Source organism: Mustela erminea, chromosome 1 (assembly GCF_009829155.1).
Source record: "Mustela erminea isolate mMusErm1 chromosome 1, mMusErm1.Pri, whole genome shotgun sequence".
NCBI lineage: Eukaryota > Metazoa > Chordata > Mammalia > Carnivora > Mustelidae > Mustela > Mustela erminea.
The window spans coordinates 91,729,895-91,872,955 of record NC_045614.1 but is presented as its reverse complement, the minus strand read 5'-3'; the positions used below and the strand labels follow the sequence as shown (position 1 = coordinate 91,872,955).

Below are 143,061 nucleotides of genomic sequence, written 5' to 3'. Positions count from 1 at the left end.
CCTGCAATGTTCTAGTATGCTATATTTTAGAAAAGAGTGTCATTTTTAAAAAGTTGAATCTGACAGGCCTTTTAAAATAAGTGAATTTATCCCTGTTACATTTATTGTGATTATTGATAACTCACCACAGTTACTGATTTCTACCAGCCAAAGACCACCAGAAACACTTCTGTGGTCAAACAAATTTGTATTTATTGGTACTTGTTGCAATAAGGCCAGTGCTTCAAAGATTCCCCATGATGTGTAGTCTCCCTTGTTGCAACTGACCAATAACTTTGTTCAACTAGCAGTACGTTCTGGTGGTCTTTGACATCAACCTAGTAAAGAGATGTGTGTGTGTTTGTATCTTTCTCTCCTATCTCTATCCCTTTTCCTGTCTCTGTCCCAAATCATACTCACTCCAAATGTGTCTTGCTATCTAGCTACTTTGAGTCTGTTTCCATTTCTTTATCTCTATCTCCATAACTCTTTGTTTCTGAATCTGTGTCTGTCCATCTCTGTTACGTGCATGTGCATGCACACACACACAAACCCTTAACTTGAATCTATCACATTTACTTCAGTCAGATTTACTGGCCAGAACAATGACTGCCCTCTGAGCTTGGGACTGGGGAGTGAACAAAGATGTTTCAAGAATTTTGCTAATGTGAAAGTAAAGAATGGTCACAAGTGCTACCTCCCATCTTGAATGTTTTTGATAGTTGATGAGCCTGTAACAATATGGGTTTCATCACATATTTATTGCTTAGATTTGATTAATCTATATAATTAGGATAAAAACAATACTGTTTGTTACTTTCTTTCCTATCTTCTCTTCCTTCTATAGCCCTAGACCTCATGTGTTACAGAGCTAGCACTTCGACTTGTGATCTTGGAAACACCCTTTGCATGTCAGGTAGTCAAGAGTCATACTGGAAGGAAGAATGTGGGGATTTGAGGGAGATGAGACAAGGCCTTGGACCAGAAACCAACATGGAGTGGCTTTACTAAGCTCTCCCACCAATGTCCAGTCATCATTAAAAATGCCTTTTATCTACACTGTTCACTCACAAATACTGTCTCTTGCTTATTGAAATAACTGTGGGAGGTAGATAGGGAAATACCAGTATATCCATTTTATTGATTAGAGAATTATGATTGGATGCACACCTTATCCTTTCAGTATATGTATGCTTACTGTGTGCCTCATTATGTGCCAAGCTTTGGTGTTCAGGGATGAATTGAGTATACTGGCTGTCTGGAGGAGCCAGGTGTGGTAAGGGAGGCAGACTGTCAAAGGTCCATAGGAATGATCAGGACTAACACAGACAGCAGGTGATGCTGGGAGGAGGGGGATGGTGGTGGAAGATAGAAGGGTGGCCAGACTGACTAAACCCCAGTCCCTCCCTGGGGAATCAAGGAGGGCTGTGAGTGGGACCTTAAAGGGTGATATAGTGTGACAGGAGAGAGGGAGGATGGGCAGGAAAGTGTTTACGTGGAGGGCACAGCAAATGTGGGATGGAATGGGAGGTGGATCCAGGTGCTTAAAGGAAATGGTGGGAGACAAGGCAAAGAGGGGCTGAGGTCACCAAGCTGGTGAGCTGCAGCTAGTGCTGGAGCCTGGCTGGCTGTCCCCATTCTCCTGGCCTGCACATTCTGATTATCTCTGTCTTTAGGAGTGTTCAGAAAGGTTCCGGGTGTATTCTTCACTCAATCTCCATCCCCTTTTCTGTGCTCACTCCCCCTGTCCTAGTGCTCTCCCCTAGTTCTAGAGCCAGTCCTGCCCTCGACATTTTGGGTTAATGTATAATAAAGACCCTTGGATTATTTAAGCCCCATGAGTCCGGTTTTTGTCTTTGTCACTTTCTACCAAAAGAGTCCTCAGAAGCCTCTGGACAAGCACATGATACTTTCTAGTAAGCCATTTTGAGGCTAGCTGCATGGAGGAGGCTTAGGCCTTAAGGTCCAAGTGACTCTAATATGTCTGGGAATGCAGAGCAGGTCCAGGCAAGTCCACAGGCCCACTGCAGGGGTGGAAGAGGTGAAACAGGAAGCAAGGTATGGCCAGGCCCACCGGAGGAGGAAGAAGTGCTTGGGTTTACATGGGGGAATGGAGTGCGGAGAGAGCAGTCAAAGTTGACCTTGAAGACCGATGAAGAATCGAGTTCCAACCAGTCAGAACAGTAAGTCTGTCTCTTTTTGAGGAGTTAATAATTAGGGAGGAGAGGCAGAGGGTTAAAAAACAAACAAACAAACAAACAAACAGACTCAGAAAGTTCCTCAACCAGAATCTGTTTTAAGGGAAGGGATGTTGAGGGGATGACTTGCTGGCTCAGTAGGTGAAGCGTGCAACTCTTCACCTCAGGGTCATGAGTTCAAGCCCCACATTGGGTGTGGAGCCTACTTAAAATTTAAAAAATAAAATAAAATATGTTAAGGAAAGGAGGTTGGATCAGAGAGCCTGAGGGATAGGTATCAGTAGAAATCTGGGTTCTGTGAGCACCAGGGCCAAGACTCCCAGAGAATACCTCTCCAAACGGGGACTTCTGGTTTCTTTGTCCTGGCTGTGGCCCTGTTGCCCACCAGTGGCATTTGGCTAAGCTCAGGGAAGGCCCCATGCAGTCCCATTTTTGGAGGGAGGCCAAGCTATAATCCTAATTGCCTGCTTTGCTATCTCTTAGGAGTGTTATTCACAGTGTAGCTTGCAGTCTGGCAGCTTCTGCCTAGCCTGGGAGTTCCTGAATCAGAATCTGCATTTGAACAAGAACTGCAGGTGATTGTCTCCGTGTTAAAACTCAGAATGCACTACCCTGGAAGACCTTTGGGTTTTGCTGCTTGTGGCCCTGTTTTTGTCCTTTTTGGGTTTTTGGTTTGTTTTAGCTCAGGTTTCCCATGGGAACCTTTTTCAGCAGACTAAGAAAGAGTTGATCAGTCTCCTCTGTGTGTGCAGGAGGGTGTCTTTTCTGGGGCACCATGCAGAAGAAAACTGAAGAAAAGCACACTAAGGTATTCCATAAATTGCTTAAAATAAGAGATAAAGAAAAAATATTAAGAGTAGCTGGAGAGGAAGATAAAAGGTGTATATCTCTTGTTGCAATAAATGCAACCCAGAATTAATCTAACAACATCTTTAAAGTACTGGAAAACAAGAATTGTCACCCTAGAATTTTTTACGTAGTGAAAACATCTTGCTGTGATATGACATCATTTGAAAATAGACTGTGACAAGTACTACATGAATAATATAAACTCTAAAGCAACAACTAAAACATCATAGAATTATTGCTTAAAAGCCAACAAAGGAGAAGGAGATTTAAAAAATTCTAGATTGATCCAAAAGTAAGCAATAAGGAGAGAAAAGAGAACAAAGGACAGCTGAGATTTGGCACTGTAGAGGAGATCCCCTATCCTGAATAATACAGGTGGAAAAACAGGCAGATGGGAGGTATGATATAGATGGTGGGGTGGGTGGTAGGCAGAATGGTACGTGATAAGTTGAAGGTTATGGAATACATACATTTATCACAAGATCTTGGATCTTCCAGAGCTGGAGGCCCTGGTCTTGGCTCCTCATACCTTGCCTGACTAAATGACTGCTTAATTTCAGCTCAGTTTCTTCCCTAGGGAAGACCTGTAAAGAGATGTACCATGAAGGCTGAATAAAATTTAGACACATAGAAAGAGAAGGGGATGATTTTTGAGGAAAAGATAAAGCATCAACAAAGATAGTAGAGAAAAAAAAAATTGTTCAGAAACAGCTAGGATACCAATTAGGGATTGAATGAAGGCATAGGATCCGGAGGCTATGAAAGCAAAAAACGCTGAATGACTAGTTACAGCAATGATGGCTATTACTGCTGGTTTATTGAGCGGTTACTATGTTCTAGGAGTTAAGCTAGAGGGAGTACCTATTTTGTAGCTACCCTCTGAAGTTGGCATTATTACCCTCATGTTATGTTGGCAAAGACAGATTGATTAACATGGCTATGGACACACAGTGGGTGAATGTCTCAGCTGGAATTCAAACCCAGGCCAGGATGACCCCAGTCTGGGTCTTTTGTTGCCTCATAGAAACAACCTTCTCAAACCATCTCAATCTAGTAGTTTGAGAGGTCTTAACTGTCTTCGTAGGCCCTCTGCCTGGGGATGCTCTATTTTTTTCCAGAAGGTAAGACCAAAAATGTGGGGTTGACCTGGGGTGGTCCCGCATAGTACTGGGCCTCAGAAACTGAGGAAGCGGAGAGTGGGCACCTCAAAGGGGGCGCTGCTTTCTCTTATCAGTCCGTGCTCCTCACCCGGAGCAGGAGTTCCCGTCCTCCCAGGGACTCTGGAGATCGGGGCGAGCTTCCAGTATTGGCTTTGGATCCCAGGCCTTACTGGATGTATGACCCCAGACTCATCCCTTCATTAGTCTCAGCCTCCGTTTCTTCATTTGTAAAAGGGGAGTATAGTTCTTAGCCCTTGGGTGAGCAGGTGCAACAAACACTCCACCAAGCTGGGTCATTTCAACCTTAAAACAAAACAGTGAGCTGCTGGGGAGGGCTGCTCTGAGCTCGGGGCTCCAAAATGCAGCCAGAGGAGGAGGTGCTGGAGAGGGGCAGCCTCAGGCAGCAGAGTCGGCTCCCTGTTCTGCCACCTACTGGCTGGACTTGCACTTCGTACACGTTCTGGACATTTCTGAGACTTGGTTTCCTCATCACTAAAGGGGCATAGTCACGGGGCCCACTTCAAATGCAGTATCAGGAAGACTCGGTGAGCAAGTATCTTTGGGGCCTGGCCTAGAGCTTGGGACACAGCTGCTCTCCTGTTATTTTTGGGACAATAACACAGGGGTCCTGTTGCCAGGCGAGGGGCGGGTTCCTGGCATACAGGGCAAGCAGCTCCTCTCCTTGCTCCTGCCAGCCTAGAGTCTGGCTAAGCAACACCAGGGTTGGCAACTAGAGATGGAAGCATGAGGGTCAGGCCTTTTTCTTTTGTGGCTGAAGTATGTTTACTAGAGAACAGCCAGGGGTGCCAAGGGTCATGTCTCTATAGTCCTGGGAAATACTCTAGGGGTCTTGGAGGGAGCCCTGTAATGAGCAGTACTTGACAAGGTCTGAGCCCCTCCCATGACTTTGACCAGCTCTGACCTTGCCCTGCTCTTCCTGACCTTCCTGGCCTCAGAAAGTGAGGGCAGCTGTTAGTCCCCAAGTGAGGGTGTGCTGTCTTTGTCGCTGCCCAGGGGACAGGAACAGGGGGATGCCTGTGTCTCATGGGGCCTGAGGACAGCTGCTGATGTAATCTCGGCTGCTATTCTTCTCAGAGCACCGCTGAGATACTTAGATGGGACTCAATCACAAAGGGGACTTCCTCCTCCGTGGATCAGGGTTCCTAGTTGCTGGTGTTTTTGCTACTAAGAATCTTGCTTATTAAAACTTCTGTGGGACCCCAGAGGGTCTCTGTTTCCTAATCTGTCAGAGGGAGTGTGAGTATATCAATGTTCTCTAAATTTCAGTGATTTGCATATTAGCTGTGTGTTGGGCTATATGTGTATAGAATCTATTCCATTATTTACTTAACACTCTTCTTTAAAAAGACCTATTTTTTAAAAATCCCTTAGGTGCAATTATTTTAAAAGGCAGCTTCAGATATACCTATGATAAATGGAAAACCTGACATGAATAGGAAGTGTCCGTAAAAACCAGTCCACATGCTTAGAACCCAGGTGTGTGTGCTATCCTGCCTCCAGGGATCCCACATATCACACCTGGAAAACGCAGGGCTAGATCCTATGGCTCCTCCCAGCTCCATGCTTCCTTCACATCTGTCTCTTCCCCCTTTCCGGGAACACGACCGAGTTGGGGGGCACACCCCTGCAGTCATTATTTTTTGCCCTTCTGTTATGTCTGTGGACCAACAAATCATCTTTGTGGTTTTGCAGGGTAAGGGACAGAGGTCTGGAACTTCTGTGGTCAGAGAGGCCGCAGATGTTGGGACAAGCAGTATAATCCAAAGAGGAAGTCCCCTTTGTGATTGAGTCCCATCTAAGTATCTCAGCGGTGCTCTGAGAAGAATAGCAGCCGAGATTACATCAGCAGCTGTCCTCAGGCCCCATGAGACACAGGCATCCCCCTGTTCCTGTCCCCTGGGCAGCGACAAAGACAGCACACCCTCACTTGGGGACTAACAGCTGCCCTCACTTTCTGAGGCCAGGAAGGTCGGAAGAGCAGGGAAGAAGGCAGAAGCGAGGGACAGGCTTTACTAGGTCACGTCCAGAAAGAGAGGGGGCTCGTAGAGCTATGGGGGGCCTCTTTGTTGCAAGTATAACATTGCATATGGATTGAGGCCTGGGATCTATTCAGGCCTTGTCAGGATGATCTCCCTGGGCCGTGTCTCTTTCACAGAGAGATCGGTTTGAGAAGGGGAGCTGCTGAGGGGCAGAGGGACTCCAACCCAGGACAGCTGGAGCAGCAGCACTGCTAGCCTGCTCTCCTGGACAGTGTCTCTGGATGGCCTCTCCCTTCCCATCATCACTTCCTGCTAATCCTTCCAGTGCCACCCCCTCTTCATTTATCAAAATAACTGACAATTTATTGTATGCCAAACACGGGACTTTCATAAACCACAGAGAACTTGCCCCACTCTATGCTGTCTCTAGTGCTCCTATTCTCTCGAATTTTTAAAAAGCAATTGTATTAGGGTGTTTTTTTTTTTATTAGGGTATTTTTTTAAAGACGCTATAGATTTACATAAAACACAATGTACTCCTTTTAAGTGTATATACAAATGGATTTATTTATTTGATAGACAGAGACCACAAGTAGGCAAAGAGGCATACAGAGAGGAAGGGAAGCAGGCTCCCTGCTGAGCAGAGAGCCCAATGCGGGCTCGATCCCAGGACCCTGGGATCATGACCTGAGCTGAAGGCAGAGGCTTTAACCCGCTGAGCCACCCAGTGGCTGAGCTACCCAGTGGCTGAGCCACCCAGGTGCCCCTACAAATGGATTTTTAAGAACAGTATGTACCTGGGTAGCCACAACCCAGGTCAACATGTAGAATATGAGCATCACCCCTAGAAATTCCTTCAGATCTCTTTGCAAGCCAGTCCTTCCCCTACCCCCGGGAAGGTACCAGTCTATTTCTGTTATTATAGACTAGTGTTGCCTTTTCTAGGATTTTCTATCAATGAAATCACACAGTATATATTCTTCTACATCCGACTTCGTTTGCCCAGCATCATGCTGTAGGATCTGGTTCATTTTTATTGCTGAGTAACATTCCATGGTGTACAGCTACTACAATTTGTTTACCTGTTCATCTGTTGAGGATATCTTGGTTGTTTCCAGTTTGGGGCCTATTAGGAATACAGCTGTCAAATATTTGTGTACAAGTTTTTTTTTTTGCAGATATATGTTTTTATTTCTCTTAAAACCTGAGAGTGGGGGATGCCTGGGTGGCTCAATGGGTTAAGCTGCTGCCTTCAGCTCAGGTCATGATCTCGGGGTCCTGGGATCGAGTCCCGCATCGGGGCTCTCTGCTCAGCGGGGAGCCTGCTTCTCCCCCTCTCTCTGCCTGCCTCTCTGCCTACTGTGATCTCTCTCTGTCAAATAAATAAATAAAATCTTTAAAAAAAAAACCTGAGAGTGGAATTGCTTGGTCATATGGCAAGTATGTGTTCTCCGGTATAAGAAACTGCAACACCGTGTTTTTACCATTTTATATTCCCTTGATGTATGAGCAATGTCTGAGAGTTTTGGTTTGCTCCACATTCTCACCCACATTTTATGTTGTCAGTTTTAAAATGTTAATCATTCTTTTGGGTCATTGCATATGTAATGGTTTCTTGTTGTTGTTTTCATCCATTTTTTCACTGATTACTAATGGCTTGAGCATCCTTTCATGTGCTTATTCGTCATTCATAAGTTTTTTTTTTTAAGATTTATTTATTTCTTTATTTGACAGACAGAGATCACAAGTAGGCAGAGAGGCAGGCAGAGACAGAGGAGGAAGCAGGCTCCCCGCTGAGCAGGGAGCCCGATGCAGGGCTCGATCCCAGGACCCTGAGATCATGACCTGAGCCAAAGACAGAGGCTTAACCCACTGAGCCACCCAGGTGCCCCAAGTCTTCTTTTATAAAGTATCTGTTTAAATCTTTTGCCCACTTAAAAAAATTGGGGTGTCTTCTTTGTGTGTATGTGTGAGAAAGAGAGAGACAGGCAGAGAAAGAGCAAGCGGGAACAGGGGCAGAGGGAGAGAGAGAATCCCAAGCAAGCCCCATGTCCAGTTCAGAGCCTGATGCAGGGCCTGATCCCATGACCCGAAGGTCATGATCCAAGCTGAAATCGAGTCAGATGCTCAAATGACTGAACCACCCAGGTACCCCAGTTTGTCATTTTCCTATTGAGTCATGGGAGTTCTTACATATTCTAGATACAAATTCTTTTTCTGATTTATGTATTATGGATATTTTCTCTTGGTTTATAGTTATTTTTTCATTTTCTCAATAGTAGCTGTTGAAGAGCAGAAGTTTTTAATTTTTATGAAACCTAAGTGATCACTTTTTCTTTTATGGCTAGTCCTTTAAGTATCCTGTTTAAGGAATCTTTGCTCGGGGGCACCTGGGTAGCTTGGTTGGTTAAGTGTCTGCCTTTGGCTCAGGTCATATTCCCAGGGTCCTGGGATGGAGCCCTGCCTTAGACTCCTTGCTCAGCAGGGAGTCTGCTTCTCTCTCTCTGCCCCTTCCCCTGCTCATTCTCTCTCTCTTTCTCAAAAATAAATAAAATTTTTTTAGAAAAGAGAAATCTTTGTCCCTAGGTCACGAAGATTTATTCCTATATTTTATTCTAGAAGTTTTATAGTTTTGGCTTTTGTATTTAAGTAGTACATGCTGTAGCTCAAATTAATTTTTGTATATGATGTAAGGTAAGAATTGAATGTATTTTTTTCCTTTACAGATATTCAATTTTTCCAACATCATTTGTTGAAAAGATGATATCCTTTGTGTAATATCAATTGACCATATACATATGGGATTATTTCTATACTATCCAATCAGTTCTTTCTTGACTACCATAGCTTTCTAGTATATCTGAAAATCAAGTATAGTATAAATTCTCCAAATTTGTTCTTCTCTTTCAAGATTAATTTGACTTTTTACATCCTTAGTATTTCCATATAAATTTTAGTATCAGTTTGTCTATTTCTGTGAGAACAACCTGCTGGAATTTTGGTTGAAATAGTATTGAGTCTGTAGTTCAAAATGAAGGAGAATTGACAACAATATAGGTTCTTCCAACCCATGAACATGGTATATCTCTTTGTTTTTTAAAGGTTTTCTTTAGTTTCTCTTAATAACATTTTGTAATTTTTAGTGAATAGGATTTGTTCATACTTTATGAAAATTATCTTTATTTCATATATTTTGATACTATTATAATTGGCATTTTAATTTCATTTTTCAATATATTGCTGATATATAGAAATAAGATTGATTTTTATATATTGACCTTACATCCTGTGAACTTTCTAAATTCTCTTAATCCTTCTAGTAACTTCTTTTGGTAGATTCCTTTTTTTTTTTTTTAAAGATTTTATTTTATTTTATTTTATTTTGACAGACAGAGATCACAAGTAGGCAGAGAGGCAGGCAGAGAGAGAGAGAAGGAGAAAGCAGGCTCCCCACTGAGTAGAGAGCCTGATGAGGGACTCGATCCCAGGACCCCGGGATCATGACCTGAGCTGAAGGCAGAGGCTTTAAACCACTGAGTCACCCAGGTGCCCCTTTTTGGTAGATTCCTTAAGATTTTTAACATATGGGGCTCCTGGGTGGCTCATTCAGTTAAGTGTCTGTCTGTCTTTGGCTCAAATCAAGATCCTAGGATCCTGGGATTGAGCCATGCATTGAACTCCCTGCTCAGCAGGAAACCTGTTTCTCCCTCTCCCTCCGCCTGCTGTTCCCTTTGTTTGTACTCTCTCTTTCTCTCTCTCTGTAAAATAAATAAATAAAATCTTTAAAAAATTAAAAAAATATATTTTTAACACACATGAGCATGTTGCCTACAAAATAAAGACAATTTTGCTTCTTCCTTTCTAATCCTCATTCTTTTATTTCTTTTTCTTGCCTTATTACCTAGGCTAGTACCTCCAGGATTATGTTGATTAGAAGTGGTAAGAAATACATCTTCAGATCACTCTTGGTTTCTTTTTTTGATTTCCCACATTATGTCATTATTAGATCTTATGATTCTTCCTTTGAAATACATCCAGAATCATATGTCCTCCTACATAGGCTATATAGTGAACTAGTTAAATGCATGGCCTCTAGAGCCAAAATGCCTGTGTTCAAATCTTGACTTCAGCAGTTATTTACTGTGTATGTTTGCACAGTTACCTAACCTCTTTGTCTCAGTTTTCTGATTGTTATAAAGAGTATGATTATACATATACCTACTTCCTAGTTTGTTTTTTGGTTTTGTTTTGCTTTGCTTTGTTTCTTTGTGTAAGGATTAAGCCTTGGTTCATGGGAAGTGCAGACAGAATGTCAGTATCAAGTAATTCTGTGTAAGTAATTTCACACATTCAGCTCTGCCCCTTGCTTCAGGCTATTCAGAAACCAGATGGATCCTGTTAAAAGGTAATTCAGAACATATCATTCTCAGGTTCAAAACCCTCTAGTGGTTCCAATTGCATTCAGAAATAAAGTCAAAGACCTTCTAAGAGCCTGCTAGTCCAGGTTGAGGAGGCTTAATAAAACCCCACACCTCACTATTCAGTCCACTCCTCTCTTAGGGAGTGGACTACAGGAAGCAGAAGAGTTCAGCTGGAAGTTGCATGAGTTGTTGGGGATAGGTGAGAGTAGCTGTGCACTCCCATTGTGGGGTTGCCCTGCCTTCCAAGAAGTGTGCTCTTGCCCAGCCCAAACTCTTGTTTCCTCCCTAAGATAACAGGGACTTGCCACTGCTAACAGGCCTATCTCAAAGGCCAGACCAGTGAGCTGGAGAGTCTTGGAAGACCTAGAAATGTCAGCCTACCCAATCTGGTTGATTTCTCTTTCTTTCCTTTTTTAAAAATATTTTCAAAGGGAGAGAGAATTTTAAGCAGACTCTTTGTGAGTGCAGAGCCCAACCTGGGCCTCAATCTCATGGCCCTGAGATCATGACCTGAGCCAATGTCAAGAGTCAGACATTTAATGGACTGAGCCACCCAGGCACCCCAAGTTGGCTGATTTCTTAATGAGTCATGTATGATGTCTAGATGGTCCTGGAGTCAGAGGAGTACAGCTATAGCCTTATTTGGCTTCTGAGAGGGAAAGGCATTTCTCTATGCCACCTAGAGAACAGGATCCAGCCTGGTGTTTGAATGTTCCCATTCATATTTGGGGTCCAGAGGTGGCACTGGAAGGACCCGTGTGCTGGGTGCCAGTGATTCAGTGATGAACAAGACCCAGCCCTGCCCTCACAGTGCTCATCATCCGGTGGGGAGACAGACATGTCAACAGCCAGTGGGGCAAGCACTGGACCTGCAGGAACTGTGAGGAGGGTACCCACACAACTCTGGGGGCACGGCAGGCAGTCAGGGAAGGCTTCCAGGGAAGACCACAACCCAATTTCGTGGGAATAAAAGTCTTCACTGATTTCTTTAGGAATGGAGACTCGGGATTTCCTTTCTAACAGTTCTGATAAGGCAAGCACTGTCACCCACTTCTTACCACACCTGTACAAGTGTCACCCAGCCATCCTGTGTGAGTCAGTATCCTTGGTTGGAAGCCAGGCCCAGAGTTGTGTTTGTCTCACCCCCAGCAGAGGGGATGGAAAGGGGTTCTGATGGGTGTTAAGCATTCAATGTATGTCCCACACATTGCATGCATGGTCCCTTGTTGTTTGCAGCACTGGGGGTCAGTATCATTACTTCCATTTTAGAGATGAACAAACTGAGGCTCAGAGGGATTCAGTTTTGTCTCAGCCTTGCAGCTAAGAAGCTAAACCCGGATTTGCACACAGACCTGTCAGCCTTCAAGTGTGAGTCCTTCCCACAGCACTCAGGATTTAACCTCTGACACTCCCAAGCAAGGCGAGAGTAACATTTGTGGTGTCTCCTTCACAGCCTCCAAGCACTGAAGTGTTGTAGAAGCCAGGGCTGTGACTCCGTGGGTTCTGTAACTGCCCCCAAACTTTGCATCACTAAGACATACTTCTTACTCAGCCTCAAAGGGAGTCTGGGGCAGGGACGGTCCCATGACAAGTAAAACTTTCCGCTCACCACCTGCCTAATAGGAACCAGCATTCTGGTTGCCCAGTCACAGGGAGACAGTCTGACCAACTTCTCCTCCCTAAAGATGGCTCCCCTTCTACTGTGGTAACATGTTAGGGCCCACATTGATGTTAATGACAATCTCCCGGTATCAAGCCCTTTCTGGGTGCCAGGCCAAGTTGGGGGCCCTTCTTATATCCCTCCCCTCCAATCTCTGAAGCAGTCAGAATTTCCATCCTCATTTTATAGAACAAGCATTAAATAGCCTCAGAGAGGTTAAGTTGTTTTTTTTTTGTTCAAGGTTAGTATCTGATTTGAAACCAAACTGACCCAGAGTCAGTCCCTGCTCCGCCCTAGAGAAACCAGAAGCAGAAGGTAGGGAGAGGGTCAGGGATATGCTAGGAGTTCACATGCAGTTCTAAGTGTCCCTGAGGAGAGGTATTGGGTAACTGGACTCAGAGGGGCTCTTTCTTGGGGACCTCGTGCTCCTCAAGATCTCATCCTCCCTGTCTCTGCTTCCCCTTTGGGGGAATTGCCACTCAGGGGGTTGCTGTGGGAGGGTCAAAGCATCAGAGCCCCTCCAGGTAAGAGCTCTGTCAACTTTTTCACTCAGTCCCTCATCTGCAGCAATTTCCCATCGATGGCTCCTCTTCTCTGTGGGGGCCCAGCTGCCCCAACTGTTTGCCACAAGCAAGAGTCCTGGGAAAGCCCTTTGTTTCAGCTCAACTGGCCTGATATCACTGTACTTCCAGCCAAACTTTCCGAGACAGGAAACCGGTTGCTGGGAGAGGGGATCTATGGTCTTGTTATCAAGGTTTAGAAACCCTGAAACACTGACAGGTGGCTTCCTGCAAACCACAGGGCTTTGGGGCCAGCTCTGAGGATCCCTGAGCTCTGGTGGGGGTCCCCCAGGCCTTCAGCCCTGCTGAGGGTCCCTCAGGTATCAAGCTCTGCAACATCTTCCAAATAGGGAGGCTTTAGCTGTAGGACTTCATCTCAGGCACTGCAACCCAGCCAGGGTCTCTCATAACATCTGCTTCCTGAATAATTAACCAGGAACTGACTGGCTCTCTTCTCCCAAGATGTTCCTCGTCCTTCTCAGTCCAGGATCCCCACCTCCCTGCCCCCCATCCTTGCCCTAGCACACTAACCATCTCTGAGCGAGGACCTGCTGACCATCTTTCTGCTCATTGTCTTCTGGACTCATCTTTTACTCTTTGAGTACTGCAGACGGGGCCCTCCTAAGAGGCCTTTAAGCCCATCCGTCTCCTCGACCACATGCTGTCTTGTGCTGGCCCTCCTCTCAGGCCCTTCCCATTCCTTGTGCAATTCTTCATTCTTTCTTCATCAGAAGCAGAGCCTGAAGAGAACTGGGAGGGCTCAGGTGGCTCCAGGCTTCCCAGGAGGGCTGTTGTGGCCCTGCTGCTGGGCCCTCAGGAGCGCACAGGAGTCTGCCTTTTTAGATACAGGTGGTGCAGGAAGGCCTATCTGGAGACTCAAAGGAGGAAACGTAAGGATGGAAGAGAGGACCTTTGGGGAGGAAGGGCTTGAACATCATAGCCCTTCCCTGCAGTCTGGAAGGACTGGCATTGCCTCCTTGTGGACGGATTTATATTAGGACCAGGCGGCTTCCCCCTTCCCGTACCATGTCACATACCAAATCCTGCAGGTTCAGACAAGAGTTTGAGAGCAACAGCCAAACAGAGGCAGAAAGGAGAAGGAACAATGTGAGCAGCTGGCCCAGGGGAGTCCATGACAGTTCTATGACACAGCCTGAGAGACAGAGTAAGGGTACCTGGTAGATTCAGGGGCGGGAGGGGAAGCTGGGGTAGAGAAAGGTGGCACGGTATTTGCAGGGGGATGTTCCCGCCTACTTCCAGTCCAGTAGGTTCCAAAGCTTCTAAATGTGTAGACCCCTTTTTGATATTCAAAAATCTGATGCCTTTAACATGATTGATAATATTTTTACTTTTTCGTGCTAATAATTTCCAGATAATACATTTAAAGTAGACCGTCTGCTTAGATATGGGCTTGGGACAAAATGTTCCCGCATGCCGTTTAGGATTCTGCTCCCAACCTTTAGAAAGCAGCTTCGTTTCAATAGGATTCATTCCTTCTCGGATTTGAAGTACTGTTCTAATTTTGTCCAATACAATTTTGTCAAAAACATTTTTTCTGTATTTGGATTTCATTAGTTACATTATTTAAGAAACCCAAGAATAGTACCACTTTGCTTAAAATTACTTTTTTACTGTGGAAATTTACAATCACAAAACTAAAGAAAACAGTGAAGCAAATCGCCCTGCGCCCATGACCTGCTTTAATAATGAACACAGGACAGATCTTTCATCTCCAACCCCTCCCCTTCTTCCTCCCCCTGCCTCTGGCCACTGGATTATTTTAAAGCAAATCCCAGACACATAACATTTCATCTGTGAATACTTCAATCTCTAAGAAGGACTCCACACACCTAGAAATTAACAATTATCCCTTAATATCATCAAATAGCCCATCTTGTTTAAATTCCCCAGTTGTCTCATGAATGGCTTTTTACAGATGGTTTGTTTAAATCAGGACCTAGAGTTCACACATTGATTGCATTTGGTTTGCACATCTCTTAAGTACTGCAATATCCAGTAGTTCTACCTCTTTTTTTTTTCCTGGTCATTTATTTATTGGAGAAACCAAGGCATCTGTTCTGTAGAGTTTGCAATTGTCTAGACATTGTTGTTTACACCCTCATGGTATCATTCACATATTTCTCTATTCCCTGTCTTTCCTGTGAAAGGTAGTTAAGTCTGAAGTTTAAATCAGACTCATGGGCAGTTTTCTGTATGAACATTTCATAAATGGGAGTGCCTGGGTGGCTCAGTCAGTTAAGCATCTGCCTTCAGCTCTGCCATGATCCCAGTGTCCCGGGATCGCACCCCACATCAGGCTCCTTGCTCAGAGGTGAACCTGTTTCTCTCTTCTCCCTGCCTCCCACTCTGTCTGCTCGTGCTCTCTCTCTTTCTCTGTCAAATAAATACATCAAGTATTTTTTAAAAAGAACATTTCATAAATGGCATAATTCCTTATTTTATCATTCAGCAGAAATCACATAATATCTGTTATCTCTCTTTCTGTGAGACATTCATCATGGATTGGTGCACTGTAGAGTATTCTATCAACATTCTAGCTAGTGGTTTTAAAAGGCAGCCATTAATGAACATTGCCTAAATACATTATTGCTTTAGGGTGTGCAAAATGGTGATTTTCAAATTGTGTCCACCTCTTCTGAATTTATTACCTAAAATTCTCTGATGGAGAACTTTCCTACAGCAACTACTTAGTTACCCTGGAATATGGCTTGTGCAGGAATTACACTTTCTTTTCATCAGTCTTCAAAATAAAGAGCTGGTGTCCTAATAGCTCCTGAAGGTGACCAGTGAGATGGGTGTCTAAGATCTTAACTTATGAAAACTGACCAAGTTAGCCTGTCACAGTCTAATGGATCTCAGATTAATACTGCAACTGCTGGGGCAGAGACAAAGGACTTTCCTACTCATAGCATGGCAAGCAACAAGACTTCAGTGCCCTTGTCCCAAGTCCCATGGGACGACACGGAGAGACCCAAGTGGATGCTATACATGTAGGAGGATTGTATCGCAGGGGGTCACCTTTGTCCTGGAGGGAGAACAACTCATCCCCCTAAGGTTACTCACTGCTAACATAGCCCTGATAAATGGCCTGGATATAGAATGATCAGGGTCTGGCATTCTCTGCATGTCCAGCAAGAACATGCAGGGATGCTCAGGGCCCATGGCTGTGTTAGACAGTGTTTTTGTTTTTGTATTATTATGCATGGGCTCAGTTCTTTTTAATATATATGATGTGTTTCATCCCATTACAGTCACTATTCTTTTTGATGTTTAAATTATCTTTGGCCAATGGTACTTACTCCTGTGATCTTTTGGCATGAGCCCAGTACTCTTAGGTAGCATCCATGCTTTTTAGTTTGACAGAGTTGTGAAGGCTTACCTTGTAAATTTCCTGCTTCAGAACTTCAGACGTTTCTCCAAGAAGTTCTTTATTGGAAAACTGTAATTAGAGACCATAATCTGGGTGCTAGACGTGCTCATTGCTACTGGGTGGATCATTGCTTCTAGATCTTTGCAGAGGACAGAGTTAGGAAACAAGTATTTCTTTTAAAATATAAAAAATTATGAGCTAATATTAACATTTTAGAATAAACTTTAAAGTTATAGAATTTGACTTAAATTTAAAATTTTGTATCTCTTTTACACTGAAAATTTTGAATCCTAATAACACTAACGTAATTACTGATTTTTTCTTACTGGATGATGGTTTCAAAATAATTTTGCTAGTATTATCACCACAACATGGTTACTGAACTAATCAATTTAAGATTTCTTTGCAGTTTATTTAGAATATGTCTTATTTGGAACACTCAGCCAAATTATTGTATTTTAAAATCACTCTAATAATTCTGTGTATGTTTAAGCCACCAACTTGATATTCAGTTAGGTTGACTTGTTTTATTTTGTATTCAGTTTTTATGTGTATTTTCTTTAGCTCTAATTTTCTTCAGTTCTTCATATTTTCATTTTTGAAAATTCTTTAATTTTGTTTAATTATTTAATTGAAACATCTACATGATTCCCAAGTCAAAACAATAAAGTAAGGTAAATTCAGCTTTCATTGTCCTTTCCTAATTCTTTTACACTCCCCCATATGGGAAACTTTTCATTTCCTCTTCAACTGTTGTTGTCTTTGTCTTGAAATTTAGACAAATAGGAATTTATTTATTTATTTTTATCCCCCAGTTCACATAAAGTAGTATTATACATAGGATCCTACACCTTGCCTTTTTCACGTAACAATATATGTCCTATGAATTTTATCAAGAATATAGAAATTCTCCTTTTTCCTTTTTATACCTATGTAGGACTCCATTGTGTTGATATGCTGTGGCTTATTAAACTAGTCCCTGATACCTGGAAATTGGTTTTCTGGTATTTTGCTGTTATAAACTGTGCTTCAGTGAATAGTCTTACAACATGTTATTTTGGTTTTGCTGGTGTGTCTTTGGGTTAGATTCCTAGAAGTAGGATTGCTGAGTAAAGGGGAAACAGTTATGTAATTTTGCTAGCTATTACTTAATTTCCCTCCACAGGGTTTGGGTATTTCGCATTCCTATCATTGCATACATTTTAAAGAGTGATATGACAGTTTTGTTTAATATTTACAGCGTATCAGAAATTGTATATATTTAGGGGCTCCTGGATGGCTCAGTCAGTTAAGGATCTGACTCTCGGCTTCAGCTCAGGTCATGATCTCAGGGTAGTGAGTTTGAACCCTGTGTGGGTCTCCATGCTGGGTACCGAGTCCCCTTGAGATTCTCTCTCCTTTTGCCCCTCCCTGTCTCTCTCTCTCTCTCTATCTCTCTCTCAAATAAATAAATAAATAAACAAACAAATTTTTTTTGAAAAGAAACTATTTATATATATTGAGGGGAATTTAGACATCATAAAATAGAGTTAAATTTTGAGAGTAGAGCATTTCAAAAAATTTTAGGTTTTCTCAGGGAAAAGTTTTAAATGAGTGATATAAGAGCCTACAGAATGACTGTTTGGTTTGTATTCATGTGTTCCTGGTGTACTGTTGACATGGGTACACCTGTGTCCCCATTCCTGCCTCTCCATCTATTGGCTGGGTGGGCCAGCACAGATCACTTAACGTGTCATTCAGGGAAAACATTTGTGGAAAGTGTGAGATGAGATATTGTATGAGAAACCCTTGCCACAAAGTCTAGGGTAGGTGGATGACCATGTGGGAGAAATTATTATTATTCAACTGTTCTTGCCAGGACCACACTTCCCCTCCCTCTCCTCTGGATCTGCATCAAGAAGGCAGCTATGTAAGGACCGAATGAGCAAGGAGTAGGTTGAGTAACTTTGTCCCAGTTTGCCAGACTTTTCTGGTTTTAGCTTTGAAAGCCCATGCTCTGGGAACTCCCTCACTCCTGGGCAAACTGGAACAGTTGGTCACCCTCTTGGGGAGAGAGGGCCTGGGTTGAGATTAGAGACAGCTCTACCCCTCTGTTTTCAGCCACATAAAACAAGCTACTCACAGAAGGAACCAAAGACTGTTCTGAAGTTAAAATGGGGACCTCATCTCGAAGGCTGAACCACCAGGGGAAATGAGGCATGCTCACCTCCTTTCTCTTAGTCTGTGGCTGAGAATATTTTTTTGTAAGCCCTTTGACCTTTTGCTGTCCCCTGTTGCTGAAAACCCCTTTGCCTGTTTAAGAATGGTTGAAGTTCATATTTTATTGATAACAATTGTGAGGTGTACAGTAAACCTATTAGCTATTCTGGAATATGGATTTTAATGTAATAAAAAGAAATCCTATGAAGCTGTATTTAATCTTCTTTATACATTGGAGTAAGTCACTGTTTAATATTTACCAAGCAAGTATGAGCACTGGTATTTGGCAGCCCGAACTTTAGGACTCACGGCAGGAATTTTCATGCCAGATTTGTGTCACTCAGCTCCCATTATTTCAATATTTTCATGAAAGAAACAAGTCTTTTCATAGATTGCAGGGTGCCCCAAGGTTGCCAAGAGAAGTAGGCCACCTACCAGAGAGCTCGGAAATGTGCTGGGATCTACTGACCCACCTCCGACATTCTCGGGCCACAGAACTTCTCAGGGAGCTCTCTGGTTCCTGCGAAGAGCCAACGCATGGTCTCAGGGTGTGGGTTTGCAGGCACTCTGAGGTTTTAGCCCCAGTGGGCTTATAACATGAGTCACACAACCAAATCCCATTAATTGCCTCTGAAAGTGTAACTCTTGTCCAGAATAGCTTCACAGTTCAAGATCCAGGATTCCTCTGTCTCAGAGGGTACTCTGTCAGTGGGAAATGTATGCCGTCTCCTGTGGCCAGTTACTCACTCTCATGCTTCCTTTGATCTGACCATCCACCCAGTCTTTTCTTTACCCTGTAGTTTCAAGTGCACTGCGTTCCATCTTCCCCGTGGGGAATGTCCAGCCATTTGCGGAGGCCTGGAACCTAACAGCACCCAGTGACGTGAATGAGGACTCCCCACTGTGGGCATCCCTAGCAGGGGTGACCCAGGCATGGGCAGGATGCCCATTTATAGCACTAAGCGGTTCTCGCTGTCACCCTGATGCAGACTTGGGTGGGCCCCAGACCAGCGCTGGTCAGTGGGACTTCCTCTCCTGGGACCCTGATTCCCTGACAGGGCAGTGTGAAGGCTGAGCAGACATCTGGACTTGAATCCAGTCAGATGCAGCTTGGTTCTCCAGGCCCCCTCCATCGGCTCCCCGGTTGCTCTCTGTATAGAGAGGTGTCTCCCTGCCTGGTTGCTCTCTGTATAGGCTGGAGTCTGGGGTCTGCTTGGGGCCACAGCACGTAGGTGGCACTGATGGTGAAGAAGGCCTACGAGCCACCATGCTTGGGGACTTGCTTGTGAAACGATCTGCCTCAGAGCCTGGGAATTAAAATGTTTAAATTAATTCCTTATTAATTCCTAATTAATTCCTTATTAATTCCTTATTTTGATTAAGTAATACATAGCCCTGATGATAAATGCAGTAAAAACGAAGTGTCTCTTTGCCTCCTGCCCCCACCCCATCCTGCCAGTATCTTTGTTGCTGTTCAGAGCTCAGCCAACACGTCCTTATTACGATGACTTTTAACATCACAAACAAGAGGCCACCTACTTACCTGCCTTTTTCCACTAACAACATATCTTGGGGTCTCAGTATTTCTGATGGGAAGAAATAATGGGGTGCTTTGTTGGAAGGAACAGGACCTCTTCACAGGATTTGTTTCACAGTGAGAGGCTGGCTTCCCAGGGACCGCTGGGTAGGATCTGGGAGGAGCTTGAGTTTCTCTGTGGATCTCTCAGCACCGCTGCCTGTTCTCCATTGGGACAAACTTTCGGCAAAGGCCATTGAGCTATCTCATCCCGGTATGTCTCCTCCTTGTTTGTGTGAGAGCATGTGTATGCGCGTGTGTGTTTCGAATGCCGACAGCCTTGTGCAGGGTGTGATAAGGTGGGGATAGCCAGCCCTTGTCCATCTTCTACCCCTGATCATAGGCCCTGGTACGCACTGGGTACCTGAGAAACAGCTGATGGTCTTCTCCTGGTCCCTCAAGCTAAATCCTATACTTTAGCTGAGATATGCCCTTGTTTTCTAGCCTTTCAGCCCTTGCTCAGAAAAAAGTTTGTTGATTCTTGTTTTATTTCAGTTCTTCTACCTGCAATATCTTCCTGAGTTCACTATCATCTGTTGAGGTTGTGAGCATGCGTTCTGGCCACCCTTCTCTGAAATGCTCTCCCTGACCAGCCAGCTGGGCCAGCCAAAGACCACCTAAGACATCCCTCTGTCTCACACAGACTGCCCCAAACCCTAACACTTACTCATACACAGCAACCCCACCCATCGCAATCTCAGTGCTAACATCCATACCAGCAACACAGTATTATACACGTGAAACATTGTTTCAATGGGACCTGCAGGTTCCCAGTGGCACCTGGAACCAGAGGGCTCCCACAGCCTCGGGCTTCACCTGTGCATCTGCCATCCTTCCAAGGTGAGCCATTGTCTCTGCTGCTGGAAACCCTCTATGGGTAATTTCTTTTTCATGCTCTCTCTTTGCTATTCTTTTCTTTAACTTCCTGAGAAAGGGGAAGCTGGAAACAAATATGGGAACAGATTCTACAGGCCACAGAAAGGACTTTAGGTTTTGGTCCAGTGAGCTGGGAACGGTTCTTTGGCTTCTGGAATGTTCTAGAAGAGTGACAACATCAGACTTACATTTTAAAAGTCATTCTGCAGCTGTGTAGAGAACAGATTCTAGAGGGGCAAAGGCAGAAGCAGGGAAACTGGTGAGGAGGCCCCGGCAGTAACCCGAGGGAAGTTGGGGCTTGGACCGGGTGGCAGCCGTGGAGGGCCAGTAGAAGCCTAGGGTTTTGTCTTGAACACATGGAAGGTGGGATCAGTAAACCTGTGGGAGGGGCAGGTGCTGAATTGCCCTTAACAGGGACAGACCCTGGAACCCTCTCGGTGTCACCATCTGACCCAGCAAAACAAACCTTCGCCATCACAGGCTTCAATTTCTTCTTGATACTTGGTGGTTGGAGACAAGGCTCGTGGAAAACCCAGTCTCCTCCCCCTTCTGGAGCCCACTGTGCTGTGCAGCTATTGCATAAGGCCCTCCGGTAGGGGAGGATGCCCAGGGGACTGCTCTTCTTACTCCAAGAGCCTAATGACGCCTGCTCCGGTCTTTGCAAGAACACCATCTGGAGCAAGTAAACTCAGTTTTTGTGTGTAGGCCTACATCCTCCAATTCAATAGTAGAAGATAGGTTTTAGACTCTAAGAGCTGGCTATTTTGATTAGGTGATGACTTTTGTTGTAAACAAATAGCTCAACCCGGCAGCCATCAACCGCAAGACAAGGAATTCTGACCCCATCCCGCCATTGTTGTGAAGAATGTCCACTCTATGTCTTTTGAAACAATAGAGCCTGCTGAAATATAAACAGCACGTTTCCCCTTGGATGTGCCTCCTGGTACATCCTCCTCCCCTCCCCCAGGGTCTGCAAATTGAATAGCTTCTGCAAGGAGACTGTCCCTCTAAAGTCCGAGGTCAGGGCTGAGCCTGGAGCTCCTGCATTCTTCCCAGGCAGGACTCAGGCTTTCAGTGAGAAGTGGGAGGGAATTTCTGGGTCTCTGCATCTCTGAGTTTGGGGAGCAGGCGGATCTTTAAGTGTCTGAGTTTCTGGACATTGTGGCTTGAGGCTTTGTTCTGTCCACTTAACAGTGACTTAATGGTGAGCTTCAGGGGGGTGATCCATGAGTCCAGTGTCCGTTGTGTTCATGGGTCTAGCATGGGACTGGGCACATTGTAGGTGCTTGGTGAGGCTCCACTTAACAAATACTGTGAACCATTGAGGGGAGAGGGGTTGCTGCACCAGCAGCACAGGAGCCCTGGCATCTGGGTGGCCCAGGTGAGGCTCCAGAAGGCAGAGGTGGATTGGGTTGATGACTCCCCAGGGTCCTAGCCTGTGTCCTGGGAAGGGATGGTGGTTTGGAAATACTCTTTGGCCTTAGAAGCTGTCAATGAGTGTGCCGTGGAGGACCAGCCCCAAGCAAGCCTGACTGAGGCTCATTGTGGAGTGCATGGGATGCTGGGAGGAGCCTGCAGAGATGGAAGCAAAGTATAGAGGCCCACTCCATCCCGGGTCCAGACTGTTGCTCCTTGACCAGAGGATTGGGAGAAGGGAGGTATGCCTGATATGTCCAGAGCCTCATTTGAAGGAGCCAATCTCCTATGAATGCGTGTCTAGGACTCCCTCATCTGGGAATTGACCAGCCAGGCCAAGAGAAGCATGGTAGCCCAGGGCAGGGGGCCTTAGGAGTTGTATACCTACCTTTCTGCCCTCCAAACAGTCAGAGAGAAACTTCAGTCCCTCCAAGACGTTGGGAGTAAGTCTCACTTTCATTTGGTGAATATTTAATGAGCAGCTACTTTGTGCCAGGCACAAAGTAGACCAAAACTCCTTCTTCTGTGGAGCCCACACTTCACTGGGATGATAAGCCCTCTTTCCCATATATTGAGAAGTCTCGTTCAGAGGGGTCTGTGCTTGTCCCTGAAGCCAAGAGGGTGGCTGAGTGGTGTGGATTGGAGCTGGAAGTCAGGCTGTCAGAAGCATCAGGAACAGCAACTAGGCCAACTGGTTGCAGACTTCCTTAGCTATGGATTTTTTTTTGAAGACTTACTTGGAACCCCATGTAAACAGTGTTTGACTGAGCATAACCTTATTTGTTGTCTTCCTATTTGTGGTGTGTACTTATGAAGCCATTTGGTGAGAACAATAAGGCAGTCTTGAATAAGATAACTTCTTGAAATCCAGGGTTATGGGAATCAATCAGAATTGTGCCATCGTAGGCATCTAGCACTTTCTCTCATATCGGGGTTTCTCAGCCTCAGCACTACCAACATTTTTGACTAGATATTTCTTCATTGTGGGGCCTGTCCTGTGCATTACACAATGTTTACCACCATCCCTAGTCTTTACCTGCTGGATGCAAGGAGCGACACTCCCCTCAGGAGTGAAAACCAAAAATGTCTCCAGATACTATCAGGTGTCCCGGGGCGGGGGGTGGGGGGCGAGGTTGTGCGGGAGGCAAAAATCACCCCATTTGAGAACAGCTGCCATCTGTTTTGATCAAATATCAAGGAAATCTTGTTTCACATGGAGAAGAACTTGTATTTATAAGAGTATGTTTTGGGTTTTGTTTTTGTTTTTGTTTTTGTTGTTTTTGTTTTTTTAATCAGCTCTCTGGACTCTCCTAGGACTACATTTAATTAAAATGAAGTTTTATTCTAAGGTCTGTACAAAAAAAAATGCAGCAGCCCAAGTTAATGTGTTGGTAGTTTTCAATGTACTAAAATTTGTATGTAACACATTTGTGTGGGTGTGTTGTTTTTATTACAATTTTGAAGAATAAGAAAATCTTCATATTAAAAACACTCAGACCAAATGTTGGCAGATCCTAAGCCCTCTGGGAGGTAGGTTCAGAGATCCTGGTTTCACACTAGGAAGCAGATGTGGAGAGGCCAGAATCTGGTGACAGGGCAGGGTGGGCCAGAGAGCAGGGTCACGATGCCTCTCTGTTGCCCCAGAGACCCCGAGACGTCATTGGACAACACCTGGAGGTGGCGTGGAGGGCATATGGAGAACTGGTGGCCACTCAGAAGAGAATCCAGAACGGAAGAGAAGAAAAATAAAGACTGATTGAGGGGGTGAGGCCTCTCACAGTTCTAAGAAAGAGCCCTGCAATCTTGGTGACGCAGGGCCAGGAGGTTAAACCCGGAATAATCATAATGAAAACAATCTGTTTGCACCATTTGAAGCTTCCAGAAATTTTCAGGAGCAAGTCCACGGTGGAGAACCCAAGTGGAAGTGCTGCTGATTGGAACTGAGCAGGCAGTAGTGAGATGAAAGGCTGGGGGACCGGGTCTCTCAGCTCCCAAGGAGGAGGGCACCGGCCACCCTAGGGATGACAGGGTGGGGGCCCGCAGGCTTCAGGAACCACAGCTGGCTTTAATTTCCGGCAAAAATAGTCCTTCTCTGGAATCGGGTTTTTTCTCCCTGCTCCAACACTGGGAGGCAATTTCAGGGCTCGCTCCCAGGAAATCTGTCTCAAATGCGGTGGGACAGTTGACCACAGGCTCACCACCCCTGTGGGAACTGATAATAGAGCAAAATGTGGCAAAGGCCCGAGCAGAGGACCGACGATCCCCACAGACTCTATCCTCAGCTTCTGCAGTTCTCCAAGGGAGACTGACCTGGCCACCAGGACGAACACACGGGACCCTGGAGCACGGAGGCACCCATAAGGGTGCTCCGAGCCCCTTTCTCCCCTTTTGCTTCACCATGGTCACTCTGGGGAATTTAGTTCCTGTGCTATGATTGGCCGCTTTCAGCATGTGCAGATTTAGGAGCTGATGGAGGCCTGAGAGATCATGTGCTCCAACTCCTGATTTCACAGATGGGAAGTATGAGGCTCAACAGGGTGACTTTTCCCAGGTGAGCCACCCAGGCATCCTGACCATCAGCTCAGGGCTTTCTGACGGCAGAAGGGGACTTGTCTAGAGCCTCTCAGCCTTATCAACCAACCTGGGAAGCAGCGGGGGCGTGTGTGAGCACGGGCCTGTGCACACCTGCAAGTGTGTCCACCCTAGCACCACCGAGAGGTCGCGTGTGCTTGTCTATGTGTGTTTGTAGGATGTGGACTACTGTCTGTCTGGGCACTGCGTCAGGGGTTGCCATCAGGGTAAGGGCTGGGGGTAGCGGTGTGTCCGTGAACCCTGAGAGTCAATCCGGTGGGGACTGAGGAAAGACCTTGGAGGTTTTTGGCTGGGGCGCTGCTGTGTTGAGCTTAGGCCAGTTGGAGAAGGCATCCCAGGACAGGAGGCTCATGCAGGACACTCAGAATATCAGCTAGGGAAGAGACCCCACAGAAAGAACAGGGCTGGGGGACTGGAAACACAGGAGGTGTGTTTGGTACGCCACATGGTAGGTGTTGACTCGGGGGGCAGGTTTATTTGGGGAATTAATAGTCAACTGCCAGACATTTACTGAGCACCGGCTGGGTACGGGAGTTGGGCTGGGAGCTACAGACAGAGTAGAGCTGGCTTGAGTTGGGAGGTGACCAAGAGCTTCTTCCGTTCCTCTCCCAGTGAGCTTACAGAGGCCTGTTTGGTGCCGCACACTGCGGCTTCGAGGAGGATCCAGTCCATGCACTTCAGAACGCCACACTGGGAAGACTTCTGTAGGGGGTGGAGGGGACACAAAACACAGTACAGAGGGCTCTGGAGGTGCTGCCTGGGAGGGACTCCTACCTCGTTCGCAGTTCCCTGCCTAATCCTGACTCCTACACACCCACCCCTAGGAGTCCTGCGGCCGAGATTCGGGTGCACCTCCCACCCCGGGGAGTCTCTGAGCTCCCGGAGTACGCATGTGTGTAACCCCTCTGCCCTGGGGCAGATTCTCAGAGACCTCCAGGGAGAACCACTGGCCCCCATACAAGCTCAAGTCCTGGTGTGACAGGGGAGTGCAGAGCTCAGTCTATCTGGGGTAAGAGTCCCAGGACACTATACTTCACAATCAGGGACCCAAAGAAAGTCTTTAGGCTTTGCCTGACTCCTCATTCTGGGGGTCCTGCTTTGCCCTTGGAAGCTCGGCAGCTTCTGTGCTCTCCATTGAGAGCTTGCCTCAGTATCTCTCCCCCAGGGTGACTGGACACCCCACATTCAGGAAGCACCTTACGGCCTCCTGCGACCTCAGGCCTCTCCTGTGGCATTGGCAGAGCCAACTGTGGCTTCCAAGTGCAGATGAGGTCACCAAGGCTTGGAGAGGGTGAGTGTGACACCGGAGAGTGGGCTCCCTCCCTCCCTCCCTACAGGGCCCTGCCCTATAACTCTCTTCCCAGCCCCTAAGCCCTTCCAGCCACTAGGCCACTTCCCCCAGGACACAGGCCACGTGCCCTGCTCCTACGCAACCAGAGTGGTTTCCAAAACCAACTGTGAGGTCTCCTGAAAGGTGCCACAGGGCCACCAGCTTCAAGGGTGCCTGTGGAGCCCTGCCCAGGAAGCCCTGAGCCGGCACTGCCCTGGCTGGGCCCTGTGCTAACACTGGCCTCAGGGCCCTTCCTCTCCTCATTAAGGAAGGATGCTGGGGAGGAAGACGGAGGCTCTGGGGAAGCCAAAGTCCTTCTGGGAACCATCCTAAGGGAAGTGGACGCTCCCGTGTGGTCCTGCCCAGCACGGGACCACACCCGCCCCTGGCTTCAGCAGAGCTTTCGTGCTGGAAAGAATGGGTCTCAGCGCCTGGGCCTTGCAGGAGGCAGGCAGAGGTCAGCACATTCCAGGGCTCCACCTTTCCGCCTCCGAAAGCTCCCTGCAGACAGAAGGCCTGGGCCTCCTTACAGGCAGTGCTGGAAACCTGAAGTGCACAGGGTGTGTGGGGACCAGGAACCTCTACTCTTCCAGAAGGGCTGAGGGGGGACTGACCTCGAAACCTTCCTTCCTAAGTGTGCTTCTGGCCCCCAGACCACTGCCTCCTCCCAGTGCCTGCGTCCCAGCCACTGATACAACTAAGGGCCTGTTTCTTTGCTGGTGGACAAGACATACCAATTAGAGTTGTCCTTTCTCTCCAGCTTCCTAAGTCCCCTACCTGGTCACCCTCGGAGGCACACAGGCCTTCTCTGTCCCTCGAGCTCTGCCCTACTCTCTCTTCTGCCAGGAATGCTCTCCCCTCATGTCTTCCCCTTACTAACTCCTGCTCACCCCTTATCCCCTTCTTTCCCCTCACATCCCCGGGATGCCTCCATGGACCCCAGGATGGCCAGCCCCTCTATCCCATGCCCTGGACTTTTCCTCCAGAATGCTCTTCACAGTCACAATTAATGACCTGAAATAGAGCTCTTGACCTCCCCTCTCCAGTCACAGGAGGACTAACATGGGGCCTGTCACTTGTGTGCCAGACTAGACACAGCTGGAGCGGCCCAGCTGTGTTGATTGGGCAGACTGAATGTCCTTGCAGTATTGGGGTTGTCAGAAGGTACCATCATGTGAGCCTGTGCACACCTGGAGTGGGAGGAGGCATGCATGGCCCAGAGAAGGTTCTTGAGGCCAGGGCTGGGCAGGAAGCATTTGGGGCCCATATTGAGAGCGCAGGCCAGAATGGGATGGCAAGGGTGGTCCTGGGCATGAAGATGAAAGGGGCGACTCATCACAGGCTTACAGAGGAAGAAGAGACATGTGGGGGACAGCCAAAGGCAGATTCCCTCAAACCTTCATGCAATGTCACCAGCACCCTCCCCCTCCCCCCCCCACACACACTAGAACTTTCTCCTCATGGGGAGGCAGCAGTAGATTCCGGGGCCATGGGCTCAAATCTGCTCCCCGCCCTCTCTCTCGATCCCCACTTTCCGCATCTGTAAAGTGGGAATGATCAGATCTAATTGACGGGCTTCTTGGGAAGACAGCTGAGGGAAAGGTGAATCAAATGTCATTTTGCTTTTTCCTTCTTTGCAGAATCACAGGCCAGAGGTGAGGGCTAGAGGAAGGGAGTCCTCCCGGCTTGTGGGAAGCAGTCCCGCTCCTGTGACTCATAGCTCTGGGAAAAAAGCAGAAGCGGATTCCTGAGACTTTGCAGAGGTGGGGAGAGTTTTTCTTGCCCTTTCTAGCCCCATTGTTCAACAAACAAGTACTAAGCTTTTACCAGGGACCGGGCACTGGGCAGGTACCTTGTAAACACAGATGGAACGACATAGCTCTGCCTTCAGAGGACTCCCTCTCTAGGGCTCAGGGAGGCCTGACCCCTGAATGGGGGCAGACTTGGGAACCACAGTGCATTTTCTAGAGTGCTTAACGACCTGTTAGTGTAGGAGAGCCAGAGCCTCGTTGTCAACTACACTCAGTCCTTGGGGACCCATCCAATCCCTGGCTTTCAGTCCTTCTCTGTGTGTCTCAGCCCAGATGCTCTGGCACTCCAGACTCAGAGGGCCAGCTACAATCAATCCTTTCCACATGGGGCCTACTTGACAGCTCAGACACTTGTCCAAACCTGAGCTCTGGAAGTTCTTTCCAACTTCGTTCCACCCTGATCTCACAGGATGGCAACTCAAACCTTCTAGTCCCCAGGCTAAAATCTTGATCACCCTCTCTTTTCCTCACCTCCCACCCCCCAATCTGTCATCCAGTCCTGTGGGCTCTATCTTAAAGTAGAGCAAAAACTCATCAATAGTGACAGAAAGCAGGTTGGGACACAACGAACTTTCTGGAGGTGATGGTTCAATGGGTTCATAAGTTTATCGAAACACACCAAATTTTATACTTCATATGCAGGTTAATATATGCCAGGTATAGCTTAGAAAAGCTGTTTGTTGTTTATTTTTTAAAAAACAGATGTTTCCAGTGACCTCAGCAAGTAGTCCTAGACAAGTCCATTCTCTCATAGCCTCAGCTTCCCCACCTGCAAAAGGAGGGTCTCTGAGGGACCTTCCAGCTGGACCATCTAACCACCTGTGGTGTAATCACCCCCCTCATCTCCCTCTAAGGGAAATGCCTTCACACATCTTGAAGGGAAAGAGTAAGGCTGTGTAGCTCAGGTTTATCCCAAGACTCTCCAATCCCAGCTCAGATCACTGGTGCTCCCTGTAGAGTTGGCTCAGACCAAATGAGCTTGGCTAGGGAGAGACGGATGCCAGGAAATAGGGCCAAGTCATGTAGGAGAATAAGGAAATGAGTAAATCCATGACTCCACAACTGCTTGGGCTCTCTTCAGGCCCAGAAAACCTCCAGAAGCACAGACATTTTGACAATATCTGCACTTAATGGATGGGGGAAACTGAGGCCCAGAAAAAAGTCATTTTTCAAGTATACTGAGCTGGAAACTGGCAGAGTCATTAAAGAAATGCAGATTGCCGTTAATTGGACTTACTGTGGTGACTGTTTTGCAGTATCTGCAAAGATCAAATCATTAGGTTGCACATCTGAAACTAATATAATGATATATGTCCACTATGTCTCAAAAAAGGAATGAAGGTTGCTGGACTCCCAATCCAGTGCTCAGTCCAGCCCCTCTCCTGGGGGTCAGAAGACATGAAGTTCATCCGTGGGACCCTGGGCCTCTATAAGCTGGCTCCCCCTGTGGCCTGGGGCTCTGCATCTGGAGCCTCAAGGAAGGCTGTGTCCATTTGTGAGCACCACCCCCCAACAGGGGGAAGGATTGCACAGTGTCCTGTGCCCCAAAGTGCTTCCATTCAGAGATCCATCTGTACCTGCTTCCTTTGGGGGGCAGGAGGGCAAGGCCTGAGAGTCCTAATCTGAAGGAGGTCTCAGGATGTGGGGTCTGGAAGGTGTGGAGATAGCCATCTGGAACTGAACACCTGTTACTCGCTTGCACCTCACATCCATCGTCAGAGGTGGGTCTCAAACAGCCCTGTGAGGCTGGGATTGTTAACCCTGTTTTGTCCTGTTTTCTAAATGAGAAGACTGATTCAGACAGCAAAGCAGCTTTCTTTGGCCTCAGAGCAGCTTCTTGGGAACACCAGGGCTGGACTGCAGGTGGCCCCATTCCACAGACTTTCCAGAAAGGAGGAGAAACAGCAGCAACGGCTGCAGAGTCTGGCACTTGCTGCACCAGGCCCACCTTATCCAAGCCACTGTCTGGACTATTTCAGAAGACTCATCGCTGGTGTCTCTGCTTCCTCTTTTTTCTCTTGCAGTAGGTTCTCAGCACAGCAGCTAGAGTGATCCTATTGGAAGATAAGGCAGGCGACACTCTGCCCCACCTCTGCTCAGAGCCCTCTGGTGGTCCCATCTCTGAGAATAAAGGCCAAGTCAAGGCAGTGGTCTGTGAACCCAACACCAGCTGGTCACTATTCTTATCCGATTTCATCTTCTGTGTTCTCCTTGCCTCCCCAGCCACATGGCCTCTTTGCTGTTCTTGCAGTGCATCAGGCACACTCCTGCCCCAGGACATTTGCACTTGTTCTCTGCCTGGAATACTCTTCTCCAGATATCCATTGCTTAATTCCTTCATTCCCTTGAGTCTTTGTTGAAACATCCCTCTCTCCCTGCAGCTCTCCCTGACCACCCAATTTAATACTGTCACTTGTCTCAGCCCCAGTGTTCCCAATCATCCCACCCTACATCTCTTCTTTTTCCACGGTATTTTGCACTTTCCAATGTATAACGCAATTTATTTATTGTACTTGCTGTTTGTCTCCTTTGGAAGACTATAAGCTCCCTAAGGCCAGGGATCAGTATCTGTTTTGTAAACTGATAAATACCATGCATCAGAGCAGCATGTGGAACGGTGTCTGGGGTAAAGTGGGCCCTTCAAAAACACATGAATTTTTTTGGCGGTCACTACCCTGGAAAGAGTATGGGATTCCGAAGTACCTTTATCTGGGTTCAGAGCACTCCTCTAACACTGAGTAGCTGCTTACTTTTATCTCCCAAAGCTCCATTTTCTCATCTACAAAATATGATTTATTTTGAGATGTCATGCACATGTGTTGCCCAGCAGAGTGCCTGGCCCACAGCGGCCATATGAGAGCCACCGGCAGGGAGAAGTGACTTTATTTAACAAATAAATGTTATGAGATGAAGCTCAGGCAAATTAAGTAGGACAAGATTGAGCTCCCACAAACTTGACGGGGGTGTGAGGCTCTTCTCAGAGGAAGAATTTTCTTTCTCCTTGGAGGAAAGTGTTCTTTCTCCTTGGAGGGAAGGAAGTTTTTTCGGATAGTTCCAAGAGTGGATTAGCAGCCTGTGACCTCTCGAAGCGATGAGTTTGAGAGCACACTGCAGAGGAGTGAGGGGAACAGGTCTCAGTGCCGTTTACTCACTTCCTGGCAGGGGCACTCAGGGCCACTGGCTTTGCCTCTCAGGTGCCTCAATTATAAAACAAGACAAGAATGCTTTCTGTGCTGACTCTGGGGTGAATTAAAGGTATTAAAGGGGAAAGCACATGGGAACATGCTTTGTGGTCAATGCAGGATTGCCTTTATGAGTGGGATGCACAGCTGCTCACATGGGATATGATGCTGGCTGCTTCCAGAAGGTGTTAGGGGCTGAATTGTGCCCTCCCAAATTCTACGTTGCTGTCCTGACCCTCAGTATACCATAGAATGTAACCATACTTGGAGATCAGGGCCTTTAAAGAGGTAATTAAACTAAAATGAAGTCATTAGGGTGGGCTGTAATCCTATGTGGCTGGTGCCTTATAAGAAGAGGCATTTTGGACATGGATGCACACAGACAGAGAATGGCATGGAGACACAGGGATAAGACTGTCATCTCTAAGTCGTGGAGAGAGGCCTCCAAAGAAACCAACCCTGCTGACACCTTGATCTTGGACTTCCAGCCTCCAGAGCTGTGAGACAATCCATGTGTGTTGTTTAAGCCTTCCACCCTGTTTACTTTGTAGCATCAGCCCCGGGACACCAAAAGAGAAGGTCTAGGTGGGATTCACTGAATGTTAACAAGCCCAGAGAACCATGTTGCTCTGCTCCCCTCCCTCTCACATACATGCTGGCCCCAAACATCAGTCTCGGGAGTGCCCCGAGTCCACCCCTTGCCTCCCTTGGTTCCAGAGATGCCCAGTTGGGTCTTTCTGCCTAAAGAACCTGGGAGCTCAAAAGGAGTCCTGATGGTATCATGGGGGCCATCTCTGGGCAAAGACCCTCAGGAAAATATTCTGTCAAGGCTCCATGAGGAGGGGGTTTCTGGAAGGGCGTTGGCCCCATTGATTGAGATGGAAAATGCAGCTTCTTCTCTCCTTTTTTCTGTTGGCAGAGGAGAGAATGTCTGTATTCTCTGGAAAGGGCTGGGCATACGTCCAGGGCCTTGTGCCCAAACCCCCTCCACATGCACTGAAAGTCCTGTCTGGGCATGCTGGCTGTCGGGCTTGGGAGATCTGTTTGTGTCATGCGGTTGCCTCTAAGCTGTGGTGTCTCAGATCCTCCCAGGGGGAGCGCAGGGCTCGGCAAAGCTGCCGTCAGCTAGCCTTCCCCTCTTTCCTCTCCTCTCCTGAGCGAGGTTTAGTAAGTCATGAGGTGCCATGGGGTCCACTTGCCTTCCCCAGAACCACCTATTCCTATCCCCCTTTCAGGCCACGTGTCCCCTTTATATATTTTTTTAACTATTGTTAAATTTTATTTAAATGCAAGTTAGTTAATATATAGTGTAGTATTGGTTTCAGGAGTAGAATTAAGTGATTCATAACTTAACCTACAACCCTCAGTGCTCAGGTGTCCCCTTGAAACTGCTTTGATCAATAGTACAGGCTAAAGGTCAAGGAAGTGAGACCCTCATAATCAGTGTAGTGAATACTGACCCTCTTGGAAGAGTTTCCAAGTCAGGTGCTGGGTACAAATCCTGTTAAACCTTGGTAGAAAGTAGAGTAACAGGAAACAAACAAAACACGTGTTTTTTCGGCCAAACAAGGCTACCCACCTCCAGCTCCCCTTAAATCTAGGCCTGCCTGGTGTAACTCTACCTGTCGGTCTGTTATCATGTGAATGTCACACTGCAGCACGTGGTGGGAGGCCATTTCTTCATTTGCCTGGCTCCTGACTTAGGAAAACGGCAGCTCCCAGGTCCCACCCCGGCAGATGCACCCTGGGGCCTGAGGGAAGAAAGCTTGGAATTCCAACCCTGCAGCCTTGCTCCCAGGTGCCCCTGAATTGAAGACTAAAGTTCAGCTGCCCCGGTCCACTTGGGGGGTGAGGCCCCAAAGGAACACACTGTCCTGTAGCGGCACCCACCCCACTGTAGCTGCGGGCTGTTGGTGTTTCCGATGCACAGGGAATCCTGTTTGACATAGGACAGCGTTTGGAGTCAGACTGCAGCTCTGGGTGTGCCATGCTTTTCCATAAAGATGGATGTTTGTTTTCTTTCTTTCTTTCTTTCTTTTTGAAGATTGTATTTATTTATTTAACAGACAGAGATGATAAGTAGGCAGAGAGGCAGGCAGAGAGAGAGGAAGGGAAACAGGCTCCCTGCTGAGCAGAGAGCCCCATGCAGGGCTCAATCCCAGGACTCTGGGATCATGACCAGAGCCGAAGGCAGAGGCTTTAACCCACTGAGCCACCCAGGCGCCCCAAAGATGGATGTTCTCTAACAGAAGCTGGGTGACATGCAGATATCAAGTTCTATGTCCTCTAATCTCTTTGTGCAAAGGATCAAACCCAAATGGGCTTTTTTTGGACAGTTCCAAGAATGGATTAGCAGCCTGTGACCTCTCAGAGTGACCTGAGACCCCCCACCTTCTGTCCTTCTGTCAGCAGAGGAGCCTCCTGGGAAGGGAGATGATCGAGGAGCTGGCCCAGGTCCCAGGTGTCTGAGGAGTCTCCACAGCCCCTCAGCAGCCTGAGCCGGGAGGTCCGAGGAGGAGGAAGCCGCATCTCATGGGGCCTGCTTATATTTGCAGTTCAGAGCATGATGCCTGATTTCACGGGAACCCACTGCCAGGGAATTTCCTTCTCATTGTTGCCTCCACATTGAGGTGAAGGCAAAGAACCAATCAGGAACATATTTTTAAAAGATGTTTAGGGAGTTTCCTGGATGTCGCCACACATTAGCGCTCTATACCTCCTACTTTTGCAGCCTGATCCAGTTGGGAGTTCAGAATGGTGCCTCAGGAATCATAAAATCCCAACTAATTTTTTTTTTAAAGTTCAATTATGCCTACTAGATGATTCCTTTTTTTTTTTTTTAAGGTTATATTTATTTATTTGACAGAGAGAGACAGCAAGAAAGGGAACGCAAGCAGGGGGAGTGGGAGAGGGAGAAGGCTCCCTGCCGATCAGGGAGTCGATGGTGGGCTCCATCCCAGGACCCTGGGATCATGACCTGAGCCGAAGGCAAACACTTAAGGATGGAGCCACCCAGGTGCCCCACCTACTAGATGATTCTTATAAAGTCAGAAAATGAGAGCTATATTTAGTGAAGATTTCAGAAAAAAACAAAAACAAAAACAAAACACCCCACGCTGGACAACCTGTGCCTGGTAGGGTGCCTACTCCACCCTCAGGGGTGCCTGTGTTGACTGACCATGGCCAGCCGCCCCGACTACAGTTGACTGTCCCCCACCCACAGGCAGCTGCTTACCATTGACAAAGAAAGGTCCAGTTTGGCAAATGCTTTGCTTTCAGAGCAGTTCACACTGGCTGGATTCCGATGGCCCCTGAAGGTCCTCTCCCAGGGAGCTGTGAGTTGGTCACACAGAGCAAGAAGCAGGAGGAGATTCTGAGGAGAGAGAGAGATGGAGAAAGACAGAGAGAAAGCTAGACCCACAGAGATGTGGGCAAGTCATCTTGAGACAATGGCAGATCCACCAGGGCAGGGGAACATCCAGGTGCAGGGGGAGGGGGGGCGGTCACCTTGGCGGAGTGATTCTCCTGTGCTACATCACAGGGCTCCTGACAGCTTGGGTTTGCATCCCGGTCCTGCACGTACCAGCTGTAGGATTCCGGACAAGTCAAAGCTCTCTCTATGCCCCAACACCTTCTTCCTCAAATGGCAGTGATGAGACCCTATTCTACAGGGTTGTTGTGAGCTGCACATGATGACGGCTGCTGGGCCTCTAGGTCATGCTGCGACCCAGCTGGGACGAGTGCTCAATAGAGGTTCACGATCAGCATTATTGAGGCTGTGTTAGTACTCATCCCAAACCATGAATCCGGGCGTCAGGGTACTGCAGGAGTCCTGCCCAAGTAGCTCTCCGTCTGTCCTTTGTCTTCCTTTCCAACACCCAGCCAGCACTCCAGCTAACTTGAGCGTGTCTGCGTTTCTTGCAGCTTGAAAGAGCTTCTCTAACACGGACATAAGAAGAACTGTATTGATTTGCCAGAGCGCTGGTGGCCGGGATGCCCAGTCCCTCCAGCCCTCCATGGTATACACGAGGGAAAAGCTGCCGAGAGGTGGCTTGGCCTTTCAAGGGCGAGGTCTTGAGTGTCCTTTGGATCAGGGCAAGCACAGTAAAATGCAGTTAAAAATGGCTCATGGAGGGAGAGGTGGTGGAGGCCATTTCAAGCCTGGCGCGGAGGGAAGGAGCAGTTGTCCCGGCCCCTGCAGGGGAAGAAGGGCACCATTCCAGGGGCTTGCTGTCCCTCAGCTTCCAGGCCAGGCCCCTGGCTGTGTGTGTGTGTGTGTGTGTGTGAGAGAGAGAGAGAGAGAGAGAGAGATTCTATACGTAGTGGGTGTGTAAGGAAACAGCCCTCCGCCCTCAGCAGCCTGGCTGGGCCTAGTGCAGGATGGGGTGGGGCAGGTGGCCTGGCCACCTAGCTGACAGGGCTGTAGTGACAGCCTTTACGGGGCCTGCTGAGTCCCAGGAACCCGAGCCATTCCGGAGCTGCTGACAGAAGACAAGGAATGAGGAAGTCCCAAAGGCTTCTCTGAGTTTTCATTTCAAGAGGCACAGAGTGACCTTTGTCCCCACCATTTGGGCTTGTGTCTCCCTCAGAGAAGGGGAAAGGTCAAGCTTCACTTTCTTCCAGTTGTTTCAGTTTCAGACCCCCTTGATTAAACACGGAGAAAAGTGGGGGTAGTAATGGCATGACGTGTGCCCAGCCTCAGTGCCCTCATGAGGATCCCGGCCAAGGCTACCGTCACGCAGGGAGACTCAGGCCCAGGAGCCACAATGTGCCTGCCCAGCAGACCTGAAGAGAGAGGCTGTGGCTCCCAGAGCACTCCCACGGTGGCTGTCTGGGCCTCTTCACTCAGACGGCTGAGAACACAGGTCCCGAGAGGAGGGGTGGTTGTCTGTAGTAGCTAAGGGACTGGTGCTGGACCTGGGGCCAGAACTAGCTGCCAGGCCTGGGATTGGTGACACACAGCGGGCTGACTGTCCAATATCAGGTAAAGCTGGGAGCAACTCTCCTAACCCACGTCCTAGGAGTCTATGCCAGAAAGCATGGTTCCCAACACTCTGTCCAAGCCACAAAGCCACAAGGGGTACCTGCCTGGTCTTCACTGTCCCTTCCTGTCCATTCGAGTACCAGGCAGGTCCTGACTACTCCCACTCAGGCCACACTCACGCCAGACCCTGGGGTCCCCCCAAGACTTCTCCGCAGCCTGAGTCTCCCACTCTCGCAGAAGGTCCTTCCCATGGGTCTGGCCATGAACAGGCCCAGGTTTCTCTCTGGGTTACCAACCCTCAGCTCCTCATGTCCCCTCCCAGTTGGGTCGGGTCTGCCCTCCTAAGTCCTGGGGCTCTGCTGGATAGTCACTGTGGGCTCTCTATTCTCCAGAGCGCACCCCCCCCCCCCACCAAAGCAACAGCTCACATGCACACACATGGCCAGACACTGGGCATCTGAGGAACACCTCACCCCATCAGCACACTGCTTGCCTCCCAGTAGCCGGCCCCTCTCCCCTTCTCATGACTCTGGAGCCTGGGGTCATGGCTGAGGCTTACTCCCCTGGTCCCCTTATTCTGCATTTCTGCATTGCTCTCCTTGAATCCTTGTTCTGCATTTCAAATAAAATAATGATAATCTTTTCCCCGTTCACAGAACAACCCACCAGCGAAAGTTATCTCCCTTTTACGTCTTCCTCGCCTTAAGATTTTGGCATCTGTGACCTCAAAGAAACAATAATACATTCGATATAAAGCATCTGGTTTTGGTTTGTCATCCTGGATCTTCACATTGAATTTGGCTATTGCTTGTTTTTATCTCCCTGAGATGCTTCATGTCTCTGAGATGATATGCTAGTACAAGGGCACTTGCTTATAGAATGGTTTAAGTGGACTTGTTCTCTGGGAGGCCACTCAAGGCCCACCCGACCCATGGGCACCCCCAAACTGCATTAACTTATGTGGTCTGGAGAGACTTGATCAGGCTGGATGCTTGTCACCACTTGGACTTGGCCCCTCATGGCCCTTAGCCACCTCATGCAGGGTGGCTAGATTTATCAAGTAAAAATATCAAGCACCCATTAAATATGAATTTTCAATAAACAACAAATAATTTTTTTAACAAAAGTATATTCCATACAATATTTGTTTTTCATCAGACATTCACACAGAATTTTCTTTGGTGCTCCTAACCTGGGGCTTCTATCCACTGGCGTGTGCTGTCCACATCAGAGACTCTGCAAGGAACCTGTAACTAGTCATAAAGAACTAGGTTTGTCAAAGATCTGTTCATAAGGGCAGACTTGGTCATCTCCTGACATAATGTCCCTCTTTCAGGTCCTACAAAGGGCACGAAGCCTTGGGCCCCTCTTACTGATGCCCAGCCCCTCAGCTCTCCCAGAGGTCAGGTCAGTGCTGTAACTCAGGTAAGTTAGCAGCTGCATAGAGCTCTGAGCTTGTACTGCCATGGGCTCTAGATTTTCTTTCTTTTCTTTTCCCATTCTAAAGACTGAATGTTTGTGTCCCCCCAGAATTCATATGTGGTAACCTAATTCTCCAGCCTGATGGTGTTTGGAGGTGAGTCCTTTGGGAGGAGATTAAGCCCTGAGGGGGCAGCCTTCAAGAATGGGATCAGTGTCCTTATGAAAGGGACCCCAGAGAGTCCCTTTGTCTCTTCCTCTTTGTGAGGACACAGTGAGGAGACAGCAATCTGAACCAGGAAGTGGGTTCTCACCAGGCAGAATCTGCCAGTGTCTTGACCTGGGGTGTCCAGCCTTCAGAACTGTGAGATATTCTGTTACAGGCTATTTTGTTACAGCAGCCTGAATGAACCAAGATACTCAGGAATACGCGGTTGTTTTTTTCTTTTAAGTTGAGGTGTAGTTGACATAGAATATTAGATTAGTTTCAGGTGTATGATGTAGTGTTTTGACATCTATAAATACATTATTTAAGTCTAGTTAACCATCTGTCACCGAAGTTACTGTAATATTATTGACCATATTCCCTATGCTGTACGTTACATGGGGTGACTTATTTATTTCATAACTGGAAGTTTGTACCTCTTAATCCCCTTCACCTATGGCAACCACCAGTTGGTTCTCTGTTACCTATGAGTCGGTTTTTGTTGTTTTGTTTGTTTTGGTTTTTAGATTACACGCATGTGTGAAATCATATGGTATTTGTCTTTCTCTGTCTGACTTATTTCACTTGCCATAATGCCCTGTAGGTCCACTTATGAGCACACTGTCAGAAAGGAAGAAGAAAAACTGGAGGGAGACGTGTACTTCCACGTCGCACTCGGGTGAGGGTGACGCAGTGAACTTCTTCACGAGTGATTCCCACGAGAGAGCAGTGCTGGACTCCTGCTATGACATTATCCATGTTAATGACACCATCATATGCATTTGTAAACTAAATAATAAGATTTCTTTATTCCTAGACTTCGATAACCTTCCTAGGCACTATTAATAATACTTGTGGATTGGAGATATGCCAACAAAGATCAGTATCTGTTGCAAAATGGTCGATACTAGAAAACAGATTAATCTTGTTCATTTATCCTGTGAAGTGTCACGTGTTAGACTGATTTATCCCGTCACATGCTTGTGAAGTACTTTGGGATGAACTTTGCTCTCGAATACGATGTCCAGAACGTGTTCTGCTTCACTTCCCTACGTGGCGTTTTGGGGATGTGTCGACACCTCTGTTGGCCCAGCGGGGGGGTGCGGGGAGTCACGGACTGCGCTCCTGCCCACTCCCCTGCTTAAGCGCGTCAGCAGCCACATCTCCCGCCACAGCAGCCTTGGCTGAAGGAACTGGCAGGTAAACCTGCTTGAACCTCATATTTCTTCTTGTCATGGTTGCCCTACAGATGCCAGGTCACGAGCTAGATCTGATGTTGAAAGAACAAGCAGGAAAGAGGGGAGGTACACTGCTTTTGATTTGTGCAGGCAAAGGGCCAAGATGCGGGGAGGGGAGCAGGCAGACCCCAGCCTCGGTAGACTTGAGGAACAGACTTCCGGCTCTCTCTGCTCTCAGGAGTTCTGCTCCAAGAAGTCATTTTGGTCTCAGAGCCCAGAAAAGAAACCTGGGGCTGTGGCTTTGGGTCACATGGCCCAGCCAGGCAGCACTGTCCAAGCCCCAGTCAGCATGAGCCGGAGCAACACGTAAGGATTCCCCCCTGGCCAGGGGCCCGAGTGACACTGCACAAAGAAAGGAGCCTGGTTCATGGGGATGCTTGAAATGATCTTGGGTGCATAAATTTTAGCATTTTTGTGAATGGTTAGGAATTATTACCATCTAAGCCAGAAAAATGTAAAATTCGATAATGATTTATATACTGTAATACACCATAGACTCCCTCCCTTAACTTAGGCCACGTTATCACATTATTTGGCCACGTTAGGTAAGATAGCTTTGTCTGCCCGCAAAACTGACTTCCCTAAGGGAGAGGGCCTATGCCTGAATTTGTGTGGGGCTGGCACTGAGAGCCCTATCAACAAGGTGAGCCATGCATGAAAGAAGCCCAGCTGTGAGCAGATCTTCCTAACTCTTGGCTCGGGGCAAGACAGGTTTGCTTGTATTTGGTGACCAAATCAGTTCTTTTTTTTTTTTAATTATTATTTTTTTATTTGACAGACGGAGATCACAAGCAGACAGAGAGGCAGGCAGAGAGAGAGAGGGAAGCAAGCTCCCCGCTGAGCAGAGAGCCTGATGTGGGGCTCGATCCCAGGACCCTGGGATCATGACCTGAGCAGAAGGCAGAGGCTTTAACCCACTGAGCCACCCAGGTGCCCCCCAAATCAGTTCTTTAAAAAAAAATCTTTCATGTGCCTTTTATTGAACCCCTAGCCCCATCCCTGGCTCTTCTTTATTCTTTAGTCCTCCTTCAAGGTCCCAAATCTGAGCCCTGGGAATTAGGGGTTTTACCTGATGAGGAATCTACAAGGGGTGGGATGCCCTCGAAATAACCGAGGACGCCCTACCCTTATGGATTCCTGCATCTTTAGTCTCCTGGATCTTTAGTCTCTGATGGGGGACGATCAGAAGGTCTTTGGGGTTTCCTTCTGGGGTGGGGCCACTGGTGGGGAGGGCCAGGTTGGCCAAGTGGTCAGAGAGCCTGTGGCCAGGGGCTTTTCATTTGTGAGCTGCTGAGGGACCAATCCATTGTTCCCCAGGCAGCCAGCTGCAGGATGAAAAAGGATTTGTTTTATGCCGCCTCTGAGAACTTTAAAAAGGGAAGGATTAAAAGAAATAGGACAAACACCGTTTAGATTGGAGTAGCCAGGATCATGTCAGAGTTTTAGGAATGGACAGAGTATCCTGGAAGGAAGGCATTCGTTCACCCAGCAAATATTTATGGAGCATGTCTTGAGTGCCAGGCAATGACCCAGGCACGGCTCCACAGGCTTTATTAAAATATGGCTGTTTTAAATCAAATCTGGGTCTTGGTAAGGAAGTGAGTACTGCTCTATTGCAGTATTTGCCAAAGAAAATATCAAATACTTCTAGGCTTCGTCCAGGGTAACTCAACCCCCGCCCCAGCAGCTTCGTACGTTCTTGAGTCTGTACACCTCAGCCCTCTGAGCACGAGCGCCCTTCTTCCTGGACAGATACGATCAGCCTTTGCTGGCCGAGGGAAGCAGGGCAGACATTTGGCAGGGGGCTCAAGGTAAAGCCTGTTTATTTAGTCCCTCCTGCAGACAGAGGGCAGAGAGGAAGGAGCCGGGCCGGCTCTGAGGCTTGGCCCCTGGGGAGCCACCCTGACCTGTGTTGAGGCTCTGCCCGTACTCCGACATCAGCAAGTGCGCTGTGCTCATTCCATTTCCTTTCCAGGGCTGGCATCGGCCCCATGTGGAAAGCCCTTCTGTGGTTGCGGTCGGGGCGCTGGGGGTGCTAGAGGAACCACAGTATTCTGAATGTGATTGATAATATTTTTCAGCCTTTGCAGAGGGATGTGTCCCTTTAAAACTCACTTGAATGGGGCCTAGAGAAAATGCAACAGTCCGAAGGAGTATATACGTCTAGCCTGGAAGCAGGCAGAGCACCCCCGATGGCCATCTCTACCATGGACCCAGGGCTTGCACACTGTTAATGGCCATGGATTCCTACTTTATGCTGTCCAGCCACCGCAGAGGGAACCAAAGCTGAGTCCAGGCACAGAAATAAACTGATGTCAAAGGACTCCCCATTGTCAGCTGAGCCAAAGCGGAAGGATGAAGCCATTCCTTCAGCTTGGATGGGAGTGACCCATGTTTGTAGGTATTGAGGGCTTCCAAAGCAGGCAATTTCCTCTGAAACAGTGATCCTCAAGCATGGTTGCTGGACCCACAGCAGAACACCTGGGAACTTGTTAGAAATGCCAGTTCTCAGGCCTCACCCCAGACCCACTACATCGAAGCTCTAAGAGCAGGGCCCAGTTATCTGTGTTTCTGAAACACAGTCGAGCATGAGAATCACTGCTCCTCACAAACCACTTCCATTCATCTTCTCTGAGTCTGCACAGGCCAGCAAGTTTCATCCTATGTAACGTACAGGTGAGAACACCAGATCCCACTGTTAGTTGAGCAGCCCAAGGGTCTGGAGTCCCCAGTGCCCTCATGCTGCCCACTGGCCTCGCTCTTCAACTTCCACTAAAGCCCCTCGGTGGTGGGAAAGACAGAGCAGCAGAAGTGAATGGAACCCAAAATGTGCTGTCGTAGACACCAGATGGGCCAGGCTTCCGTATGAACTCTGACACTGTCTCTCAGGGACAGGTGGAAGAAGAGGGGTTTTGCAAGGTAATCTGAGGTCAGGGAAGGGACAGGTGGTCTGTCTGCACAGTAAGAGCACTTAGGCTAGCTAAGGGTGTGACTCTCACGTGACTAGCAGAGGTTGAACTTCGGCACATGAGCTACATTGAAAATTTTAGGTCTTCAGACACACCGAAGAGGGGAGAAGAAAGTTGCAGCTGGCGTGGAGGGTCCTCTGACAGTCTCCCACCCCCTCCTATCACTGTGAGTCTAAATGCCTCCTCCCCTCCACTACAGTGAAGCTTTTGTACAAGGAGAGAATGGCCAAGACACACATCCTACAGCAGAGTATTTGGAAGTTTACGAGGTCAGAAGAATATGAAGCCTTGCTAACTTCTGAAGGGAGCTTTAGGGAGATAGAAGGAGTTTTGAAAGACAGAATGGAGAAGGGGAGTGATTGAGGGTGGCATGAGGTGGTCACCTGATGCCTATGGTGGGGACATCTTCACGGTCTGGGCTCCGAGACTCCCTACTCTGGAAACTTTAGCCTGGCTGCAGAGAGTGAATTAGTCTGGATGAACAACACCATGACCTTCATCCTTCCTATTTTGCTGCTATTGCAACTGCTTGGCTGTTGGGAGTGAACAAGACACCTAGCCAGATTCAGAGATCTCTGCCTTGGAGTTGTTGGTGGGAAACAGATGAGCAAGAGGGTAAGGAGCTTTGGACAAGAAGACGGATGCCCTCAGCTGAGTTCCAGGCATCCGTGGGCTGTCCAAATGAGAGGTCAGGGGCCACTGGGTGCGTGGTTTGGAGGTCAGAGAGGATCTAGGTTGGAGAACACTGGTGTGAGCGACTCACAGCAGCAGATGGCAGCTGAGGTCATAGGGGGAGAAGGTCGGAGCCCCAGAGTGCTGGCATTGGAAAGGCAGAAGTGGGGTGTGTTGGCTCAGCAGGGAGAGAGCCCCCACGAGAGAGTGGGCGAGGCTGCTGAGAACCTGCCAAGAGCAGAACACAGCCCCTGGTGAACTTGTCAAGGGTGATCCCACTGTGGTGGTGAAATCTCCAAGCCAGTTCATTGTGGTTGAGCTGTGAATGGTAAGCGAGAAAAATAGAGAAGATCTCAGGAAGCCTGACCATAAAGGAGAACAAAAAACAGGACAGTGGCAAGAGGAAGCCAAGGGGTTGGTCATTCTCAGTCAAGAAGAGGGACAACCCTTCCAAGGAAGTCTCTAGACTGTGGGCTGGAAGGAAGTGGAAATAGATGGGGACAGAGAGATGGGAGGATTGAAGGCTTTAAAGCGCTGGGCATCTATGTGAAGGGCAAGGCCAGCTATGGTTGGTTTGGCCAAAGTAGAACACGGGTGTCCAGAGGTGGAGCAGCTCTTGGTGGAGACAACCCCCAGGCGTGGGCACAGGTGACTGAAGTGGCTGAGAGGGAGAGTCCTCCAAAAGGGAGGAGGTCAGGCACTGAGGACGTGGGGATGGAAGGGCGGTCACGTGGTGTGAGAAGAAGCCAAGGAAAAGCTCTTGCACAGTGAAGAGAGGGACCTGCAGGGGCAGTGGGAGAGGGGGCAGAAATGAGAAAGGCGTTCAGGGGGGCTGGGCTGGGTATGTAAGCCTCATGGTGGGCAGGGTCCAAGAAATAGAAGTGGCCTCAGGGACCCAGGAGGAAGTCTCCTGCTACCCTGATGGCCCTGGGTGTTGGAAAATGAGCAGCTCCACCCAGAAGCGCACAAGTCGGCCCTTGTGGGAAGCCAGTTCCACCACAAGGCAGGAGAAGGGAGCAGAGGGGGCGGAGGCTGAGGAAGTAAGGGATAGTGACCATGGACCCAGGGCTCAAGGCAGGCTGAGAGGAGCTGGAAGGGCAGGGCAGTGGGGGCAGTTAGGTCTGGGAGCAATCACAGAGGGGCACCTTCTCAAATCCAGCTGTGGTTGGTGATGTTCTTTTGTTGCCTTAATGCTTTCCTCTCTTTTTGCCTGGATAGAGCCTACTCCCCCTAATGCAGCTCCTACCTTCTCTGCAAGACTTTCCTGATCCTCCTTGGCCTCTGAGCTCTTACCACATTCATTATTTTCTCATCTTATCTCAATTCAAATAAACTTGAATTTTTATTTATAGTTACCCATCTATAGACTCATAATTAGTGAGTTTTTTCTGACGCCACAGCCATCAAACATTTATCACGATAACTCTCTTTTTTTTAAAGATTTATTTATTTTTCTTAGAGAGCGAGAACTTGCATGGCGTAGTGTGTGGCCATAGAGAGACAATCTCAAGCAGACTCCCTGCTTGAGTCTCCCAGCAGGGCTCCATCTAACGACCCTGAGATCATGACCTGAGCTGAAATCAACAGTCAGATGCCTGACCAAGTGAGCCACCCAGGTGCCCCAATAATTTTGTTTATGTGGATGTTACTATGACAAGATATCATGCATCTTATAAAAGCATAAATATAGAAATTGAAAATCATGAGAGAGAAATAGCTATGAATAACTGTGATGTATTCTGTCCACTGCCCTTGGGATGGGCCAAGGCCCCCACCAGGGTACACACACTCCTCTTGAGATCACAGATCTGTATTAGTAGCCGGAGGCATATGCCAGTATCTTCTATATCCTCTGTGTCTCCTTTGCAAATAAGAATCATGTCACATGCATAGCAGGTGCTTAGTAAATATCTGTGAAAGGGACAAAGAAACAAGTCATCCAGGAATGTTTTGAAATAGAGGTGGGTTACGGCATTGCCAGCGGCTTGGACTTTGGAATGAGATGGATTGCAGTTCACATTCCAGCTCTGCTCCTCACTAGCCCCATTGCCAAAGGTAGGTTCTTGGGCTCCCTGAATCTCAGTTTTCTTCCCAGGGAAAGGGGCACAAGGACCAGAGCTCCCGTACAGGCTGATGTGAGGATAGAGCGCACAGCCCATCATCTGGGTTCATGATGAGGAAGCCACCACTGAGCAGCAGCGTTTTCTGGCTGTCTGATGCGAGTGCTGGAAGCAGCTGAGCTCTCCTTTGAGTTTGTACGGATGTGGATTTTGACAAAAGTCAGTGACCGGGACATTAACACTGGGAGCACTTTGAAGCCACCCACATACCCTCTCATTGTGCAGGCACGGTGAGCAGCAGTGGCCTATCCCTCCCCTAAGACCACAAGGTTAGAGCTGGGCTGGACCAGGAGCATCTCCCCTGACACCCATCTAGGCAAGGGAATGATGGAGATTTGGTTCCAGTTCTGAATATGGTGCTTGTGGAAAACTGTTATTGGGCCAAATGATTCTTCTTTTGTTTTTTATAAAGCTTATTTACTTCATTACAAAGTGATATTTATCATTAAAATAAGAAAGATGTAGAAAAAACAAGATTAAAAAAAATGTCTCACATTCCCACCATGGAAGGATTTTCGTTATTAACATTTTGTTATAATTTCTTTTAGTCTTGCCTGGTGCTGTCCAAACCTTGGTTTCCTGGATTTATCTAATAGGCCGGCGACAGGAAATCCAGCTCCGCAGAACTTAAACCGTAAAGAGAATCTATTGGCTCCCAGGACTGCAAAGTCCGGCTTTAGAGACCTGGTGGCAGAGCATGAAGGGTTTGGTTACAGGCTTTGGTGACCTCTGTCCCACATTTCCACTGCTTCTCCCTAGAATGCCCCAGACCCCGACACCGAGGGAGGTGCCGTCCCTGCTGGCAACCTTGGGAGAGAGCACGCTGTCCTGACTGAGGGACTGTCCAGCAGAGGGCCCGGGGGTGAGGCCTGGCCCCCCATGCTCTCACCTAGTGGAAGTCAGCCCACCAGGCCTCACAACCTGAGAGTGGGAATGGGTAGTGCCCCAAAGGAACGTCAGGTGCTTCCACCTGAAGTGGGACCCGTTCTAAAAGGGGCGAATAGCAGATGTCTGCTCCTTGGCCATCATCCTGCTACTGTAACCAGAGGGAGGTTCTTGGGCCCAGAGTTCTTGCAAGGATTAGTCCCTGTTAGACACCCTCCTCAGCTTCCTCTCCCGCTGGCTTCCCAGGGGAGCACTGAACATTCTCTTCCTGAATCCCCAGCAATGTGCTCCCTCCCTGTGACCCATGACCAGGGAGGAGGCCTGACTTCCAGTGACCTCATCAGGTGACTCAGTGCACAGCGAACATGGCCCAGGGTGTGTTAGGGACCCCAGGCCCAGGTGAAGGGCCCCACAGAGCTTTACAGGTCCTGAAGTGCTGGGAAAGTACTCGATGCTGCGGAAGAGAGCCAGGCAAGGGGCAGGACACAGGGCAAGGATAGACAGCGGAGGAGGTCATTATCAGAGCCATCAATGCCGGACAGCACCCTCACCCCCAGCAGTGTTCAGTTGGGAAGTAAAGTACATGATAAGCACGGACATCCCCACCAGTCCCTCCCGACTGAGAGGCGGGGAGGCACAGGTTTTTGGTTTTGTTTTGTTTTGTTTTTTTCCAGTATTAAGGAGGTAGGCTCTTATGACAGTCGTCCCTGCTCTGTCTCCTGCGGGTGGCATCCTGCTATCTGCGCTTGTGTTTGTACTTGGTCTCTGCCCCGAAGACTCACAATCCACTGATACAGGGTCAGTCCAAACAGTACAGGGAGGGTGTGTGCCTGGCAAGGCGGGACGCCCATTCCCTTTCCTCCAGTGACAGAAACAGGCCCTGGGAGACAGGGAGGGCGTGCTAAGGTGCATAAGGGAAGAAATAGGGAGCTGAAGCCTTTCATGTAAGCAGGCAGGCTGCAGACATGTAAAGGGAAAGGTGAAGAGGGGGTGCCAAGAAGCAAGATATAGGGAAGAGTAAAGGTCCCTTCAGGAAGCAAGGGTGAGTCAGGTGGGAGCAGGAGCCCAGACCTGGATTCAGAACCAGGGAGCGGGCTCACGGGGGACACAGGTGGCGTGAAGGGGTGATTCAAGTACTACCAGCCAGGTGGGACATGAAGAACATGGAAAGGCTCAGCACCCTTCCTTCAGGAGTGCTTCCGTAGGTGAACCCTGCGTGGACAAGGTGAGGGAAAGGTGAGGAAGGGAGGGGCCCCTCCAACCCGGAAATACCAAGAAGGCCTGAAGGAGGCCTGTCCATGTGGGTACGTGTGTGCGCGCTAAGGCCATGACAGGGCCCAGGACTTGGGCTCCTGGGGAGGAGGAGTAGAAGCCAGGACTGGGACTGGGACTCCCAGACTCTCCCATGTGAATGTGGAGGGGAAGACAGGGAGGGCAGAGGACAGCAGGTCCTACAAGGACTTCTACTCCTGTAGTGGCCTCCTGGACCCAGCATTAGGGGAGGATGGGGCTCCAGACAAGTTACTTAAGGGGCTGGATTAAGTGTCTCCTAGGCTCTACTGAACAGCAGTCTTTGGGGAAATGTCATTATGGAGAGAGCAGGGCCTCCTAAGGAGAAAAGCAGGGAACAGCTGAGCAGGGACCCACGAGGGAAGATCTGCTGAGTTAGGAGAAAACAACAGTAATAACGGTGACCGTTAGTGAGGGCGTGGGAGTCCAGTTCACTCTTCATGCAGCATTAAGTGGCCAGTGCCACCCGGAGAGGTTAAGTGACTTGCCATAGGTCACACAGCTAATAAGTTGACAGAACATGGAGAGAACAAGAGGATAACCCGCCTTTGGTTCATGAAGTCCAACACCTTGATTCACAGGTGAGGGATCCAGCACTCCCCGGAAGGTGCCCATGCAAGGCCTCTGACCTACAGTCCTGGGGCCTGAGTTCCTTCTCCAGAACTTGGGGTAGGGAACAGGATTTTGGATCAAGGTAGCCACACTCCATGGCATCCTTGGATCAGCCCTGAGTCAGCACTCTAAGCTCCAGGGCTTGGTCTGTGCTGTTGGGGATAAGGAAGATCTAGCGGTCCCCAGTGCTGAGGTGGCCTCTCCAGCCAGAAGAGCCACGCCATTCCCTCTGGGGCTCTGGTCTTCCTCTATCAAGGCTAAGAGGGATATTACTAGGGAGGAAGAAGGGACCTAAGGGGTGGGAACGCAGCATGGGGACTGATTTTGAATATCACAGAGAAAAATATCTAAATGTGTTTAAATTACACTGCTTGCAATCAGCCCTAAGGCAAACTTTTTTTTTTGCAAAAAAGTATTGAAGTCATTATTTGTAAAAAACAAAACTTAGAGAAACCCCGAACATTCAGTGCTAGTGCGGGGTTTAAATAACTCCTCATTGCATTCAGGGAGATGGCGATGAGCCCTTCTCAACAAGGAACAATGCTTGCAATCAAAGAGTAGGAGCCAAATGGTATACTGTGAGTTTGATAAGTGAAAACACAATAACTGGGAAGAATTAGGGAAAAAACGAGAAATTCATCAAAGCTTCAATACTGGTATGGAATGATGGGTGGATGAAACAAATATTTTCCCTCTCTCAGTAGAGTTAAGGCACAGTTAAATTGTTTTTGAAAGAGTATAATAAAAAGATCAACAGAGTTTAAAAACGTGCAGCACAGCAGACACAAGGCCCTGGTTTTCTGTGTACTCGGGAACATTCAGAAAACAGGAATCCGCTGGGTCCTGGGCTGCACAGGGCCAAGGATGATGTAGGTGCCCATGGACTGAGTTTTGTGTGAGCCCAGCAGGAGCTGGAGGCAGAGGCAAAGGCTGAGCTCCCCACCCACCCCCCAACCCCGTGGCTGGTTATCACCAGCCCACAAGGGGTAACAGCGGGTGATAAGCATCCCTCTCCATGACCTGAAGTGCAGTGGGTGGGGTGCAGAGGCCCGGGCGAGGCTGGGGCTTCTGACCCACAGGGAACGGACATGGGAGGGATGCAGGGTGAGGCCTATTTAGGTTTCTCCTTTTCCTGTCCCCGCTGTGCTTCCTGCCGAAGCAGAGAGTAACTTCCACGGAGTGAGACTCAGAGAGAAGAGCACAGCCGGGCCTTGAAAAGTCTTCTCTGGAAGCACATGGAGATCCCATTACAGCCTGTCCCAGCCTGTGCCGAGCGCTGCCGTACCCCAGGTGATATGCAGAGAAGCTGAGGTCCCAGGAGGCAGGACCCCCTGGTGCTGTAGCACCCTTCCCTCTTATTGCAGCGTTTTCTCCGGGAAAGGGAGGGCAGAGTCGGCCTCAGGTTCTGTGAGGGAGGTGTGGGGCTGTCGGAGTGCAGGATGGGCCCTATGTCACTATGGAAGAGAGAAGGGCATGCAGCACGTGCTTCAGGAGTGGGACGAGCATGGCAGAGAGGAGCAGAGCAGAATGGGGTCTTGGAGCTGGATCCAGAAGGGCCACAGAGACCCCAGGCTGTGCTCGGACCTTATTTAAGGTGAGCACTCCAGGCCAGAGGTGCTGGCAACCAAGGTTCAGAGGGGGCAAGGATGGGCAAGCACCAACATGGGCTTCAGGCCCCTGATGGGAGGGAGGTTCTGACTTGGCCCACCTGCACGCTCTGACTCAGTCTCTGTGAGCAAGAACCTCCAGCCACTGGGACTTTGCACTGGCCTGTCAGTGTCTAGATCTTGGCTCTGCCACTTACTAGCTACAGGTCCTCAAGCAAGTTATTTTACCTCTTTGTGCCTCAGATTCTCCAAACACAAAGTGACACTAATAAAAGTAACCCCCCTCATTGGGTTGTTCTGAGGATCAAATGAATCAATATTGTGTTGGTGCCCAGTATGAACTTTCAACACTGTGTGTGTTAAATAAAAATATAAACTAGTGGCCAAGGTGGCCCACAGGGGAGCAGACTGCCCCACGAGGGGCAGTGACAAAGTGGCAGAGCACTTGGCTGCAGGTGTGCCCTCCACCTGTCACAGGTGACGTGCAGGCACCGAGGGACCTCCCCCTCCAGGAGCGAGGCGCCCAGAGTTAATTCATGATCACGCCTGGGGATTCAGACTGCCCGGACGGACACCCTCATCAGCAGCTGTGGGAGGAGAGGGCGTGGCCCGTGGACTGGTAAACACACCTTGGGAACTATGCCAGCCACTAGGGAGGACAAGGTGGACAGCAAGAAGCCTGGGGGTGAGGGTTGGGCAGAAGAGATGGCCCCAGGCAGAAGGCATTTGACAGAGATGGCTTGGAAGCCTCAGGACAATGAGGTTTTCCCCAGTCACTGGGGCATTTTGGAATTCAGTGAAGCTTAATTCCATTTAATAAACATTTTTTAAGAAACAGGGTGTGCCAGGCCTGATGAGAGATGGAGGGATAAGTAGCACCGAAGCTCCCAAGGAGCTCACAGTCGAATTAGAAAAAGAGACATTGGGCACACTTATTGCCACCAGCACTGCCAAACACCACAGCAACAGCAACAGCAGAAACCTCACTAACACTTTAAGACATCCCCGGGAGATTAAGATCTCCCTCTTAAAGAGAAGGCACTGGGCAGCTGGGAGGTTAAGCAGGCCATTGAGGGTGGTCAGCATCGACCCCTGACTGTAAGGTCTGTGCCCTTAGCCACCACATGTGTTGTCTCTATTGTCACCTCTTATAATAAAGGTAGAGACAGGTTGTATGTGCTAGGGAAGCACCCTGAGCCTTAGTTTATTCACCTGCAAAATGGGTTAGTGACATCTAGTTTCCTGAGAGACAAGGGATAGTGTATGTAACAGGTCTGCACCACTGCAAGGCAGGTTTCTACTCCTGCCGCAGAGGCCCATAGCAGGTAGCAACAAGAGCTGCTCTTGGAGGGTAGAAGCCAAGCACTATGCAGCAGCAGTGCAGGCAGGGGGAACAGAATGAGCAAAAGCCCAGAGGTGGGAACATGCAACTGGTCCAGCATGAGAACTGAGAAAGCAGGAGATTCAAACAGAGCAGAAAGCCCAAAGCTCTTCCCTGTCTTTCTTCCCTCTGCAATCCCGGAAAAGCTGCTGCTAGCTCCTTTCTAGTTCCTCTGCAACACATATAACTGACCTCTGTGCACACTACCCACCAGAAACACTCTTGTCATGGTCTTCAGTGCCAGCCTGTTGTCAGCCCATTGGTCATTCTTGGGTCTTATCTTCCCTCCTCCACAACCTGGACAGTTGTGTCCACAATCCTACCTTCTCTCTGAAACACCACTTCTCAGCTGGCTTACTTCCCTGTAGGCTCTGTCTCCATTGCTGGCTCCATCTCTTGTGCCACCCCTGAATGTTGTCGTGGTCAGTTGTGGACCTACTTCTCAACAACATGTTCTCATCTGTTCCCGAGGTTTACCCACTGCCTCCATGTGGGATGTCCAAGACCCGATCTCTAGCCCAGCACCCATCCTGATCACTGGACCCATATACCTCCCTGCTGGGCATCTAGACCTGCATGTACTCCAGGCAGTTTGAACTCAAAATGAGCCCAGACTGGCTCCCTGCACCCCCAATATCTGTTGGTCTCCTGGGTTCTCTCTATCAGGGGTTCACATCACTAATGCAAGTCAGATCCTGGGAGTCATCCCTAACATTCCCTCCCTAACGCAGGGCTGCCATCTCCTGTCAATGTCTCTTGCTTCTTTCTCTCCCCCACATGGTCCCCTTGCTGCAGAACACACCTTCATTGCAGTTCCTGGGGTTCTACAGACCGTCCGATTGCACTTCTATCCAGCTACCAGAAAAGTCTCTGTGAAATGCAAATCTGCCCAGGGCACCCCTGTCCAGAAGTCTTCAGTGGCTCCCATTGTGTTGGGGATAAGGCCCACACTTCATGGCATGCCACTCAGTGTTCCAGCCTCTCTACCACACAGTCCCACTGTCCCTGGGTCTCCAACCAGACTGAAACCATGGAGCAGATAGATTTATCTTCCTTCACCCCCATCATCCCAATCCACGTAGTCCCTAGGCCTCAACTTGAGGCTCCCTTCCTCCAGGAAGCCTTCCTGCTGCCCCAGAATGAGTTAGGGCCCCTCTTCTATGCCCCCATAGCAGCTATGCATGACAGAGAGCTATGCTCTTTCTACAACACATTAATGCTTTCTCTTCTTGCTCCCTACCTGACACCATGGAGTCTCTGAAGTCAGAGACTGTCCTTGTGCTTTATTTTTCTAGGGTGCTAAGAAATATTTGCTAAAATCAAAGGCTTTGAGGAGGATCTTGGAAACAGACCCTGGGGGTGCTTTTAGGAAATGGGTTACTCTTTGTGCAGGCACTGAAAGTTGAATACACACTACCCTTTCTCCGCTTTTCCCTAACAGAACTCCAATTTTGTTCAGGAGATTGCAATAACATAAACTACATTTCCTAGTCTCCTTTGCAGAGGGTAGCCATATGGCCTAGTCTTGGCCAACAAGATTTAAGGAAAAGTAGCTTAGCATGCAGGGAGAGATTTGTTTCCGAGATGTGAGCACAACCCCTTCTTGTTTCCTGTCTTCCACTTCCTTCTTGGAATTAAGAGAAGAGGCTGGAGGCGGAGCAACTATCTTGTGACAATGACCTAGCCACTCTACGGAATCCTTCCCGGCCTAGTTCGTGACCCCTGGACTACCTACTAGCAGGCTTCTTCTTATGAGACAAATAAATCTTGTTGAAGCCACTTTGGTTAGGTCTCCATTACATTTAGCTAACTCCACCTTGTAAGAGCAGATAAAAGCAGATAACCATTGGTAAGCATTTCTGAACAAGCCTTTCCTTTAGAGATGATGCTGGTCCTAACACAGCAGGCAGATAACAAGGTTAAGGGAGTAGGATAAAATGAGGGTTGGAGAAGCAGGCTCTTCCCAGGTTTCTATCAGAGGACATGACAAGGCTACACTCAGGGTTTAAGAAATAAGCTCCAGCCTTCGCAGCCCCAGTGTGCCTGTGACCAGGGCCTTCTCCACTCTGAATGAAGTGAAATGCCTCTTCAAGCTCTTCTCATTATGAAATGAGGCTGCTGGAATAGATAACTTTTCAAAGGGAATAGTGCTCCAAGTCTGGGCTTGGGAGTCAGGCAGAGCTGGGTTGGGGTTCTAGCTCCATCACTTACAAGCTGTGTGTCTTCCAGTCTTTTTTTTTTTTTAGTTGACCTCTCTGGTATCATCATCTATAAAATCCAAATTGTAACAGTACCTGTAACTGTTGGATTAATGCTCGCATTCTGTGGAATCACGCCTTAGGTACCCAACAGAATGTCTGGCACAGTACACCATGGGTTCTGCAGCGTGCATGGGATGCTCCCCATGGCAGCCGTCCTTGTGCTCCAAGTTCTCTAAGAGTTGACTGGTGACTTGGAGTTTCCTGCCTGTTCTGGGTCTGAGGATGCTACAGGACTCTGGAAAGCCTCTCTAGATGCCCTTTACTCAGTGGGTGAGTGAAGTGGCCAAAGGCTGCCCACTGTCCAACGGCTTTTCTTCCAGCACTACATGCTGTTGTGTCCAGGGTTCTTGGACCGCAGGTGGAGAGGGGAAGCCCACAGAAGAGGACAGCCCAGATCAGGCCCAGAAAGGCATTGTCCTGTGGGTCTTTGTCTTATCCAAAGTTTCCTGAGTATTCAAGCTGGGCTTGTGCTTTTCCTGGCAGTAGAGTGGGCTTGCAGAGGACTACAGGAATTAGGGAGCTGGAAAATACCTCCAGAATTGGATTCCTTACTGCAGCTGCTTTTGGCATAACTTTCTTCTCCTTCTCTTAAAAAGCCTCACCTTCTTTCTCTTTTCTGCAGTAGAAATCCTAGTGGAAAAAATCTTGGGGGGAAAAAAAATAAAGCTGCTGTTCTATTCCAACCCCAGGGAAGGAGGTCAGTAGGGTGCGTCTCTTATGTCCACGGGGGACCCTCTCTCCTGGCCTCAATATTTCAGGCCAGACCCAGCCATGCTGACACTTGACAGCGCCTGCAGTTTACCTTGGCTCAGGTCCAGATAGTTCGGGCCCTGCCCGGGGCGGCCCCCTCTCCAGCGCAAAGAGCAGTTTAAATATAAATCAGTCCCCGACACAAACAGCTTCAACGAGTCTCGGAGCCATCACCGGAACTGTGAGCCCAGGTTTTCAGCGAGTGCAAACACGCAGAGACCCGCTCCGTAAATCTCCCTGAGCGCGTCGGGAGGGGCGCCGCGGCACCCCTCTCCTTGAAAATTCGGCTCCCCGTCAAGCCCCCTAGCTCCCGTTGGCCCCTCCGGCGCCTCTCGGTTCTCCTCCTGCCTCTCCTGGCCCCGAAGCCCTGCCAACCTCTCCTCGGGTCCGCTCTAGTCGCCAGCCGGCCGGTCCCCGCTGAGCCCCCCGCCCGCCCCTCCAGTCCTCCGGGCTCCTCCACCCTCCTGCAGGCTCCTGCCCCCGCCCCCAGCCCCCTCCTCGGGGCCCAACTTCCCCCGGCGCCCAGCAGGCGGGACCTTCTCAGGGGCGGTCAAGCCTCGCAGGTCCCAGGCGGGCTCCGGGAGCACAGACGACCCCGGGCGTGGAGCGAGGTCACGCGCCGTGAGCCGCGGCGTCACACCTGTCTGAGGGGGCGGCCGCGGCGGGGGCGGGGCGGGGGCTCGCAGCGCCTTAGACGGCAGCCGAGGAGAGGGAGGAGGGAGAGTTCGTTTCATCATCGGCGACGGCGGCGGCCACTTATAAAACTTCTGGGCGCGCACTCGCTCGCGCAGTCTCCGCGCTGCAAGCCTCCTCCGGCGGCCGCGGCCACTCTCACCAGCCACCCGCGCGGCAGCCCCAACCCGAAGCGCCCGGATCCTGCCCGCCCCGCCGCCCGCCCGGGCCCTGCAGCCGCCGTCCCGCCCCGCCGGGGCCGCCACCATGGGGTTCTGGCCGGAGCCCGGCGCGCGCCAGGGCAGCGACGCCTCTTCGGGCCGAACCGGCCGCTGTTCCCGCTCGGTCTTCAGCAACATTAAGGTGAGCGGAGAACTCGCGGCCGTCGGCGCCCGAGCCGCGGCGGGCTCACCTCCGGCGGGCGGCGGCGTCCGTGCTGCGGAGCCCGAGGGGGACGCCGAGGCGCCGGGGCTTCCCCTCAGCACTCCGTGACGCGGCCAGGGACGCATCCCCCGGGCCCGCGGCGGGTGAGGGGGGCCCGCACGGAAGAGCTTGCGCTGGGCGGGTGTGTGCGTGTGCTTGTCTCCGTGTGTGTGCGCGCGCTCCCACACCCTCATCGGGGCAAGAAGCGGGACGATGACCGTACCTGCCTGTTGGTTGGATTCTTCTCAGTTGGCAACTGTCCTGCTCTTCGACTGAAACAGAACTCGCGGGGTACTTTTTCGGTCTCCGGCGGGCAATGAACTTCGGAAAGGGGTGGTTGAGGTGCCGGGAAAATGACAGGCTGTGTGGTTCCTCGGAGCTGGAGCTCAGAGCCTAACTCATCTTGGGGTGGGTGGCGGAAGGGCTGTTCTTCCCTAAAAGCAGCAGTGTCCCTGGCTCCTCGGCTACCTCTCTGCGCCGCTGCCTGCAAAGTTCAGAATTCCCCCCCGGGGGCTTGGCAACCAACGCTGCGTGCTTACTGGTCTGGAAATGGCCCCAGGGAGGCAGCAGGCCCTCGCAGTACGTTCAGTAACAGGGAGCAGGTGCTTCTCTCTTGGCAAGGTATTGGGAATGGGTGAAGATGGGGTGTAGGTGGCCGACTGGCGAGGACTCTTTCTCCCGCAGGGGGTTGGGGAATGCTTGCACTTCCTCCCGCGCTCCAGGGGGACCTAGAATAATTGAATCCACACTCAGGCTCTTTGGCTGATTGTGCCTGGGCAGAAACAACCGCGAAATGCACCTCCTGGGAGGGTAGAGGGGCTATGGTGAGGACTGCAGAACCCACATGAAGACTTCCCCCACCCCCTACCCCCGCCCCGCGGGTGGGGAGGGAGAGGAATGGTCCTGAGAGGTTCTTTCCAGCAATCATACAGTCAGATGGGGCTAGGTAGCCTCCAGTGGTGCAATTAAAGGCGGAATGGGAAGAGGTGTCCCTGTGGACTGATTATTTGAGTGTTCAACAGAAAGGGATCTGGAGGTTACAGTGAATCCCAACTATATACTTACTCATATTGTTAGCAGTGGAGCTGGGATCCCCACTCCTGCTTCTGCCCTGTCTCTACACCACAATAAATAAAGGCTGAGTTGATTCCATGGTTGGGTGTCAATAAGACACAGAAATTTTGAGATCGTTTCAGATAACCCTCAAATTGCCTCACCTTTGGCCAGACCTGGATGAGAACACTGTGTGCAGTTTTGGTCCCACCATTCAAAAGAGACTTGGAGAAGTTTCAGCAGAGAACTGTAGAAAATTTGGTGTTTATAAATTAGGGATTGGGAGGAAAGGGTGGGAGCAACATCTGGGTGGTCCGAAAAGAAAGAGGCCCTGGAGAGAATCAGGGTGGGGGCACCTCTCCCTATTTCACCAACAAGGGGAAGAGGGGTAGCTTGCCCCAGAACAGTTTTCTGACAGGGAAGGTCACCCGCAATGAGACTGATCCATTTAGACCTGCCCTGAGTCCCAAAAATAAGTTTATGGCAGCAGTGCCTTTGAAGATCTGTAAAAATGAGATAATTTTTCATGTGTTGATGATTTAACCACACGTGCCTGAGGCCTGGACCCAGGCCAGTGGGCCTCTGAAAGGTTCATACCAGTTAAGAGTTTTTCTTAATTCCAAAAATCAGATCCTCTTAATTTTTATCTCCATTGATCCATAGTAACTCTGAAACCAAAGTTTAGAGAGACTTCAATTAGCTTCTATTAGTCAACCTGAAATCAGGTACAGTTTGGATATCTCAAGGCAAATCTGGGGCCTGGGATTCCATTAGTTAAACTCAAGTAAGCCTTTTCTTCCAGAGGACAGTAATAATTGTCTGGGGAATTGCAATTTCCTGGGAGATTCCCTCCTCCCAATGAGAGGTTGGGTGACTGCCCTGCACGCTCTCTCACTGGTGGATGGACTGTGTGTGTCTTGTGAACATGTGTGACATGGGGGCTAACAGGGGACACCCAACCTAAGGACCCATCATTTCCTGGGTTCCTCAGTACTGGGGCAGACTAAATGATTGGCTTTGTGACATTCCTGCAAAACCCTACAGACCATATGGTTTAGGGGGAAGGGGATGAGGCCAGGAGACGTAGGTCCAAGATGTAGATCCAACCTCTTACTAACACATGGGGGGCATTTCTCACCTTTCCTGGGCAGCAAAATCCTTATGGTAAAACAACAACCACAAAAAAAAAAAAAAAAAAAAAAAAAAAAAACCAACAACAACCAAAAACAGGTGCTGAGAATGATCCCCACCTCATGGGGGCTCCTTAAGGATTATGTGGGATGAGGCATAGGAAATGGGTCCTGTAAATCATGCAGGACTCTCCAGGATTGACATCAGTAAGATGCCAGTTCTTGCCTCAACAAACAGGATGCACGTTTAAACACCATTTAGGATCTGTTGTTCCACCAATTATACCTCACATGGAGCATAGTTAATAGTTAAGAGAAACCACAGTTAATGTCCAAAATAGATGTAATTGTAGCTCACCCTAATGGAGCTATCTGGAAGTACCAAGAACTTTGGATGTAGTCCACCCATGATTAATCCCCATTACAACTTTATCTAGTGGATACTATTACTGTCCCCATTAATGATGAGGAAACCAAGGCTTAGTGAGGTGTGGACACACAACCAGAAAGGGGTGGAGTGTGGAGGAACTAGATATGTGAGACCCCAGGGTCAGAGACTAACCGCCATGCACCCTGCCCTCAGCACCACGCAGCGCTGCTCAGTTTTGGTTGAGCACATGGGGATCCTGGAGGTATGTTTGTTCTAAGGGGTCAGTGCTTTCTTCAGGCCCTGCTGACACACACGAATCCCAGCTATGAGCAGGGGTCGCGGTTCATGGCTACAGGATGGATGTCTCCGGTCAGTAATGGGCTCGTCATATCTTTTCACTCTTCACAACTCTCCCCTAAAGGGCCTGGTGACTCTCACTTAGGGGGTGAAGTTTTTGTACTCTCTCCTGTAGGAGTAAATACAATTGTATTTATTCTGGAGACAGTCCGTATTGCCTCTGGCTACAGGATTCTTAAGAAGTATACCTCCTCCCTAGTCATTGTCAGAGAGAGCAGTTCAACCTCCAGAACTCTAAATTAAAAACAGGTTTATTCAGCGATGATGGGGGTAGGGGTGAGGAGGAAGGAGAGAGCTTTTGTGGTTACCGGGTCCTGGCAGCCTCAAAGAGATCTGTTTCTTCTTAAAATGAACTTGGAGGGGCCCAACGGAGGTTATCTTACAAAAGGGGTAGACCATTGGTAATTGCTGCCCAAATTTCAGGAACTCCCACACCTCAGGCCCCTGCGTAGGGAAATAGTGTATATCCAGTCAGGGAGGGAGAATCCAGTGGGGATGGAGGGTGGGGATGCACAGTGGGGACGAAAGGGATAGACAGATCTCACAGCATGGCCTGAATGGCCCAGTGACCTGGGAGGGAGGCCCCCAAATGAAGGAGAGGTACTTTATCCTGGCCTGTGTCTGTAACTTCCTAAGGCCTCTGACCCCCAAATGTGGGGAGACAGCTTAGTCTTAACTTCTTAGGCTTAACCACTTGGTTTCCAGGGAAAGTGTTATATGCCACCAACCTGACTGTTTATGCCTGGGGAAAACACTCTCAAGAGAATCCCTTGGCCAAAGAATTCCTTAACTGACTCCCTGGATTAAGAGGTGCCCACTCCTCCTGCCCTGGGGCTGGTGGGTATATCTCTGATGTTGAGGACACCATTTATTTATCCCCTGGTAGGGCCTCGCTTGCCCTGGTTATATGAGGGGAGAACAGTGGGAACTGGTTGGGTGGGGGTCACGGGTCACTCCGACCCTTTTCTCCTGGGATGATACTCAGGGCCTTACTCCTGGTAATGAATTGGGACCTATACCGCCACAGAACAAAGGGAAGAGTGATTTATGCCTCACAATATGGATCACTTATCTTATCTCTTTCTGATCATTCTCTTTTGTCTGTGACTTTTTTCCCCATTCTAGGAGACGAAGATATGATGTTGGGATGTTGGGTTGGAAGCATGGCTTTCCCTCACTTTCTTTTGTTCTATTTATGGAATGCAGAGGAACGTAGGTGGTCCCCAATGCAGACATCATCCCTCCTTGTTCTCCCTCTTCCCACCCCTGCTTGGTTTTATCCTGTCAGTGGGTTTAGCCTCCTCCAGCCCTTGCTTCACCCCACTTTCTGCCTGTGGAGGCACTGGCCTGCAGAAAGCTCCAGTTATGTGCCAAAGCTGGAGAGCTGGGCATGGTGAAGCTAAGAGGAAGCTTGGGACACTCCCGGGCAGTGGCCCCCATTTTATATCATAAGTTCATGACCGTGTACTTGGGCATTGCACTCTCAGTATCTGTTCACAAGGACATAAAGAAATAGCTATGTGAATTTACACTTGTCTGTACCCACAGGACCAGCACAGATGGGTTGTCACCCGGGTCCTTGGGGGCTCCTTTTGAGGGACCATAGGAAAAAGTTGAGTTCTTAGTACAGACAAAGCCTGATTTATTTTGAGTTTTTTTTTAAAAAAACCTTTTTATTTTGAAACAACCATCTATTCCTAGGAAAAATAGTGCAGAGAGGTGCTGTGTACCCTTCACCCAGTTTCTCCCAGTGGCTCTGTCTTAATTCTGCACAATAGTACCAAAAGTAGGGAATGGACATTAATAGAACGTGTGTGTGTAGTTCCATGCCATTTTGTCACACGTAGAGATTCGTGGAACCATCACCTTACTGCCTCAAGACACAGAACTAGTTCTGTCACTACCAAGGTCTCTGTTGTGCTGATCCCCTGTCGTGTTGCCTATACCCTTCTGCCTGACTACTATCACAACCCCAAATCTGTTCTCCATCAGGACCATTTGTCATTCTGAGAATGTTACATAAATGAACCAGGCAATATATAACCATTTGAGACTGGTTATTCTCGTTCAACATAATACCCTTGAGATCCATCCAGGATGCTGCTTATATCAATAGCTTGTTCTTTTTTATTGCTGAGTCATACTGCATGGTATGGATGTCCTGTGATTTGTCTAACCATTCACCTATTGAGGGACATTTCGGTTGTTTCCAGTTTGGGGCTATTATTACAAGTAAAGCTGCTACAGATAACCATGTACAGGTTTTTGGATAGATAAAAACTTTCATTTCTCTGGAATAAATGCCCAAGAGTGCATTTGCTGGGTTGGATGGTAGTTGCATGGTTTTTTTTTTTATTATTATTTGTTTTGTTTTGTTTTTAAAGAAACTGCCAAACTTTTTCCGAAGTGGCCATACAGTTTTACATTTGCATGGCAGTTTAGGAGAGATCCAGTTTCTCTATAACTCTGGCAGCATTTGGTGTTGTCACTACTTTTTACTTTAGCTAATTCAAATGGGTTTGTAGAACATCTTGGCCTGGTCTTCATTTGCATTTCCCTAAGAGTTAGTGATGTTGAACATCTTTTCATGTGCTTATTTGCCATGCGTATGTGCTCTTCATTGAAATGTCTGTTTGTAGAGTTTGTCCTTTGTCTAATCAGAATTTTTACTATTGCTTTGAGAGTTCCTTATATCTATTAGATACAAGTCCTTTGTTGGGAATGTGGTCTGCAAATATTTTCTCCCAGTCTTTAGCTTATTTTTTTATTCTCTTAACAGGGTCTTTCACAGAAAAAAAAAAAGTGTTTGGATTCTGATGAAATCTTTTTATCGATTTTTAATTATCTGGGTCCTGCTTTTGGTGTATGTCTAAGAACTCTTCACCAAACCTAGTTCCTGATAGTTTTCTCCTATGTCTTCTCCTAAAAGTTTTATAATCTTGTATTTAAATCTATGATCCATTTTAAGTTCATTTTTGTATAGGTGTGAGGTTCACTCTTTTTTTTTTTTTTTTTGTATCTGTAGTTATCCAATTGCCCCCTCACCGTTTGTGGAGAAGACTGTCCTTTCTCTACTGAATTGCCTTGGCTCCTTTGTCAAAAGCCTGTTGGCCATGCTTGTGTGGATTTATGCTGGGTTTTCTGTTCTGCTTCACTGATGTATATGTATATCTCTCTGCCAGGACCACACTGTCTTGATTACTGTAACTACTCAGCAATTCTCGCTGTCAGGTAGAAGGTTGACTTTAGTCTGCGGTGGTATGTGTTTATCTTATCGTTACCACATTACGTACATAACCCATTCAGCTTCCCTTCGACGTTACCTTTTAAGAAGATATAAAGGCAAATTTGAACCTCACTTTTAGTAACTGGATGGGGTCTTATGTATTTCTTTGCTCCAGCTTTTCTCCTGGGCTTAGCTGAATAGTTGTCTTTTCCCTTGAGCTTGATTTGTTGATCTTCGATCCTAAACCTTTTTCATTCTCAACAACAGCCCTACAAGGGCGATTTCAGCATCTCTATTTCACACTTGAGGAAGTGGAGGCTCATTCAAGGCCACCTGTCCAGCGAATAGCAAGCAGGAAATCCCTCTCAAGGTCAGCTCACTGCCCAGCCCTCTCCTTCCTGTGGCCACAGAATGCCTCTCAGTTCTGGATTTTCTCATCTGTGAACGTTTGGACCTGAGTTCGCTGCTCTCTGAGCTCCTTGCAAGTTCTCAGATTCTCATCTCATGCTTTTAAGTTGCTGATGGAGATGAGACTGGGAGCAGGGCCCAATGGGTCTGAGCTTTGCTGGGAGACCTGCTGTGAAACCTGGCAGAAGTGGAGGGTGCAGACTGGCAGGTCGTCTTTGATCAATGCCCAGCTCTCTCAGTTTGGAGGACCTTGATTCCCTGGGTGTGTCCTCCTATTTGGGATGGATTACATTGGATTAGGGTGGGGAACGAAACCAAGGTAGGGAGTGTCAGGCTGCACCGTGGGGTTGAAGGATGGGTAGATACTCCAGGGAGTAGCCCTCTCCCAGAGCCAGTCCTCCCAGCCTCTTTGCCCTGTTGAACGAGATGCTCAGGAGGCTCAGGGGAAATGCTGGAGGCGCTGGCATGGCTGGGGGCAAGGAGAACCAGCCTGGGACACTAACCCTAAATGAATCGGGGACAGTGAGTCTGGTCACCATTGGTGCTGGCTCCCCACAGGGCTGTCCCCCCGCCCCCCAGAAAGTAGGCACACTAACCCTTTGGTAGAAATTTAGTGTGCACCTAAGTCCTGTAGAAATCTGGGAGTTCTGGTAACAAGTTTCATTTTGTTTTATCAAACATCAGTAATATCTATTTATGTTCCGAAGAATGTTTCATCTAACACCCCTGGGAGATGCTGGCCTAGAGCACAGAAAGCCTCAGTTGAAATGCAGATGTCATTAGGGAGGGCGGCAGTAAGCCAGGGTTTGTCCAGCTGTCCCACCGAGATGCCCTGAATTCTAGGAGAGCGTGAACAGGTTTCCACAAGAGGGTAGACAAGAGGAGGAGTGGATGAACCAAGAGTATTCCATTTCTGGGATATTTTATGTTTTATCTTAAAATCAAGTGAATTTTATGTTTTCTTCCATAGTATAGCTGTATTTTTTCTAATATGTTGTATTTCCACCAAAATCCTGCAATGATGCTCTAGGAAGCTGTGCTATGTCTAGCTCGTGTCTCCCAAACTGTGTCTCCCAAGTAGAACATACCAAGTTTGGGAAACACGACACAGGGAGACCTCAAGTCAGAACTAGTTTATCCAGTTAGTTCACTCAGCCAGCTTGTTAAGTGAAGAGGGAACCGTACCTAGATAGTTTAAGTGGCACAGCTATGGGGTGTGGATGTCAGCCGTTTCCTTGGCTGATCCCTGTGGGACACCCAGGAGATGAGCCAGCTAGAGAATGTACTGAGGTCTCTGTGGGCTTGGAGGAAAAGGATAGTGGTAGAAGAGAAGGGCAGGGAGAGGACAGTAGGCTTCCTGAGTCACCCTTGCCCTGCATAATGGGCTGCCAATAAGTTTGTAGGATGGGATTTTGGGGGGAAGATTTTATTTATTTATCTGAGAGAGCGCACATGCAAAAGAGAAAGAGAGAACACGAGCAAGGGGAAGAGGCAGAGGGAGAGGGAGGAGCAGGTTGCCCACTGAGCAGGGAGCCCGATGTGGGATTCGATCCCAGGACCTGAGCCAAAGGCCACTGCTTAACCCACTGAGCCACCCAGGTGCCCCTTTGAAATCTTCCTGCTTTGTCTTTGATTCTCAGTGCATTTGAGGGAAGTGGCAGGAGCTGAGCATTGGCACGGGCGCTTGGGACTCACTCCCTCAGGAGCCTCTCCTGAGCGTCCCCCATGTGAGGCTCCGTACCAGCTATTACTGTTTGCGCTTGGCTGCCTAAGCGGCTCCCAAGCTTCCAAGAAGCAAGAGTCGTAAATTCCCTTCCTCTCATCATGACCACCAGCCTCGTTTTGCCCAGGACTGAGGCAGTTTCTGGGACACAGGACTTTCAGTTTTAAAACTGGAAGAGTTCCGGACAGGTTGGGACAAGTTGGTCCCACTACTGCCTCCCTCGCTGTGACATTATACAAGAATGGACTTCCACCTTGACTGTGGGGCAGAGGGGCTACTGATGGAGGGTCAGGGATGGTGCTCGGTGATGGAAATAAACCTCCAGGATCTATGGCAGGAAGAGATTGTTGTCTTCCAGAGAGGACAAGACAGAACAAGGACACTGTTGGTGGAGCTCATGGAGCAGCAGCCCGTTATTCCTTCTTATTTGTATGCAGATATCCCCCTGCCCAGTCCTATCTTCCTTGCTTGTCATGATATATAGCATTTTTAACATCTCATACAGGTGATGATAAAACTGACCTGTGGAAAGGTAGTGATTCTTGGCTTATTGAATTTCAAAATTGAACATGATAAGAAAGACCATCTGCTTAAAGGCACAGGAATCCTCCTGACAATGTCCTTACCTCTGTTGGCATAGCCGTAGTAATGGGGAACTCATCCCCTCACAAGGCAAATCCAGGAACCAGAAACACCACAGGCTTTAAGTTTTTCCTATGATGAGCTGAAATCGTCCCCTTCCATGCACGTCCCCAGAGGAAAGTGAGCAAAACCCTCTCTGCCTGGTTGCTCTCCTACATATTTCCAGTAAAAAGCAGTCTCCCTTCTCCCCTAAGTTTCTCTAACTGAGGAGTTGCTTGGCAGGGTTGAAATGGAAAGCTAGGTGATCTGGGCTACCTTCCTCTGAAAGCTGAACCAGCTCTGAATTTGGGCATTACTAAAGGCTATGTGTGGTCCCCAAATCTTTTTTGTCCCTAACCACAAAGGTTTTTTGCGGGTCCTCGTCACTACAAGGAATTTGGTTTATCATTCATGAAGGAGCCTCCAGCTTTGTGGAGGTGGTGGGCCCTGAGTTTTCTGGAACCAGCAGAGACCTTCCCATGCTGGGGACCTCTGCCCCCACATATTTAACTCTGCAAATTTGTTATGCCTTCATGAGTTGTGAGGCCTGCCCCAACCCATTCGTCACACTCTTCCTCCTTCCCTCCATCTTCCTCTGTTCTTACCTCTCGCTCTCACTCCCCCCTGACTCCACAGACCTTCATGGAGTGTCCGTGCCAAGCCTGGAAGAGCCCTGGATAAATCCTTGTCTATCCTCTGGCCTCCAACGAGATGACATCTCTCAGGAGGAAGTAGAAGAGAGGCTCACAGGGGACTCTGTCCTGACTTTATCACCAGAGTGCCCAGCAGGGACCCTCACAGAGGGATCTGGCCTAATGCCAGCAGGAACATACCTGTGGGATGTACTCCAGGAATACACCCCACACAACCCTCCCATCCCAAAATGGCAGGGCCAAATTATTATGGAACCAGCCTTGACTTTTGGGTCATCTCCACCCCGGACCTTGTTACTGACTTGGAAAGTGAGCCTACAGGGCCTTGTGGTTGTCCATTCCATTTCACCCCTGATGTCAGGAGGTGCCATCCTAGGCTCACTGCAGCCTGGGGCTCCTTCTTCTTCATACTCAGTATCCCAGGAAAGCACAGTCCTATTGAATCAACATGTAAATTTAACATGTAGGCATGTAAAACTCACAAGGAGTGGGGACAAGCCTGTTTTGGTTGCCTGAAAATTACAAATATTCAGAATTCACTCCTTTGGCAACACATTTTTATTAGTAACAATTATGATATGATCTTCTGAGCTATCATCACAAAGATGGATACATTTTATTAGGGCACATATGTATGGGAAAATATATGGGGGCATATGGATATTTAACTGTGAATGCAAATGCATTTGGGGGAACCTATTATGTGCCAATTAGTGAAATAATAAGCAGACCTTTCAGAAATGCTATCTGACTAAATCCTACCTCTCATGCTCCAAGATGCATATTATCACATTTTGTAGTGGATGAAGCTGTTAGGCAACTTGTGGGAATTGCCACATTCCACAGTGACAAAGCTGGTATTTGGGGACTCTGTCTTATGACTCTTTCCCTTACGGCTGCTTCCTGCATCCCACCACAAATCCCAACCAGCTGGGGCGCCTGGCTGTGTCGGTCAGTTAAGCCTTCAGCTCAGGTCATGATCCCGGGGTCCTGGGATGGAGCCCCATGTGGGGCTCCCTGCTCAGCAAGGAGCCTGTTTCTCCCTCTGCCTCTCCCTCGCCACACTCCCCTGCTCATGGGTGCTCTTGCTCCCTCTCAGATAAATAAATAAATAAATAAAATCTCAGCCAGCTGAGCCAGAGCTTTACTACCTCAGTCCTTCATACCAACAGACACAATCAGGGCTACTTATTTATATGTATTATTTTATTTTCCCAAGCCAACTTTGACAATAGTGGCCCTGAAAGTCTTCCTTCCTCAGCTTTCCTCTCTTTCCCCTCCCCTGTGCTCATCAGGCTAGACAGATACTGCAGCTGCACAGCACACAGGTGTTTGGACCAGGGACCCACCCAGAAGGTGGCTGAGAAGCCCTTCCTAAAGAATAAATGGAAACCCAGTCAGCGGAACAACATTTTGTTGTTCACAGTGGAACAACGTGTGACGTGAGTCACACGTGCTCAGAGGCTTATAATGAGGGAATGACTTGTATATCTAGCAACTGGAGAGTCATATACACCAAGGGACACCCATCTATGGAATATTTACAATTTTTAAGAAGTTTTCTTGAGAATAGTTTAAAATTGGGGGGAAGGGTTCATTCTATGATCTGAAGCAGAGGCTGCAGGATAGGCAAACATAGGCCAAGATGATCCAAATTTTTAAGTCACAGGAAGAGATGAAGAGGGTATACCTAAACAGTTGGTTCTCTGTGTGAGAAGCCTACAAGTGGTTTTGTTTTCCTTTATTGTGACTGTCTGTGTTTTCCATTTTTCTATGGTAAACGTCCTGTACTTATAATTAGAAAAAAGCCCTAAAGCCTGTGGTGACACCCACACCCCCCTTTGGTGGATACAGCGAGACATTTGTTGTGGGATATGAAATGCCATATAAGATGAGAGGTGTCTGGTCTCCCGGTACCTAAGGATGGAGCAAAGGTGAAGCCAGGATGGCCGGCAGGGGTGTGGGCTCCTCTAGAAGGACCGTTCCTGCAGTTCCCACCACTGTTCCCACTGCATTATTACCTTTGTTTTTGTGTTTGAGTCTTATGGCTCCTCAGAGTTGTAGGTAAAGTCAGAAAACAATACTTTAGTCCTTTTTTTTTTTAATACTTTTTTTTTTTTTTTTTTAATTTGAGAGAGAGAGCACGAGTGAGGTGAAGGGCAAAGGGAGAGGGAAAAGCAGACTCCCGGCTGAACAAGGGAGCCTGGGCTGGATCCCAGGATCCTGGGATCATGACCTGAGCAGAAGGCAGCTTAACTGACTGAGCCAGCCAGGTGCCACAACAGTACTTTAATTCTGAAAGAAAGGCAAAACTATGGAACATTTTCTTCTCGGGAAAGATTTGAGAGGCATTTCTCTACTTCTGTCTGTGCTCTCCTGGTGCCCACTCCAAGGGGCTGGCTCAGAGTTTGGGAATCCAGCCCTAAAGCTGGCCAAGCATCTTAAGGAAGTGAGTGTATCTGATGGGCTCCATGCCATGAAGGAAGAGTGGGCCTGAGGGAGAGGCGGAGAGGATAGAGACTGGGACAAGAACTGCCAAGTGCGGCCTGGGATCTTGTCCTGAGCCTGGACTTTTTACACCTGGGGTGATACGGGGACATCCTGGGTGGGTTTTCTCCCCGTCAGTTGGTAAGCCATGATTAACGCCCCCTGTTGTATGATAGCACTTTACAAGTGTTGTATTCAGCAGGGCTTTCAAAACTCTGAGGCCAGGAATGGTGTGGGGAAGGCTGCCTGAGATGCGTTCATTTTGTTCATTCATTCATGCAACATGTTATCATTGATCAACTACAATCAACCATCGAGGACACAACAATGAACAAACTATGCCCTCTCAAGAGATATATAAACAGTGGGCAAATGCACCAATAAACCTAGTTACAAAGTGTGTCAAATAAGAGAGAAAAGAACTGGGTTCTATGAAGGAGAAGAGGCTAGTGACAGAACTGGATTCTGCTTAATCCATTTGGGGCCTGAATTCTAAAGTCACCTTCATGCTTCTGATGTATATGCTCTGCTTGGGGAGCACAGCTGTATATCAGATAAGGTACCTATCTTTCAAGGCTCTGGTTAGTTAGGGTGAGATGGATCATAAAGAACTATAGTGAATTATAACGATGCCTCCCATCAACATGACAGGTTCACATTACATGGGACTTTATACTATAAATGCTTCATAAAATAGAACACCACCAAATATTTAAAAATGGAGCCAAGTTTGCAAGAAAGTGAAATTTTCAAGGTTCAAGAAATGAAGAATGAGTTGAACATCAAAACAGTGAGTGTATCAACTGACCCTGCAGCAGGGATGGAGGGGAGAAGAATGTGCGGTATGACTAGACCAGTAAAGAAACCATAAAAAAACTCCTTTTTTAAAAAAGATTTTATTTATTTATTTGACAGAGAGAGATACTACAAGCAGGCGGAGAGACAGGCAGAGAGAGAGAGGAGGAAGCAGGCTCCCCACTGAGCAGAGAGCCCTACCATGACCCGAGCCAAAGGCAGAGGTTTTAACCTACTGAGCCACCCAGACACCCCCCTAAAGAAACTCCTAATGGAGAGTAGGTGTTAGTAATCACACAGACGGCAAAGATGACATGGGGAGTTGGCCCTCAGACAGATGCATAAAGCTGGGCCCCTAGTGAGAAGGGAACTAATAAAACTCTGCCCACCTCCCTAGAGACTACAAAGAGGCTTATCTCTAACAGGACCTCTGGGTGAAATAATTTCTCTAAGAAATCATAACCCCAAGTCTATGCCACATAGAATTGAAAACAGAATTTATACTATCCACATGGTATGGGAATCTCTAAGCAAATAAAGTAGCATAAAAATTGTTTTGAGGCTGATGATAACTCTTTGCCATCTGGCAGGCACAAGAGTGAAAGCACTCTGGAACTATGTTTCTATAATCCAGACCAACCAGAATCCCTAAGAGAAAACAATGCCCTTCGAAGAAAAGCTTACAACAAAAATTTACACAAGGAAATGATCCACCATAAGCAACAGGCAGCAGACATATCAATGAGGAAAATTAGCACCTCAAGATTTTGAGATAATGGAACATTCTGAAAGAGACCATAAAACCATATTAAAATGTTGAAAGGGGTGTAAGAAGAAATAGAAAATACCAGGAAATAATAAACACTATGAAAGAGGAATGGGCAGTTTTGAGAAACACATGGGAATTCTAGAAATGAGAAACGCAGATATAAAAAGTAAAAATTCAGTGAATGATTAAATACAGATTAGATAATTTCCCAATTTCAAACCCTCAACTTAATCACATCTGCACTTAGTGATATTTTCTAAGTGGAAGAGAGGATTGAAGAAGTCATCCTGAAGAAGCCACAGAGGAATAAAGAAGTGGAAACTGCGAAAGACAGGTTAAGAGATAAGAAAACATTAAGGATGAAGTCCAATAAATGTCTGAAACAAGTACCAAAGAAGAGAGTAGAAAGAGTAGGTGACAGACCATATTGAAGAAATGACAGAGAATTTTCAGAATTGAGAAAATATATCGTACTGCAATATAAAAAAGCACAGTAATTTCTGGCAGGAATTTACAATAAGAGCACACCTCTACATAGTATACTGAAATTGCAGAACAATAAAGACAGTAAAATTTTATGAGCTTTAGGGTGAAATTGCAGTTTACTTATAAGAACCAGTAATTAGACCGACACCAGTCTTCTCAAAGGAAATAATAGACACTAGAAAATAATGGAATAATTTTCAGAATGCTAAGAGAAAATTAACATCAAATTCAAATTTTATAATGAAAAAATAATTCAAGAAGATCAATTAGAGATTTTTCAAACAAAAACAGAATTTACTAATCATGAGTCCTCACTAAAATAAGGAAGGGCAAAATTCATAAAGCAAAAAATAAAAAGAAGAAAAGGATAGGGAGCAAAAAGTGGTAGTAATTAATTGTAGGTAACAAAATACTAAAGATTTATGGAGGGCAGAAAAGATGGAAGAAGGGTAATACACACCATTCATATGAAAAATTAGAAGGGAAAATAGAAGTTAAATCTCAAGTCCTTGGCTTGTTTGGGAGGAGAGTGGAAAATTTCTTTAACTTTAGTCTTTGTTAAGTCAGTTATGTATGTTAAAATGTATGGGTAATCATGAACAGAAAAAACACTGAATGTATACCTTCCAAAGCAGAAAAGAGTAAAAAGTTGAAACGTAATCAAAGCAATAGAAGGCTGGAAAAGAGAATGAAAGGCCAAAAATAAAAATAAATAAAAATAAAACAAAAAAAATCATGGAAATAGGAGCACAATTAAACGAAGTAGATATAGATCTAGATATGTCAGAAATTACAACACATGAAAACAGACCACTCTTACCATTTCAGAGCTAGAGAATCTCAGGCCAGATTGATAACAGAAACAGAAACAGAGAAAGAGACAGAGAGGGAGAGAGAGGTGGGAGGGAGGGAGAGAGAGAGAATCTAGTTACATGGTCTTTCAAAGGAAAAGTTGCAAATCAAAGGACAAAAGAAAATACATCAGGAGAATGTCAACTTAAGAAAAGAGTTTTTTTCAGGCAAGAAAAATGGTAGAATGTAACATGCTTGCAATGTCTAAAACTGACTAGAGAGGAATATCTAGACCATATAGGATCTCCTAACAAGAGAAGGAAAAGAACCACAATAGAAAAATGTGCAAGGATTTGGGCAGATGGCCTGGAGTGCCAGCTGGGCTCTGTTTGCCCTCTGTACTTTTCTCTGAATGTCACTGCCAATATCTAACACGGTAAACCTACCTTCAGGGCTGAATCACGCTCAGCAACCAGCATACCTACTGCCCTTCATTTCGCTCCACCTTGAAAGAATCCCAGGGCAGACTCTGATTGGTTCTTCTGGGTCGTGCTCCCCTCCCTGAGGCAAGGCAGGGTCCTCTGACGGGCCTCTTGGAACCCTGTGGCTGAATGGAGGCCCTTCTCTAGAACAAGGAGAAGGGCAGTGCTGGTCTCAGAAGGAGAGCTGAGCAGACCAGAAGGTTGAGACTTCCTATAGGGAAGAAGAGAACACACATTTAGGAGACACTGCTGAGGGAAAAGGGGTAGCCTGAATGAAGGAAGGCATCACTACTGGGGAAGAAGGGAAGGGTCCTGGACAAATCAGCGTTTGTATTAGTTTTTTGCTCCTGTTGGAACAAATCACCATCAAACTTAGTGACTTAAAGCAACACAAATTTACTGTTTCACAGTTCTGGAGGACAAAGACCTACAATCAAGGTGTTGGTAGGTCTCTGGTCTTTCTGGAGGTTTTGGTGGAGAATCTGTTTCCTTGCCTTTCCTAGCTTCTGGAGACCACCTACTTCTTTGACTTGTGGTTCCTTCCCCCTCAGAGTCAGTAGATGAGCCTCTTGAAGTCTCTATCCCTCTCACCTTTGTTTCTGACTCTGACTCTTCTGCTTCCCTCTTATGAGATCCTGTGATTACCTTGGGTCCACCCAGATAATCCAGAATATTCTCCTATTCTGAAAAACGTAATCACTTCTGCTAAGTCCTTTTTGCCATGTAAAGCAACGTATTTGCTGAGGACTGAGACACTGGGGAGGTCATTGTTTTGTCTGTCTCAGGGTCTGATCAAACCAGATTCAATAGAAGATACACATGCATGTATGTATATGTATATGTATTTCAAGGAATTGATTTATACAATTGTGGGGGCTGGATAATCGAGTCAAAAATTCATAGGGCAGACAGTCATGAAAAGATGAGCACAGGCATTGAGCCAAAGCTCCTATTCAGGGGAATCTGTCTTTCTCATTCCCTCCTTCCCTCCCAGCGTCCCTCTCTCCCTCACTCCTCCCCCCTCTTCCTCTCTCCCTCTCTCCTTCCTTCCTTTCTTCCCTCCCTCTTACTCCCTCCCTCCCTCCCTTTCTCTCCCTCCCACACCTGCTTGTAAGGCCTTCTGACTACTTGAGTCCGGTCTGCCCAGATTATTTAGGATAATTTCCTTTACTTAACGTCAACTCGTTACATATTGTAGTGACATCTGCAGATGTCTTCACAGCAACACCCACGTGTCTTTGACTGAATACTGGGGACTGTAGCCTAGCCAAACTGACACATCAAAAACATTGTCACAGGGTCAAAGGCAGTGACATTCAGAACGTGCACGTGACAGAATGTGGCAGCAGCAGGCAGAGGGCTCCAGGAGAGGTGAGCACCACTGGGCAATAGACAAACCCCCAGAAAAGGGCTGCAGGGGCCAGAGGGGCTTTGCTGAAGTCACTGAGGAGAGGAAGGCGCGTTTTGGGGTGAGCTGCTGCAAGGAAGCCTAGAATGGGGCATTCCATCCACTTCTTCCCATGACTGACATCTCCTTCCGTCCTCTGCACAGATCAGATGCCCAGCATATCGCCCATGCCTAGATGCCCCTTCCTTATGTTGCTTATCAGCATTTGTCCCATGATGTGCTGTGGTGATGTGATGTGCACAGGCCCCTGGGATGCAGACATGAGTGGATAGCGGTGCTGGAAAGGTGGGTGAGCTCATGTCTGCTGCTCCTAGGGCTGCAGCTGGTAGGCGTCAAGTATTTGCTTAGCTAATCTTTTCCCGTCTAAGGATGCTTATTGATGATTTCATTCATGAGTCTTAAACCTGCAGGTAGAAATCCCAGCCAAAACAAACCAGGTGTGGATGATGAAACCACATTGCCTTGCACTTGCCTTCAACACCTCTAGGTAAGGCAGCGTGGGATAGTCAAAGGAATTGGGAGGTGGACGGAAGTACACAGCCAGGGCCAGTGTGCCGGCCTCCACCAGCAGTGCAGCCGGACCCACGTGAAGGGACCGCATGTCCACATGGCCAGGTGGCCAAGGGAAGTGCCGAGAAATCATGAGATTGCCTCAGTTTCACCCCCCCGCTTTTTTTGGTAATGGATTTGCACACAGAGATTGGGCCTCATCTCCAGGAAAGAAATGTCTGGAAAGAAAGATTTGGGTTAAAGCTCAGGTGGACCTGCTCGAGTCTGAGGCGGTGGTTCCCTAAGTGTGGTCCCTGCACCAGCAACATCAGCATCCCATGGGACCTTGTTGTAAATGCAGATTCCTGGGCCCTATCCCAGAGCTTCTGAATCTAAAACTGGAGGTGGGGCCCAGCAGGCTCTTTCGACAAGGCTTCTGTGTAATTCTGATGCACCCTGAAATTCTAGAACCTCTACTCGGAGACAAGGCACATATTAGGACACTGATTCCCATGCAGAGGTCACTGGGTTGTCTGTGATATCCTTGTCCCCAAGATTTCCGCTAAAGCAAATGATGGGAAGCAGTCAATTAAACTGAAATGGTTTCCAGGGAGGGTCTCTAATGTGGAGCCATAGTGGATGGGAGGAACTTGGGGAGCTTCCTGCTGTGTGTAACCAGGGTCAAAGTCAAGGGCTATGCTCGTCAGACCCTGAGACCTGCCCCTGGGCCAGGTGAGAGGAGGTTGGGAGGGTGTAGAGCACAGAGGCTTCTCAGCCTGCAGAAGCGTGGCCAGCCACATGCCGGAATGCAGAGACTCTCCAGAGGTGCTCTGGGTCCACAGACTTACCGTGTGCTAGACTGCGTTCCGTTTCAATCTTTTTTACCCCAGGTGGTTTGGAGATGGCAAATGTTCTTAGGTCAAGGGTGTTCAAACTAATGATATTTATAGGTTAAAATCAAATACTATAGGTAAACAGAGGATTTGAGAAATTGGCTTGCTTTCCCCCCTGCTCCCACTCCTTCCCACATTTCCTGTGTTTAGATGGGATATGTTGCAGTGCACAGGAGACCTTGACATGAGTGAGCCCTCCAAGCAGCGGGGGAGATCACTGCGGCCTTGTCTCCTTGTCAGTTCCTGGGGTCCTGGGCAGGGGATGTGGGAGGGAGAGCCAGAGGGTGTGGGTAGAGGGAAGGATGTTCTGGTTGCTTTTATCTAAACACAGCTTTCCGATGGGAAAGAGGCTAGCATGCCTTCTTGACTTCCTGCCTTGACCTCTCATGTAACAGTTTCCTTTCCTCTCAAACACCAGCCTAAGAGCTGAGGAAGGTTCCCAAGGGAGGCTTTGGGCATTTTCTGCAGTGCGGACTAAAGCCCTCTCTACTCTCTGCCCGAAGACTGGTTCCCACCCAGTTCCTTCTGCCTCTCCTTCTGCAGGCCCACCAGTGTTTCTTCCTCTTTGCCCTCCTCTCCGAGATGAGGAGTGGAACTGGGAGGAAGGCAGACAGAGGGGAGGCACCTTAGGAGACACATAGGAAAGTCAAAGAGGCAAGGTCACAGGAGTAGCCCTCTGTCTGCAAAAGTCCAGAAATACGTTGAAGGAATGGAGAGAGTAGACCTAGACTAGATGGCCCAGGCCTTGTGCTGTTGGGGATGGCTGCAGAGAACCACCTGCATCCTGGTGCAAACTTTGGTGATCGAGCTGCCCGCCCCTGGAGACTAGACAAAAGACTCAACTTGCACCGAATCACATATGTTGTTAGCAACCATCCTGCTCCAGATCCTTCATCTTTCAAGTTAGACTTCTGTGTCCCAGACAGCCATGCAGCCTCCTGGCTCTCCTGCAAATCTAGCAAGTGAAGTTCTGTTTGGAGGTATTCCTCGGGGCTCCATTTCAGGCAAACTCTCCATCTCAAAGATGGTAACTTACAGCTCTGTGGATTCTAACAAGGCAGGGAGCTCTTCTGGCCTTGAGGAAAAGAAGCAAAAGATGAAAGAGATGATGGGACAAGACATCTTCCCATGCTGTAGTCTTACTCACGGAGTATAGTGTCAACATTGCATAAAGCCCAAGGGGGGATTTATTTCAAAACCCTACATGTAGCTACTAAGTTTCCATTTTATTTTGGAGGTTAGTCTTTGAATTCCATAGGGTCCAAAGGATCTTTTCCTGTCTCCTTGGGTGTGAGGTTGAATAGTTGTCACCACTCACCCTGATTCCATTGTCTTTTGAGTTCCTTCCTTCCCTCTCCTTGGCTGCTCACCACCCCCCACCTCCACTTCGTCATCCAGTCACAGCCTCCCCTGGAGTCCATCTCTCATGCTGACATCCACCGGTCCACGTCCACCCCCAGACGGGAGGCTTCTTCTAACTCTTCCAAGACCTTGCATGGGCCCACCTGCCTCTCATCTTCCTTCTCTCTCCTCTCTCCTCCTTTTGTTACTGGTCAACCTTTCTAGAACTGGTTGACAAGCGTTATCACTACCCACAAGTATTCAGTGATAGCCCAATAGAGAGAAAATTCTGTGGCTCCCTTTGGGCACCGATCCTCTTTCCTGACGAGGTCTTCTCCTCTCACCTAACCGGACATTTCTCAGGCTAACCAGATTATTCCCTAATCCTGTCATACTTGCATTTTTCCACTCCTCATCTTGTCTTCTGGGCAAGGATGACTGCTTTGTTCCTCTCTACATTCTGACATTCTCCTCATCCTCAAAACCCACCTCTGACCTCATTTTCTCCAGGGACATCTCCCTCGAGGTCTCACATTCAGAGTGCCTCTGGCACCATTACGTGTATGGTCACTCCAGCACCTTCCATATCCCCTTACAAGCAGATACTACTATTGTGTACATATCCCTCATCTTCTTTTTTTTTTTAATTTAAAGATTTTTATTTATTTATTTGACAGAGATCACAAGTAGGCAGACAGGCAGGCAGAGAGAGAGGAAGGGAAGCAGGCTCCCCGCAGAGCAGAGAGCCCGATGCGGGGCTCGATCCCAGGACCCCGGGATCATGACCTGAGCCGAAGGCAGAGGCTTAACCCACTGAGTCACCCAGGTGCCCCTATCCCTCATCTTCTTAACAAATGGGAGCCCCAGGAGGGGTCTGGCCCTGCTTGGCCCTTGGTTTCCTATGGAATATGTTTTGCCCGTGATGGTATTCAATACATATCTGCTTATCACATTATTTTTATGTTCCGTCTGGGCAAAACAAGCAAATAATGCACCCCCCCAAATAGACACACACACACACACACACACACAGCCCCCAATCAAATCTATCAGAGCTGGCAGTCCAAAGAATCATAAACTGTGTCTGCACCTTTGCCAGAGGGAGGCGCTGTTTCAGTCATCATAGAGAGAGCCCACATGCAGTGAAGGTTAAGTCTTGACTTGTGTGTGTTTTGAACTAAGTGAGGTCTTTAGGAGTTGACCCCCCCCCCCAATATAACCATGACTGCCCTGAAATCACAAGGGTGATGGCATTTAAGTGATGTGCAAACAGAGCTTAACAGGGCAATCAGAGCTAGGCCAACAAGGGGTCAAGGGAGGGCAGGGTGCATGAGAGAGTTCTAGGCAGAAAACAGCGTGAACAGGAGGCAGAACCCACACGCAGAGAGGTGTGTTTAAGGAATAGACACAAGTGCCTCCCAGAGCCAGCCGTGCAAAGGAGGGAGGCCTCCTACAGGTGTGCATGCTGGCAGGCACAGGTTTGCAGTGAGTCTGGAAAAGGAAAAGTCTGGAAGAGCAAGTCAATCTGGAGCTGTATCTTCTATAGATCTAGAAAAAAATGGTGAGTAGAATCTGTTTCCTGGCCTGTGGCAGAATGCTTGCAGATGGACTGATCCTTGTGAGGATTTGTCATCAGCCAGGAAGACAGGGCATTCTGTGCAACAGCTCTGAAAGGTAGAAGGGAAAAGAGTTTCAGCTGGAGGAGAGAGGGAGCACACCCCACCCCCATTTTGCATGGGCTTCCTATAACTATTGGCTCACATGCAACGATTTCTCTGTATTTGGGGAACATTCTCAGGGACCTCCAGCTGTGGATAGAAGGCAGAGGAACCTGAGAATGAGTAAAGAGACACTCAGTGTTGGGGAGAGGAGCCTAAAGGCAAGACAGATCAAGGATGGGAACAAGGGTGAGGCAGGAAATGGGTGCCCAGCGCAGGAGACCTTAGCTATTACTGTGTTTGCCCACAGCGGACAATAAGTGACTAATAGAGGAATTAAGAAAAAAGCTGGGTGAATTTGGAGGGACTTAACAATTGAAAAATAAAGCAACCTGCTTCCTCAGTCACCTGGAAAGTCAGTGAGAACACCCTCCTGGAGCTGGAGGCGAGGTGGTGGCCCAGCAGAAGTGAAACAGGTTTCTGCGAGGGTCAGCTGAGGGCAGCTGGACCAGAGGGACAGCGTTCTGTCACTGAATGAGGAGATGAAGACCAACGGGGTCACAGATTCTAGTGACTGGCAGAAGTCCTTAGTATTCCTTGGCTTGCAGACACGTCAGTCATTCTCTGCCTCCATTGTCTTGTGTATCTCAGTATCCAAATTTCTTCTCATAAGGACATCAGTCATTGGCTGGGGGCCTGCCCTATTCCAATATGACCTCACCTTAACTTGCTTACATCTGCAGAGAGCCCATTTCAAACATTTCAAAATAATGTTACTTTCATGGGTACAAGGAGCCAGGGCTTTGACCCTAACCTAGTCCAAGGATACAGTTAAACCCGTCATCCCCAGCAAGGAGGCTGGGCCCAGCATACGTGGTGGAGAGTGTCCCTGGTACTTTGCTGTGAGTTTCAGAGACAGAGGGAGTTGGGTGTAGAGACACATGAGATCAGTCATGAGGATCATAAGAAAGAGTGTTGGGGGACAGCACTGTATGTGGTATAACCCTTTGGGTCTGTATCTTTGATATTTTGACTCTCATGGGTCAGTGGGGGGAACGGAGACTCCCAGGGAGCACGCCCCTCTTGTGATCTACAGGTGGTCGGGTGGCAGATTCTGGAATCATGATCATAGCTTAGCACTGAGGGAAGATACTTTATTCCCTTGAAGTATCAGAAGGGGTAGAGAAATTCGAGTGTGGGACAAAGCCCTTTCCTCCTGCCATCCTTCCATCTGCCACCCGGAGAACAGAGGGAGGGAATAACCACAGAAATGTGGCTTTCCTACGTGGGAGCAATCACTTCACTCTGTTGCAGGTTGGGTTTTCCTTTGAATGTCTTGGCTGCCAAGGGCCTGCTCCACCTTGGGCCAAGGTTTTAGGGGGCTGCCTCTCTTCCAGAGTGATGGGATCTTGGAAGGGTGTGGGCCTCTGGGAGAACAGCCCGTGGCTGTGAATCCTGGGTCCCTCAGCATGCAGGGGAATGCCAGGATGATCGGAACGGGGTGTGACACCTTCCCACGTGGGAAAGCATTGTCTCTGCCACTTACAGGCCTGTTGCAGGGGAGTCCCCACCTTTGTGTGTGCACGTGATGGGCGTAGCGGCTGAGCGTGCCCATCTGGTGCATGTGTGTGCCTGCGTGCCCCACTGTGTCTATGCCAGAGCCTCTGGGGGCACCCTGACACCAGAGCGGCAGGACAGAGAGTGCTGAACCACCAGAGTGGCGCCCAGTGCAGTGTCTGGGTCTGCACCCGTGGGCAGCCACACACACGTGTCTGTGCCTTGGCCTCTCAGGCTGGGCAGCCCCTCAGCCTCCTCTCAAGCTGTGTTGGACTCTCTTACAGGCTCTGGATGCTTTGTTCTCAGTCCTCCCTGTGGCTTTGATGGGCTGAGCATGCTGTGGTTTACCGGGAGAGGCTAGGGATGGTTTACTCAGTGGAGAGTGGGTGGGCATGGGCCGTCCCTGGCGGGGGCTTCCCTAGGCAAGGGCTCCTTCCTTATCCTGCCAGGGTACCCACCTGTTTCTACTGAACCTTTTCAGGCTCCTCACCCAGTGGGCCAGGCCACACCCAGATGCTCACTCACTTTCTCCCCTCCTCACCCTGCAGGGGTGAGGCCCCAGTCTCTCCTCTGCTGCTGCACCTGGTGGACCAAGAGTCAAAAAGGACTCTGAGCTTTCATTTCTACAAATGGAGATGCTTGGGAGCTCTGATAGGGAGCTGCTCCAGGGTGAAACTCCGAGGAGAGTGAAAGAAGTTACAAGGGCTTGCTAAGCAACTTACCAGGCTCCAGAACTTTTTGGAATACAATAGAAAGGAAACAACAACCCATTGTACAAGGAATTTACAGTACCTTTTAATCACTTCACATCCACTTGCTTACGGCTTACAGGGACCTCGGGAACCAATGGTGCCACTTGCCGAAATGTAATCCTTCCCCTTGATTTATTGGTTACGAAGCATGGGCCAAGCCATAGCCTCCTCTCATCAAGTAGCAGCCCCGCTTCTGCAACTGTTTCCTTCCTCTGCCCTCCTGCCCGGTGACAGGTACACGTGAGGCACCAGAATTGCCTCAGGGCCCCAAATATGGCAGGTGGTTGTAATTGCAGCCAGGGTCACTGCCCCAGTGAACAATGGGGAGGGTGTAACAGGAGGGCCATTCTCCACCACCAGAAAGATCAGGGAGGGGACGGGAGTAAAGAGTCCCCGGGGAGGTTGAATGACCTCCACCCTCAAATGCTCTGAGGCAACACCTCATCTCACAGGGGCTATAAATTTCTGCTCAGTTTCCACTTTCTACCCAGGCTGAACAGAGGTAGCTCGGCACCTGAGAAGAGGCCCAGGTGGTGGGTAACGTGGCAAGAGCAGAAGGTGCCTGGGGGCTGGGACAGGGAGGGTCCTGGAGGCTGGGTACTTTGCTTATTTTTAATCTGAGCGGGTCTGACTCTGTTGGTGGGTTTTTGACAGGGTCAGGACAGGCTCTGATCTCCATGTTCAGAAGATCATGCTGACGTAGTATGTGATCCATAGTATTTCCGTGAAGTACAGAACAGGCAGCCTGACCTGTGCTGCTGGAAGTCAGGAGAGCTGTTCTCCGGGAGGTGGGGCATGGCAGAGAGGGGCATGAGGGTCTTCTGGGAAGCAAGGCCCTTTCTGCTTTTTGATCTGGGTACTGGTCCCTTACGTGGCCTCAGTTTGTGAAATTTTATCAGGCTGTTCTCTGTGACTTATGCCTTTTTTGTGTGAATGTTATACTTCAGGTTTCTGAAAAGATGACTACTGGCCCAAGAGAAGATTGCAAGGAGGAGGGAGTAGGCCGAGGAAGAGGGTAGGAACCTGTCACAGGGACTGGGTGGGATCTGATAGTGACTGGAGTAGAGGGCGGCAGTGGGGCTGGAGAGCTTGGTGTGGATTTGAGTCTTGGTTTGGAGGTTGACGTCCCAGGGCAAGAACTGAAATGAGAAGTGGAGACGATCCAGGGGAAGATAATGGTTCGGGTCACGAATCTCAGATACTGGCCGGGCGTCAAAGCTGCAATGTGTGGAATGCGGTTCACTGCATGGTCCGGGCTAGAGGAGGGGATCTGCCCTCCAGCTGCGCCAGGGGGCGTCAGTGGGCCTCCAGGGTGGCCCTACAGGAGGTGCCCAGTGCCATCCTGTATAGGGAGACGGGCAAAGGGGCTGAGGACAGAGCCCAGACACCACCCTCATTATCTGGGAAGCCAGAAAAGGGCTTTCTAAGAAGAGACAGTCAGACAGAGCAAGAGCACTGAGATGGCGGGTGATATCACAAAAGTGAGGGGAACAAATGTGTTGAACACTGCAGAACTTAGGTAAGCCACCTCTGGAGGCCATTGGATTGGCAATTACATAGCCAGCAATCTTTTTTTTTTTTTCTTTTTTAAGATTTATTTATTAGAGAGAGAGAGTACGCACACACGTGTGGGGGAGGGGCGGAGGAAGAGAATCCCAGTCAGACTCCCTACTGAAAAGAGAGCCTGATGCCACTCGGGGCTTCATCTCACAACCCTGAGGTCATGACCTAAGCTGAAACCAGTAGTTGGACGCCTAACCGACTGAGACACCCAAGTGCCCTGATAACCAATCGCGATAAAAACAATTTTAGGGATGCCTTCTTCCCCCAAATTCTCTCATAAGATTGGGCAGCTCGGTGGAGCAGGATGACGGCCTGATTTGGCCTCAGCAGGCTGCTACCATTTACTAGGTGTCTCATGTGACATGAGACAACTGTGTAAGCTTCCCTGAAGCTCCAATTCCTCATCCGTAATTGAAAGTAATCCTGCTTGCCTCTCAGGGTAGTATGGGGATGAACAGAACGCAGCAAATATTGACTGGACATTTATTATGTGCCAGATAGCCAGATGCAGAAGATACGGGGTGACCAAGACTGACACACGGAGGAAGACAAAATAAGTAAACAGACAAGGTGATGTGAAGAAAATATCCCTTGATGCTTCCCCAGAGCCGCAAGCCAGCCTTCCTCCCGACCAGCTTCCTGGGGATCAGCTTCAGTATCCTAAACTCTTTGGATACCATGTCTCCAGTCCCCCCTTTCTCTCTTTCTGAAAAACTAGCTCCTCCTCCTTCAGGGAAGTGAGGGGAAAATAGTAACAACCTGTCTTTTTACTACAACTTATAGGAAGAATATAAAATAGGTTGAAGTCTCCATATTAATACAGTTTGAATGTTCTTTTCCTGTCATATGTGAATTCAAAGCAATTTCCCTAACGGTGACTTGTTTCACTCTAACAAATTACTCATGTGCCAGATTCTGGAAAACACAAACGACACTCACACTCCACGAAGGAAAGCTTTTCTGACTTAAAAAATAAGTAAATAATTTCGGGAATTTCTGCAGAAGAATTTGGACACGTATTAACATAAATGTCAATGATAGGTTTGTTTCAAAGTTTTGGTTTTTCTGAGAACCCTTGAGCACCATGTTCCTAGCTGATCTGATAAGTTCATTTAGTCTCATGTGCTCATGTTTCATCTCTACCAGAATTTTCTTTTTAATCCATGATTTCTAAAGGCCAGACTTCGGGTTCCTATCATCCCAGGCCGTCTCTCACTCTCTGTTCTTCATTTTATCTTCCCTCACAAATGATACCAAATCAGCCCAGCCATCTGCCTTCTCCCTCCCTGGAACCAACTGTCAGACAGGAGAAAACCTAAACAAAATAACCATGGCCCAAAGTATTCAAGGATCACCGGGGTTAGGAGCTGGAGAGCTCTTGTACCTCCCTTTTCTGTGCCCGACGTCCCCTCAGACAAGGACACCCCAATGGCAGCTGTATGTTTTTACAGATGGTTCTGGTCTATATACCTGCAAGGACCCCCAGAACTCTGGCTTATCAAAGGCCTTTTCTAGCTCATAATAATATTAATTACAAAAACACAAAATAATAATAAAAACTAAAGGAATTATGCAGGTTGGGACTTTCAGTGTCCATTCTAATTTCAATCTTACATAGAGGCCTTCAGGTGAGATTTTTATCTAAGCTGAGTAGACTAAACTAAAAAAATGACCGAAAGATCTCACCTAATTCAATTCGGTGGGGACCCGGCTCCAGAGGTGCCTTGGCCAGGACCCCCTGGGGAATATGGAAGTGGGAGAGAGCCCACTTGGGTGTGATGCTCCTCCGTGCCAGCTGTGATATCCTGTGGCCTCCTGGCCTCCACTGAGCCTCCATCCTCCCTGAAGCAGCTCTCATAGGCCTCGGAGAGGGGACTTCCTCAGTCATATGAGGAGAACCCTGCTATACAGTAAGGCCACGGTGTGGACCAGTAGAGGCTGCCAAGGGGGCACTGGAGAGACCCGCCAGGGGCCTGGCTTGACTGGCCTCCCCTTGGTTCCCAGTTGCAACTCTCCAGCCTGGCTACTTCCCTCTTAAGGAACAAGGAAGCAGTAGTGGAAATCATGTTTTTCTTTTTAGATTATCCTGATTTTTAGACTTCCAAGGGCTCCCAGGACCCTGTCATATCAAAGGCATTTTTCTAGTTCATAATAACACTAAAGACACCTTTTATTATCGCCACTATGAATACCATCCACTTTGACCCAAGACTGGCTATTTTGAATCTCTGAACTTTATCTTGTTCAGACAGTCTTCCTGCATGGGAAAATATTTGATTTCCTGAATCACTTCTTGAAAGAGACATTTCCCTTTGGGGCCACAGAGCCATGGTTTGGATCCAAAGTCACACCCTGCAAAAGGTACAGGAGGGGTAAAAAGGCCAACTGGTGAAAGCTTTTCACATCTGAGTCCTTGCTTGGCTCCCTTCTTTTTCTTTTGGCGGACAGGGAAAAGGATACCTGTCTCCCATCCAGCTCTGAGGAGCCTCTCAGGTGGGCCTCAGAGGAGCCCTCCCAGAGACCTGCCTCCCCTTTGAGAGGCCTCCTTGTCTCTGAGGTCGCTAGGCAACAGCCAGGAGTTACCCTTTCTGAGTTGCCTTCTTCATCCCCATTTGCACTATGGCTTCTTTTGCCCAGAGCCTCACCTCCTAGGTCTTACCCACGTGGTGAGCTGCCAGCCGGGACTGACAATGGGCTATGAGGGTAGAGACACTTAAAGACACAAATAGCAGTGGGGGTGGGCAGACACCCAGAGCCATCAGCACTCTCTGGCCATGTGCCTTCTGTTGGAGGCACTCCAACCACTCTGGAAGACTGTGGTCAAATAAATGAGGTAGCAGAATGCATGAATGTAACAGGGAGGTGTGGGGGAGAGTTGTAGAGAAAGACATGGGTACACATTTTGCTTTGACTATTTAGTCCACTGACAAGTGTATACTGCTTTTTTTCCCCCATTGGAAAAGTGGGCACAGAATTATCAATTTGTTTGCTAGATTAGCATCAAGAAAGACATTGGGTTTATGATTCAAGATGGCAGATTGGGCGCATGTTTGTCTTCCCTCAATTCCATCATTCTCATTATAATGAGAATAAAGAATGAAAGAATGGTGAAAGCCAGTAACAGAAAAAAGAGGGAAAAGGGATAGAGATTATGAGTAGATGAACAGTTGCAATAATTTCAGCAATATGGAGATGGTTGGGAATGTCAATGGACCAAGGAAGGACCGTTTCCAGGTGCATGCATGGGGCTTACAGTGTGGGGAGACCTTAGACTGGGCACAGCCTTAAAGAGCAACAGACTTAGAACGAGGAGGTGTTGCAGAGACAGAAATGAGAAGTGGGGCTGAACCCCAAGGGGGCAATATAGAGCATCCTTTGACCCCTGGAAAGCACAGAAAACCTTCTCCATGAACTGATGGAGTGTGTGCTGAGGATGGGTGTGTGCTGAGCAGGGAAGCCCTGCTCCTTTGGACTCCCAGCTGGCTTGCCACAGAGTGAAATGATCCAATATATTACCACACAAATGCAGAGAACGATTACAAGCTGGGAGGAGCAGGGGGAAGGATGGGAGACGCAAGAGCAAGGGAGTTGAATCCTCTCCTCTAATGGCAGGCAGTCCACAGTGGCACATCAGGAAACTGCAGAGCAAGCGTCTTATTTTGATATGCATGGGTGTAATGCACAGAAAAGCTGACACCAGAGGTGGCTGTCCCCGACCTGCAGCACGGATGGTGGGCTAGAGCTGAGTGCAGGCCAGGGCCTCGGCGTTCTAAGCCCTTCGGTGTTACTTGATTTTTTTTTTTTTTAAACATATGTGTGTGATACATTGATTCAGAATAAAGGGGAAAGATGAAAAACAGAAAAGAGATGGAAGTGGATTTGTGATTACATAGGAGGGATTCCAGTTGACTGTGAAAAAGGGTTTCCCACGGCCAGGTGTCGCTCAGACCCCCTCGGGTTGTCAGCATGGCCGTGCAGATCTGGTGCTTCCCACCAGATGAGTGAGCCTGTCTGGGGTGCGCTCAGCTCCGGCCTAGGGACAAGGACCACAGAAGGGACACTGCAGCCAGATTTTGACTCCCCGAGGCTGGAGGGATGAAAGCAAACAGCCCTGGGGGGTCTGCTTCCTCCCTCCCTCAGAGAGCTGGAGAGTGGCCTTCAGCGCACCCCTGAACTCTTCCCAAATTGCTGGGGAAAGTGAGAATAAGGTCTTACTGTGCTCTTGCTCTTCTTTTCTCTTTCTTCTCCCTCTCTCCCTCTTTCCCTCCCTCCCTCCTTCCTTCTTTCTGAAGAATAGCTCTGTTGGGATTGCTGGCAGCAGCCACTGGTAGAATGAAGCAGTTGTTCCAACTGGGCAGTCACAGCCTATGCCTTGGTCAGTTCCCCCACCCCCCCAAAGGGTTTTCTTCCCACTCTTAAGCTCCCTCATATACCAAGTTATCTCAGAGACATCACATCCTAGTGGACCTCAGGCTCGGTGACTATTTTGGAGTTTTGCCTTCCCCAGGATATGTGTGGACAAAATCAGAAGTGGTTCACAGCAGAGTCAGTGATCAAACAGGTAGCAACCTCATGGGGTTTGCATTTCAGAACTTCTGCCCAGGGTCTCTGTAATCATGAGTGGATGCCTCAGATTGTCGTCCTAATGCTTAGGTTGAAAAAGAGGGTGATGAACAGGTAGAATCAAGGACACCCCATCTTGGCTGCACTTCAACCGTTTCTCATGTATCCTGAGCTATGAAGCTTTCCCTCCTTGTCCTTATGGTGTCCTTATGGTTCACTCTTTATGGCTTTATTCCTTACATCCAGAACCTTGACCAGGACCCCAGTCTGAACCTCCACTTGCTATCACGTCTGCACATCAGCCTTTTGTAGCTCTTGGACACAGGTAGCAAAAAGATTTCTCTTCATTAGAAGAAAGATCTGCATGACTACCCCAGTCTCCTCTCCGGGCGTCCTCTTCACGTTTGTTAGTGCTGTGGGAGGAATGGAGCTGTGGGTGTGAAGATTTGGGTCTTAGAGCTTCCCACACACCACACCTTGTGGGAACATTCCCTCACGTTAGCCTTCTCCTCGAGCTTCCTTCTACAAGATGTGTCTAAAGATGTGCACAGTTTTACACACATGGAAACCTAGCTGTTTATACTGGCACCCACACAGTGTTTGCCCTGTACATGGGTTCTCCCCCTTCAAAGTGGTCTTCTTGAATAAATACATGTATTCCAATGACACTGCCAATGCTCATAATATTAAAAAATGAAATGGGATGCCTGGATGACGCAGCTGGTTAAGTGTCCAACTCTTGATTTCAGCTCAGGTCATGACCTCAGTGTCCTCAGATTGAGGCTCACATCGGACTCTTCACTGGGTGTGGAACTTGCTTAAGATTCTCTCTCTCTTTCTCTCTGTGTGCCCCTCCCTGTCCCTCTAAAAAAAAAGAAAAAACAAAATTGTGAAATTCCCTTCAAAGCCTCAGAACATTATTTTGAATGCTTTCATGGTTGCAAATCTATTTAAAAATTAATTTTTCCTTAAATCAACTCTATTGAAATATAATGTACATCTAATAAGAGCTCAGATTTTATTTTTTTAAGAGCTCAGATTTTAAATGATAGATGAGTTTTGACAATGTAAATACCTGCATAAATACGGCCTCAATCAAAACATAAACTATTTCTACCACCCCAGAAAGCTCCTTCATTGTTGAACTTTTTAGTCTGAGTTTAGAAACACCCAACAATGATTTAGCGTTGAGCCCAGTAAACGAATGGGGCAGCAGAGGGGACACATGCTTCTTTGTGCCTGGTGACCTTTATAGCCTGAGGACTGACCTAAGGCAGCACTGAAGGGTAGGGGGGGCTCATATATGACTGAGGACAGACCATTACAATGAACCTGCAGCTTCCTGAATGGCTACTCTGACTGACGAGTTTCTGGAGCATGGACTCATGAGTTAGCGCATTTAAAGACACATTCATTCACTTGACGACTGAGCCCCAGCTGCAGACCAGGCATTGTTCCAGGCAATGGGGAAGTAGCACCCTAAAAACCATTCATCATCTTTCTTCCCTGCAGTCTCTGTCTGGTGGGGGGACATGCCAGTAAGTGAGAATGATATAATTTTAGGAAGCCGGAAGTGCCACGAGAAAGAAAAAAAGTAGAGTGAGGGGATAGGAAATCATGGTGCACTATTTTACAAAAGATAATAGGGCCGTGTAACACATCTTTATTTTATTTTCATTTTGTGAAGAATTCGCAGGGCTGATTCTACCAGTAGGCTGCTTTCTAAAAGTGACATGAGATCTCCCTCAAATCATATTTTGCAAGGTGTTACTATCTGTTAAGTATACTTTTTAGAAGTGTATGTTGGGCGAATGTGTCTCCATGGTTGGAGAAGTATGGAGAAATTTGGATAAAGCAGTTAAGCAGTTCTTGACTTTCTTAAAGTCTTTAATATGCTAATATGAATTGTAAATATTCATGAGGTAGGATGATCGTAAGCAAAATTCTCCAAAATTTTTTCTCCTGGGAATACTTTCAACTTCAAGCATCTCGAGTGAGGGGTGTTCTGCATGGCACCTTGTGGGAAATTCGGCTCTAGACTTCTCAGACAGCAACAGAGAGGCTCAGTTACTTGGCAAGTGAGGGGAGTGGAGGAAGTCTCCAGTTACTGAGTATCCCTCCTCTGTGTGACACTCCTCCCACCAGTGCGTCCCCAGAGACTCTTAAACCCCATGTTCTATTTCTCCTGCAAGTGTTGACAGTTTGTTGCTCCATCTCATGCTGGCCATGGAATGGGTTCTTGGTAAGGTCAAGCAACCTAGATGATGGTCCCAGGGTCCAGTCCGCATCAGCTCAGTAAATGGGGCCAGATAGCTGTGACCTTGAGTGGCCCTGACCAGAATGCTCTGCAGGGACCATCCATCCAGTTCTTCCCCTTGCTGGCATCTTCTCCCTGGTGGCCATATATCTTCTCATTCCTCTCCATCTGCTGAAGCCACTGGAATGAAGGGCCTGTGTGTACGCCAGCCTTTCTGCCAAGACACCCAGAAGGCACACAGACCAGACAGGGCTGCAGTGGCCAGAAGCTGGTGATGGACCTGTGAGGGACATAGGACGTGGAAAGGTGCTGGCTGGCTCTATGTGGGTCTTCCACCTCATATCAGGGGGCAGAAAATGGGGGATTTCTGCATTTTCTGGAAAGACCTAAGGCACACTTTTCAGAAAAGACCTTTTTCAGAAAAGAGACAGATTTTTTTCTCCCACTGTCCTCACCTTCTTCTCATGACACTGCTGGGGAATTTGTTAGAGGTTAGTCACTCCTATTAATTCATTACTAATTTGGTTAGAGGGAGACTGGTCTTTTCTGAGTTCATGCCCAGAAACTCAGGTGTTCTAAAACTGAACTCGCTGCCCTCCCTCTCTGCATACACCCCTCCACTTGGGGCCCCTGTCTCAGGGATGCCTTGCCCCATTCCTGGCCCTGAGGCTGGAAACTCTGCCCCTTTTCTTCCACCTTGAATCGGTGAGAGACTTGTCAGTTCAACCTCTGCAGCTCTCTCCTTACATCCCCACAGCCATCCTTTTGTCTGACCTTGTACTCTTTCCCAGGCCGTTATGACAGTCCTCACTCCTGCCAGATGCTCCTTCTAATGCCAACCATGAGCCAAACCGGCAAGAGGCCTCTGCAGCAATGGTGTACTGGGATTTTTAGAACCGACTTTGAACTAGACCCATGACTGAGCCCCATGCTGGGCAAAACAAGCCAAGAAGACGTAATTATCCAGACCAAGAAGGGGAAGATAATTCTGTCCAGATAGCGAGCAAAGTCACAGACAATGAATGTGTGCTGTGGGGAACTTGAGTCGTATGACCTTGATGAAGTTTGAAGGGCAAGGTGTGTGACAGCAGGTGTTGCAAGCATCTAGTGCTGCATTACACAGCGACCCAAAACTTAGTGCTTCCAACAATGACAGCATTCAGTTTGTTCACACATCTGTCGTCTACATAAACTTGGTGGGATAGCTCATTTCTGCTCCACTTGGCATGAAGGCTGGGGCTGGAATCCTCTGGAGACTCTTTCAGTAACACGTCTGGCAGCAGATGCTGGTTGCAGACCGAAACTTTAGCTGGAGTTGGCGGGAACAGCGACATGTGACTGCTCCACGAGCAGGGGAGCTCGGGCTTCCTTACGTTGTGATGTCTGGCTTCTAAGGGTCCCAAGAGAGACGGAGCCAGATGGATCCTCCATCAAGACTTAGCTTCAGAGGTCACACAGCATCACTTCTGCTTCATTCTCTTCATTAGAAGCAGGCAACTAAGATCAGCCCTGATTGAAGGCAAGGGAACAGAGACCCCACCTCTTGATGAAGGAATGTCATTGTCACACTGGAAGAGATGCATGTAGGACAGGAAATACAGGTGTAGCCAGTCTTCGTGAAACACAGCCACAGCAAGGCATGGAGCTGGAGACAGACAAGGTCTAGGATCTGTAGCATCTTCAATACTGTACCGAAGACATGAGTTTTTATCTTATAGGGAATGGGGGCAGGGGGCAGTGAGCAATGTTAATTGAGGGACAGCCTGCTTGCATTTGAGTTTGAGAAAGCTGTCTCTGGGGTGGTGGGATGCAGGGTTTTAAGGGGGCAGACAGGATGCCAATGAGAGATGGCTGCAGTAATCCAGGGAGAGAGGTGGGTTGGGGATGAGGCAGGACCCGCTTGCATAGCACAGGGCCAGTAGGACAGGCGCTGGCGAGAAATCAGGGGGCTTCCCCTAATTTTGATTCAGAGGCCTGGGTTTGACTTCTAGATTTCAAAGACACCACCACCTCCCACCAGGTGATTATGGATCAAAACTGAGTTAAGAGCCACCAATTTAGCCCAATTACCTCACAGGGAAATCTGGGGCCCAAGAGGGCGGGAAATGGCTAAGGGAGCTCGGTGGAGTGAGAGGCAGCCCCAGACTGGTCCACCCAGGCATCTCCAGTGCCTGGCCTCTAAGCCCAGAGGGCTGACTGTGTGCAGGATGCTGGGCAGGCACGTGGGATCCCCCTCTCTGGACTTAAGTTTCCCCATTTGTAAAAGACAGGGAACTAGTTTTCAAAAACACCTTTATCATAAAATCTCAAGAATGCCAATATATGAGGGGAAGCAGAGCAAAGGCTCCCTAGGGAGGCAGGGAGGGAGTGCTCCCTCCCCCTGCAGATGGGCAGGCTTCCTTCTGTCCCTGGTGAGGAGCTAGGTGGCTGCGGGCTCAGGCAGGAGGCAATCGGGAGAGGCATGTGGTTTTGTGGGTGTAACGGCCTCCTTGGATTTGGAAACTGTGAGCCTGATGCATGGGCAGGCAGCCAGTGCCGGGCCGTCAGAAGCCCCAGGCTGGCCTCACAAAGGCTCTGCCCTGGCAGGTAGGAGAGGGAAAGTCAGCTCTGATCCCATAGCCTGGAGAGAGGCCCCTGCACACGGGGTGGGCTCAGCTGTGCAAGGAAACGGAAATGAAGGTGGAGCCCCAATAGCTGTCCTAAGATGCCAGGCCTTCAATTAGGAGAAGAACTTTGGCAGGCCATGAAACGTAAGGGCACCCCACCCTTCCCTGAAGGAAAAGTGCAGTCTCCAGAAAGGGGTACCTCACAGGGGAGCTCAGGGATATGGGGCTCCTGGCTCTGAGCTTGCTTTGGCCCAGCACACCAGCCTAGAACCCAGGAAATCCCAGAGCTCAGCCTGGAGCCAGCTCCAGATGCTACAAACCGCTGTCCACCCTCGCAGCTGTGTATCTGTCCCATCAACCCAAAACTCACATTCACATTCACTCAGACCCACAGGGACAGGCTTATGGGGCGGGGTGGGATGCAGGGACAATGGCCTGGGGCCTTCCTGGGACCCCTATCGTCCATGCAAGAGAAGCAAGCACAACCACAGACACCCCAGATGAGAGGTGGACTGGGGGGTAGCCATTCGAACCGGGTAGTTTGCACCATCACGGTGAATTAGAGGTGAGCCTCAGAGAATGGGTGCTGATGCTGGAGAGGGGAATGGAGGACAGGTCAAGAGGAGTGAAGCAATGTGACCCACGGCTTATTGTGCCCCTGGGAGTGAGCTGCACTGGCTGGAGCATCACTTCCAGGCCGCCCAGGACATTGGAGAGAGGGCAAAGCAGTGCCCGCTGGGCTCGGCGGTGCAGTGAGGGCACTCCTCAGTGCTAAGTGCCCCTGGATGTGGGGCTGGTGAGTCAGGCCCCTGTCTTGGGGGTGCTTCTCCAGCACCGTGGTCCTGCTAGGCCGTTTATGCTGACCGGATGTGAATGGCAGGAATGAAGGGAATGGTGGACGGCACTGAGCCAGTCCTTGGAGTGGGGTATAAATCACAGGTGTAACCCTGATATTGTTTCACCCTCAAGACCATCCCATGATGGGAGTGTTCCCACATAACAGGTGAGGAAATAGGCCAGACTTCTAGCCTCCCTGCTCCGAGGTCCCACAGTGGAAGGCCAAGGTTGTGGCCGGGGCTGGCTATCTGGAGGCCTCAGCAGCCCGTATCTCCTCCCACAGGTGTTCGTGCTCTGCCATGGCCTCCTGCAGCTCTGCCAGCTCCTCTACAGCGCCTACTTCAAGAGCTGCCTCACCACCATCGAGAAGCGCTTCGGGCTCTCCAGTTCCTCCTCGGGGCTCATTTCCAGCTTGAATGAGGTAAGCAGGAGGTTCTGGTCCCTCAGACCCCACTTGTGCACCCCCTCCCCGATCCAGAGTTCAGCTGGGGGCTCTGGGAGGGGCAGGGAAACGGGGAGCTGGGAGGTACACATGGGGAACAGGGACTGCTAGATGGGGCCGGTGTGGTGGCCGCTGCATTTCCTGAGGTTTCCCTGCCCTGGGCACTGAGCAAAGAGCCTCTGGCAGCGCCGGACTCTGGGGCCCAGTTACTGCAGCCGTGTGAGCAAGTGCTCTCCTCGCCCCACCCGACAGATGGGGGCACTGGGGCTGAGCGTGTGCCGTGGCTTGCCCCGGCTCTGTGGGGCCGTCTGCCTCCCAACTCTGCGTCTATCTCATTGAGTTCTGTGACCACGCACAAGGTTACGTGGCCTCTGCTCATCCGTGGTCCACGGGTAGATGAGTCTTAGGCGTGCGGGTGGAGACGCAGCCCCGAGCCCCGTAGCTCCTCTCTTAGGAGGATCACAGGAGCCAGAGCCCCGCAGTGGCCTTGACTTCCAAACAAGGTCAGCTCTCTGTGACATCCCAGCAACGGGGATTTCACACTGTCCCTCAGTGACCGCATATCAGAGTTAGAGGAAGATGGGGTGGCCCCAGAGATCAGGAGTGGGGGGTCAGAGGGCAGGGTCAGCTGGGAGTCACTGGAAACCAGGGAGGAGGAGGCAGAGGAGAGCCCCCTCTGTTGTGGCTGTAACCTGGTCGTTCCACGTGAAGCAATGTGTCTCCCTGGCCTAGCTTCTCTCTTCTCTTTCTACAAGGCCCACTCTTTGGGGATGGAGGCACAGCCTCTCCCTCCCAGAGCAGAATTCCATCTTAGTGAAATTCAGGTTGATATAATTTAAAGCCCGGCCTCCACCAGGCCAGCTTCTAAGACAGAGCCATAAAAAAAAGGTGGGGGGGAGCCTTCTAGCTGGCCCCTTTCTATTTCCCCATCCCCAGTCCTGCTCCCAGCTGGAAATACGCCTTTGCCCTTTACTCCTTCACTCTCAGTGGCCTACACACAGTGCCCTCAGGAGCCCCTGCCCTGGGCCAGATCCCCCTCGAGGTCCTAGGAGTGGGGACATCTCTGCCTAGTCGTGGTTCTAGATGAGGAAGCTTACAGCTAAAGCCTGATTGCCCCATCGAGGCTGGCCACAGCCACACATACAGGGCAGCCAGGGTCTGAGCCCAGGTCTGGCTGATGGCCCCCATGCTAAGGCCCCCCTCTGAACCCCAACCCACTGCTTCTACCAGTCCTCCTCACTCCCTTGTCCACAGCCCTGCTCTGCCCCAAACACATGGCCAGAATCTCTGTACGCACCCCCCAACATGGGTTGTCTCTGCACCTGGGACATGCAGGTACTTGCCCAGCTGCAGCCCTGTGGCCCATCAGTCACTCCTGCTGGCCTCAAGCCCTCTCCTCTGAGCTCCCTCCCAGAGCCACTGCTTTTTGTCTATGTTTGTATGTTTTAGTGTGTGTGTATGTGTGTGTGTATACACGTGTGTCTCTGTCTGTGCATCCATGTCTCGGCTTCCTGGTGATGCCCCCACATACGCTGTGCTCCTGCCACTTGGCCAGCTCCCACACAATGCGGACCACAGCACAGGGACCTGGTAACCCTCCACGGACTGTCCCTCCTTGGGCTGGCCTATGACTTTAATAATGCCCCTGGCACACATCGTCCTCACTCATGGAGGGGAGACAGAATCTCTAATATTTGGGTCACTGCAGTCCTATCCCTGGCAGGTGTCACTAATCAACCAGTCGTCTTTCCAGCTGAGTCCAGGTTCTGACTCTTCTCAACATGGTGTTCTAAGCACACTGCTAATCAGTATCATATTAGAATCAGGCTGCTGCCCAGTCTCAGAGCTTTCCAGGCTGATGGGTGAGTGAAGGGGAGAGGAGGGCTGGGTACAAAGGGTCAGCAGCAAGATGAGGAGATGGCTGATGCGAGAAGACACAGGCATCTTGCCCAGTGAAGCAGCTGCTTCTCCTGCCCACTGCTAAAGGCCAGGCCAGAGCAGACAAAATCGGAGGGAGCCCTTGAGGCCCCATCCTTAATGTCTCCCACCAGTTTGCCTGGGGCCCCTGGATTGGGGACACTGATGGGCAGGGATGTGTTACAATGGAGCTTGGGTGGTAGAGGGGCTGAGAGGCTGAGGCATGGACTATAGAGGCCCTCCTCTCCTCAGCTAGAACAGCTTCATGTGTATCTATAAAATGATATATTATATTGTGTCATATCATATTATATTACATTGTATCATATAGCATAATATATGTTTGTTATGTTATGTTTATGTTATGTTATGTTATGTTATGTTATGTTATGTTATGCTATGTTATGTTAAAACTGTTTTTGCAAAGGGACTCCACTGCTAAAGAAAAGTTTGGGGACCAAGGACTTAAGCCAGCATCCACCATAACAGCTGCGGAGGTCCTACTTCCCGCTGAGAAACGAGCACATGGCCTGGGAGTGCTGGAAGGGCCAATCCAGCTGGGTGGGGCCTGGGTTACCCAGGTCTTCCTCCCCCTTTGGGGCACCCTGCCATCCCTCACCCAGACCTTTTAAAGTCAGCTTCAGTTAGCTTAGCTGGTATAGTCCGACACAATCATGTCTTTAAAAAATGATAGAGAAATAAGAACATGGAGAGATAAAATCTAAGAAGCTTAAGAATAATGCTTTGCTTCCAGGAATGCGTTTCAGAATCTCCTAGAGTGATATCTGGCCAGGGGCTGGAGCAACCCCCTGGATCAGGCTGGGTTACTCCCCTCCCCCCACACACCTTCACTCCCCCTTTCTTTGTGTTTTATAAACAGTCTTACTCTTGGTGACAAAGGAGGGGTCTTCCGAGCAACTGTGTCCTCTTAAAAAAGCCCATCATTTGTTCATTCATTCACTTATTCAACAAATATTTCAAAAGCACCAACTATGTGTCAAACACTGCTCTAGGCACAGGGAGGCAGGAATGAACAGAGAGAACCCTCTGCTCATATATCATCCTAGTGATAAATGTAACTTTTTTTTATAGAAATAAATAAAACTTGGTAGATCAGACTACAACAAGTGCCATGAAGAAAAATAAAGTCACAGAGGGCAATGGTGGCTATATTTGAAATAACTATTTAAATTATAAAAATATTTAAATAGAACTTAAATTATAAATATATTTAAATAGAACTTAAATTATAAGTGATATTTAATTATTATAAAGATAAGTTATACTTACCTCCTTTTTATTGAGATATAATTGACATTCAATATAATATTAGTTTCAGGTATACAACATAACGATTGGACCTTGGTATATATTGCAAAATGAGCGCCACAATGAGTCTAGTTAACATCCAGCACCTCACGTAGTTACAGCTTTTTTTCTTCTGATGAGAATTTTTAAGATCTACTCTCTTGGCCACTTTCAAATAAAGAGGACAGTGTTATTAACTGTTGTCACCATGCTGGACATCACATCCCAGTAGCTACTTCTCTTATAACTGGGATTTTGTACCTTTTGAGGACCTTCACCCATTTCATCCACCACCACCCCCTCATTTTTCAGAGAGGCCCTACATGAGAAGTTTCCATGTGAGCATAGGTCTAAAGTAGGTTAGATGTCCAGGAGCCCTGTGGACAAGTAAGAGAAGGGGGCAGCAAGTACAAAGGCCCTGAGGAGGGTGCGTGTGTGCAGCTAGGAGAGCAGCTGGGGCGGAGAGCAGCTGGGGCGGAGTGAAGGGGAGGGACGGAGGGGAGCAGATCAGAGCCTTCATGGGGCAGGGGAACTGGCTCCGTAGGGCTGTGGAGGCTCTGGGGCAGATTTTGCCTTTACTGTTTGGGGTTTGAACAGAGGGAAAGTGGCTTGATGTGTCAGCAGGACCCCTCTGGCTGCTGGGTGGAGCATAGGCTGCAGGGAGGCAAGAGTGGAGGCAGGGGGCCCAGGGAGGAGGCCGCTGTGAGAAGTTCAGGGAGGAGACGGCAATGGCTCAGACCAGGAGGTAGGGAGAGAGGTGGAGAGAAGCAGCGTCCAGGTGGTCGTTGAACGTCCATTCAGTGGACTAGCTGACGGCGGTATGTGGCTGATGACCGAGCCGTCAGGGATGACGCTCAGGTGTTTTGTTGAGCCATTGGTAGGATGCAGATGCCGTTTACGGAGATGACGAGGACTGGGGTGGGAGCCCAGGTTTTCAGGTCGGTGAGGAGGCATGAGGTTTGGGTGTGCTAAGCCTGTGAGAATTAGGAGCACACACAGAACATGGAAAGCCATGGGACCAGATGAGTTCACCAAGACAAGAGCGGAGGTTCAGGGCCTGAGCTGGGAGAGCTGAGAGTTCAGGGAGGCAAGGAGGAACCAGCCAAGGAAAGGGAGAAGGAACTGCCAGGGGAAGAAAACTAGGAGAAGGTGCTGTCTGGGAAACTCAGTGAAGGAAATGTTTCAGGAAGGAATGGTTCTCTGAATCACAAGGTGCTGAGAGGGTAAGCAAGAAAACTAAGATGTGGCCAGTTGGTGATCTTGGTAAGAGCCACATACCAAGACTCTGGCTCCTATTTCCTGAGACAGGGGCACCTGCTTTTCTAGCCAGAAGGAGACCGTGGTGTGCATGGGGCAGGGCTGTGGGTACTGACATTCAGGGCTCCTCCAGTCCAGAGGAGCTTACGTTCTGGGCCGGAGGATTATCTCTTTGGACAGAGTTGTAGTCAGAAGATCTGCCCACACCTGGTTTTATCATTTAAGACTTCGCTCCTTAAGCCGAGTCTTCCCTTCCCTTCCCTGGCTCAGGTGGGGCTCGGAGACCACACATTCCAGGGAGCGCCAAGAACGTGGAGTTTCTGATGTTTAGAGCTGGGAAGGAGCTTGGGGTGTCTTAGTCCTCCTCCCTCACTGACAGGAGTGGAAGTAAGCCCAAGGAGGGCCAGGGCCAAGTCAGTAGCAGAGCTGTGGGGCAGAAACCCACTTCTCCAAGAGGCAGTAGACCAGTCCAGTTAAGACTGGCTACTTTAAACTCGGGTAGTCCCTAACCTCATAGCTAGGGCAAGTTACCCACTATTCTGAGTCCCACTGTTGTCACAAAAAGAGAGTTGTTGCATCAGGAAATGAGACAGTACATGTTGCTTGGTGGTTTTTCTGATTACTCAGCCAGTGTCCCTAGGGCATTTAGTCAGTGTGTACTATTCCTAGGAGCCAGCTGGAACCGGAAGCTTCCTGGGACTTTGCCCCAAGAGTTTTGGGCCTAAGATGGTTGAAATTTAGGCTATGAGGTTTTCTTGGTCCCTAGGTACTTTCCTTTGTCTAGTCCAAGAGGCTGAGGCTGGAAGGGATTCTGACAGTAGGGGAGAGCTGACTCAGCATATCCTGGGCCCACTGTGGGGCTCTCTGGGTGAGGCTGACACAAGGTGACCTCTTGTATCCCTGCTTTTCCTGGGCCAGGTACAATCAAGTCTTCTCTGTGTGTGAGTAGCCACAAAGGCTCAGGCCTCACCTGGCCCCTCTGCTTTCTCTGCAGATCAGCAACGCCATCCTCATCATCTTCGTCAGCTACTTTGGCAGCCGGGTGCACCGTCCACGGCTGATCGGCATTGGGGGTCTCCTCCTAGCCTTGGGTGCCTTCGTCCTCACCCTCCCACACTTCCTCTCAGAGCCCTATCAGTACACCGCGGCCAGCGTTGGTGAGTGGCCCCCAACCCCTGCTTCAAGGGAATGAGGAAGGAGTGGACATCTTGCCAAAGTTGGTGGGGATGCTTCTGGGGTAGTGGGTATCACTCTAGGGCCATGCTGTCCTCTCCCCCCAGAAAGAGTCCTTGGCTTTTATTGTTTTGCTTCTCCCCAAAGCACACCTGAAAGTGAAAACGTACAGAATTATGCAGAGCTTTGGAGCAGCCCTGACTTGCTGAGGTCACAGCGTACAGCAGGTGGCTTGCCTCCCCCATGATTCCTGATACTTCCCTCTGCTTCCTGCAAGGAATGATCCAGTGCATGCAAGTGGGGATGCTTTCGAGCAGTGCCTGTGATGGGCTTGGCAAAGGGTCAAAGCTTTGCCCACGATGAGATCTGTGGATTTTCTGCGTGTTCAATCATGTGTTTAATACTTCCTGACATTTGTATGTTCGTCCATCATTCTTTAGGTTACAATACACTTACACTGTGATCTCATTTGATTCTTCTGGACACCTGTGAAAGGGAGAGATGAGAACTTGGCACTCAAAGCTGTTCAGTAACTTTCCCAAGGGTGCCAGTCAGTTAGGGAGAGACAGACCCAGGTCTCCCGATTCTTGGACAAGTAGCCCCTTCTATAACACAGTCTGATTCTTAGTGATACACCCTGTGGGAGGCAGACATGTATGCGGATTTTACCTAGGTAATAAACAAGGAATTAAGTAACATGAAATTGCCTGGTAAGGGTTCCCTTTTCTTTGAAAAAATATTTTATTTTTTAATACGAAAAAATCAAAATATAGCCAAGTAAAGAAAATAATACAACAAACACTTAAACATACTGATCATTAAGATTTATCAGTTTTCCTTCAGATGCCTCTTTTCTTCTTTCCACTTTTTTCTTTTAACAGCTTTATTGAGACGTAATTCACACACCATACAGCTCACCCATTTAGGGTATACAGCCCAGGGTTTTGGTATATTATGGTTTTGGGAGGTGTGTGTGAGTGTGTGTGTGTGTGTGTGTGTATGTGTGTGTGTCTGTGTGTCTGTGTTTTCAAGTAGGCTTCACACCATAGGGCTTGAACTCATGACCCTGAGATCAAGACCTAACTGAGATTAAGTCAGAGGCTTAACCAACTAAGTCACCCAGGAGCCCTTCTCATGTTATTTTTTTAATTGTGGTTAAGTATATATAGTATATATAAATTATAAATGTTGGGACACCTGGGTGGCTCAGTCAGTTAAGCATCTGACTTTGGTTCAGGTCATGATCCTAGAGTCTTGAGAATAAGCCCATGTTGGGCTCCCTCCTCAGTGAGGAGTCCACTTCTGCCTCTACTCTTTCTCCCTACACGTGCTCTCTCTCTCTGTGTCTGAAATAAATACAATCTTAAAAAGAAAACATAAAAATTGCCATCTTAACTAGGAAGTATACATTTAGTGGCATTAATTATATTCACAATACTCTGTAACTATCACCACTATTTCCAATTTTTTTTCATCAATTCCAAACAGATACTCCACTCCTCTCTCTCAGCATCTGGTTATTTCTAATTTGCTCCCCAACATCTGGTTATTTCTAATTTGCTTCCCAGCATCTGGTTATTTCTAATTTGCTTTCTGTGAGTTTGCCCATTCTAGATATTTCATGTAAGTGAATCCTACAATATATGTCCTTTTGTATCTAGCTTATTCTATTTTGCATCATGTTTTCATAGTTCATCTGTATTGTAACATGTATCAAGAACTTCATTTCTTTGTGGCTGAATAATATGCCATTGTATGGCTACAGTACATTTTATGTACCCGGTACCTGTCCATGGACACTTAGGCTGCCAGACACCTCTTTTTTAAAAAAGAACTGAGACAAGGGCATTATGCTGAACAAAACAAGTCAGTCAGAGAAAGATATATACTATATGATTTCACTCATATCTGGAGTTTAAGAAACAAAACAGGTGAACATAGGGGAAGAGAAGGGAAAATAAAATAAGATAAAAACAGAGAAGGAGGCAAACCTTAAGAGATTCTTAACTCTAGGAAGCAAACTGCAGGTTGCTGGAGGTGAGATGGGTAGGGGCTGGGGTAATTGGGTGATGTGTATTAAGGAGGGCATGTGATGTGATGAGCATGGGGTTTTATATGCAACTGATGAACCATTAAACTCTACCCTTGAAAATAATAATACACTGTATGTTAACTAAATTGAATTTAAGTTAAAATTTTTTTTAAGAATTAAAAGTGCAGATAACAGCACTCAGAAAAATATAAACCACAATGCCTGAGTGTCAAGAGGAACAAAAAACTCGAGGGAGGTTGAAGCTGTCTGATCCGTTGAGAAGAGCTGCCTGTGAGGGATTTACTTTTCTATACAAATTGAAGGCTGCAATCAGAGTTAAAGCATAGAAAAGGAAATTATCAGAAATAAAAAGAAAAATTATTTGAACTGGTACGTCTAGAAACAAAAAATATAACTGTTGAAATAAAAAAGTGATGAAGGGAGGGGCGCCTGGATGGCTCAGTGGGTTAAGCCTCTGCCTACAGCTCAGGTCATGGTCTCAGGGTCCTGGGATCCATATCTGGCTCTCTGTTCAGCGGGGAGCCTGCTTCCCCCCCCTCTCTGCCTGCCTCTCTGCCTATTTGTGATCTCTCTTTCTGTCAAATAAATAAATAAAGTCTTAAAAAAAAAGAAATAAGACATAACACTAGAAAGAAGAAAAACATACTGATATGCAGTGATCTCAGGACCCTGAGATCATGACCTGAGCTGCAGGCAGAGGCTTAACCCACTGAGCCACCCAGACACCCCTGTGTCTTATTTCTTTAGCCTTATCTTTTTTTCTTCTACAGGTTTAGAAGTTATACATTATTAGTTAAAAATTATTAGAGAGTAAGATTGACTTTTGGGGGGCATGACACACTGTTCTATAAATTTGAACACATTTATAAATTTGGGTAGCCACCACAATCAGAATACAGAGCAGATCCATCGCTCCAACACGTCCATTGTGCTATTCCTGCATGGTCACACTCTCCCCAGCCACCTCAACCACTAGCCCATTTCCATCACTATGGTTTTGTAGCTTTGAGAATGACATAGAAATGGCAACATCAGGCAGGTAATATCTTGAGACTGGATTCTTCCCTGGGCCATAGGCCTTTGAAATTCACTGAAGTTGGTGCATGTATCAGTAGTTCATTTTTATTGCCGAATAGTATTCTGTTGTATGGATATACCACAGTTCACCTTTTCATCCATTGAAAGACTTTTGAATTGTTTCCAGTTTGTACCAAGTACAAGTAGAGCTGCTATAAATATTTGTGTCTGGGGGTGTCTTTTATAAATATAAGTTTATGATGTTGAACATCTTTTCATGTGTTTATTTGTCATGCATGTGTTCTCTTTGGGAAGGTGTCTGTTCAAGCCTTCTGTCCATTTTGTAATTGGATTATCTGTTTTCTTGCTCAGTTTCAGTGTTCTTTATAAATTCTGGATACAAATTCTTTATTGGGTAGAAGATTTGCAAATATTTTCTCCCAGGTCTTAGCTTATCTTTTATATTCTTTTAAAACTGTCATTTGCAAAGCAAAAGTTTTTCATTTTGATGAAATACAACTTATAATTCTTTTTTCTTTAATAGATTATGCTTTTGGTGCACATTTAAGAACTCTGATTAGTTCCAGGTCAGGAAGATTTTCTCCTATGCATGTTTTTTTTTTCCCCTTAAATTTTATAGCTTCCCACTTAAATTTAGATCTATGATTAATTTGAGTTAATTTTCTATAAGATTCTTTTTCTTCTTATTGCATATGGATGTTAAATTGTTTTAGCATCATTCACCAAAAAGATTATCTTTTGGGGTACCTGGGTGGCTCAGTCAGTTAAGCGTCCGCCTTCTGCTTAGGTCATGATCCCAGGGTCCTGGGATCAAGCCCTGCATTGGGCTCCCTACTCAGGTAGGAGCCTGCTTTTCCCTCTGCCTGGTGTCCCCTCTGCTTGTGCTCTCTCTCTCAAATAAATAAATCAAATCTAAAAAAATAAAAGACTACCTTTTCTCCACTTAATATTTTTACATCATTATTAAAAATCAATTGATTATACTCATGTGGGTCTTTTTCTAGACTTTCTGTTCCTTTCCATTAGTCTCTGTGTCTGTTCTTTCCCACTCTCACACTGTCATGATTACTGCAACTTTGTAGTTGAGACTTAAAATTGGATACTATGGTTCCTCCAACTTTCTTCTTCTTTTTTCAAAATTGTTCTATCTATTCTTATTCATTTGCCTCCCCATAAAAACTTTATAATCAGCTTGTCTCTACCTAAAAAAATGCTTCTGGAATTTTTATTTAGAATTGCATTAAATTCATAGATCAATTTGGAGATACTGGACATGTTTATGGAGTCTGCCAGTCCATGAACACAGTATGCCTCACCCTTGCCCTTACATTTTAACACTGACCTATGACTTCACAATCCCTAAAGCTGATGAATGTCTTTATTCTCCAACAGAACAAAGTAAGGGTGCTGAGATGTTTTACTACTCGCTGTCCTCTTCCGTCTTCCATGTTTTGTTGACCCGTACTTCTGTTCTGCCTGTCTTTAACCTCCCCCTAGTACCCATTATTATTATAGTCACTGTTAATTATAAATAAGTCAGCACTTACATGTATTTACCCACAAGTTTACTGGTTTATTTGCTCACAGTTGCTTCTGGCATTTCATCTACCCTTGTTGATTTAATTTCCTTTCTCCTGAAATATACTCATTAGCGTTACTTGCAGGTGGGCTCATGAATGAGAAAATCTCTTAAGTCTGTGTCTGAAAATGTCAGTTTAATCCTTGTCCTTGAATTATGGTTTGGCTGCAAGCAGGGTTTTAAACTCATAGTTATTTCCTCTCAGTGATTTGAAGGTAACATACCTCTGTCTTCTGGCTCCTCTTACTGGTATTAGGACTTCTCCATCAGTCTCAACATCATTCTTTCTGGGAATTCCATTTTTTCTCTCCAGTTGACTTTAAGATTGTCTCTCTTCTTTGTGGTCTTGCATGTCTACTATATGGTGTCTCAGTATAGGTTAATTTTTACTTACCTGTTTAGAAGTTCAATGTGTTATGATTTCTTTTGAATATTAAGGTTTTCCTTTGGTTCTGAAAAACTCTCAGCCAAAAATGTTCCTGATATTGCATAACCCTATTTTCTCCATTCTTTCCTCTAAAAATCCATATACTGTATTAGATATAAAAATACAGAAAATATAGGTAAACATATATAATATATAGCATATTATATATAATACATTAATGCATATGTTACAAAATGTGTTATACATAATATGTTTTGATGTTTGGCCTCCTGGTCTCTCGTCTTTCATAGTTTCAAGTACTTAATTCATCTAAGTTGCCTCCTGGGTGATTTCCTCATGTACGTCTTCCTGTTCACTTAGTCTCCCTCCAGCTCTCTTAATCTGATTCAGCTCATACTCTGCATTGTACATTTTAATGGCTCTATATATTTTGTTAATTTCTAAAGTTATGGTAGTTTTTCAAATATCTCTGCCCTATTTTATGATTTTTTTATATTGTCTTATGATTCCTATTTTTCCTCTGGTCTCTTCAATTCTTTTAAATGTATTTATTTTATATAGTCTTTTTCAGTTGGCTCCCCTTAGCTAAAGTTTTGGGAATGTGAATCCTCCCCTGTTTTGTGTTTGCTTGCTCTTGTTCATGGTGGATTATTTTCTATAAGTTTAATAATGTTTGGCTGTGGGATCATTTGCAGTGGGATTTTTTTCCCGTGTAGAAATTTTGTGTGGTCTGTGTTGGGGAAATAGCGTTACAAAGTGGTTTTGCATTTGCATTCACTCAGCACCCCAGGAACAATGCTGCTTTGGAGCTAATTTTATGATAGTTTATTGGCTTGGGATAAACTTGTACATGTTTTGAAGAATGTAAGAAGTGGCAGTGCTTTTGTGATGGGCAGCAATGGTAGGCCTAGTCCACAAATTCTCATCCTTGGCCCACTGTATTGGATCTAAAAATGTCTGAGGATAAATGAGCCACCAAAGGATGTGTTAAGGGAATAACTGATTCTGATTCCTCTTTACCTATTTACTTAAATGTCAGGCTTGGATTTTTTGTTTGTGTGTGTGTGTTGTTGTTGTTTTTTTTGTCATATCTAGAGGTCAGGTTCAAGAGTTGAATCACTTAGAATGATAAAAAGGATTCCCTTTTTTTTTCAGACTTTATTTATTTATTTGAGAGAGAGAGAATATACACATGAGCTGGGGGATGGACAGAGGGAGAAAGAGAAGCAGACTCCCTGTTGAGCGAGGACCCCCACATGGGACTTGATCTGTGACCCCAAGATCATGACCTGAGCCAAAGGCAGATGCTCAGGTGCCCGAGCCACCCAGGTGCCCCAGAGGGATTCCTTTATGGGTTGTGAGTCTTCTGTTATGGAAGCTGGAATGGAAAAAGAATGGAGCCAGAGTAGCAGTGTCTAATGATGAAATGTCTGTTGGGTTCTGATCATGGGAATCTACCCTGTAAATCACCAGTGAACTCATCTTTTCTCATGAATGTCTTGTGGCCTTGTATCTATTTGGACTATGTAGAGACTGAATCCTTCTTCAAGTAGGTCCAGGAGGAAGATAGACCCAAATCTAGGTGTCCTGCCATGCTCTTTTCCCTCCTCAGTCTAGACAAGGGATTTGAGGCCAGCTCTGAAGGAGAGTCGGACATTGCTGGCTTCCATCCAGACAGCCCCGTGCCAAGCTCACTCTAGACCCCTTCCTCAGCAGCATGAGGACTGGGTTAATGAAACCAGCTAGGAGCCTGGGGCATTGAGGCCAAGCTGAGGGAAGGGCATCCTGCCAGGCATCACACACTGTGGGTTGGTGGATTGGCTGCCCATAGCGTGAGCCACATACCAACGGCATTTGCTCCGCACAGAGCAGCCACCACAGAGGGTGGTCAGAGATGGGCGGGCCTCTGAAAGCAATCACTCCGCTCCTTGTTAGGGATAGTCCATTGGCCGGAGTTCAGCCCACCATGATCCTCCCTGCTGGGAGGGACACACTCTGCCATTCCCTCCTTGACCTCAGTTCTCTTAGCCAAACTCCACGGAGAGGGAACTGAAGGGGATGGGGACAGGGACCACAGCTGGCCTCTCAGCCTGCAGGGAGGAACCACAGACCAGGAAAATTAACTTTTTTTAGTGTTGTTGCTCATTTCATCTGTGTAAATTCTATTTGGACAAACAGGCACAGCAGTCTTCCTTACTCTGGCCAGGGTCAGAGCCGCAGCTGGAAGTGCTTAGGGCTGAGCCACCTTCAGGGCATCTTCCTGGGGTCAGGAGGTGGGATGAAGAGGACTTCGGCCCAGGAGCCACATCATGGCATCTATCTGGGCCTGTGCAGTGGGTACCAGTGCAGCATGGGCATGTGCTATGCTAACATGTGCGAATGAAAATAACCAGAAATCTCACTTCATGGGAAAAGTTTGAAAAGCAGCTCCTATTTCAAATGTATTCCTACGGGAACTTTAGGTTTGAATTATGCAAGGCAATCAGGAACAAATGCGTTTTATTAAATGTACCACCCTGAGTGGTGTTCTGGAGTCAGGCAGTCCTTGGGAATGGGGACTCCCTCCCTCGGGCCACCTCCTCTGCAGCCGAGACTCAGTTCCTCCCCATATGAAACAGACACTTGCCTACAGGGCTGTAAGTGGTGGGAGGATACTTGCTCAGAATTTAGCCTGTTAAATGTTGGTGTTTATAACCTATGGTAGTAGAATGGCAAACTTGGGTGGCTCAGTCGGTTAAGTGTCTGACTTTGGTTCAGGTCATAATGTTGGAGTCCTGGGATGGAGCCTGTTCATTCCTCTGCCCCTCCCCCAGCTCATGTTCTATCACTCTCTCTCTCTCTCAAAAAAAATAAGTAAAATCTTTGAACAAAAATGATCGGCAGTAATGGGAACAAGATATGTGTTATGCTGGGTAAACTAGGGTCCCAAATGAGGAAGCATCCTGCTTCCAGTAGCAAGCTGAGTCTCACAGCTCATGGCTGATGGGCCACGCATCCTGATGCCATCTGAAGGCAGCTTCTCCCTCATCCTCACTGTAGGTCTTCTGCTCTGGCCTGGAGCAGGGATCTTCCCTCGACATAGTCCCAGCTGCACAACTCCATATGTGAGTCCTCAGTGAGTCTCTAAGTTGAAGCTTGGGCTGCTTTTCTGTTCTATTCCCAGACCCTCAGTTGGAGCAGCCTGGTATGATGGGTGGAGCACGGACTTCAACATTCAAATGTAGCTCAGCCATTTACTTGCCAAGGTTCCTTAAGCAAGCTCCTACTTTACCTTGCTGAACTTCAGTTTCCTTATCTGTAAAATGGTACCCATAATACCTTCACTTTCGAGGTGTTCTGAGGGCAAAATTAACACAAAATAGTATAAGTAAAGTGCCCATGTTGGCTGTCCAGCAAATTTTTCTTTGCCTGCCCTTATTGTGACATTTGAAATCTGTTACGCATAAGTAATGACCCCCAGGCCTATTATGTCTTGATTGCTGATTTCCTCCCCTGGAGCAAAGCTACTCCAGAAATGAACATGGGAAATGAAGAGTAACTATGTATTTTAGGAAAAAAAATAAAGAGGGACTGAACATTGTGGGAATAATGGAGACCTTTAAAACAACTAATTGCTAATTTTAAAAAAGGCCAGGCAGACATTTATGAATGTTTAGATTTTCTAAATGTCAGAGGGGTCCGGAAATGTGCCCTGGCGCCTTTAGAAAAAAAAAATTAGTTACCTAGCCAAGCCTCCAAGACCACTTCTGGAAGGCGCAGAGAGGTTTTGGTGGGTGGGAAACAGGCCAAGGTGACACCAATTCCCTTAGGAAATAAAAGAAGGGTCTTCGGAAACCAGTCTGGCAGGACTAGGTGTAACCCGTGAAAGATCCCAAGGAACATCCAGAGGGGAGTCAACTACTATGCAGACAATGGATATACACAGGCAGGGAGCTTCCTGTAAGATAAGAGGGTGGGGGTTGGATTACATTTTAAAGCAGGCAAGAGAAGAAAGGGAAGAGTCACTCTCCAGTCCTTTATTCATAAATGTGCCAGCTCATCCCTGCTCATTCATCCCACGGGTGTCCCTGGGAAGGAGGGTGGTGAGGAGGCATAAAGAGAGGAAGCCTCAGGATGAGAAGCCTTCAGGAGAAGAAGCCTCCTGAGTGACGGTTTCTTCCTCGGTGGACAGCACACAGGGCCTAGAATCAGCTCCCCAGCCCTCAGAGCAGAACCTACCCCGCTGAACGGTGGGAGCCACTCAGGGTCCTCCCGCTGAGGGAACTGCTCTTGGCAAACAAGCTCAGGGCTGTTCGGTGGTGAACGCCCAGCTGGAGTGAGATGGCTATGCTCAGAAGGTGTCCGGGGTTGGCGTGGGGGGTTGGGAGTGTGAGTGTGTCTGTGGGGTAATTGTGTATAGGTGTGTGTGTGAGGGAAGTTGTACTGGTGTGGACGGGAAGTGGTTGTACGCGGAGGTGGGAAGGGTAGAAGTGGAGCTGTGTGCAAGGGAAGAAACGTGGGGGAGGCGTGTGGAGGGTTGAGATGGGGGTGGATGTGAGAGGGAAAAGTGTGTATGGCAGGAGTTGGTGAGGGTGTGGATGTGGGGGTATATATGGGGGCAGAGGGGAAAGTGTGTATGTTGGGAGGTTGAGTAGGTGGGCAGTTGGGGTGGAAGTTGTTCAACTTGGCTAGTTGGATCTATTTAACCTGAAAAGGAAGAGAAAATAACAAGGGGGGGGCACAAAACACGTGGGGTGATTAAATCAACTGAGAAAAAATAGCCCTAAACAGATGAGCACAGCAAAACCTAATGAAATTTGATGTGCAACATTTTTTAATGCATACTGTAAGAAAGAATAGAAACCTATGGGGAGAAATGATAGAAAACACTAGGCTGTAGTGTTGAACATTAGGGGAAGGCCAGGGAAGGAGCTGGGGCTCCTCAGGTGAACTGGTCGTTTCCATGGCAATACAGTCCTATGACTGTGGTCTCTCTAAAGGCCCCAGCAGCTGATCTGAGAGTAGTTGACTGTCAGGCTCTGTTAGCATCTGTTTTGCAGGATCCCTTGGCCAGCCTGGAAACGAGAACCCCTTGTTCTCCGAAGTCTCCAACTGAGGTCTGAGTAGGGACCTGAGTGTGGCTCCCCCTCCCAGCCAGGCCCCCAAGTCTGGTTTAGTCATTTCCCCTGTTCAGGAGTGAGGCCGGGGTGTCAGCTCTGCTTGGCTCCAGGTGTGGGGGGTGGGCAGCGCTAGGCAGCAAGCTGCACCCTGCTAGTTGTATCCTGCACCCCACTGCCCTGGGGAGAGTCACTTCTCCAGTGCCTGCCCACCCCCCCGCCACCCGCTGATTGTATGCCTTGGGTGTGGTGGGAGGTTGCAGGGGGTTAGTTCCCTTGGGAGAGTCAGCACACAGGGTGGAAAAGAAAATATGGTTACTATTCCAGTGGCTTTGGGCGCCCCAGGAAAACCGTTAGGGAGTGAGGACTAGCCCTACAGAAACAGAGTGTGGGCCCCTCTCCCACTGGGGATTAGGATTTGAAGAAACCTTTGATCTCTCATTCAGGAGGCCTGGGGCTCCCTGAGGATCCCTGGAGGACACAGGGAGGAACGTTCTGCCCTTCTTGCCACACCTGGTAGAGCAGAACCGTTGGCTGTACCCAGACACCTCCTGTGACCCAAAGGTTTGAAATGGGAACCACCAGACATATCTGGGTAGTGTGTTATCCACCAGGAGGCAGAAAACCAGCAAGAGACAAGGACAGAAGCACTCTTCAGGATTCACAGCTTGAATGGGCCACCGTCAGAAAGGATGTGAGGCTCAGATCTAAAGGGCGGAAAACAGCAAAGAGAAGCCAGAACCACCATGATGGTGGTAGAAGGGGAGGCCTTTGGGAGGTGATGAGGTCATGAGGGTTGTGCCCTTATAAGAGGTCAGAGAGCTCCCTCACGCTCTTTCTGCCTTGTGAGGACAGAATAAGAAGGCTCTCAGCAGAACCTATCTGTGCCAGCTCTCTCATCTCAGACTTCCAGTTTCCAGCACTGTGAGAAATAATTTTCTCTTGTTTCTAAGCCACCCCAGTCTAGGATACTTGGGTATAGCAGCCCAGACTGATTCCTTTAGCTTCATTCTCCTTGACTGGAGCCCCCTCCTTATAGCCTCAAGCCTAATTTTAAGTTTTCAGGTTTTTGACTGTCTTTTTTTCCTCCTTTTTAAAAATTAACTATAATGTATTATTTGTTTCAGGGGTACAGGTCAGTGAGTCCTCAGTCTTCGGTAATACCCAGTGCTTGCTATACGCATACCCTGCCCAGTGTCCATCTTCTAGTTACCCCATCCCACCACCCATGTCCCCTTCAGCAGCCCTCAGTTTGTTTCCTGTGATTAAGAGTCTTTTACGGTCTGTCTTATTAACTCTTCCTCCCAGTTTGTGTCATTTGTGTCATTCACTAATTTGTCAGCTGCTCCTGCTTTCACCCAAGCCTGTGACAACAGTGTTGAGTGGTGTGCAGTCAGGGTCATTTCCTGGGTCAAACGGGCCCTTGTTGCCAGCCCTGGGCATGCTTTAAGCAGGTTCTCCCCAGAGGACTCTGCAGCCACGTGTCCGCATCTTGTCTACCAAGCTATCATGACAGGCTTTGTCAAAAGGCTTCCTCCAGTCAAGTAACACCATGTTACAACTTCCTGCTGGCCTGCGAGCCCCACTAACAAAGGAAATGAGGTTGGTTTGGCATGAATGGCTCTTTATGAACTCATGTTGGCTCAGCTAAGCATTTTTTTTTTTTCCCCAAAGAGCTCCTCATCAGCCTGTTGAATCAATCTGTGAAGAGTAAGTCCTGCTTCACTCCCAGTTGGGGGTGCATATTAATTCTCATCTCTTCCAACATTAAAATTAAATGGCTTTCAGCCACCATCCTTCTCACTCAGGTAGAGCTTCCATCCCTACTATCCATTAAGAAATAGTTTTGATGATGAACCAGGCCAGGTGATTCCTTTTTCCTTGACGTGGTGGTGATTCCTTGGGGTGCACGGCCAAGGGTGTGGGTGCGGAGAGCCCCGCACTGGTAAGGTAACGTCCAGCCTTGTTTTTATCATGTGCAGTGGACTGGCCCTCTCATGTCTGGCTCATTGGTGACAGGCCTCCTTATACAAGTAGGCGCTTTCCCCGGGGTCCCCACTGGTGTTGGGGTTTCAGTGTGTGATGGAGTGACCAGCCTCAATCTCAGAACTAGTCTTGCAAACTCAGTCGGAGAATAGAACCCAGGAAAGCTCTCCTTCCACTCCCTGAGCTCACTCTTTCCTTTCAAAAATATGAACCCTTCCAGGCAGCTCCTTTATTACAATCCATCCTCTGCTGGTGATCAGCACTGACCTTACTTGTCTCTAGTTTCTAGACCTAGCCCCCAGGTTCTTAGAAACCTGAGCTTTATCGCCTGTCTCCATGGTTCCACCATCCCCCCTCTTCATTTAATTTCTCAAAGTTTCTGGTCTCTGGATGAAAATTGGTATTATCTAATCACTATGCCCCAGATTATAATATACCCATGATTTTTAATCCTAATAAGAATATTGCAAGGTAGGTATTATGATATCTGTTTTGGAGATGAAGACATTGAGGTTCTGAGAGGCCCCCAACCAGTGAGTGGTAGAATTGAGATTTGAACTCGATTTGTCTGGTTTCAAACTGTGAATCACTTTCACTACCCTATGATGTGTCTCAGACTGTCAAAACTAACTCTGTTGGTTTCTACTGGTGCAGAAGGGGGAGAACAGTTTTCTAGTGTTCCAGAATGAAACTTAGAATGCATGCCCATAGAAATTATTTTGTAAGTGGAGACTTGGTCTAGTTGGAAGAGACCACATATTATTATCGAGGCATTATGGAATAACAAAGCTTTGTGAACTGCCCTGGGAACCCAATCACTTCTGATGTGTGAACAACCCACTTTGCAAACCACTTTGAGACCTCAAATCGTGTCTGAGTTTGGGACAGTCTGTTCCAGGCCTGCTAGTGGGTGTTGCCAGAGTTTTCGGGAAGAACTGTTGAGTAGCTGAATTTAGGAAATAGGTCCTTCAGAGTGGAACATTCTGAATGAAGTTCCAGGGGTTTGCTGATAGCCTAAGGGCTTGGCACCTTGAACATGTTTCCAGAAGACTCTCCAGAAACACCCCCTTGCCTTTTCCTATTATTCTCTTATGGATTGCTTCTGAGGCTTGGATTTTGCCTCACTTGACCCTACGCATCTGCAAACCATGCCCCCTTCTGAACACGGAGGTATGCGTGGCTTTCAAGGAACATGACTTGAAGGAGAACTCACTGCTGCCCTTCTGTTCCCTGGAAGAACTCTCTTTCCTCTACCAGAATGATGAGCATGACTAGTCAGAGGAAAGCCCCATTTGCCATGGACTTCCTATGTTGCTTGTTCCTTCCAGGGTCCTCTCTTAGACCCAGATTCAGATCTCTGTGCAGAGACCTTCTATACCCTTGTCAGCCCCCCAGCTGGCCTCAGCCTGGCTGCCCCTGGAATGTAAGTCCTTGAACAATGGAATGGCTAGACTTTGCTCTGCCCAGATTTACCCTGTCTCTGTAGATCCCACTCTGGGGAAATAGACCTTCCTGCCACAGAGTCTCCTATCTTTCCAAACCCACTGAGGGGTCCAGAAATTAGAACTGAAACTCTGATTTTAAATTGTGGAATGAGTCAGAGGGTTGACTCACGTGCAGCTGGGGTGGTGCTGGGGTAGCTGGAGGAGGAGAGAGGTCCCAGCCTGTTTCTAGTTAGCATTTCACAGCCCTGTGAAAACTGGCACAGCCAGACTTCTGGTGTCTTGTGGGAAAAGAATGTGCTCTGATGAACTTAAGCCTTCCAGAAGTCGGCCTCAGGGAAGATGAGAAACAGACTGACATCCCTCTGATGAACAGACTCCCCTCCCTCCCATTCTCAGGGCTCTCCAAGATGGAGGCAAGGGACCTTGGGTGGGCAGGCAGCCCCTGGAGTCTGTGGTGGCTGGAATAGGCAGGCATTTCTCTGACCTCACCACAGGATTTGACATGGTGGGAAGGTCAGAACTAGCAACATCAGAAGAGGAGGGTGATATGCTTCCATAAGTCAATGGAGAGTATCTGGGTTCAGAGCCTTGCTGGAATGCTTGAAAAATGGGGGGAAGTGGCTCTGTTCCCTTCACATGGGCCTGAGCTCCTAAAGGAAGCTGAGAAATCCACTCCAGGGAGGAGAGGGGTGGAGTGGACCAAAGAAAGTTGAGTCCCCCCACCCATCACCAGTTTTGCCAAGGTCTTCCAACACAAGGTCTTTTCCTCCCCTTTCTTCTAGCCCTTGGGCTCACCAATCCCTGTCCCCTAGATTTTTTAAGAGAAGAGCCTAAGGGTCTAAATTCTAGACAACTCCACTCTGACCAGAGGAAGCCGGCCATAGCCCCCCACTGCCAGAGTCCCAGGCAGGAGTTCTTGGAAGTCCACACTGTGCCTGTTTCTGGTATAAACACCTGTGCTCACATCAAGGCAGGGGTGGCAAGTCCTAGCCATGGCCCTCTGCTCTTCCTGGCTCTGGGGCTCCCTGCCCCCAGGACAGCCAGACATGGCTTCCCTGTGGGCAGCGCTCCTGGGGAATGAAGCCTGCTCTTTTGCAGGTGAATTTTGCATGAGTCACAGCCTGGGCCAGGGTGGATTTGGCCCCATTCAGGGCTGGCATAAGGAAAAGACAGTTGATTAGGAGATCTTGAATCAATTCAGAATGTGGAAGAGCCAAAGAGGAATTCCACACACTTGGGTGTTGGGGCCAGTGGCCTATATTTTAAAGTACACGTTTTAATAAAGGCAGTTCCTGACACAGAGTGTGACATTCTAAAAGATAATGACAGCCCATGACCCCCAGAGAGTTTTGCCTCCTGGACGTTTCATCAGGTGGAATTTCCTGAGGATTTCTGTGGTGCTGGCGGATGCTGCAGTGTGCCATGTGAAGGCTGAATAAGCCAGTCGACATTTTTATGATCTTCAGTGACCATACATGTCCCACAGAAAATGATGTTGCCCTTCAAGCTGGCAACAGTGTTCTCATAAATGTGCGTATAGTAAAATAGTAAGAATCAGAGAGATCGAGGACTAGAACTCTTAAAAGAAAACACGTATTTTCCAGGCCTTCGTTTGTTACACGCTCCCGCAGCCAGCCTGGCCTTGTGTGTCTCACACGCACGCCTCTGGGCTGTGCATCCGGTCTGCACGTCCGCAGAGCCGGCCAGCCCTCGCTGTCCTGTGTGCAATGCACGGCCTCACCTATTTTACCACCAAAATAGCTCTTCTGGGGGTCAATTCCACTCTCTACACATGGGCCTTGCAAACGGGTCTAATGCCTCCAATATGTTCGTTGCACCGCTCCCATCAGGATCTTGACCCTTCTGTGACACAGTCACAGACCCTTGACCCTTCTTGACACAGTCCGTGCCCTTTCCCAGCACCCACAGGCGTCCAGGAGTGGCCGTGACTCACCCTGCTTCTACTTGAGGGCAGCTCATACCGAGCCACAGTTTGTGCCATGGAACGTGTCACCCTTATCTCTGAGCCCCTCCACATTGCTGTTCCCCAGTCCTCCTGAGGCTGATCTTCATCTACTCCCATTGCTTCTTCTTAGCTCAGGGCCACTTTCTCCAGGAATCTTTTCCTACACCCTCTCCCAGCGACACTGGGTTTGCGCTTCTCCCACCTACTCCCTGTCCTCTGCCGACTCAGTGTGGAGCAGGCTACGTCATTATTTATTGTGGTAATATATATGTATATATAACATAACATTTGCCATTCTAACTCTTTTGACGTGTAAAGTTCAATGGCATTAACACATTCGCACTGTTGTACAACCATCAACACCATCCATCTCCAGAACTTTTCATCTTTCCCAACTGAAGCTGTACCACTAACTCCCGATTCCCCCACCTGCCCAGCCCCCTGATAACCACCATTCTACTTTCCGTCTCTGTGAATTTGCCTATTTGCATTTCTTCGTATGAGTAGAATCTGTGATGTTTGTACTTTTGTGTCTGGCTTGTTTCAGTTAGCATAATGTCTTCAGGGTTCTTCCATTTTCTACAGAGCGTGTCAGAATTCCCTTCCTTTTTAAGGCTCAGTAGTATTCTATTATATGTATCTATCACATTTTGTTTACCCTTTCATTTGTTGATGGACGTTGGATTGTTTCCACCTTTTGGCTCTTGTGAATAACCCTGCTGTGAGCACTGGTGTACAAGTATCTGTTAAGTCCTGCTTTAAATTTTTCTGGGTATATACCCAGAAGTATAAATGCTGAATCACATGGTAGTTGTATTTAAAGTTTTGGGAGGAACTGCTGTACTGTTTTCCATAGTGGCCGCACCATTTTCCATTCCTTCCAGCAATGTACAAACTTTTCCCCCATCTTATATGAACAACTCTTGATGTTTCCTATTTGTTTTTGCTGTTGTTGTTGTTGTTGTTTTTGATAATGACCATCCTGATGGGCGTGAGAGGGTATCTTGTTGTGGTTTGGATTGGACCAGGCGACACTGTGGTTGCTTCTTCAGTGAGCTGTGTAGCGCAGTGGGCCGAGGCGTTTATAAAGGCAGCACCTGTGCCTGTCTCGGTCACCTCCTTGTCCCCCACCCCAGCAGAGTGCCTGTCCACAGTCACTATTCCCAAATGACTGACCAACTGAGGATAGACGAAATTTGGCCCAGGACTTTTTCTAGGACTCAGCATCCAAACTTTCTCCCAGTCTGGATGACCCTGACAAGAAGACATCTCATCTTGCCCTTCCTTGCTGTTCCTGGAACAGGCCTCCTGTTCAGTGGGAGAGCTCTGTAGGCCCCAGCAGTTTTCAAATGTATCCTATGAAACAAATACCAGTGTAGAAGGGGTAAGGGTTGGGCCAGGCTGGACGGAGCGTGCGTGCCTGGGGGATGGAGAGAATCCCCTCATCCTGGGGGATGAGGAGGGCAGGCCCGCCCACCCCACCATCCAGGGCAGGCTGGGGCAGAGTGGAGCAAGAGGGGCAGATCCAGTCTGCAGCGCTCGAATTTCCTCTCTGTGGGGCTTTGAGGCCCACGTAGATCATACCCTCTCTAGGAGTATTCCAGTGAGAATTAAATGGGATTATGTTAGTGTGAAAAGAACAAAACTAGAGCAAGATCAGGGATGTCAGTGGTGTCCATTGGCTTGGACAAGGTAAGAGAAGAAGGAATCTTATGCAAGGGAGCCCTCAAGAGCTTGCGAGGCCTTGGAGAAGTGCTGATTGGCTAGTGTGGGCCAAGTTAAAAACAGCCACATGGAAGTGACAGTCCAGCCAGGCCCGGTGCCCGCAGCCACAAACCGCATGGTGCTCGCGACATGATGGGAATCTCTGGGAGCCTCACAGAAGGGTGTCAAGGTGCAGCTTGGCTCCTGTGGGTGCAGCCTCAGCTCCCCATTTGTAATAGGAGGGCTTGAACTAGACGGTCTCAAGTCCTTTCCAACTCCCCGTGATGTAGGATCCTTCGTTGCTGCCCACTTTCTGTAAGAACATCAAATGCCTTTGTGTGACACACTGCCAAGCTTATCCAGGAGTCAGGCTCCGAGGGTCCTGACACAGGAGGGATGCATCCCAGGTAGGGCTGACACTGTCTTCTGTGAGACAGAATGGCCTTTGTCCTGCTAAAGAGAGCCACACCCTGGGAACCCCAAGCCTGAGGCTGAGCACAGGGCGCTTCAGGCCAGCAAGCCTGGGTTTTGATCCTGGATCCCCCTTTTTCAACAGAGTGACCCTTTCCTCCAGGAATGACGGTTTCAGTCTCCATGCTCAGCTCCCCACCTGTACCCATAGAGGACAGCCATGGGTGGAAGATTCCTCTCCCACCCAAGAACGGCTGCTCCCAGAACAGGAAGGCCACACTCTGACCTCTGTGTCTACAGTCACTTCCCAAAGGCCTGAGAGGAAAGGCAGGTTTGGAGACCTGCTGGTGGAACCAGAAGACCAAGTGGTGACTAGCACGCCCTCTCATTGCAGGGAACAGCAGCCACTTCCAAGCCGAGCTCTGTCAGAAGCACTGGAAGGATCAGCCCCCCAGCAAGTGCCATAGCACCACCCAGGACTCCCGGAAGGAGACCAGCAGCATGTGGGGTCTCATGGTGGTGGCCCAGCTGCTGGCAGGCATTGGGACGGTGCCCATTCAACCGTTCGGAATCTCCTATGTGGACGATTTCTCTGAGCCCAACAACTCACCCCTGTACATCTGTGAGTCACAGGCTTGCGGAAGCTGCAGGGAGGGGGCCTAGTCTTGAAGTGGCACTTGCTGAGGCACTAAGGGGCTGAATGGAGGTCAGACCCTTGTTGCCCCACAACACAGCAGAGGAGTGCCGAGGTTTTGGGGGCGTGCAGACAGATCTGGTTGCAAGGCCAGCTCTGTTACCTACCAACTGTGATCCTGGGCAGGTGGCTGGCCCCCAGAGCCCCAGGGACCTCACCTGCAAAACAGGGCTAATAGTATCTGTGCCCTGGGCAGCCATGGCATTAAATATGCAATGTATGTAACCCCGTAGCCCCACACCGGGCACTGGGGAGCTCCTTTACCAGCTCCTGGAACTGCTGCTGTCCAATCCTTTCGGCACAGACTGGGGTACCTGCATCTTCCCAAACCATCCACTTAGGGACCAGACGGCCTCAAGGAAGGACAAACAAGGCACATAACAAATGATCATCTATTGCTGCCATCCTTACCTTAGAACAAACCTCGCTGAGCATTCTCGAGGCCTATGCCCCATACTAGACAGAGCACACACACTGGCTCAGTAGCCCCATAGCTGCTGCTGGGGCCCCCAGCATTGTACTTGTGGGGAGTTTGGGCCACCAGCATGCCCAGCAGGAATCACTAAATGCTGGGGAGGCTTTCCCTCCTGGCGAGTGGGTCTCTCTGGCAGCTGGCTGCAAGAGAAGCAACTTTGGTTCTGCACATCTCAGGATCTTGAGTGATCCTGGCCTTGTCTATGGGAAATGCCCTGGGTGTGGACTTGTGAGGGCCAGAGGACAGACGGGGTGACAGCTCAGGAATCTCTCAGCTAGGGGGCAAACCTGGGGCTGACCCACTCCCTCAAGCTCCCTCAGCCTCCTTTTCCTACTCTCCCCTCCAGCCATCTTATTTGCCATCTCTGTTTTCGGACCGGCTTTCGGGTACCTGCTGGGCTCCGTCATGCTACAGATCTTCGTGGACTACGGCAGAGTGGACACAGGTGAGTGTAGGCAAGGATGCCCAGTCTACTGCTGGTTCCATGAAACAACCTCCCCAAGCCCCAGCCAGACAGGGCAGAAAATAAAGCTTTAAATCCACATGCTTGGGCCTCTTCCTGCCCTCACTCAGTCACCCCTGCCGAGCCTCAGACAGCCGGGACCGGGCCTCATGCTGCCTCTTGCACAGGTCCCTGTCTGTCCTTAGGAAGTCTGAAGCAGGAAACCTTGAGACTTGGGGCAGGGCCTCAGCAGTTGCCACCATAGCTGCCTATCTTGGTGGTGGTATTAAAAATAGTTTTATAGTCCTTGGATTCTAAGATGGTCTTTGATTATTTAAAAAAAAAAGATTTAATAAGAGCTCTTTTGAGGATAAAAAAGAGGCACTACATAAAATATAGACATGGAATGCGATTCACATCATGTGGGACTCCATGGGCACTGGCAGTAAATGGGCTGTGTCTAATCCTTCTTCTGCCTCTCACCAGCTGAGTGATCGTGAGCAAGTTTCTACATCTTTCTGTGCCTCAGTTTCCTCATCTGTAAAATGGGCCTAATGGTAATACAATAGAGTCGTTGTCAGGATTAGAACATGCCTGATCTATATGAAGAGGTTTACAGGAATGAGCTCTTATACTTCACAAAATGGTACGGACGAAATCACTGTGTATCTTAGAATGAGGAGGACATAGGCTCTATAGGCCAGGTAACCCCTCACGGGGGCAGCCCCCCAGGGAATCCTGCAAGAGCTCATGGCCTTTGTAAGCTCTGATGCCAGCCCACCTCTCAGAGGGCAGGGAGAGCCAGCCTCACAGAGGGGCAGGTGAAGTGCTTTGGAAGCTCCAAGACAGGAGACAGGGCTCCTGCCTGAGGCATTCAGGGAGGGCGTCCCAGGCCGCTGACAGCTGCATTGAGCCCCATCGGGGGCAGGGGATGGGGGAGGATTTCTGCCTTCCAGATGGAGAAGAATATTTGGACAAGGCCAAGAGAGGGAACCTGCGTGGAGTGTGGGGGTGATAGAGAAAGCTCCCTCCCACCAGCCGGAAGATGTGGCTAGAAGGCAGGTCTGAGCCAGACTTGCAGGAATGATACTCCCACCAGTTCCTGGCACGCAGATTGGAGCCTTCCCATCACACAAAGAATTTGGACAGGCATTAGAGCCATTGTGCTGCCGGAGTCCAAAACTGCTGCTCCTGGGGGCCATCAGACCACGATGTCTTCCTTGAGGTGTCCCCTGCCTTTACTTCACATGACAGGGAAAAGCTGGGGGGAGCTTTCTGCCTCAGGGTCAAGCCATCTTTGCCCTTTCACTGGTACTTTCACTGGCACTTGATTCCTGCCTGTTAGTTGCCCAAAGAGACTCGAAGCTGAGCTCCCAGTACCAGGGACAGTGCCCAGTGATGCCTGGCATTGTTTGGATGAGGGCCATTCTGCTATCATCTCCCTCCCTCCATGCCTACGTAGTTTCTTTACAGAGAGACACAATGGCAGACTTGGCAGCTGCAGGTGGGAGACGTTGCTGGAAGTATCTCCTTTGGAAGCTCAGCAACCCAATCTGATGACGGTTGTTCCCTCAGGCTCCAAAGGACTATGGGTCTTCCTTTCTTAGGGATCAATAAAATTGGGAGGCAGTAGCATTCAGTGGTTAAGAGTGCAGGTTTGGACATCAGGGAGACATGGGTTTAAAATTAACCAAGGAGATCATACTTACCAGCCTTGACCTTGGACCAAGACAAAGCTAACATCTCTGATCCTCAGTTTTCTGATTGGTTGGAGGTAGGTGGATGGAGCCGCCTTCACTATTATTCCTACCAAGGGTTGGGAATAAAATAAAGTGAGTTCAAGTTTTTTCTGATTCCTTCGGCCTGGGGATTCTCTGATTCTGGCTGTCATGCTCTGCAAACCAGCTGGCCTGGAGAGGGCCATTCAAGTTGTCTTGAATCAGACTCTAGCCCATGGCTTACCTCTTCTTCATCATGGGAAGAAAGTCCTCCTGATCAGAGGCCCTCTTTCCAGCAAAATGAGATCCCACATTCATCCAGAAAACAATTGTTCCCTTTGCTGTCTTTCCAGCTGTCATTAACCTGAGCCCCGGAGACCCCCGGTGGATTGGAGCCTGGTGGCTGGGCCTGCTCATCTCCTCAGGCTCCTTGGTTCTCACCTCTTTCCCCTTTTTTTTCTTTCCTCGAACAATGCTCAGGGAAGCAGAGGTAAGGTTCTGAGAGCCCATGACTCTGCCTATTAGAGTTCAAGAAAGGGAGGTGTGGGAAAAAATGAATTGAGAAGCTTCCACAAGTGAAGCAAGTTCTGGGTGAAATCTAGAGAAGTTATAAGGTGCAGGACTCCTCAGAGGCTTGGAGAAGTAAGAGTGCTGGTGAATTTCCAAGAGATGGTCTTCCCCAGCCTTCCCTTACTGCATCAGCATCTCAGACATCTGGAGGGTTCCAGGGAACACAGTTTGGGAAACAACAAGTTCACAGTTAAGAGTCAGGAAAAGCTGAATATATGACCTGGCACAGTTGGCCCATCATGTGTGAACCCGCAGGACTGACTCGGAAGGAGACCCTTGGAGCTGAAGAGCGTGAGGGTGGGCTGAGAGCGAGCCAACTGTGGGCAGAGGGACCTTCGGTGTGTCTACCGGCCCAGTCTGCTGGGAAGGAAGTCAGAAAAGGATGAGAAGGGAAAATAGAGACTAGAAGTGTCAATGGGGCCTTGATGTTAGGCATAGGGTATGATCCCATAAGGTTTGGGGGTGCTGCAGTGACTGGGTGACCATGCAGGGGACACCATGGCAGCTGGGTCAAGGTTGGGGAGTCAGGAAGGAGGGAAGGCTGGCCATCTGAAGAGGCCTGTGTAGACATGTGGGATGGGGCTGAGCACAAGGGCGGGGGTTGCCGGGCAGCCAAGGCAAGGGCAGGGGCGACATTCTTGGAGAGGGTGCCGAGGACTCAGCAATGGGCAGATTGGAGGAGAAGGGGGCCGAAGTTAGCATCAAGGTTTTGAGCCACAGCCAGAGCTCAACATTTGGCAGTGAGGTGTGTGAGATCTAGGCGGAGCAGCAGGAAGAGGGGCAGGGGTGGGAGGGCCTCCGCTTGGCTTGGGGAAGAATTTCAGAGGTTGTCAGTGCATCGTGGTGGTTTGGGGGTCAGGCATGCCTGAGTCTGGGTCCAGAAGCTGAGTGATCTTGGGCAAGTTCCCTTGTTTCTAAGTTTCCTCTAACATACTGGAGATAGAGCACCTGTCTCAGCCGAGGCTATGATGAGAGCTGATATATGTGGAAGCCTGGGCGTGGTGCCCAGTGTGGAGTAGGCACTCGGTGCGTGGGGACTCCCATGCCTGGTGGTGGGTTCTCCCAGGGAGCTCTAATGGTGTCAGAGCTCGGGAGCCTTGCACACCGTGGGTAGGGGTTCAAAGCTGCTGCTGATGAGTTCACAAAAGATAGGCAAGCTCACTGAGGTGGTATGGGTAGAAAGTGTGGGCCAGGGTCCAGGATGGAGCCTTGAGCAGGACTCAGCTTTGGGCCCAGAAGGAAGCAGAGACTCTATAGAAGAGACAGTAAGAAAGAGCTGGAAACAGAGGTCATTCTAGACCAGTGTATCCCAGAAGCCTGCGGCCCCTGGAATCTGAGGATGGGGAAGAGGTATAACCATGACAGACAGACAAGGGGTGAGATCTGATCGGACATCAGGCAAGGGAAAGTTAGACACGAATAACATGCCTAGAGGAGTCTCCGGAGGCTTTGGCACGGACATGTCCTGGCCGGCAGCCAAAGCACGGGGCCCATGGACATGCAGGTGGCATTTGCTTGGAGAGATCATTCTCTACGCGCCCTCCCACACACCTGGGGATGCTCAGTGCTGCCGTCTCTGAGCCAGTGAGACCAGACCAGAAGGAGCAAGGGCACAGGGAAGGGGCACTACAGGAAACCTGGGCCTTAATATTCTCCCCCTTCGCTGCCCGCAGAGGTCTCCTGCCATAGAGGATGAAGCAAGGAAGATGGACGATGCCAAGCCAAGAAGTTCCCTGATGGATTTCATTAAACGTAACCAACGGACCCCACAAAGCCCTGGGGCGGGGTGGGGGACTGCTGGCTTGCGTTGAGGGTTGGGGGTGCCCCAGCTCGTGTGGTGTGGTGTGTGGTAAGTGGCAGTAAGAGCAGGTGGTCCCATCTCTCAGGAGGGGTTCTGCCAGGGGTCCTGGTGCCTGCTTCTGTGCAGGTTCCAAGAGACTCAGATGTAAGCAGAGTCGGCCCCGCCTCCCGGCCCCAGGCCCCGTGTTCTCTCCCCTCCTTTCACACAGAGGTGGCTGTCATGTGGGGAGGAGTTTCCTGGTGTTAGCTCTATTTCTAGCCAGGCTTTGCCTGGTATCTTCTAGGCACACCCTCACTTTACTTAGCCTGTGAGCATGTTGAGTGGGAGTTGGGCAGCTGTGTGCCCCCGGCCACTGAACTTCTTGGTGCCTTAGATCTGCCCTGAGGAAGACAGGAGGGCTGCCTAGAGGAGGAGGAAGGGCAGTGACTAGTCCCAAGGTAGCCCTGTGATGACTGCCATGAGGGCCCGGCCCTGACAGTGTCTGTTTGCAGGCTTCCCCCGTATCTTCCTGAAGCTGCTGATGAACCCACTCTTCATGCTGGTGGTCCTGGCCCAGTGCACCTTCTCCTCCGTCATCGCAGGCCTCTCCACATTCCTCAACAAGTTCCTAGAGAAGCAGTATGGCGCCTCCGCGGCCTATGCCAACTTCCTCATCGGTGAGTCCTGGAGGGTGGGGGTGCTACAGGAGCTGGGGGACCCTGCCTGGGCCCTGCCTCCGGGAGCAGCTGGACCCTCCTCCACCCATCCAGGGAGGGGCGAGGTCAGACCGGACACAGACAAGAGCCAGAGGAAAGAATTTTAAGGACATTTTTCCTGGTTAGCCATCTAGAATGTTCTTGGCAGATCTCTGGGGCCCCCATCATTCCAGGCAGGGATGGGTGGAGGCCAGGGTCTGCCTTCCTCCCCATCAGAGGGACTGGAAGTCTGACAGCCTCCCAAAGGCCCTGACATCACCAGGGGCAAAAGAGGAAAGAGAGAAGCTAGAATTTGAGGTTAGGCAAAATGCCTTGCGGTTTTTTTCCCTTCTTCACCAAGGAACTGAATACGTTCACCTGGGTAAGGAGTATGCGGCCCGGTGATTCTCCACCCTGGCTGCACTTTGGGATCTCATGGACAAATTTAAAAAAATACAGATGGCCAGGCTTCATGCTCAGTCCCTGAAAGCAGAGTCTCTGCGTGGGGCCCAGCATTGGTGTTTTGTGCAGCTGAGGTTGAGAAGTACTGACGTGGTCCCACTAAGCACCAAAGTGAACTACTGAGCCCCGTCTACAGGTGAGCCTGGCCATGTGGATGTGGCAAGGTGGTCAAGGCCTTGGCCGTGACCTCATCCCTTTAGCCTTCAGTTACCAGCTAGCACATTAGACAGGGGCACCACCATGTGACCCATGTGGTCACAGTGAGAATGCAATGAGGGGCCAGGTAATGAAAGGTGCTTAATAAATGCACCGTCAACTCACCTCCCTCTGGCTGCAAGGACTCACTTGTTTCTTCATTCTTTGCATAAGCAGGGCAATGTGCTAGATGTGCCTGGCAAATAGTAAGTGCTCATTTAATGTCAGCTAGTACCATTGCAATTGGATGTATCAAATGTTCCTTCAGGGAGCCATGCCCCTTATCCAAAGTTCAGCCCAGTGTCTTGGTCCTGCCCCCACTCCCAGTCCTGTGCACCCAGACCGCTTCTCTTATTCTGTAGGTGCTGTGAACCTTCCTGCTGCAGCACTGGGAATGCTGTTTGGAGGAATCCTCATGAAGCGTTTTGTTTTCTCTCTGCAAACCATTCCCCGCGTGGCTGCCACCATCATCACCATCTCCATGGTCCTCTGCGCCCCGCTCTTCTTCATGGGATGCTCCACCCCCACTGTCGAGGGTGTCTATCCCCCCAGGTAAGAGGAACGAGAGGTGAGAAGATCCCCTTTGTTGAGGCCAGAGCCTGGATCTGGCTGCCATCGTCTTCCTTTCTGTTTCTTCAACTCTCTGTTCTCCTTTTCATTCTTTGATCTAACCGTTTATGTGGCAACGTAGAAAATGAGGTCTTGAATCGTATGCTCAGTCCTGAGAAGAAATCAGAGGGTTCTCGTGGGCCACCAGCCGTGGGGATCAGGGCTCTGTTTTTTTAAGGAGCACCAAAAACTAATTAGTTTGGTTTCAGGGTGAATCTGTAGGGCTGCGAGCCTCAGGAACCAGGAAATAAGCTATGTTTAGCATCCGCTCTGTGCCGGCTACAATTACAAAGTCTTCTTGAGCTGCTGCAGAAAGATGAGAGACGGGGACTTGAAAAGATCTGGGAAAGAACAATGAAAGCAATGGCCGAAACCAAAGATTAGGGCAGGTGAGGAAGAGGGCAGGTACAGTATACCTGTCAGATGGCATAAAGCAACCTGGCCCCAAGTTTGAAGTCTGGCTTCACGTTCAGCAAGAGCTTTAGGGGCCTGTGAGGGGAGGGTGCTGAGCAAGGAGCGTGTACTTTCTCCCAGGTGCCCCTTCCCACCACCTTTTCTTTTAGGTCTTGCCTAATGAGATTGCAACACTTGGAGAAACTGCCTTTCAGTGCTCGTGTTTTCTCTTTTTCTTTGAGACACCCTCTTTTTTCTTTGGTGGGTAAAGGAGAGGAGGGGTATGAGGGAAGGGAGGATTGCTCAGGGCAAACCTCTACCCGGTTTGTATTGTTCTGCAAGCTGACTAGGGACTGAAAGAAACTGAGAAGACTTTGAGCTTTCGGGTGGTTCTCACTAGGAGCCTTTTTATTATTTCAAAGATTTATTGACACAGGGGCCCCTGGGTGGCTCAGCCAGTGAAGCATCTGCCTTCAGCTCAGGCCATGATCCCAGGGTCCTGGGATCAAGCCCTGCATTGGTCTCCCTGCTCAGCGGGAAGCCTGCTTCTCCCTTCGCCCCTCCCCCTGCTTCTGCTCCCTCTCTCAAATAAATAAATGAAATCTTTTTTAAAGATTAAAATTTTTTTTAAAAAGATTTCATTTATTTATTTGTGGGAGAGCAAGCAGGGGGAAGGGGAAAGGAGATGGAGAAGGAATCTCTTTGCTGAGCGCAGAGCCCAACCCTAGACCCTGAGATCATGACCTGAGCTGAAATCACGAGTCAGATGCCTGACTGACTGAGCCACCCAGGCATACCCTCAACCCTGCGGGGAGTTTTTAGCACAGGGCTTTGTCCTCAGACTGGGGTGAGTTCTAGCACAGTGCTTTGTAGCTGGTGACAGTTACTTTTCTAATCTTCAGTGTTCTCATCATGAAAGGAGTATGATTAATTGTCGGATTGCCATGGTGGCAGCATGAAAAGTCTTGGGCACTGTGCCTGGCACATAAGAGATACCCCGTTAATGTTAACCATCAGCAGTGTATTCTTTCAGCAGAGCCCTGATCTGTGATTTGTCAGCCTATCCCAACTCCCCCCCCCCACCAGAGGAAATAATCATGAATGTCAGATGTGGAGGAATGGTGGGAATGGTGAGATCAGCTGGTGAAACCCCCTGGATTGTAGTGCAGGGGGAATGCAGGGACCAGGGGCCCCAGTCTTCCCTCACCCCCAAGTCCAGGTGGAAGAAGAGTGAAGGGAAGTATTGCCTGTGACTTTGGTGTAGCATCTGCCATCTCTTTCATTGGAGTCCTGGTTGGTTGGTTGGTTGGTTGTCTTAATGCCCCTCTGTGGTGTGGGGTTTGCTGACCACGTCCTCCTGGCAGCAGTTGGTGATGCCATGAGCACTGACCAACCCGTCAATTCACCATTGGCTCCAATAGGCATAATTCAGATCCCAGGGTGGCGCTGGCCCGAGATAAACAGAGACACACAGGCACACTAACCAGGCGGGGAGCTCACACTGGGCTGGCATGGGGAGGTTTTTCTTTTGGTCTTGCTTTGTTTGATTCCCCATTTCCTGTTTTGCTGGCAGGACATCAAGTTCTATACATCTGCAGTTTCCCTCCTGCCACAGGCACTGCTCGTGCCCAGATTCCATCTTCCACCCAGTGTGCGGAGACAACGGAGTTGAGTACCTCTCACCGTGCCACGCTGGCTGCACTGGCATCAACATCAGCTCCGTGACCTCCAAGCAGCTGGTAAGGGCAGGAGAGGCCCCATGGGGGTCTCTGTGCTCAGCGCAGGCCCTCGCAGACTGCTCCTCAGCACCAGGATGGGCAGAATGCCACCCAAGCCACACTCGTTCCCAGCCTCATGGCCTCTGCGCCACACCCACCCTCTCTCCACCTCCCCTTCCCTAAGGTCATGACCAGATGCCTACATCCCAAAGTCAATTAAAGATTGGCCGATGTTCAAAAAAATTCACATTCTTGAGGCCCAACAATGCTCAGAGCAGAAATGAGCCAAGCACTCCTTCAGCTGACGCCTTTGAGTCACATCCTGACGGATCCTAAGGGGCAATGCTGGGTCCTGCATCCTGGCTGTGTGGGAAGCCACAAGAACAGGCCCAGAGGAATTGAGAGCAGGGGGTCTTCTATGATCAGAAGTGCGATCTAGGGCATTTGGTCGAACCTCTCAGCCCTGACTTGTATATAACCTTACAACTGGTCTGAAGTCATGCAACTACTTGGGGGCAGATGTGAGACTAGAACCCAGGACCCTGCCTCAGTCTGGGGCACATCTGTTCAATGTCATGGAACTCCTAGCCACCAGACTTGACTTATGCAGGCTACGTTCACTGGGTCCACAAGGTGAGGTTCTACCAGCCCTCTGAGGGCTAAGGCTCCTGGCTTCTAAGGGTCATCCAGAAGCAAATCAAGTTGAGACACATATTCATTTATTCAACAAATACTCAGTGACCAGCCAGCACAGCCACAAGTGTGAGGTCTCAGTGGTGAACCCATCAGACAAGGTCCCCACTCTCTTTGAGTTTTCATTCTAGCAAATAAATGTACAAGGTAATCTTAGAATGTAACCCATGCTGCGGAGAGACTTAATGACTAGCCTCTCTAGTTGCTGGAGGCCTCCCTGAGGAGGTGGCATTAGAACTGAACAACCTGAAGAAGAAAACCCTAGGAAGGCTTGGAAGTGAAGCCTTCCAGGTAAAGGAATGGCAAGTGCAGGGCCCAAGGACATGACAGAGACAGGCACAGGAGAAAGCTGAGAAGGCCAGGGTTGGCGCTGAGAGCCATGCCACACCCAGGCCAAGGCTGGGCAGGCTGGGCCTAGGAGCTGTATGTGCCTTTTGCTGAGAGCAGTGGGAAGTCTGTGCAGTTCTTCTAGAAATGCCCGAAGGAGAAGAACATGCCTCATTCCCTTAAGCCCGTATGGAGGCCATGGACAAGGCTGGCTGCCACTTTAGCATCCTCCTCCAAGAGGACTGGGCAGGGCTGTTCTCACAGCCACCTTCATGGGCAGAGGGAGGACAAAGAGTGCAAACAAGATGGTCTCTCCATTGTCTTCTAGTCAGAGGAGTCTGTGGTGGCTTCTGTGGTTTTCTTATCTTTATTTACTTACGTCTGACTCATCTACTTCCAGAAGTTACCTTGACAGGTTTCCAAAAACAGCACAAATCCATTCTCAAGAAAAGACAGTAGATTATAAACAGAAAAAAATGTATGTTAAAAAAAAAACGCAGACTGGAGAGAAATAACAGCTGTATTGTATATGACTTATTTCTGAGCTTCCCAGCAGCCAAAATAAAGAGGGTGCATAGTTTCTGCCATCTGCCGGAAAGAAGCTTGCTAGCTGGTTAATTCTAGTCCTAGCCTTGTAACTGCTGGGACATTGAAATGGTCATAGGCTAGTCCATCAGATGCTGTGAGAAGAAAGGTGAACACCACCTGACGTGGGCAGTGGCCCCCAAAGCCAGTTGTATGAGAGTGCTGAACCGTATGAACTGTATGAACAGACCAGAGCCAGGGACTCTTTCCCTAGAGTCCTTCATGGCTAGGAGCTCCTCTCAGGCAGGAAGCTCTGGCAAAGGCCTGACTGATGGAGAGCTCAGTGGATTCTGCTGGGTTCCCACTGATGTTTCTTGTTTATACCGTTCTTGTTTTCCCTGTAAGAAGCATACAGACAGCAAAAACTAGCACCCATAAAACTACAGTGGCTGGGCACAGGGCAGCCCCACCATGGAGAGAGCCCTCCCCTCTCCACCCCAGTCCCCTGCTGGGTAGGCCCTGCCTGGCCATGGGATCCCACCTGTCCCGGTAGGGGTGGAATTGGGGAGGGGCCCCGCCCATGCTGCATGACCAGTTTCCTTGAAGACAGTTTTGATGGCCCAAACAGCCGTCAGAGGTGGCATCTGTGGGGCACCTCGGAAACCTCACCGGGTCTGCTCTCCGGCCTCCACATGCATCATCGCCCAGCTCCCCAGACCCAGGGCACTCTCTGGCTGGAGCTGGTGCCAGCCTTTGAAGTGTGTGGCTGCGTGATGATGACAGCAGATCTCCCCTCCCTCTCCTTTCCAAGACGTATCTGAACTGCAGCTGTGTGACCGGGGCGTCCGCTTCAGCCAAGACGGGATCGTGCCCCATCCCCTGTGCCCACTTCCTGCTCCCAGCCATCTTCCTCATCTCCTTCGTGGCCCTCATAGCCTGCATCTCTCACAACCCTCTCTACATGATGGTTCTGCGGTGAGTGCTCCTCTCCTTCCCCCATGCTGCCTGCCCTGCCTGCCGGCTTCTGTCTCTCCTCTTTTCCTGCCACCAACAGAGATCCCATCCCCAGGAGGGCAGAGCCACAAAGGGCTGAGCCTTGAGGAAGCCAGGCTGCCTGGCTCCACACTGTGGACATACCTGAAGATTCACTTATGTTTAAATCTGAAAGAACTAAGAGGAAGGAAGAGAATTCAGGTAGATGCACAAAATCAAGATGAAACAAACAAACAAACAAAAAAAATGTGGAAAGTTCCAGAGACAGAATGAGGGCTTTGAGAAAGGATGAAAATAAGAAAAGCCCAGTGTGCTAGGAGCCAGGACCAAGTTCTCAGGTCAGAAGAGAGAGGCTGGCCAAGGTGGGAGGGGAGAGCAGAGGTGTCCCATTACGTGGCGGTGGCGGTGGAATGCCTCTGAGCTTTTGAGAGCGAATTGACCCTTCCTTCACCTCACCCTCTGCCAAAGAGAAAACAACATTTCAACCAAGTTCACCTAACCCACCCCTGCCTGCCTTTTTTCTGTCCTCACCTTCCTTGAGAGCAGAGAGGAAAAAACACAGGACCTGGACGTCCAGTGCTAGGGTCAAAGACCCAGCTCAGCCGTGCACTGGTTGGATGTCCTGGGATGTTGCCGACCTCACTGAGTCTCAGTTTCCCTCATTTATGAAAAGAGGCTCGTGATATTGACCACAAGGGACTGGTGTCAGGATTATCTGATAAATTGCTTTGTAAATATAAGGTACTCTATGTATTGGTTAATTATCACTGTTAACCAAATTCTAAGAATTATTAACAGCTAGCTAGGTGCCAATGGCCTATTTTTCCCAAAAGGCTAGGAGATGAAGAACAGAAGCAGCCATCTGTCAGGGCCTAGGATTTTACCCTGTTGACAAGTTAGCTTGCAAACTACCAAGCTCCTGTTCTTGTTACTATTTCGAGAATGCAGGCGGGAGATAGGAGACTCGTGGTTCCAAGACAAAGGTCTGTTACTCCCAGGTGCATGCAAAGGGCAGGAACCTTGCATCATTCATCCTTGTACCCCACATCCCACGGGGTGACCCGGAGGTCCCAGGTGTATGCTTCCCACACAGTGAGCTCCTGTCATGGTAAGGAACACGGAGCTTGGGAAAGCCACCACCTACGTAGACCAAGCCTGCTCTTGGTCTACTGTAAGGTTTTACCCCATGCCTCCGGGTGGCTTACTGCAACCACAAGCCTGAGAAGTGGCCCAGGAAAAGAGCAGTCAGAATTTTGTGTTCCTAGCACATTCCACAGGAGCAGGTGAGGCTGCTCAGAGTCCCAGCATGTTGCCCTTCCCAACACCATCAGTACCCTCTTTCTGTCCCTCCCCACTGTGCATTCCAAGCACCAGTGCTTTCATCCAAGACCTGGAGTGGGGTTACTTCTTGCACCTGGGCCAGATGGGCCATGATGGACCCTGTAACCCCAAGAAATATCATGAGTGGCCATGACGAGGAGAGGGAACAGGATAAGGACATTTCACAGGGAAGTTCCTGAGCAGCAGGTAAGGGGCAGTCCCTGTCAGTCGGCCTCCCAGAGGGCTCCATCAAGCATCAGGGCTAGGGAAGCTGTGGAGGAAGAGCATCCTTTCAACCACAGGACGGGCTTTCCTAGAAAACCTCTCTCTTCTAAGTCTGATCTGGAGCTGGAACGAAATGGAAGAGGCCCCAGGATCCCCAAATGGTTTAAAGATAGATCCCACTGACAAAGATGAGAGGATGGATGCTATTTAGTGTGAAGAAGGTGAGGCTTAAAGAGGACCGTGTAGGTGACCCAAGTGTTATTTGTACCCTGGCCCCTAACCAGGTGTGGAAATACAGGCTGGGAGAAATTTGGGAGGAGACAGTGGGCCAAATGCCAGAGTTAGTTCACAGCCAATGAGGGCAAACACCAGAAGGGGCTCAAGCCATTCATCAGAAGCCAAACTGAGGTACCCAAGCCACGTTCAGTCCAGAATCTAGGAGAGTCTGCTCAGGGACAATGACCAGGACTATTATGAACTTGGGCCACTGGAGGAAACTGTGGGCATAAAGGGAGTGTCCACTAGATTGAGATTTGAGGCACCTTTCATGGGTGGGGGGGTCCCAAATGGGTGCCTCAAGCCCGTGAGTATTTGTTTCACTGGGCCATCCTTCAGAGGACCTGGAAGAGGGCCCTTTTCCGTGTTGCTAGCAGGAGTGTGGGGCCAGAACAAAATGTGTGCAGAGACCTGAACATTACTTCTGAGTTCCCTTCCTTGATGTCCCTTCTGCCCCAAAAGCCCTTCCCCCATGGCACCCACCCCACAGGAGTGTGGGTGTTCAGAGCACAAGAAGCCTGGTGCCTCTGCAGGCCACCTCCTGGCTCCCCACCTTGTGGATGGGGTTTCCCTCTCTGCCCCCTGCCCAGCTGGGATGGCAGGGCCTGGCAATACCACTGCCAGATAGCTTCCCTGTCTCTCTTTGAATCTCCTTCCTCAGCTGAACACTTGTCCTCTCTTGAGGGAAGAAGGGTAGGGGCAAGACCAGCTCTTTCATTTGCAGGACCCAGTACAAATTGAAAATGAGAGGCTCCCGGTTCCAAAATTATTAAGAATTTCAATAGAGCCACAGCAGAACATTAAATCCAGCCTGGGGCCTTTCTGAGGACAGGGCCCTGGGAGGCAGCACAGGCCACACGCCCACAAAGCTGGCCCTAGGTAAAGGATTTTTTCAGTTGCACACAGAAGCCTAGGGCCCAGGAGCCTTCATTACACTTTCATCGGGGCTTTATTGCTATTCACACTCCACGGGAGTTGTTCAGACCTGCTGCTGTGAACACACCCTTTCCCATCCTTCTCTCCATTCCCAGCCTCTTCTGCCCTCTGCCTTTTGAAGGCGGCAGGGGCAACCCTAAAAACCACAAGACCAGAGGCTCTCAAATTTGACTGTGCAACAGAATCTCCTGAAGGGCTTCCTAAGGCACAGATGGCTGGGCACCACCCCAGGGGGACCTGATTCTTAGGTCTAAGGTAGGGCCTGAGAATCTGCATTCCTAATGAGTTCCCAGAGGCTCATGCTACTGGCGCGGCGACTACGCTTTGAGAACCACCAATTCCAACAGGAGCACTCGGCCATGGTGAACCCAGCCAGCCAGGTGGCTGTCGGGCCATTGGCTGACTCTGCGGCAGGCTGCCCCTGACCGAGCCAAGGCACAGCCCCGAGTCCTCTGGCTCCTGACTCTTCCTATCTTCCTTTTCAGTGTGGTGAACCAGGATGAAAAGTCATTTGCCATTGGGGTACAGTTCTTGCTGATGCGCCTGCTGGGTAAGTGTCTGAGATGCCCCCTCCTTCCTGAAGAGGGGCTCCAGGGCATGGGGGGGACGGGGCTGCAAGGGTCAGGCGCGGGGGAAACCCTGTCTCTTCTCTGCTGTAAGGAGAGGCAGTGCATCATCAACACGTCAGCAAAGGCCAAGACCCTATGTGGGCGGTTTCCCCGTTACTTGAGGTTAGGAAAGATTCCATCTAAGGCATTAATTCCAAACAAAACTATGCAAGAAAAATGAAAAGTGGACACAGCTGAGGATACCTAATAAAGAATTGAACGCAGGTATTTTTTTCATCTTTCTCCAAGAACTGGCTGTAGGAACAAACCCCTGCATTCTTGTCCAGCCAGAATAGCAGTTGAGCCCGGCCCTGGCTTCCCTCCCACTTTACAGAACTCACTCCTCCTGCCTCTATTCAGCCAGTGTTTCCCAGTGTGAGGCCCTCTGCCGGCAAACCCAGTCTACACTCAAGCTGCCCAGAGACCTCTGTGAAACAGAGCCCTGCCTGGGGGAGCTGGGAACACCTGGCCCTCTCCCTGGGGGCATGGCTGGGGAGGTGGCTCATGTGTGCCCCTCGCCCACCCTCTCCCGGAGGCTCAGGCTGGACCATGCCTTCGCGACCCATCCATGCCAGGGCGCGCAGACCCTTGCAGGGCCTGGTAAGCCAAGTAAAGGGACCACGTGGAACAGAGTATTGATTCAGGATCCGGCGGGTGCACACAGCAGCGGGGAGCATGGCAGCCGCCTGGGAAGGTCTTCAGTCACTGTTAGAGGGTCCTGGCTGGCCTCCAGTGCTGCCCTGCAGAGCCCACTGTGCCTTATTATCCGGGAGCCAGGCTGCACTTGGCCCTCCAGCATCTTCCCTGATGGTTCTGGGCTGTGTTGATGTCCCTCCTGGGACCTGCTGAGCCAGAACCTTTGCAGGGCCGTCTCCCATTGAGGTTGGGTGGGGCATACAGATGATGATTAAACCAGTCTTTTCCACGGGATTTCTCAGCCTTGGGCTCCTGGCTGCCCTCATGCCAGCACCGCCCCTTCAGAGCCTGCTGCTTGGGCCTGTATTACCAGCGTGGAGGACACAGGGCAGCGGGCTCTGCCATGTCCTGGTGGCTGAGCTATGGCCATCTTCACGGCTCCTTCTTACCACACAGCACTCATGTGTAACTCACTCTGAGACCTGTGCTGGGAAGGAAGCCCCGCGTTGCACCCAGCGCAGCCCATGGCCCGGATGGGCCCTGAAGAGCTTCTCCCAGCCACCTGGGAAACAACCACTGTCCCACCACTCACGGCACCTGCCGCCTTTTTTTGTCCCTTGAGCTCAGACAACTCGATATGGGATCACAGTTAGAAAATCCAGGCCGGAGGTCTTCCATTCATCACCCAAGAACGCAATCGCACTCTGGGGTAGAAGGCAGGATTTCCCATGGATAAAACCCAGCAAGTTTAAAATTACCCACCAGGACTTGGCCAGTAATGTTTCTGGACTTTGTTTACTACGTAGGAATTTTTTATTACTATTACTTTTTTATTACTATTATTTTATTATATTATATTATTACTATTATTTTACTACTGTTATTTACTATGTTGGTGGACAATCCCCATGGCCAGTTTCCATGCCCTGCTTAGCCGGAGACTCTGAAGTGAGCAGGGTCTGAGTAGAGAGGCTGGTTCTCAAACGTTCCCACTTATGGCTGGAGCCACAGGCAGATCTCCTCTTTCATTCCTCCTGAAGCAGCTTCTCTCAGGATCCTCCACAGGGTTGGCCCGGCTGTTCTGAGCGCAGTAGTTCAGGGTGTGGATCCTGGACAAATTCCTCCCTAGTCCAGTGACTGCCTAGATCCGTAGCTAACAATACAGGGGTCATTCTGAATACTTAACAGCAGGAAGGCCTCTAGAGTTTCTGCTAGATCGGGTCTCACCATTCAACTGTGGGGAAGTTCAGGGGGCTGGGGGAGAGACTCTGAGCAGCCAGGGTGTCCGGGGTCTTCCAGGGGCATTGTCTAAGGCAGCAGGCAGCCTGGTGTCCTGGAAGAGCATGGGCATCGAGGAAACAAGGGTTCAAAGTTCAGCTTTGACCCTCTTGGTTCTGAGAGTGTGAGCTAGCCATGCCCACCTTCCTCCTCCTTAGAATGAGGGCACCCACCCACCTCCAGGCCCTGTCAGGACATGAGGAGTCATTGCCCTCCAGAGACCCCTGCCGCACTGTGGAAGTCAGCATCTCTCCACCTGAGGCCAATCCAGTGTGAGAACCGTGTTGTCTGTCTGAGCTGGCAGCTAGGTGACCTCTGTGACTCACTGCCCTGAAAGGATGGCTCAGGTCTCTTTTCTCTCCTAAGCCTCTAAGGAAAGAGAAATTCAGTCTTCCCAGAAAGCTGTTTGGCTGTGCAAAGGCACTACAGTTCCCAGGGGTGGGGCGGAGCCACTCTCATTCATGGGAACCATGCAGGGGTCCTGGGGGCAAGGACGGCCCCCTACCCTGCCAGGCACCTCCACCTGCAGCTCTACGTAACCTGTGCTTTCTGAACTCTCTTCCCGTGGACACCAGCCTGGCTGCCCTCTCCAGCCCTCTACGGCCTCACCATCGACCACTCGTGCATCCGGTGGAGCTCACAGTGCTCAGGGAGGCGTGGGGCCTGTGCGTACTATGACAACGATACTCTCCGAGACAGGTGAGGGCCCCCCATGCCCCCATGGCCCGGGTGGTAATGGATCCTTCCCTAAATGGTGACAGCGTAGTCCCTGGGCCGCTGCCCTTCCTGATGGCCCTGACCCTGGGACATGGGCCGCGGAGCTGCTGCACCCCCTCACCAGTTCGTCTCCTCCTGCCCCCCAGGTACCTGGGCCTGCAGGTGGGCTACAAGGCACTGGGTGTGCTGCTGCTCTTGTTCATCAGCTGGCGGGTAAAGAAGAACAAGGAGTACAACGTGCAGGAGAAGGCTGCGGGCCTCATCTGACCCTTGACCCCCAGCCCAGCCACTGCCTGCTCCAGAAAGTGGACCCTGCCCCTCCACAACTATCTGTATTTACTAATGTTAACATATCGTTTCCGTTTTTTTTTTAAATAAGAGAAAACCCCAGTCACCATTTGCCCTCTCTGCCTCCCCTCCACCCCTCTCCGCTGCCAGGATTCCTCGGGTCCACTGTGTACCTGGGCTGGATGGGCACTGGACCGGAGGGCCAGGCCTTCTCAGTTCCCTGGGAGGCAGCCCTGTGCCCAGGATCTCCTCGGTGCTGGATCTCCCAGCAAGGATGCAGCCCCTGCCCCCCACCCCAGCATTGTGGGGAAGGCTTGGTTTCCTAAGTGGAGAGAGCAAAGCATTATCTCCCCAGAGCGAAAGGGAGAGGGCTGGGTTATGGTTAACAGCCAGAGGCAGGCTAGGGGAGGGAGGGGCTTGGCTGTAACCCCCTTTGTGTCTTGGTTCAGCATAACCCAGCGGGGACTGGCCTCCTTCCCCTCAGATCTTTGCTTCCTGCCCCACAACGCCATTTTGGAAGCTGCCATGTTGGGGAGTACGGCCAGCCGATCCCCTCTCAGGTACCACACACTCAGGTACCAGAGCAGAGACCAAGGTACCCCGAGGGTGGGTCACCCACATGCTGTTCCTCTTAACTAGATCCTTCTGTGCTAAGAAAGCCACACCATGGTGAAGACCCAAGGAGGGCTGTGAAGTGGTCAGTTGCTCAACCTCCCCCACCCTCTATGTGAGGACGAGACTGCTCAACTCAGAGTGACGGGAAGACCCTTCCTGAGTTTCCTTGGGAGCGGATGAGGTGGCCGCTCATGGGCTTCCCTGCTGGACCTCACTCTGTGTGCCGAAGAGTAAAGACAGGCAGTCCGAGATGTCAGCAGAGCAGGCCGTGAAGCTTGGGGTGGGGGGGTGTGTCAAGGGCTGCCGAGCTGGATGGTGAGTCCGTGAAACAGAAGCCAGGGTGGTCGGCTTCTCTGACTCCAGACACGCCTGTGTTCATCAGTGTGTTCTCAGCCTCTCCTCACTGCCCCTCCAGGGCCCAGGGTCGAGCAACCCCACTGCTATGTGGTGAAGGTTCAGAATCAGATGTCCACAATGGAGGCCTTTCATCAACAAGTATTATATTTATTGCAGACCAGCTTTGTGCAAGGCAGTGCCAAACGTGGCTTTCTGCTGGGCCTTCCTAGGAGCTCCCCTTCCCTCCTCCATCCACATGGGGCCTTCTCCCAGAGTGTGCTCGGTGGGCAGCAGCAGGGGAGACCCAGCACAAACCCAGAGACTGTCAACAGGATCTTGACCATCTGTGTCCCACCAGAGGGCACTAGCACCTGGCCCTTTACCAGACAGAAACCTGGCTCACCACGTCCTCTGGAGCAGCTGGAACCGGTTATTGCCATCCATAGCCCTCTTGAGTGCCACTCCTCTTGGAAGAACCCTCCAGTAGCCTACCAGAAGCCGTCTCTGGAAAAGATCCCTGTGGTGGTAAGCCAAACTTGTATGCCAGTGGCCAAACTGCTGTGAGACTGAAGTCTTTGTGAAAGTCACACTGCTACACGTGGCCTTATCTCCAAAGATTTCACTCAGGAAGGGAGGCTCCATGCAACTTCTGGGGACAGTGACAGCATTTTAAGATGGTTCTGCTTGGAAAATGGTTCCCTGCTAGTTGTCCAGGTCCTCCTCTCTGTGGTGTAACCAAATTCTGGAGGCACTGCCTTCAGCCGAGCTCATGAACAATGAATGCCAACCTGCAGATTCTGGAAGACTGGTTGCCCTCCCAAGGCTTTATTCTATTATGATGTTGCTATTAATATATTATAATTTTGCTATTGATATTACTCGGTTGTGAATTTGTAATGTCATCTGTATCTATCAAAGAGCCAATAGAACCTTTCTGGCTGGAGGAGGGGCCCATGCCACAACCACAGGGGCGCCTGGCCATGGGGATCGGAGGTAGCATGACTCCCCACCCATCAGCCTGGTTCAGAGCCGGCAGCAGGTGCTTGCTGGTCCTTCGATGAAGTTCTGCAGATTACCATCAAAGGCCCACGGTGCCTTGAGTTCATATCTGGAGGTGGAGTGGAGCACCAATAGTTCAGTCCATGAGGCAGACAAGCATTCATATCTTGTCACTGGTCCCTTGGTCACAGCCATCCTACCCCCTCCCCACGGCAGTTTTTCCCTTGACGGTCAGCAGAGACTATAATGGGGCCACCTTCATTTCACTTCTAGAGCAAACACTTCTAAGGCTGGGCAAACTTCCTGGAGGGCTGGACACTCACAAAGGATGTGGTTAAAACCTAGCTTCCCAATCCCTCCAGCCAGCCCCAGGGGCCTATGGGAGTGGCTCCTGTCCCAGGCCCCTCCTGTGAGGCCAACGTAGGTGGCCTCACCTGGGTGGTGGGTCTTGAGTGCAGCAGAACCTTGGTGACCCCCACCTGTGCTTGGGCCGCTGAGAATTCAGACTCTGTAGGCCCCTCTGAAGGGGAGGGGTGCCTGTTCATCGGATTCCCTGGGCCGCTGCAACCAGGAGCCAGTGGGCATGAAGAACAGAGCTCACTGTGCTGTGTTAAGTGCGTACCACGTACTGAGAGCGAGAGTCTCACTCTCCCAGCCTGAGCGTGCACAGACAATGGCACCATTATTCTCTGAATCAGTTAGGTTTGGTTTCTAGCTGTCATCCAGCCAGGTGGCTGGAAGGTTAGCATCGACCCTCCTCAGTGGTCTGGTCCCCAAAGACATCCACAGTCCCTTGGATCCTGCCAGTATGGGTCCTTGGCCCCTTCCCAGGCTGAGGTTCCCGACCTGCCCTGCATCCCCCCGCCCCCGCCCGAGCCTGGAAACCATGCAGAGGCTAGATGCAGACCGAGGCCCTCCCCCTACCCAGCCCCAGGAAGCCCACCTCTTGGCTCCACTCCCTCTGCCAGCATAATCCAGCGCCTCAAGGGCTGAACAAAAAAAGCCAGGGAAGAAAGGGTCTGTAGGAACTTTTTACCTCATCCTTCCTGGAATTTCTTAGCACAGGAGGGGGAAAATGCAGTGAAAATCAAATACCATATCTTCACGATTTATCCTTGGGTCTCAGGCCCTCTGGGGTGATCCTCATCATAGCCCCATGAGGGAGACCGCGCTGGTCCGAAGGCCCCATTCAAAGACGAGGAACCTGAAATTGGGGAAATCACTGTGGCCTACTTTACCCAAATGACACCTATCAGGGTCTAGACTTAAATCACGCTGCCAGCTCTTTCTCCTCCAGACTCAGAGGCAGCCCCAGCCTCCCTACTGAGAGATTCTGAAATAGGGGGAGGCCCCTCTATTCCCACTGAAATTCACTGGCCCATGGAGGGAGGTGGGGGAATCTGTTGAGGGCTATGTAAGGGCGAAGGGAGGGGGGGGGCGACCAGGTACAACGTCCTTCACCCCCACCTTCCATTCAAGTAGCAAGAACGTCACCGTGCTCATCCCACAGGGCCGATTTTGCCCCATAGCACCATGAGTTAAAGGAGAGTCACAGAGAAAATGGACAAAGAAGAAAAGGCTTTCAAGACAAAAAGGCCCTAGAGAGAGCTACAACACAGACAGACCTACAAGGGAACACCTCCACCTGGTGACAGGTTAGCAGATTCCCGCTTAGGAAACAAAGCCACATTGTGATCTCCAAGCCCTCCCAGAGGTGGAGAGATACAGCTAAGCTGGGGGCTGAATCCGGCTATCTCGGATTGTTACCAAAATATCATATTACAGATTCCCGAAGTGACGAGACTGGCAGGGGCTGTGTGTGTGTGTGTGTGTGTGTGTGTGTGTGTGTGTGTGAGAGAGAGAGAGAGAGAGAGAGAGAGAAACAGACAGAGAAACTCTGCAAATCCAAAGGAGAAATCCTCTTTTCCAACCATAGGAACTACATACCTGGGGAAAAGGTCCATCTCCTGCCAACAGCACCCGATTCATTATAACCTTTCCTCAGAGATTAAATATGTAAACAGGCCCCAGGCAAGCCCTTGGCAAATTGCGAGAGAAAGTTTTTCTCCCATGGCACACCCTGCCATTCATCCCACACAACACAGGGGTCAACCCAGCTTGCGGAGGCCCCTGCACCCCCCCACCCCACCCCAGGCGCTGCGACACCTTGAAGTCAGTAACAGTGACTAAAATGCACAGGGATTTTGCTGCCCAGCCGCTCATCCAGCCAGCTCCTCTAACTGGAATTCAGTCAGGATAGGCAGGGCCAGCCATGGTCACTGTCCCCGTCCGTCTAAGGACATAACAGGAGCCCTTCTCTTGCTCATCCAAAGTCTCCTGTGGGTCCCACTGGCTCTTCAGGGCAGTGGCTCTGCAACGCCATCTGCCTGGATGCCGGAGTCCCTCCATGTCACACCGTGCCACCAGCACTGACCAGGCAGGCCCAGAAAGTCCTCAGAGGTTCCGCACTGGTAAGTCAAGTCTGGACCCAAGGTGACATGCTCCACCTCTGCCCCCAGCATGTTGGCTGTCACGGGAGTGGGGAAAGATAATCCCGTGAGCTCAGAAGAAACAGAAAGCAGGTACGGACAGTACTAGAAACCTCTACCATCAGGGGTGAACCTGGGTGACGCTGTGCTCTTGCACCTTTAAGCCAGCTTTGTCAGGCTGTTGGGAAGGGGCAATCATTTTCCAAAGGAGGCAGCTTCCATGCTGGCTCGGAAAGGGGATGGGATGATTTCTAGGCAAGGCCCAGCCCATAGGCAGTTTGCAGAGAGGTGGGGAGGTGGGGAAGGAAGCAGAGGAAGGGGAGCTGGGGCAGCAGCTGAGAGAGAGGCAGGTCCCAGGAGGGTTCTCTTGAGATGGGAGAGATCTCCTAGGGAGACTGAGAAGCCAAAGAGAAGTACAGCTGTCTGAGCAACCCTGGGAAGGAAGAGGGGTGAGCTGACGTGCCCTGGAGGAACCACAGCCCGAACTTCCACCGGCCCCGGAAGGTCAGTATGGCTAATCCTATCCTCGGAATGGAAAAAATGAGGCCACCTTCTAGCTGTCACTTGTGCCTCCATTTGTTCACTTAGTACCTAATGCAGATGAGAACCAGAGATGACAAACACATGGTCCCTAGCCTTCAGGGGCTTATTAGGAGCCAGTCTTAGGGCAAAGTTCAAGTGCTATGCGCTCATTTGGTTGAGAGATCAGAGAAGGGGGTTGATCCAGGTCTTGAAGGATGAACTGGATCTCAAGAGACTACAAGGTGCAAAGACCTTCCAGGCAACAGGAAGGAAGCAGGAAAACCTGGGCAAGCTCTGAGAAACCATGGGCCACAGGACCCACGAAGAAGATCAGACATAAGACCTGGAGAGGCAGCTGGATCCAGGCTTAGAGGCTCTTGGAGGGTCTTGGAGGCTGGCTTACGGCAGGCTGTGAGTGGTAAGGCCAGCCAAGTCCTGGCTCCTCTGTCAGGGCCTGGGAGAAGAGCCTCAGAGCCCCAGCCAACCAATCCCAGGAAGGTGCTCCTAGCTCAGGGTCTCCTTCTGGAGTCTACACTGGAAAGGGGCACCTGAGTGGGCCATGCAATACCCTCAGGGGGCTGCCTTACTGTACTCCCAGCACACACCAGCCCTGCCCCACACACTCAGGGAGCCCCTACATTGTGCACTTGAAGGAGCCACCCATTTGCAGCCTCACCCTTGGTCAGTGCTCCAAAGCCGCCTTAGCCGAGGGTGGGGTGAAAGCTGCTCTGTGTCCATCCTTTCCCTCCCACCTCCTCCCTCTGACCATCTGGGCCCTGGAGCCCATGGAGCTGGGATTTGAAAGGCTTCATCTCCGGGCCAAATAAAGCAACTAATTTAAGTCCCCCATCGTTGCCAACCCCTTTATCTTTACTCTGCTGTCCATCAGTGTGAGATACAGGAGGTATCCCCTTTTACAGACATCCAATCCTTAGAAGTGACCTCAGAAGTCCCAGATAGGGACTAACATTTGTTTAAACCTTGGTCCACATTACACCTCACTACCCCTAGTTTACAGAAGAGGAACAGGGATGGCTGAATGTGACAGAAGCTCTCCTTTGTGTCCACACTGGGAAAAGACCCAAGCCAATTTCACAGTTTCTGTCTGGCTCCTTGACCCAAGGAGCCTCTCCGGACACACTGAGATTTCAGAAGGACTCTTGAACCTCAGGGCTCCGACAACTCAGACGCCGTCCCAAGTGCGGTAGACAGGCGAGCACCCTGAAGCATCACTGCAGCCCTGTAGTATGCCACCATTCTGCGGTTTCACAGACGAGGAGCCTGAGGCGCGGCGCACAGCGGTCTCGGTTGCATTTCTCTCCTTTGCCGTAAGGGGGCGCGCGCTGGACAGGCGGGCGCTGGGATCCGCTGAGAACGGGGCCCCGCCGGGCCACGCTAGCCCGCAGAGTAGCGGTCGGCCACCAGAGGGCGCGCCCGTCCCTGGGCCCGGGCCCTACCAGGAGCCCCGTGGAGGCACCACGCCCGGTGAACGCAAGGGACGCGCGGCCCGGACGGCTCCGCGCGGCGATCCGGCACTCCGCCCTGCTTCTGGCCGCGCAGCTGCCCCCGCCCGGGCGCCCTTGGTCCTCACGCCCTCCTCACGCCCACCCCAGTCCCGCACCGCCTACCCTGGCGCCCCGGAGTGGCCTGGGATGTGGGCACCAGCTCACAGCTCATGGCCGTAAGATGTCCCTTTCTCCCGCTCGGCGACAAAGCACCATTTAGTCTGTTCATCTGTATTTTCAGCACGAATGTGTGGTGAACACATTAAAGAACACGGAAAGCAAAGGGAAAGATGCCGGGAAGCACCAAAGGGCGCAGGCGGCTTCCTGATGCTCTCTGACCTGTTGTGAGCAGAGCGGGCACCCAGCCAGCCCGCAATGTGGAGTCCTCAGCGTCTCTCTCCACAGCGTCGCCCTCTGGGGACCACCGTTCCGCGGCTGCGGGGGCTCAGGTCCCCCTGACCCCTGTTCGCTCGCGTCCCCAGAGCACATTCGAGGGCCTGGCCCTGAAATGGGAGCCGGCGTCAGAGAGAAAGCTGTGTCTGTGTCCTGGGCATCGCCACCTGGGGAGTAATCCAATGGCCCATCCTGTAGAATCAGACATCCAGCAAGCAATGGGCACCAGCCTGTGGTGTGAACAAGACAAACAGAACCCCTTCCCCCCGTGGAATTTACAATTCAGGAAGCAAGAGAGACATAACCAAGAAGGCACGCAAATTGCATGGCAATTGCTAATAATCTGTTACAGGTGCAGCAGTGCTGTGAAGTACAGACAAATGGATACCTGCATTGGAATGCAGGGGGAAGAGCAGGTCCATGGGGCTTCCACAAAGCTCTGAGAGGCCAGGTGCTTGGGGTGGGGGGTGAGGGTGGGGGAGGGGGTGGTAGGGGGCAAGAGTAGAGGCCGTGAACTCCAGCTGAACCTTAAAGGCTAGGGCAAGTTTGTTGAGCAAGGCCTCAGAACGGGTTTATTCTGGGCAGAGTGGGCTGCAGGAGTGAAGGTTCACAGGTAAGAAAGCTGGGGTATGTTTGCCTGGAAAGCAGGGGCTGGGAGTGCACATTACAAGTTGCCGGAGCATAATGGGTGGTCATTGGACCACGCGCACCCCCTTTAGCAACTGGATGCTGTCTGTGGGTAATGGGAAGGCATTGACAGCTTAACAGAGGCAAGATGCAACCAGGTTTCTGGGTTATTTAATAAAAGGCCGCTGGGGCTGCAGGTATACTTGGAAAGGGGAGCCTGGCTGGCAAGGTGGGTTCTACGGAAAGAGGCCTCCTTCTTGTCATTATGGCTGCTGGGGGAACCGGTGCTGGAAAAGATCAGGGCTGGGATGCTCTCGTGGGTCCAGAGTTGAGGGAAAGGCCTGTGAGCAGCTGAGCACCCCCGGCCCCACAGGCTCGCCGCAGCCCCGCTGTGTGCTGACCCCAGGACTGGAGCTGATGCCGGGGCCAGAATGCACCTTGTTAGAAAGCAGATGTTGGGAATCGACGGTGTCTGGGTTCTGATAGGCCCACAGGACATTCCCGTTTTCAAGTTTGCTGCGAACGTGGGGAGTGTTTGAATTTTGGATTTTCTCTTGAAAAAACCTCTGGGCGCCAGCACTCCTGCCAGATGACAAGGGGTTGGAGCTGAGTACAGAGCACTCCTTTAGATGGTCCCTGTACTCCTAGGGTGGCTGTGGGGCCCACATCACCGGCTGTGGGTATTTCAATTTCCACGCATAAACACGCCCTGAAAGAGTCCAGGGGAGCCACTGAAAATCCAGGAGCCTGTCGGAAACCGCCTGAAGGGAGACGCTTGAGAAATAAGGAGGCGGCGGAGGACTGCCGGCCGGGGGCGCTAGAGAGCGGCGTCCGAACTGAACTCCCCGTCTCTCTGGCCGAACCTCTTCTCCCTGACTCTCCCGCCGCACTTCATGGCACTCCAGCCTTCTGGCTGATTGGACCCAAGGTTTGGAGACAGAAGAAAATAAAGGGGAAAGCTTAGGCACTGTGGAGGCACGAGGAGAGGGGTCTGTGGTTGCAGCCATGTCCTGCTTCTGGAATCATGGTGGGTCCATGGTTTGGGAAGAATTCATTGAGCTTTCTGTACCTCGTGTCTTCCAGTTTGCAGAATGAAGTGCCCACAGGTCACGCATGTATCTCAGTTGGGCACCGCCGTAGCCCCGCCATCAACCTCGGTGGGGGCGAGGGGGGGGACACACAGAGTCGTCCTTAAAATCAAACTCACTTCAGATTTGATTTTCCCAAGGTTGCTTGAATTGGTGGTTCTGAGTACATTTTAGATTTACACGCATGGTTTTATTGTAAAATATTTTACTATCTTTTTAAGTATTAAAAGTATCTTTGTATTAAAATGCCCTCAAATGGAAAGCCTTTTCTATTATAAAACTTTTACCAATTTACTTTTATATTTATAAATTTTTTTTAACGAGGGCCGGTAGTACCATGTTGCAAGTTACCACCTGCCCTGTGATTTATTTCAGACGGAGATGGCTTTGAGCCAAAAGTCTGATGGTTTTAACTTAGTAAAATAAAAGAAATGATTTTTTTTTAAATTCCCCACCTGCTCAGTCTGCACTGTCTGATAGGGCAAAAAAATTATGTGAGAAGAAATAGGATTATCAGTTTTAACATTCAGCATAAATTGTAATAACATTTTAATCTTTATTGTTTGAAATTCATCTGGAACTTAAAATGTTATAATTAATAGCTTTCTACCCCCAAAATATCTGCATATATTTGTTCTCTCTTGTCAGAGCACAATATTTACTTGTTAAATGGAAGCTTAATTATTAATAGTTTAATTTTATACCCACAAGCTACCTATTTCAAGAGCAAAGTTGTTTTTTTTATAAAGTCTGTTCTCTACCCATAAATTTTTAAAACTTATTTAATATGCTTACGCACATCTTGGAGTTTTAAAATCACACTCTTTCCCTTGGCTTGGCTTTCTATAGGATTGCAAAAATGGGCCTCCTGGGGCTATAAGGACACTTGGGGGACAGGCAGGAAGAACGAAATGTTCATCAAGACTTTGGTTGTTAAGATAATGAGTCAGGAATCCACAGGTTGCCGTACTGTTTATTTGAATACCCTTGGAATACTATTCAGCATCTCTGGGTAGATAACCTCATATGGCCGTGATTCATATGTGCTGAGTGTGAATCCCTAGAGACACACCCTCCTGTCACCTCCCACTTTACCGTGTTGGTGGGGAGCATCTTTCCCACTTAAACAATGGAACAACCCAACCCAGTGCCAGAACGGCCTCTCAACCCACATGACTTAGTCAAGCATGGAGATCTTCGGGGGTGGAAAGCCAAAGGTGACTTCCAGAGAGGAGGTTACACACCCTGACACATGCACAGTAAGCCCCTCCTTTTCATTCTGGCTCCTATATTGTGGGTCTTATCGTTGAAATGTGAATGATGCCCCCATTCAAATGCCCTGTGCACAATGAAGAAAAGGAAAGAGACAATGTGGTCGGAACTGACTCTTGTTGAAACAAGTTGGAGCCAGAAGCATGAGAGCCCTAGACTGGCCATTTGTGGATCAGCACAGCCCCTTTTGCCGTCCTGTTCTTACCAAGGATCCCAAACGGCAAAAACTCAATCCGGCCAGCACAGGTGTCTTCTCTGACTGAGGCTTTATCCTCTCTGCAGAGAGGCCTCACAAAGGGAGGTCTGAGGAAAGCCAGACCCTCTGCCTTGGCCTGGGACAGCGATGGAAACCTCCCAGGCAGGGGATTCACAATTCAGATCTGAGTACGGTGGCGCATTCCCAGCTTTGAGATGGAAACCTGTTTGAGGGAAGAGAAACTTTCCTAGCTTTCTTAATCTTATCACCTATGGTAGCTGAATGTTAGCCCCCAAGGATATGTCCATACCCCAGTCCCCTGGAAGGTGTGAATGTTACTTTATATGGCAAAGACTTTGCAAATGTCATTTAAGGATCTTAAAATGGGGAGCTATCCTGGATAATCTTGGCAGACCCTAAATACCATCACAAGTGTCCGTATAAGAGGGAGGCAGAAGATCACACACAGAAGAGAAGGCAATGGGAAGAAGCAAGGAACCACTCTCCCCTAGAATCTTCACATAGCATAGCCCTAACAAGGTCTTCCTGTCAACCCAGTGATCCTACTTTCAGACTTCTGGCCTCTAGAACTGTAAGAATAATTTTCTGTTCTCCTCTGTTCATCAGAACAAAGCCTGACCAAAGTGGTTGTCATTTGCTACAGCAGCCGTAGTAAGCTAGTATAAGACCTCTCAGCTAGAACCTTAAATTCACCTCGT

The 143,061-nt window shown here is 49.2% G+C and overlaps 1 protein-coding gene across 1 annotated transcript; it reads left to right on the top strand.

Moving 5' to 3' along the window:
- Nucleotides 1-54,306: 54,306 nt before the first annotated feature.
- SLCO2A1 (solute carrier organic anion transporter family member 2A1) lies at nucleotides 54,307-132,760 on the top strand. Its single transcript, XM_032333481.1, has 14 exons — nucleotides 54,307-54,628; nucleotides 90,248-90,385; nucleotides 95,883-96,045; nucleotides 114,122-114,349; nucleotides 115,243-115,341; nucleotides 117,410-117,546; nucleotides 119,300-119,378; nucleotides 119,919-120,083; nucleotides 121,121-121,310; nucleotides 123,334-123,499; nucleotides 125,835-125,998; nucleotides 129,259-129,323; nucleotides 131,871-131,994; nucleotides 132,159-132,760. Exons 1-14 carry the CDS (start codon nucleotides 54,533-54,535, stop codon nucleotides 132,277-132,279), a joined length of 1,935 nt encoding a protein of 644 aa, XP_032189372.1. The 5' UTR covers nucleotides 54,307-54,532; the 3' UTR covers nucleotides 132,280-132,760.
- The last annotated feature ends 10,301 nt before the right edge of the window (nucleotides 132,761-143,061 follow it).

Excerpts from the sequence above, each read along its gene's own strand:
- SLCO2A1 (XM_032333481.1), top strand. The coding sequence starts at position 54,533 with ATGGGGTTCTGGCCGGAGCCCGGCGCGCGCCAGGGCAGCGACGCCTCT. Across the intron at positions 115,342-117,409 it reads CTACGGCAGAGTGGACACAG|CTGTCATTAACCTGAGCCCC; the intron begins GTGAGTGTAGGC and ends CTGTCTTTCCAG. Across the intron at positions 119,379-119,918 it reads CCTGATGGATTTCATTAAAC|GCTTCCCCCGTATCTTCCTG; the intron begins GTAACCAACGGA and ends GTCTGTTTGCAG.